This window comes from Aquarana catesbeiana, linkage group LG04 (genome assembly GCF_042186555.1).
Source record: "Aquarana catesbeiana isolate 2022-GZ linkage group LG04, ASM4218655v1, whole genome shotgun sequence".
In the NCBI taxonomy this organism is placed as follows: domain Eukaryota; kingdom Metazoa; phylum Chordata; class Amphibia; order Anura; family Ranidae; genus Aquarana; species Aquarana catesbeiana.
The window spans coordinates 177576737-177720915 of NC_133327.1; the positions used below are offsets into that span (position 1 = coordinate 177576737).

The 144179-nt window shown below is 40.3% G+C and overlaps 1 protein-coding gene across 2 annotated transcripts; it reads right to left on the reverse strand.

Moving 5' to 3' along the window:
* Positions 1 to 7632: 7632 nt before the first annotated feature.
* Positions 7633 to 104582, reverse strand: EPHA4 (EPH receptor A4). Of its 2 annotated transcripts, none has more exons than XM_073625944.1 (18): positions 104389 to 104582; positions 100304 to 100371; positions 96804 to 97467; positions 69904 to 70059; positions 56069 to 56404; positions 36247 to 36371; positions 35852 to 36011; positions 35598 to 35709; positions 27311 to 27369; positions 26592 to 26705; positions 26289 to 26474; positions 23412 to 23473; positions 20679 to 20885; positions 17007 to 17156; positions 15170 to 15363; positions 12753 to 12908; positions 11701 to 12354; positions 7633 to 10623 (listed from the first exon to the last, which is right to left on the reverse strand). In XM_073625944.1, the coding sequence occupies exons 1-17, from the start codon at positions 104480 to 104482 to the stop codon at positions 12240 to 12242; spliced, it is 2958 nt and encodes a 985-aa protein (XP_073482045.1). In that variant the 5' UTR covers positions 104483 to 104582; the 3' UTR covers positions 7633 to 10623; positions 11701 to 12239. The 2 variants fall into 2 exon arrangements, with proteins under 2 accessions (XP_073482045.1, XP_073482044.1); XM_073625943.1 differs by having other exon boundaries at positions 20679 to 20888.
* Positions 104583 to 144179: the final 39597 nt, after the last annotated feature.

A 144179-nucleotide genomic window follows, 5' to 3' on the forward strand; every position in this document is an offset into this window, starting at 1 on the left:
TTTTAATGCATTTTATTCCACATTTTTATTGTGTCATTCTATTAAATTTGGAGTTTTGCAGATCAAAGTTTAGCTCTGTATTTGAGTCAGCCTTATTCAGCCTCTATTCTTAAAGAGTTTTTCAAGTCTGCATAAATAAATTCCTGACCTGTCACAAATTCCAGTAAGAGTAACATTTTTCAAAAAGCTGTACTTCTTATCATTAAAAGGCAGTCCTTGAGTTCTAGGCAAGTGACTTTGCCTAGGCTGAGATAATGTCATCACACTTCTGCAAGCAAGAAGAAGCAATCCCCAAGTCCTTCCTTTAGTGATCATTCTTACTGACTGTAACCTTATACACACAGCCCTGCACATAAACACTGCCGTACAGGCACCAGAATAGAAATGGTGGTGTTATCAATGGGAAGGATTTTAGTCTGTTCAGCAGATTTTAATCATAGATGTTTCAACAAAGATGCTTGCCAGCCTGCTGCAGAGAAAGGTAGACGCAGCACAGTGGCTAAGTGGTTAGCTCCTCCGCCTAGCAGCACTAGTGTCGTTGTTTCAAATCCCATCCATGGTACTACCTGCATGGAGTTTGGGTGTGCACACGCGAGTTTCCTACCACACTCCAAAGACGTGCTGGTAGCTTAATTGGCTCCTTTCTAAACTTGCCCTAGTATGTTTATGTATGAATGTGAGCTTTCACCCCCTTCCTGGGCATTTTCACCCCCTTCCTGCCCAGGCCAGCTTTCAGCGCTGTCACATTTTGAATGACAATTGCGTGGTCATGCGACGTTGTACCCAAATTAAATTGTGATTGTTTTTTCTTTCCCACAAATAGAGGTTTCTTTTGGTGGTATTTGATCACCTCTGCGGTTTTTATTTATGAAAAAAAAAAGAGCGACAATTTTGAAAAAAACACTATGGGGGTTATTTACGAAAGGCAAATCCACTTTACACTACAAGTGCAAACTACAAGTGCAAAGTGCACTTGAAATTGTACTGAAAGTGCACTTGGAAGTGCAGTCTCTGTAGATCTGAGGGGAAGATCTGAAATGAGGGGAAGCTCTGCTTATTTTGTCATCCAATCATGTGCAAGCTAAAATGCTGTTTTTTATTTTCCTTGCATGTCCCCCTCAGATCTACAGCGACTGCACTTCCAAGTGCACTTTCAGTGCAATTTCAGTTTGCATTGCAGTGCAAAGTGGATTTGCCTTTAATAAATAACCCCCAATATATATTACTTTTTGCTATAATAAATATCCCATTTAAAAAAAAAAAATTTTTTCCTCAGTTTAGGCTGATATGTATTCTTCTACATATTTTTGGTAAATAAAAATGCCAATAAGCGAATATTGATTGGTTTGCGCAAAAGTTATAGCGTCTACAAAATAGGGGATAGATTTGTCATTTTTATTATTAATTTTTTTTTACTACTAATGGCGGCGATCTGTGATTTTTATCGTGACTGTGACATTGCGGCGGACAGATCGGACACCTTTGACACTATTTTGGGACCACTGACATTTATAAAGTGATCGGTGCTATAAAAAATGCACTGATTACTGTATAAATGTGACTGTCAGGGAAGGGGTTAACACTAGTGGGCGCTGCAGGGGTTAAATTTGTGTCCTAGGGAGTGATTCTAACTGTGGGGGGAGGGGACTAATGCAGGGAGGAGACTGATCGGTGTTCCTCTGTACAAGGAATATACGATCAGTTCTCCTCTCCCCTGACAGGACATGGATCTGTGTGTTTACATACACAGATCCATGTCCCTGCTCTGTGATGAGCAATCGCGGGGGGGCCCGGCGGACACTGCGGCCGTCGGGCACGTGCATCGGGTCCCCAGTGATGCGGCGAGCGTGCGCTCCCCCCAATGCCGGGAAGCCGAGGATGTCATATGATGCCCACCCGGAGGGAGGAAGGGTTCCTGCCGCTGTCATTTTACTATACGGCGGTAGGGAACTGGTTAAGGGCAGGGACTGATTTGAACGTACAATATATATGTAAAGCGTTGTGTAAACTGATGATATTATACAAGTACCTGTAATAAATAAAGGTATTGTCATTGAATTTACTAAGATTGAAGCAGCTGTGCGTAACAACCAATAGAATTATATGTTTTATTTACAAAGCCTTACTGAACAAGCTGAAGTTGGAAGCTTATTGGTTACTATGCACAGCAGCTTCACATTCTGTCCACTCACGTGTTAGTAAATTCCCCTATAGTCTTAGATTGTGAGAAGGAAAAGTTAAAGAGGTTGTAAACCTTCCTGTAACATTTGTACCTATAGTAAGCCTATAATAAGGCTTACCTATAGGTACTGTAAATTATCTCCTAAACATGCGCCATTTAGGTGACATTTACCGTATACTGCACGGATGATGACATTGGCGCATGCACTCTAAAGGAATGGCCGCTCGTGCCGTTTCCTCAGGAGCGTTTGCCGTGACCAACGGGAGTGACGCCACACGTCTCTGGCGAGTCTGCAGCCCCGGAAGGAAGACAGGCGAACATGAATGTGGCCTGCAGAGGGGACGGCGCGGGCTTCGTTTGCAGGCAGTGTTAATTTTAGTCTTAGGACTAAAATGGCATTTTAGTTTTAGTCCCATTTTAGTCTTCTGCAATTGTTTTAATTTTAGTTGTATTTAGTCAACTAAATCTCCAGTACATTTCAGTAATTGCAAGGTTTAGTCATAGTCTTTTGACTATTTTAGTTTTAGTCTCATTTTAGTCTTAGGACTAAAATGGCATTTTAGTTTTAGTCTCATTTTAGTTTTAGTCGTATTTTAGTCATCTCAATTGTTTTAGTTTTAGTTGTATCTTAGTCGACTAAAATAGTATTCATTTAGTCGACTAAAATGTTTTAGGCATTTTAGTTGACTAAAATGTTTTAGTCAACTAAATTAACACTGTTTGCAGGTTAGTGTCACATAATGTGCTAGTATGTGATGCATACTAGCACATTATGCCTTTACTTTGCAGAGAAGAAAGGAAGAAAAATCCATCAACTGATAGCAGGCTATTGCTATCACCACTCCAGGTTCTGGAAGGATCCTGACAATATTGTCAGGATCCACCTGACTGCCTGATTGACAGATGGCTCCGCCTCTCAGCACACTGAAAGCCAGAGCCAGATGGGTCCACCCCTCAGAGAGGAGAGTGGTGATTGATTTTTTTTTTTTTAATAACCCCATATGTTCTTGCAAAGCTTAAAGTGGAACTTTAGTCATAAAATGAAGTCCTGTTAGATCACTTTAGGCTGCCCCTTATGTAGGTATAGCTATATAAAACAAAAAAAATATGTGTCTATACTGTTTAAAATCCAGTATCACACTGTCTCACCCTGCTCTGCACATGCTCAGTTGCTGTCCATTTTAGGCACTGCAAAAAAGTTTGTAGAGGCCGATCTGCTGACAGCCTTAAAGTGGAATTAAACTCTCCTATCCTTTACAGCCAAGGAAGCAGCTTCTGTTTGATTTGCAACTGCTATGGTGCTGCACATGTGCTCAGTAAGACACCAGCCATTTGATGGTTTGACAGTTTGGTTGAGGATACAAGCAAATGTGACAGTTAGCAATCCCGACATTCCAGGACTGTAACTGTTTTTTAAACCGTTAACGCGGAACTAAACCCATCACTATATGATTTACTGCTGTTCAGTGGCTTTGGGCTTCAGCTAAATGGCAGCCTCTGGAAAGAAGGAACAGGAGCAATTTAACCAGTTGCGGACCGCCTAACGCAGATATACTGTGGCAGAATGGCACGGGCAGGCACGGTCTTTTTCGTTCCGCGCCGAGGAGAGAAGACATCTGAGTAAGTGCACCAAAAACCACACGTACAGTAGAACACTCTAGGCACACTTTTCACCCCCCCCCCCCATCACCCCCTGTACCCCCTGTCACAGTGACACCAATAGCAGTTTTTTTTTGCATTGGTGTCAGTTTTGTGACAGTTATAAGTGGTAGGGCAGTTAGTGGTAGCCCCCTTTAGGTCTAGGATACCCCCCTAATAAAGGTTTAACCCTGTGATCACCCCCCGTCGCCAGTGTCACTAAGCGATAGTTTTTCTGATCGCTGTATTAGTGTCACAGGTGATGCTAGTTAGGGAGGTAAGTATTTAGGTTCGCTGTCAGTGTTTTATAACGTCAGGGACCCCCATATACTACATAATAAAGGTTTTAACCCCATGATTGCCCCCTAGTTAAGCCTTTCACCAGCGATCACCGTATAACTTTTACGGGTGACGCTGGTTAGTTAGTTTTTTATAGTTTCAGGGCACCCGCCGTTTATTACCTAATAAAGGTTTAACACCCTGATCGCCCGGCGGTGATATAAGTTAGGTTTTAGGGTTAGATAGGGTCTGTGTCGCCCCAGGCAGCGTCAGGTTAGTGCCAGTACCGCTAACACCCACACACGCAGCATACACCTCCCTTAGTGGTATAGTATCTGAACGGATCAATATCTGATCCGATCAGATCTATACTAGCGTCCCCAGAAGTTTAGGGTTCCCAAAAACACAGTGTTAGCGGGATCAGCCCAGATACCTGCTAGCACCTGCGTTTTGCCCCTCCGCCCGGCCCAGCCCACCCAAGTGCAGTATCGATCGATCACTGACACTTACAAAACACTAAACACATAACTGCAGTGTTCGCAGAGTCAGGCCTGATCCCTGCGATCGCTAACAGTTTTTTTGGTAGCGTTTTGATACAGTCGCTGACAGTCAGGAGCTTTTTTACCTGTGAGTCTCACTAGTGTACCACTAAATGTAGAGCCCAAAATGGCAAATCGAAGGTACACTAGTGAAGAGGCCTACACGTTTCTGAGCATGACAGATAGTGAAGAGGAAGTCACTCATCTGTCAGATTCAGGCTCAGAATACGATCCTGTAGAGGACAGCGGCTCCATGACAGATAGCTCTGACGACGGAGTTGTGGTCCCTGCCAAGGTCAGGCGTACCAGACCCCGAACGTCTTCTTCTGTCCTTGAAGTGCAAGAACCGCAGGTCCCTCGTATGGAGCAGAGAAGTACTAGCGCCGCTACTCCTTCTGGTGAACTGGCAAGCACCAGCGGCCTAGTACACCCTGGTCGTACATCCAGCACTGCAGTAACACTTGGTGACGTGGCAAGTCCCATAAGTGCAGTTCAAGCTGGCGAGGTGGCAAGCACAAGTAGTGTCCCGCTGCCACCAAGAAGACGAACACAGGCCCGTCGTGCCCATAGTGCCCTTCCTGCTGCATTCGGCAATCCGCATTGGGAACCCACCACCCCAAGCTATTTGCTGAGAGGTATAGTGAGTATTTTGCAGACCTCACTTTTTGTCACAAAGTTTTGAAAATTGCAAAAAGAAAAAAAAATACGTTTTTCTTGTCTTTCTTCATTTTCAAAAACAAATGAGAGCTGCAAAATACTCACCATGCCTCTCAGCAAATAGCTTGGGGTGTCTACTTTCCAAAATGGGGTCATTTGGGGGGGGGGGGGGTTGTGCTATCTTGGCATTTTATGGCCTTCAAAACTGTGATAGGTAGTGAGGAGTGAAATCAAAAATGTACGCCCTTAGAAATCCTGAAGGCGGTGATTGGTTTTCGGGGCCCCGTACGCAGCTAGGCTCCCAAAAAGTCCCACACATGTGGTATCCCCGTATTCAGGAGAAACAGCAGAATGTATTTTGGGGTGTAATTCCACATATGCCCATGACATGTTTGAGCAATATATCATTTAGTGACAACTTTGTGCAAAAAAAAAAAAGTGTCACTTTCCCGCAACTTGTGTCAAAATATAAAATATTCCATGGACTCATCATGCCTCTCAGCAAATAGCTTGGGGTGTCTACTTTCCAAAATGGGGTCATTTGGGGGGGGGGGGGGTTGTGCCATCTGGGCATTTAATGGCCTTTAAAACTGTGATAGGTAGTGAGGAGTGAAATCAAAAATTTACGCCCTTAAAAATCCTGAAGGCGGTGCTAGGTTTCGGGGACCCGTAAGGCTAGGCTCCCAAAAAGTCCCACACATGTGGTCATTGAGGGGGTCATTTGGGGGGGGGGGGGTTGAACTGTCCTGGCCTTTTTTGGCCTTCAAAACTGTGATAGGTACATAGTGAGGAGTGAAATAAAAAATTTACGCCCTCATTATTCAATCACTTGGGACAAAAAATGTTTATATTTAATGGGCTCAACATGCCTCTCAGCAATTTCCTTGGGGTGTCTACTTTCCAAAATGGGGTCATTTTGGGAGGGAGGGGGGGGGAGTGCTGCCCTGCCATTTTAGCACCTCAAGAAATGACATAGGCAGTCATAAACTAAAAGTTGTGTAAATTCCAGAAAATGTACCCTAGTTGTAGACGCTATAACTTTTGCGCAAGCCAATAAATATATGCTTATTTACAATTTTTTTTACCAAAGACATGTGACCGAATACATTTTGGCCTAAATGTATGACTAAAATTGAGTTTATTGGATTTTTTTTATAACAAAAAGTAGAAAATATCATTTTTTTTCAAAATTTTCAGTCTTTTTCCATTTATAGCGAAAAAAATAAAAACCGCAGAGGTGATCAAATACCATCAAAAGAAAGCTCTATTTGTGGGAAAAAAAGGTGCAAATTTAATTTGGGCACAGCATTACATGAACACGCAATTAGCAGTTAAAGCGACGCAGTGCCAAATTGTAAAAAGTGCTCTGGTCAGGAAGGGGGTAAATCATTCCGGGGCTGAATTGGTTAAAGCACACACTAAATTTGGTAGCATAATTATTAATGTAGAATGTATGTTCTTTGCTAAAGAATATTATTATTTTTTTTATTTTATCAGGTTGTTATGGGTAAAGTGATTGTAAAGTCTCGTTTTCAAAAAAACAAACATGTTATACTTACCTGCTCTGTGTAGTGGTTTTGCACAGAGCAGCCCCCATCCTCCTCTTCTGGGGTCCCTCTTCGGTGCTCCTGGCCCCTCCCTCCTGTCGAGTGCCCCCACTGCAAGCAGCTTGCTATGGGGGTACCCAAGCTGTAGCTCAATGTGTCCATTCAGACACAGAGCTGCCATTCAGCTGTCCCCTCTCTCTCCTGATTGGCTAACTGACTTTGATTGACAGCCGTGGGAGCCAATGGCGCAGCTGCTGTGTCTCAGCCAATCAGGAGGAGAGTCCCAGATGGCCGTGGGACTCGTAGACATCACTGGAAAGAGATGGGGCTCAGGTAAGTATTAGGGGTCTGTTGCACACAGAAGGCTTTTTATCTAAATGCATATAATGCATAAAGATATAAAACCTTCTGCTTTTATATCTTTTAACAAATCAGTATGGCTGCCCCCATGTATTTTTTTCATTGAAAACATTTAAAAAACAAAATAAAACACATTGATTACAATATTTACACCAAGCTGACCTCTTTTACAGTGAATCTAGAAAAATGTATAAGACAGTAATATTCCCTTTCCCACATTTATAAAAGACCAAAACTGAAAATAAAACTGTCTTTGTTTTCCACAACAACCAAGGTAATTCCAGCTATAAATTTTCCAGCCCAGGTTAGAAGGTGAAAGAAAACACTTTTCATGTATGAGACCCTACATGAAGCTCAATATATAAATGTTTCATTAGTGTTAGGAAATAAGTATATTTTCTTATAATATAATCAAACAGCACAACTCATGTAAACTTTCATTAACTACTTTATTTTTTTTTTGTTTATTTTATTTTGTCCAGAATGCAAACTTTGCATTAACTTTGCTATTTTACAATTTTACAAACTAGGTATAAAAAGACCATAAATAAAGAAGATAAGTTATGTGTACCTAAGTTTTAGGGAAGAGGAACCAGTTACTCTTCCCTGCGCCCCAAAAAAATGCAAAAATTACAAATGAAACAAAAATAGAAAAACATAACTCTAAACAACATATGAACCAAGAAGAAAAAAAATGTTCTGTTAGAATGCTTTTTTTTTGTAGTTTTGTTTTTTTAGAACAAGCTAAATTAAAATTTCTCTTTTGCTGTGACACAAAAAATAGAACGTCCCTTTTCTTTCTCTGGTTAACATTTGGTGGGGTTAAGTTTGGGTTAGGAAGTGAAAAATACTGCTAATGATAAACTGGATCAATCTAGAAGTTTTCTGCATGGAACTGGACCTAAAACTCAGGCCCAGTTATAGGCATTTAGGTTAGCGGTTCTCATCCAAAGTCGGGTATTGCTAGGTATACAATTCTTGTAATATATAAAGAAATTAAAAAATAAATGTTTTGGCAGTAACACACAAATACTGATTAATGCATATCATCTCTCGCCTGCAGCGTACGTGCAAAGTCATGAAGTACAATAGAGTCTCTTGGGAGGTATGAGGGACGAAAGTGGAGGTCACAACATTGGTAAAACAGGGATAATCATTAAAAAAATTATTGCTGGTGCCTGATTTATGGCAGCATTTCCAATTAAGTCAATTGGTATTAACATTGTATGGCTTCTGAAGTGTAACTCTAGCCAAAACTTTTTTTCTTTTTTGGGTTGCGAAAGTTTAACTACTGTATCAGGTTTTTAATGCTATCTTGGTAAATTTCCCCATTGGGGATGCAAGGAGGGAAATCCTTTCCAACAGAACATAGATAGCAATAAACACTTGGTTCTGAGTTTTCTTACTCTTTCTAAAATGCCACTATAGCATTAAGATTGAAGTCAGTCATTTATTAACTTAATATTGTGCACAGCATTTCCTTGGCTCCAAAAACAGCCAGATACTCTTACTGACTAGTTACTGCTTACGTTACCCTGACACTACCTAATTACCAAGAGCGATACACAGGCATTTGGTAGTGTGGGGATTACCATGTCAGTAACAAGTGTTGGAAGCACTCATCATGTCTCAACGTGTTGTAAAGGCTCTGCCTTATAGAAAGATCCTTCTGGAAAAGGAGTAATCATCGAACTGCATGCCTAAATGTTGCTGAGTCTAGTGCAGCATGCAATCAAGACAGCAACAGACAGATATCAAATCTCAGGGTGATGCTGATCTGCTTTGGATGTTATAGCCTTTCCTACTGAGATGCACAGAGACACTGGGGTTGATTTACTAAAAGTGCAAAATCTGGTGCAGCTCTGCATACAAACAAATCAGCTTCTAACTTCAGCTTGTTTAATTAAGCTTTGTCCTGGAAGCAGATTGATTTCTATCCAGAGTTGCACCAGATTTTACACTCGCCAGTTTTAGTAAATCAACCCCATTGGTCTGTTCAAGCATGCATGTCTCTGTGCAACAGACACCTTCTAAGGCTATATGCTTCTTTTTATGAAGGATTGGTTTATAAGCTAAAAATATCCAATATGATAGGCATCCCTCATGGGACATCTGAGATGATTTACTAATGTCAGTTGGTGGCTATAGACATTCTAATCTTTACTCAATCTTCCCAAGATCAATGATGGCCAATAATGTCTTTGCTTACCTCTAAAACCCTACTGGATTCTAGATTTGATTGCTGGACCTGAATTCTGCAGTTTTTTCTTCCCTGTATTGAGATTTATTACTAACCATAAACCATGCCACAAGACATTCCACCATGATTTCAAATTATCTAACTGTTCTTTAGAAAACACCATGGCTTTGACATATGCTGTGATTCTTAGTTATATCTGTTATACGGAATGGAAGCCTAATGAGATTTCCTGATGTGTTCTCTATCTGTGTCCTGAATGCTATCAAAATCCCTAGTGGCTGAATGTAATTTTTTTTATTTCCACCTTTTTCGAAAATATTCTTAGGCTCATTGGTTTAAGAGTTTTAGCAAACACACTTGAAGGAACATAATCTCTGTAGGGAAGAAAGGTGAAAAAGCTTGCATTTCTGAGATTTAACATGATCTGCTAATCTTAAAAGCTCATAGTGGTCAAACTGAACAGCTTTGAGGTGAGGACAATTGAACAAATACAAAGGGTTAAGCACAAAAATGTAAGTTTATATATATATATATATATATATATATATATATATATATATAACTTAATTGGCAGCTCTACCTGGTTGTCACTGGTACCAGTAGATAGCAAAAAAATGGAAAAATTGCATAATTTTTTTTTTGTTGAATGGAAATTAATATTACAATACAGAGGCCTATACAGATGAAGAACAGGCCTTGATCGGAGTGCGTCAAGTCTTTGTTGTTTTTGGGAAAACCATAAAGCAAAACAGTTCCTTGGCCCATGGTAAGCTGGGTCCATGCTTAAGGTTAGTTTGGCATACAATTAACTCCTTTGTGACTGCAATGCTCTGCTCACACCTTGTCCTCTTAAATGTGCAGTGGAACAGAACAGAAACTGGTCTTGGGTGAAGTGCCTTTATTCCCTTTTAGAAGAACAAGCATTGAGATGGCCATGTGACCTCAGTGATCTGATTTACCGAAGGCAAATATATCCAGGCCTCGAAGACATGGCATTGTTAGTAAACATCAGCTAGCTTCCATTGTCATTATACACCAGGGCATGGAATACACAGGAAGACCTGTGGGACCTTGTGGAATTTTCTTGCTGGAGAAACAGCAGCTGTGTCCATGACATCCTCAGAACCCCCTCTGAAGTTTTAAGAGAATCTTTTTGGCTTCAGTTCAGTTGTGTCTGTGGATGATAGGCTTGCCATGGAGATTTGACAAGAGTGCAGTTCCCTGAAGAAAAAAAAAGACACATTTTTAGATTCAAGTAACACAAAGCAAGATATTAAATGGGCCAACATGGCAGGCTATACATTTTTTAACACCCCTCAATATTTTTGATTGCCCATTCTGATAAAATGAAAGTTATCCCCAAAGATTCAAATTTCACAATGAAGCCCTGAGCAACCAGTGCTGGCTATAAAAAGAGAGATGGTTTGACAATGACAAGCATCCAGCAACTGCTAACAAGCTTTGTTTTCTTTCCTCTTTCTTTACCTTTCCATTGACCATTTCCTTTTCTCAACTGAAAGCGTTTTTTAAAACAATTTTACATTTTTCCAACATACTGCATGCTTTTCTGCATGTTTGTGTTGAAGACCGTGCTGGACTGACTGGATCTGTCACTGGTCGCGGGTGGGCGATTGTGTGGGTGAGTAAGGAGATGTCCCTAAAGCAGGTTGTGCCCAATGGTGGATACTGGTGGTAAACCCTCTTGGGACTTGGGCTCCTGCCTTTCTGGTACAGCCTTAAAGTAATTTCCAAGTTTAGACTTGGAATAATAGAAAAGAAGGAGTGCCCATTGTCCAAAAGAATGTAAGTTTGATGGTCGATTAAGAGGGGTTTATTGAGAATAGCGCATTGGCTTGATGTACTTGTCACTATTCTCAATAAACGCCACTTTATCTACCATCAAACCTGCATTCTTTTAAACAGTAGTCTCCAAGTTGCAGCCCTTTTATTGCTTTTATTTGGCCCTTGGGGCATTATTCTCCTCACTGTCAGCAACCTGACACCGATCAATGGGCACTATTCCTCCCATTGACACCAATGACAGGGCACTATTCCACCCACTGACACCAACGATGGAGCACTTTTCTTCCAACTGACACCAATGATGGGGCACTATTCTTCCGACTGACACCAATGACGGGACACTATTCCTCCCACTGACGCCAATGATGGGACACTATTCCTTCCACTGGGATGCAGGGCCTCCTGCAGCAACAACCTTGTCACAGCATAAACCTCTGTTCTTCTAACACCAGTGGCAGATGACCCAATAATAATGTACCAATGGGGATAACTCACCTTTAAATTCCTTTCCAGACCATCGTCTTTAGGTAGTACAAACACATATCCCTTAGATCCTGATGTAATCTCTCACCCTAGCACATGTCCACAAGATCCTAAAATCCTCTGATGAACAGGAAGCAGCCTCCATTGGTCCCTTATTCTTCCCCTACAACGGTCTGCATCTCCAGCAATAGATCATGTGGTTATTCCATTTGCCTACACTGATGAAGTGATGTATCCATTCCATAATGATGTCCATGTTACACGCAAAATTAACCCTCGATGAGATGGCGGAAGGCCGGTAAATCATATGCATCTAGTGACATGAGAGCTCCCCCTTGGATATGACCATCTTCCCGATGTGAGTGTGGCACGAATGACTATTTCCATGTTGAATGGGTTTCTCCTCAGCCCCTGCGATAATTTAAGTCTCTGTCCGGCGGGGTGAGGGTAATGTAAAAAAAAGTGCAGTTCTTCAATTAAAGTGCATGGATGAGGTAAACTAATTTTTCAAGAGTTCTGAGTGTGTAGCTTTGTCCTGATGCACTAATAAATCAGACAGGAACCATCCTGCCTTGCATCTGTTGCATCTGGGTCCTCATTCCCTGGACACTGCTCAAAATCTTGTTCTGGTGTGCGGGGGAAGTGATACCAATCCGGGTTAGGTCACTGTACAGAGACGAGAGGAAAAGATGATTTAACATTGCAGGGATCAGTATATATACAGATATTTATGAGCTCCTTCATGCCCCCAAAAACAGAAAATCTAATGACAGGTTATATCTGTTAGGTTCAATTTGGCGCTAAGGTCCTACACTGATTATATGACAGGGATACTCACTAAGAGAAAATGGTCATGGTACAGAAAGGGGAAGCTAAAGGCAGGGTAGGAATCTTGTATCATGCCACCATGCAATGTGGGAATAGCATGAAATGTCAAGGAGCTATTGCTTGTGATGAGATTTCCACTTTGTTGTGTGGAATAAATGTTCCTACAGAAACCAATACAGTATTTTTCCTTCAACTACAGGACAAGAATGTAAAATCTTGATCAGGAATGAACTTACTCTTGGTTCACATGTACGACGGATTCCAGGTTGTTATACCCAGCCGCTGTGAAGTTATCTTTGTATCGCTCCATTTTAATGGCCTGCAGCCAGTCCAATACAGAAACCACCTGGGACCATTCAGGCGAGCCAGGGTCCAGCAGAGCAGTGTTTGTCCTAAAGGATAGAAAATCACTGGAATGTCAGCCTATTTCAGTAAAAATAGAGTCTAATGCAACTTTATGAATGGATGTTACAAATTGCTAGTGCACTTAGACAAGAAGCATCAGGCCTGATGTTCCATGAATGTATGCAAGTAAAATGTCAGTGTTGCCCATGGCAGCCAACCCAATTCCTGCTGTCATTTTTCTAATTAAGGTTAGTGAATTCTCTTAAGATTATAATGGGTTGCTATAAACAACAAGCACAAATTTCAGATAGTTCATTATATAAAATCCACTATTTCTATTAACAGACATTTTTTACGTTTCTGCATACATTATTATTATGTATACAGTGTTATGATGTTTAAAACAGGCCATACTGAATACTAATGTTTTTCTGCAGTCACAAACTCACTCTGAACTTCAGAAAATTGTCTATTGGTTTTTTGTTATCTAATAGCAGATATTATCTTTACATGAGTGTGTGGAGCCTTCTGCAGATTCCCTCTGTACTGTCTCTATCTCTAAGTTATGCCCTAATCAGTCTTGCTGTACTTATACTGTTTATGTTGAGCTCAATCGCAATGAAACAGCCCAATCAACGAGATACTGGCCAATTTCCCTGAGAGCAGACAAAGCCCAGCATGCAGGGGAGATAATCCGCTCTTTAATCAACATGTTCCTGAACAGTACATATGATGGAATTGGTGAGAATAAGGGGGTCTTTGAAGTAGGGTTCGGGGGAATGTAATTCTCCTCAATTCCCTCTGTGCTGGACCTTTGGGGTAATTGCTTTAGCAGATTCACTGCCATGATTAGTAACATATCCTGTAGCTGATGTGCAAAAAGGCCAGACAACTGCTGTGGCTTTCTCACTCATACTGAGAAAGAAATCAAGTCTGTTTTTGAGTGAGTAATACGAGTACAGAAAAAGGTGAATTCTTAGGATTCTAAAAAAAAAAAAAAAAAGTAGGAGTTGTACCTATAAGTTTCATCTTGTACCTGCTTTATGCAGAAATGCATTAACAGGAATCAAGCAAGGTTTTTTCTTGGTATTTTTTTAACATCCTTCACTGTAATTGGTGGATTGGATTTCACTTATAACTTTGGATTTAAAAGACTAATAAATCTACAGCCCAAGTTGGCCTATATAAAACATAACCCGGCAGGGTTTACATAAAACAATGGATTGGATTAATAGGGTGCATTTAATGGGGTGCTGGGCTAGAATAACGCAAGTCACATAAGGCAAGAGAGGAGGAGAAAGTCTGAACATATCTTTAAGTATGCACTAACATGAAAGTGACTTTGGTTGAAGTGATTAAGAAATGAGAAGACCGATATACACAGAAGTATTAAGGAAACCTATCCTAAAATTTCAAAGAAACATGTTTTAGGGCTGGTTCACACCTATGCCTTTTTTGGTGCTTTTTGCAGAAACGCACTACAGTCCAATTAACATGGTTTCCAATGGGACATGCTCACATCTATGATTTTTTTCAGCCGCTGCATTTTTGGAACGGATCAGAGACTTTTTTTAAACGTAAAATTGTGCTTTTTTGGATCAATAGACTTCAATGGAGAAGCTGCAGAAATTATGCGTTTTGCATTTTTCTTAATCAAACAACAAATTGGGCAAGAAAAAAACACATAAAAAACACGTGTGAAAAACACGTCAAAAACGTGTGAAAAAGGTAAAACGCACCACAAAAAGAACTGCAGAAATGGATCAAAAGCAAACTGCATAGGTGCGAACCAGGCCTTAAAAGCAAACTGGACTCTAATTAAGCAGACCTTCAATTCAGCTATTTATCTGTACAAACCTGCAGGTTGAAGTGTTAACAGCAGCATGGAGCTGTATCGTTATAGCAAATACATCTAACAATTTCTCAGTGTGAGCCTCCCTGTGAATACCCATGGGAATCCGCTAGCTTTCTAAAGTATCCAATCAATATCTATAAAGAGAGATACTTAAAAGTCTGTGCAGTGTGGTTACAAATGTAAACTGATCACAGACAGATTCTGGGTCAATAGAAGGAGGGGGAAATTAAACAGTTGCTGTTATAGTTCTTTCCTAGTTGAATAATTTAACATACTGATGCAGATATGACTGTGTGGTGGGACCTCACCGTTGGGACTTATAACCCATATATCTACAACAATGGAGCCATCGAAGGCCAGTACAATTTAATTAGCTGGCCCCATTGCTACTCTCAGCTCATCGTTTGCATGCTGTACGGAAAGATACAGTCTACAAACTCATGTATTTCTTACCTGGAGCCTTCCAATCCAGTCCTCTTTAGGCTGTTTGGGTTCCGGATAAGCTTATCTAACATACTAACGATCTGTCCAAACTTGGGCCGGTCACTGCGCTCCTTCTGCCAGCAGTCTAGCATAAGCTGATGTAGAGCGATGGGACAGTCCATGGGAGGGGGAAGACGATAGCCTTCTTCTATGGCTTTAATCACCTATAAAAGAAATGGAAGATTATAGTCGGATCATTAAACATCACAAAGGTGGAGACCTTTCATAATGTACCAATAAGTATAATTTGATCAGATGCATGTTAGTAGTAATAAGCTTGAAAGTGCAAAGAAATGTTGCAGATTATATGACACAGCTCATTATGATTAAAATTTTTGCTCATAGTTGAATATTGCTGTGTATTTATGTGTGTAGCAAGACTGTGTCCCATATCAAGAACATTTAAGCAATATATATGATTGGGGAATCTAGGCATATACAATAGCTAATTTTAGCCAATCAGAAGACAGCTTTCAATCATTTATACTTTGAGACAGGGTTTTCCAAACTTTTTAAAGCAAAGGGCCAGTTTACTGTCCTTCAGGATTCAGGGGGGCATCCCGGCATCAGTGCCCCATCATTGGTTTGAATGGGAGGAATAGTGCCCCATTGTTGATATCAGTAGGGGGAATGGTGCTCCACCATTGATGTCAGTTGGTGTAATAGCGTCCCAGGGGGCAGATAAAGGCCACCAAAGGGCCACATCCAACCCCCCAGGCTGCAGTTTGGAGACTACTGCTGTAAGATGATGAAATGTTACTTTTAATTGGATGCAGTGAGTATTTTATTTTCACGCTGGGTACAATTCAACTTGACAGCATTCAAAAAAAAGTCCTTTATTTGTGCTTCATCTGTCCATCTTGAGATATCCTTTAATAACTGAAGGATAGCACAGACAAATTAGGATCTTTTATCAATAGAAAACAGTGTACTTATTAGTATAAAAAGCTTAAACTGTATGAAATATCACTTTCTATATTATGTTTCAGGATCTGTGGGCCACATGACCCTTCTATTCTATATCCCTGGCCATCTCTCCTTGTAGCTGGCAAGAGAGCATCGGATTTCCAGCTGCACCTGGACAAGGTCTAACTTGTGTGATGACTTCCTTTCCGTATGAGAGAAAGAGGTATAAATATCTCTGGATGTGCCTGCAGAATAGAGGAAACCTTTGCACAATACACAATCCCCCTGCCTTAGTATGGGATTGCACTGTGGACGATATACTCAAGGAAACCGAGAAAGAAGGAATTCTGCATCTTCCTCTTGTCATTGTACGAATATACAATGTGGACTATTTCCCTGTTGCTATTCTTAGGTTTCACTGGGTCATCTATAGACAGCTGTCTGACTGTAATCCCATATGAGACTCTACAGATGGTATACTTAAAAAAAAAAAAAAAAGAAAAAAAGAAAACAGATATACATAATTTAAAGAAGGACATTTAGCAAATTATTTTTTTTAATGCCCCCCTAAGGACAGCCATTTAACTGGCTCAAGAGATAATTAAAGCAGCTCACTACGTGTTTTACAATGCAGGCTCTTCTCCCTGCGGTGAGTGTGTTAATGACGCATCGAGCAATATAGTTACACGACTGATAGCGCCAGTAGCTCAGGTTTTGTAAGAAATGATGTCATACTGTTAAATAATCAGAATCCCTGCTTTGGTATAACCTGCGGAATTCTAATTAACACAGGAAATTCCAATCAGTGCTGCCCATTTATAGAACAAGAACAAGTTTTATATAACTAATTGCTAATGAGTGAATGAGCAAACATTTTCTTTTTAAGTCAACTGATGCTTACATCTTGATTGGACATATCCCAATAAGGCCGTTCACCATACGACATGACTTCCCACATGACGATGCCATAACTCCAAACATCACTAGAAGATGTAAACTTCCTGTAAGCAATCGCTTCTGGTGCGGTCCATCGAATGGGGATCTTACCTCCCTGTACGATAAAACAAAATCTGCATTTAATACAGAGTTGAAGTGCCATACAAAATACAGACCCCCTTTCTATAACAACTTTATATATCAATAATAGCAAAACAAAAAATGCAACAAAATAATTTAATTCATGCCCTCTCGATTATATGCAGAGTACTATTTCAGCCATCAAAGAGTGCATCTGTTGTATAATAAAGCTCTCTTAATAGGAAAGTGCAGGAAGCAGCAAATTTACTATGGGGGGAATTTACTAAAACTGGAGCATGCAAACCTGGTGCAGCTCTGCAAAGAAACCAATCAGCTTCCAGGTTTTATTGTCAAAGCTTAACTGAACAAGCTGAAGATAGAAGCGGATTGGCTACCATGCAGATCTGCAGCAGATCCTGAGTGCTCCAGCTTTAGCAAATCTCCCCCTTTGTTTTATTGCATTCTATACATGACTCTGTATTAACTGAATAACTATTTGTACAGCGCCTGATTCTGTAAACATTTACAGAATAATGGTTTAAAGTAAAAAAACAAATTCTAAGCTGACGGTTGCAAACCTTATAAAAAAGCAGACATAATGTAAAGGATACACAGGTACCATATTTAATATTGTTTGTACATTGTCCTTAAAACAGAACTTCAACCAAAAGGGAAAATTCCACTTTTTTGCACCCCCCCCCTCCACTGCCACATTTGGCCTTTTTTGGGGGAGGGGTACTTGGTTTTGACAGGTACCCACTTCCGGTCAGATCGTTGCAGTGATCTGTGTGGAAGTTCGGCCCCCTCTTTCTTTCCTCCAGCAGCCTTCTGAGACACATCACAGGTCCAATAGACTGCGGGACCATTCACAAAGTGAAGCGTGGCTTGAGCATGTGCAGTAGGAAATGCTTCACCGTCGGTTTCCCCTATATAAGATGCTGGCATCTGGACCTGAAGCCCATTGAATGAGGGACGTCGCTGGATCCCTGGATAGGTGAGTGTCCTTATATTAAGTATTAGTATTTGTATCTGCTGACTTTTATTTTTTTGGGGGCAGACTGGAGCTTTACCTTAAAGTGAACATGTCAGGGTGTCTGTTACTGGTCACAGCTGGGAATCTCCTCCAAACATCATAGGCAGTGTTATTTACAGTTACAGCATCAAGCACAGTGAAGGTCCTGTCCTGGAACTAGCATTGCTTGAACACTCAGGCATTGGTAGCTCAAGAGCTGGACAGAGTTGTCTTGATAGGTCTTTGTTTTTTTTTTTAAACATCCATTTTTAGGATTTAAATGCATAAAATGCATGGGGAAGATATGTTCAATTGAGCTGTGGTACACAGTCACAATTGTATATTGTTCCAAGCTAAAAATGTACATTAACTACAAATCATAAAAGAGATAGGTAATGCCTCAACTACTGGTTTTTCCTGAGACATAGATTGCTTTAAAAAGTCTTCTCCTTTAAATGAGCTTAGTAATGAAGACAGAAATAGCTTACAGAGTTTCTATCACAGATTTGTGCTGTCAGCAGTGGCCTTAATCAATTGCTCATCTTGTCTATCTCAGGGAAAGGTGACTGCCAGTGACAGCTATGGCCTGCTGTCATCGGGCTGTCACTACACCATTTATGATCATAAAATATTGCATAATTTAAAGTGAGTGATGAGACTGGGTAACACACAGCTATGATTTATGTTAGGCTGCAGCAGTGAAGGTGTTACACATCATCTGCAACAAGATCCGTGCTGGTATGCCTTCAATTAATGGAAAAGCCAACAAGGGCTTGGCTTCCGCAGCAGGCCTCAGTGCTTGGTTAAGTTTGTAAAGCGACTCCTTGATTTTTATCTCTGCTCGATTCACTTGGCTGAGATCCTACAACTGATATACCTAATTGTTGTGGTAATGCACAAAGTGTGTTCCCTTTCCCGTACCCCCCTCTCCCTTAGAAAACTTTTTTTTTTGTTCGTCTCAGAGCTGTTTATGTAAACTCCAAATCATGGAATGCAGCTTGGGAACAAAGAAATGCACAGAGGAATATATGAGACCAGATGCCTTGCCTGTAATTTTATGGAGATCTGTTTGCACCTATTTTAGTGGCAGGGATAAGTAAGGCAGCTGTGAATTACACAATTAACCTTATTAAATAAACATTCCCAAAGTTTTTAAAGTGATCTTAACAGGCTGCTAACGCTTTGTAACAAGGCATACAGAAGCATTTTCTGGACTTTTGCAATTCTGGGTCTTGCGGTGCAATATCTCAAACCGCTAGTCATACGCCAGTGCTAAGCTGTCAGTTAGCACACCATCACACAAGAGGCATATCCCTCAAGAGAACTCAGAATTTAGTAATAGCTCACACTGGTTTGCGAGATATATTTAATTTATTTATTTGTTACAGGTACTTATATAGCGCAGTGCTTTACATATATATTAAACATTCACATCGGTCCCTGCCCTCCAATCTAAGGCCCCTAACTCGCATTCATACACATACTAGGGTCAATTTAGACAGGAGCCAATTAACCTTCCAGCATGTCTTTGGAGTGTGGGAGGAAACCGAAGTACCTGGAGGCACAGGGAGAACATGCAAACTCCAGGCAGCCATATAAATATATGCATGTATGTGTGCTAAGACATTACGTTTGAATCTTTAGTTTATGGAGCACTTTATCAGAAGCAGTATCAAATTGTTTAGGGGAAAACAGTAATGTCTATCCCATCCTAAATCTCTTAATGGCCCAGGATCTACTAAAGTAAAGTAGGGAGGGGTGGAATTACAAATTTTAAAAGCATTGAAAGGGAAATTGTGAAGACATCAGAGGCTCTGTTAAAGCTGAATTTTAATCTGCTTATAGTCTGCCTTCCCAGATCTGATTCCTCCTTTTACCCCCTGATCAACATGCTAATTGTCTTAAGAAATAAAATGTTTTCATTTCGTACTTTATTTTAGATCAAGTGATATCATCACCGGGTCTCTTTTCTTCTCTATGCTTAGCAGGCAGATTAGAACTGGTGAAAAGAGCCATTGGGGTGCTTCCTGATCACAAATAGCTGGAGTAATGCCCACATGTGATGCTGAGCCTTCAAAATTGAAGGAAGTGAAATCCAATAAACAAAATGGGCAGGCAAGGGACAGTAAGAATAGGGAGGAAGGGGCTAAATTGTGCTGTTCTTTCTCCAACCAGAAGAGAAGTGAGCTGCACTTGCTGCAGCTTCTAAAGCACACTGGGAGAAGCTCACAGCATGCAGTGAAATCAAAGTAAGCTATTTTATTACAGGAGAGGAGCCTGTACATCTGTGCAAGATGGAAGTCAAGGGCTAATGTTTCACTATAGTGGTCATGGGATTGCAATGGCTGACAAAGGGCCTGAAGTGATGTATCATAAATAAGTGGCAACAAATTACATAGATTAAGTCTGAAATTATCACCTGACCTTAGTATAGGGAAAAAAATACTTTTATCAGAGGCTGGCAATCTGTCCAGAGTAAACATAAGCTCCATAACAGTATGGAAGGTTTTACTCTATTCAGTGACACCAACAAGCCATACTTACCCTGGTGGTATAGGCCGCCTCAGGATCGTCCTCTAAGACACGGGACATGCCAAAGTCAGATACTTTGCAGACCAGGTTGCTGTTAACAAGAATGTTGCGGGCAGCCAGGTCTCGGTGTACATAACTCATATCAGACAAATACTTCATTCCAGATCCAATGCCTCGCAGCATCCCAACCAACTGGATGACAGTGAACCTTCCATCGTTCTTCTAAAACAAAAGACAGTAATTAGTTATGTCACACCATTGCTCCCAACTGTCCCTTTTGGAATCAATCCCTCTTTTTCCTCAACTGTTCCCCCCACTTGGTCTGATGAATATTCCACACTAAATTATTGGACTGTTTGTCATATTGCACTAAACCTCCCATTCAACCTTCAAATGGATGCATTTTTTTTTACTTAAATTTAACAAACATACTTTAAAAAAGTTTGTTGAAAGATGCCCCTCTTTCCCATCTCAAAAAGGCATATCATGTAGTATAACAACCAGGCAGAACCACCTACAGTTATGGCCATACATGGATCAATATTCAGCAGGTTCAGTAGGGACTGCCTGAATTTTTTTCCATAATTGGGCAGGCTAATCGTACCCAAGTCGATCGATCGATCAGCCCGTCATATTTTTTAACATGTGACTGCTGCCAGCAGCTATAGCTGCTAGTAGTAATCATTGTATTCTGTCATCAGGGAAAGCTACCCGCATAAACCCCCTAACCCCCCCAGCGGGCAGAATACAATAGCGCTGGAGGAGGCGTTCCCCCATCATTGACTATGTTGATGGGGAAATCTAGCGATTTTCTTTCCTTCCAGCCATGGTGGGAGGAAAAAAATTGATTCATCTATGGCTTGCCTTACAGTATTGGATTGAATGATACTTTTAGAATTACGGTCATTTGAGATAATGTCTACCATTTAAAAAAAATTATAGTGCTTTAATGTACCGTATATATTAGAACAATGACTTTTTAGCTCAATATGTTGTCTTTAAATTCAGTTTCTTTTACGTCATTTGTAACGTTAGACTGAAAGCAAGCGATTGTTTGGAAAATCCATGTTGGGAGGCAAAGTTTCGATGGGTGGCAAGCTGCCACATTATGAGAACACATTTGATTTCAATGTAAGCCTGCAAGCATGAATTATAATCATTGTTTCTTTTAGTGATATGTAATATTTACTTCATATGTTTTACACATGGTATTGGGAGCTGTCCAGTCAAAAAGATCTGAGGTCATTGGAAAGAAAAGTAGTAGGGGGATGCATAACTGAATGCCTAAACACCCTCTAAATCTATAGGAAACCTTTGAGCAGAGCAGCAGATTATTGAATCTTTACTCTCCAGAAAGCGGGGCAGTGCAATTGTTACATACAGTATATACTGTACATACATATATTTTTTATAAAATTATCCCCCCCCCCCCCCAAAAAAGTTGCTTTGCTGTTGTTAATTGTTCAATGACCTGAAATAAGAGGTTGGCTTCCAAAAGGTGATTTATGCAAGTTAGTTTAACCACCCAGGCGGTATTCCCGAGTCTGGCTCGGGGTGAAATTTCAGTACAAAAAGCAGTAACCCCGAGCCAGACTCGGGATCGCATCGCAGTATCCAAGCAAAGTAACTTACCTTGTCCCCAGGATCCTGCGATGTCTCCCCGCTGTGTCTGCGAGCTGTCATCTCGCTTGATTCACAGTGCCGAGTGCTGAGCTCCGTTCCCTGCGAGCGTTGCGACGCACGGGGACGGAGTTCGGCGCCAAATTCAAAAAACTAAAAACACACAATACAGTACACTGTAATCTTACAGATTACAGTACTGTATAAAATAATTACACATCCCCTTTGTCCCTAGTGGTTTCTCTAGTGTCCTGCATGCACTTTTATATTATAAATACTGTTCTTTCTGCCTGGAAACTAGAGATTGTCCATAGCAACCAAAAAGTGTCCCTTTACGTCAAAAGTGGTTTTAGACCAGCAAGAAAACAGCGATATTAAATTAGAATTACTTGCAGAATTGAGCGATAGTGATTTGTGGGGAAATTCGTCATCAAACACTGAAAAGTAATGACAGTGACAATTCTGCAACTGAGCAAATTTCAGTGTTTTTGATTTGATTAAATTATTGAATAATTTTTATTATTTTTATTTGTTATAATTATTTATAGTTATTTATTATATTATAATTTATGATTTTGTGTTTAAAACTTTATCATACCCGGGATGGCTACTAGACTCTTGTTTGGACAGATTTAAGTGAGTTATTCCAAAGAAAGGCCTACAATATAAAACGCCAAATTTCCATGCAAAATAATTGTACCACTTTTAGCACCTAAAATCTGAAATAATGATATCGCCAGGGAGGTTAAGGCAAGTTTAGAAAGGTTGTAGAATAGATACATGGCCAGAATTATAGTTGTGTTTTATTAGACAATGTCATACAAATTGTCTTTGGTTTTGTAACATTAAACCAGCCACAGATAGAAGCCTGGTGAAGCCACTACCTTTTATTCATGGGTCGGTATTGGGGGGAAAAACTCAGCTCTAGCAATTTAATAACGGCATCCCTTATTCAGTGTAGAGACCAAGTTGAGCACAGATATAATTTTTTTTTTTAGGGCATTGGGTCCCATCTTGTGTATTGGCATTTTTCAGGTACTAGAAAATAAAAAACTATACCCATTTCCATTAAACTGGAGTGTATATCAAATTAGCATAAAGGGGCTGGAAATCTCAATAACTCACCCTCAGAAAAGCATCCAAGGAGCCGTTCTCCATGTATTCAGTAATGATCATAACCGGTTTACCTATGAATAAAGAACAACACTATTAATGACATATAATGTATATCTTCAGACAACCAATGAATGCTCTACTTTCTCTAATATTTCCATGCGACTGAGCTCTGAAATGTTATCCCTAAGCTGGACTGTCCTCCATTTATATGGCAAGAATTACCCTTTCATTGTAATTCCAACCTGGCATGTGAAACATGAATCTCCCTACTAATTCATAGCGGGTGTCTGTTTCTTTGCATAATTACCATCTAAATGTATATGGAAATGTAAGCACTTTTCTGTCTCAAAGACCTATTTTTCATGCAACGCGCATTTTTTTTTTCTTTCTTCTCTCTTACCCGCTACTCAAGCGGCAGCATATTTTAATGTGGTGCATGCAAGGCTTTATTCAGATTTTATGGTTTCATAAGTCACAGAAATGATAATAAGACACTGCTGGAATCTAAATCAGGAGCTTGGAGTGTACTGTAGAGAATAGAGGGGAGCAGCCTTTTACTGCTGGCACTCTTTACACCTCACAATGGCACTAAACATGGCTAGCGCACCCGTTAAATGTGCCCCCACCTGCAATGTGTTGCCTTACTGCCACAGCCAAACAGCCTTCATAAGGTGTAAAGGAAAGCTGGAAATTTTCAAGCAGATGGGAGTTGTTAAAAAAAAAAAAAAAAAAAAAAAAGCCTGTCTTATAAGCTGCTAAAAGATCTGAAAAGCACACTCTTTTATAAAACTGCTATTTAGAAGAAAATGAACAAAAGATAAAAATAGCATATAATAAAAATATAACAAATGTGCCATTCTACAGGCTTCTGCCTCAACAGATGACTAACTATATAGGTTTTAATGAATGTCACTGCCACCAAGATTAGACATCCAATGCCCCTGGTAAATTCTGCATTAAAGCAACACGTGCCAGGGAAGTTCAATCTACCGGCAATGTTTTCCAACTTTTGTGCAAATTGAGGTGTGATGGCCATCTGCTTCATGCCTATAATTTAGCAATTAGCTCATTCTCACACTGTTTAGTAGTACATCCTACTGCATTCTGATCTCACAAAGTCCTGCAGTCCTTTTGCCTAGGGAAAGGATATCATTGAGAATCGGCAAAGCCATTTTTATCTGACATTAAGATGGATGGCTTGATCCACACCTCAAACCCTGTGCTTTAGGACATAATGTCGCTATTCCATCTGTCATTTCACATTGAGATTTTGTGCCTGTGACGGTGTGATCTACAGTACTGCTGAATATACGAGGAAATTGTAGGAGGCTCCACAGAACAGACGACTATTAATAATCTGGAAGATAACTGTACAAGGCAATTCTTATATGATAAATCTTTTTTTTTTCCTGCAATACTGAGAGAATCAAAATCAAAAAGTGAAGCAAGGCAATACGTTGAAACCAAATATTCCACCAACATTTCAAATATCAATATAATAATAGAAAAGGACCCCCACTGGACTTTTTAGTCAAAATTATAAGTACAAATGTATAAAAAAAATATCATATTTTTATTACAATTAAAATTAAAAAAAAAAATCGGTAAATACAATAATACCATACTTAGAACAGACATGACATAAAAATGCATTGTTGTAGGATATGAGAATACAGATACCCTGCTGAATCTGAGAAACACTGAAAGGAAACTGCCAGCGGGGATAAAGCTTGGTCAGTGTCGGTGAGCAAAGATAAATCCCAACATATTTTGGAAACAATATTTCCTTCTTCAGGGGAGGAGAAGGGTATTATAAATTTACAATATGATTATAACAGTCAATATGAAGATCTATGATACATAGTCATAACAATGGTACAATGGACTGATGCTAAAAAACACTTAGACCAGCCATATACAGTTCGAATCATGTCCAGTTCAGCAGGAACCGTCCGAGATTCGAACCGTTAATGGGCAGGCTGAATGTACAAAGTTGATCGATCACCTTGGGCACAACCAGCCTGCCAGATTCTCTTGAGATTATCCGCTACGATAATCACTGTTTTCGCCCGGCAGGGACTGCGCCCCCCCACCCACCCCTACCCTCCGCCGGGAGAAGAAAATGGCATGGCAGGAGGGATTCCCCTGTCAGAGCTGTCTGTGCTGATCGTGGAATCATGCAAATTTCTTTCCTGCAACCCGTGGTTGCAGGAAAGAAATTTGCTCCATGTATGGCTGGCCTTACATATAGTCATGAATGAGTTAAAACCCCTTTGTTTTGCATATATGACTCATGTTATTTCCTTTGTAAATCATTCTAAATTGTCCCTTTTTATTATCAGCATTATTCTATATATGACATTATTGTACTGTTTGCATATATTATGCAAATTTGTATGTGTATTACTATATCTTGTATTTATATCTCTTTATCTTTAGTGACTTTTTATATTTTTGTGATGAAGAAGGAAAAATTGTTTCTGAAATGCGTTGGGTTTCATCTTTGCTCACCGACACTGACCAAGTTTCCTCTCGGTGTTTCTCAGGTTCAGCAGGGTATCTGTATTCTCCTATTGTACAACAATGCATTTTTATGTCATATCTGCTCTAAGTATATTGTATTGATCTATTTGTCTTTTTTGTATAATTGTAATAAAGATAATGAATTCATTTTTTTTTTTTTATACAGTTGTACTTCTAATTTTGCCTGAAAAGTCCCATGGGGGGGGTCACACAAAAGAACAGCCATATGACCTGCCTATATTCTACAATATTTAGCAAAGAGTGTAGACGGTATATTTGATTGATGGCTTCTGCTGTGACAATGCAGAGCACCTGGATTTTTTATATTTATTTATTTATTATAGATGCATTTATTCAACTTACATTTAGTCACCACACCTTCAAGATGAATGATGTTGGGGTGATCAAACTGTCCCATGATGCTGGCCTCGCTGAGGAAGTCCCGTCTCTGTTTATCGGTGTAACCAGCTTTCAAGGTCTTGATAGCTACATAAATTTCTCTTTTACCAGGAACCTTCAGTCGCCCGCTGCAAACCTCTCCAAACTCTCCTGCAAACAGTGAAAATGGCTATTATTTATGATATCTGGACTAGACAGTTTTACTTATAATGCGTTGCGAGAAAGTGGAATAAACAGTGCTTACTGCCTTCAGGCTCTCTTACTTACCTACTCCAATGACTTTTTCAATCTTTATACAAGAAGCATCAATCTCCTTTGCAAATTCTCGTACTGCTTGGTTAGGGTCTTCGTATGTAAATGGATCAACATATGTCTTTACCCCTGTAATTAAAATAAATAATAATGTAATCTAAGCCAGAAAACACCAGTGTCAAACACAAAGGGAAACAATAAGGACAATAATGGTCTGAACAATGTGGTAGACACTGGACCCTATGATCCTAGCATGGGCTTGACCTTAAATATGTGCTTGTCACCATTATACAATGGAGACAGCCATATTGTAGGCTGGACCAATATTTCATCGGATGACTCAGAATCAAAGATATCCCTGTAGCAAAAGGCATCTTTTCATGCATGTCCAAGAAGGTCACTAGCTGCTAGAGAATGAACAGGATGAATAATTATTCATTGCTCAGAAAACTCTACATTCCCTGTGCATGGGTGATGAGCAGCATTGCATGAGGTACCTTCTCATGCATGTCCAGGGAGGTCACTAACTTCTTAGAGAATGGATGGGCTGAATATTAATTAATTACCCCAAAAATATAAATGAATAAAAAAAAAAAAAAAAAAATGACGCTAATTATGTTTGAGTGATGAGTACACTTGAAATGATTCACAGGTAAATACAAACACTATAACAATTTTTTACTAGCTGAATTGTTTACACACTAATCAGAGCTACTCATTACAAAAATCATTACCTTGGTTTAAATGCTTCTCCTCATCAGCTTCTTGTTTTGCTTTGCTGTACTTACTCCGCCTGTAGAGATAAAAAAAAGCAGTCCTTCAGGATACACGCAAACAACATCACAGAGACAAAATACCGCGCCACATTATGCAAATGTCAAGCCGGGATACAGAGGGGGAGCAGTCCTTCCAATACAACGGGAACTTATTGCTGGCAGCTGCCTTTCCAGCTTCATAAAGCACAACAAATTGTTTGATGGTACTTTTTTTTTTAAGTACAAGAATTGCCTTTAAAACATAGGTGCTAAAATAGGGAAACTTTCAACTGATTTTAGAAACTATAAGGGTTTCCATTTTTATACATTTGTATAGAAAAGTCTTTTGGTAGGTGACTGCTAATCTTTATAAAGCACCATCAAAGAAAGCCGGGAAGGGCGTAACGCGTTAGATGGTCGGTGTGGAGTGAGGTCAGCACGCTGGGCTCCATCTTGCTGATGTCTAATCTGCCATTGTGAAAGTATACTGTGCTTGTTACCACATATGTAATGTGTTTTTTTTTATCATGTGAGTTTTATTATAGCTTTTAACTTAAAAAAAAAAAAAAATCAAGCAGTTTACAGTTTGAAGCTCCCTTATTTATGATTTACATGTTCAGTTCATACTGAGGACTAGGGAGCTGGAAACCATATCTGCATGCTGATCAGCTGGCTGCACTAAAAAGCGCTTATAGACCTTCTTTTCATTAATGAGGTCTGTGTTATAAAGTGAGGAGACATCTTTACTATGAGCGTTGGTGTATCACTTTTGTCCAGGGTGTTTCTGCACACGTAGAATTTCTACACTAAAGAATTGCTGAAGTTCACAGGCTATTTGCCAGATCAAGATTGCTTAAAGTGGTTGTAAACCTCAGACATTAAATATGAACAAAGCAGATCCCTCTATAGTGTGTGCTTGTCTCAATTAAAAGAACTAAGTGTCATTTCTGTCTGCTGCTTCCTTCCTCTGCTATCAGCATGAACCACTTCTAACAAGCTTTCCTGACACCAAGAGACAAATGGTGACAGGGGAGGGATTTCTAGCTGATTGATAGCCTCAGCTCTGTTTCTGCGTGAAGGGGGTGTATCCCTTCCCTCCAATTAGCTCTCAGAGCTCTCCCCACTGAGCTCTGCAGAGTGTAACTTCAGCTCTCCACCCCCCTTTTTTATTATCTCTCAGACAAGCTTTAAAATTCCGCACTTTGGGCGGATGTATAAAAGATAAGGCTGCAGAAAGACAGATACAACTTATGTAAAAGAATTTGTTTAATCTCCTGAGGCCAGTCACTTCACTGTGTATATGGAAGCAACTTTAAAGATTTTAATTGGTCTGTATATTGGACTTTTACTTAGTCACTTCATACTTCATGTGTGTGGTTACTTTTGTTCAGGGTTTTTTTCACACGTTTGTATACACTAAAGAATTGCTGAAGTTCACAGGCTATTTCCCAGATCAAGATTGTTCAAAGATTTAAATTGGACTGTATATAGGACTTTTACTTAGTCACCTTATATTTCACATGTGTGGCATTGGGACTTTTAGGACTTTTATTTGCATTACGGTATTATTTTGCGTTCTCATATTTACTTTTTGGGTTGTAGCATGGAGGGCTTCACTTTTATCTGATTCATTATTACATAAATAAGGAGTCTCCGTGCTTGTGGAAAAATACAAACAACATTTTGTGAAATAACACAGCTGCTAGCATGCTATGAGATATCTATCACAGCCAAAAAAATCTATATATATCTAATTGACTTGCTAAGCGGTTACTGAAATATTTAGCTATGCACGATGCTGAAATTATAATATACTGCATTTGACAAAACTTTACAAATAAAAAAAAAATATTCATTAAAATATATTCATTATATAAATCACCACCCTTTCAAACAAAAAGTTTATTTTACAAAGCAAAGATTGTTGTAGAAAACTAGAAATAAAACAAAGGTACAATACACAATGAACAATATAAAATAATTCTATTCCATGTGGCTGTATGCCGTTTCCCACAGGGGAATGTCATCTGGTCACATGACCATCAGTTACCCCTAGTGAAATTGAAGAAAACCTTTAATGATCTATTCTAAGTCACATGAGTTCAGTGGGAAAGTGTTTTTTGTTTAAATCTGCCACTCAGGAATGTTTCAAACTCTTCTGACATCAAAATTTACATAATGCATTGAAATGGAATTAAGTGAATGGGGAAAAAACATTCAGAACAATGTGTAATTATATTGTATCAGTAAGGGCTTTGTCCAAATGTCACAAGATTCCTGATAAAGCACTAATTGCAGACCAGAACCTGTAATGGTCTGGCCATACAACCTCCTTTTGACCGTTTTTAACCTGCATGCAGCTTCAGACATTGCATACTGCCATTGTCCATTCTTGATAGCACCTGGACAAGCCATAGGGAAGGTGGTCACTTTGGGCATCCTTGTAATTAACAAGAGCAATTCAGGTAAGGGTTATCAGCTGAAAGATCAGGTGATAAACAATAACAAGTCAATGGGCATTTGAACAACTTTGAGTTCCCAAGGAACATTCAGATGGCAAGGCATGGTGGGATTTAAAGTTGTAGCTGTGACAAAGGTACTTTTTGGCAAACTATGACCATTGAGACATCTACACAACTTTGCCCTTTTTAACAGAGGCCTGTACAGGTAAGGTTATACAAGAGTTAATACTTCCCACAGGATTTTGCTGTATACAAAAGGATGGTATGTGCATGCATTGTACAATGGAAAAGGTGTTCCTTTCTGCCAGGTCTGCTTTGATCAGCCATTGTGTGACCTTAAATGATGGATCTGGCTAAGGGCACCATGAGAACCAAAACAAAGTCATACATTAGGGCCATAAAGCCTCAGGATAATGTCAAAAGCAACAAGGTTAGCACAGGCAGCAGCCGATAAAGAAGAATCAATGGACGCTTAAGGCGCAGCTCTGTCCTTAATATTAGGAAGATTGTCTCTTCTTCTCATTATGTCCCTGGAGGCATTATCATGGTGTGTTTATTAGCTGGAGAAGGTCACGTTGACAAGTTCATTGCATTATGTGAGGTATATGTTAAAAGTAAAATAAAAAATTAAAGGAGCATACAGTGAGTACAAAATGGCATAGTCACACAAACAAAATAATATATACACACACCAAAACTAGGTAAAAATATTCAACTGTATCAACCTACAAGGAATAAACAACAAGGAAACAGGAGTTTGGGATCCTCATTATCATGACAGTAATCATTTAGTGAAAGAATAAAACAGCACACTTACAGTTTAAAATCTTGAATATCAGCATAGGTGGTAGGAAATACCAAGGTGGAGACGAAGTAAGGCTATGTGCAGGAAATGGTAACTCCATATCCCCTGGCCGGCCTCATAGGGAGCTGCTCCAACAGCTGTCAAAAAGCTACATAGTTCGTCTCGTTTAAAAAAGACACAAGTCCCTCTAGTTCAACCACCCAGCCTTGCTTTATCTCCACCTTGGTATTTTCTACCACCTAAGCTGATATTCAAGAATTTTAACTGTAAGTGTGCTATTTTATTCTTTCAATAACTAATTACTGTCATGCTAATGCACATCCCATGTACCTGATTTCTTGTTGTTTGAGCTGCTTTGGATTATCCTGGATCTCCTGTGGAAGCTGCAGGATTCTCTTGTTATATGACCCCGAAAATCTTCTTACTTGGATTAGAATTTGGTTTGGATTGATCTTCATTGATACTACTGGCATTGGACACTGAAATTTGGGACTTGTAGTGCACTTTGCTGGTTTGTGGATTTACAAGGAATAAATAGGTCCCCACATTGTAACATAGCAAAAACAGCAGTATTCAGTATGCTGGAACTCCTAATATTGTTTATCCTTCTACTTTTATAATAGATGAATCCAGTATTCAAGGAGTTAAAACAAAAGCTATAAGGCAAGAGGCAGACTGACTCATTTCCACCCCTCAATGACAGTTTGCTTGGTGGAAACTGTTTCCAAAAAAACAGCTTTAAGAAATCAGCATTAGAATTAAAAGAGAATGAAGCCATGTACAGGGGCGCCAAGCTGCTATGAAACGAAAGAGACACCATCTGCCTTCCTCTCTGTCAGCCGATTACATAACCTCATTAAAGTGCTCAGGAATAAATGTTCGGAACTGTCCAGCTGGGCAATGACACGGTGCTAGCGACTGGAAACTTGTTCCTGGAGATGTCACAGTCCAGAAATGCTTCTAGAAGCTGCCAGGGCCAATAGATCAACCATTTTACACTAATGTCAGCCAGAAGAAAGCTGCAATACCCAGTATTAACAAAAGCGAAACAACAACAGCAAGTTGGGAAAGGAATAAAGCATTAAAGCTTAACCCATACATGGGTATCCTCACTGTGCACCAAATAGTAGCTCATACAAAGATGTGGGTCAAGGGGTAAGCTATACACAATTTTAATCTATTACTACTGAGTGATTTCATCTACATGACGGCAGACACCTCATTAGGCTTGAGCTAAACATGAGATTTGTTTGTAGCTTTGCTATTATTATTATTATATAAGGTACTTATATAGCGCCATCAATTTATGCAGCACTTTACCTATACATTGTACATTCACATCGGTCCCTACCCTCAAGGAGCTTACAATATAAGGTCCCTAACTCACATTCATGCACACTAGGGCCAATTTAGACAGAAGCCAACTAACCTACCAGCATGTCTTTGGAGAGTGGGAGGAAACCGGAGTACCTGGAGGAAACCCACGCAGGCACAGGGAGAACATGCAAACAGGTAGGTAGTGTCGTGGTTGGGATTCAAACCAGTGACCTTTTTTACTAGGCAAGAGTGCTACCCACTACACCACTGTGCGATTAAAAACGGCTAGTAAAAAATCACTAGCAGTAGCAACTGATCGCTAAATAGATGGCACATACAGCTAAATATTGAGTAAGATACAAAAAGAACATGTAGCAGTAATAACTCTTCAATGATCTTACAATGCTCCAATCAAACTACTACCACAATGCTTCTAGAACAGTTTCCTCCGTAAGTAGCCATTTGCTCCATCTGTGTAGTGATCATTTGCTACTCTCAACAAATTTAATAGCATGATTGAGCTACTCAAAATCTCCCAAATAAACCTGGACTAATAAGGTGACTTCCAGCAACTAATAAATCTCTCAGTAGCAAGAGATAAAAAATTGCCTGTGTAGCTTAGCTCTTAAGTTGACTAAGAAAAAAAGTAATTAACTATGGACTGGGATTATTTAGGCACCAAGAACACTGTATTTAAAACTTGTATAGATTTTATAACATGATTAAAATCTATTCAATAAAAAGTATCCACAGTATTCACTGTCATGTATAGACCACCCCACATATGTTAACAAATAACTGTATGGTAATCACAGTCATCCATATGAATACTGACGCGTTTCAATTAAAAAATTCTTCTTCGGGGAAGAGTTGGTTCATATACAATGCTAGAAAATCAGCATAATTTATCAGCCTGCCCCTTTAAAGTGTCCGTCAAGTGTCACTCATCCCATCAGGTAGAGAATTAGGGAGCACAAAGAAATCCCTCTGGAGTAATCGAAATAGGCCAACCTGGACCTCAAAACATGAAAAGTCTGCAGTACAAAAACCATGCAGCTTGCCATAAGCCTAGTACACACGATCAGAAAATTGGGAAAAAAATGCTGCTTTCGAAGCGATCGTATGATAATCTGATCATTAGTACCCAGCTTTCAGGAGCCAATCAGGATAGTTCATCTGAAATTATCCAAAGGGACAACAGGAAAATTTTTCTCATATGATACCAGATCGTACGATTTTGTTTAATCAGTACAGTTTTTGTCTTAAAGAAAATTAGAAGAGCAAGACTATGCATGCTCGGAAAGGGAAGAATACATTACACAACACATTATATCACTTCCGAAATTGTATTCTGTCGACGATCATTCGTCCAATATTCTCATTGTGTGTACAAGGCTTTAAACTGCAGGAAATATTTAGATCCCCCCAGATCTAAGCTAATCGGCCAGTACTATACAAAAGGGAACCCTGGAAATGAAGGATATCATGAGCAAGGCTCCAACAATTCACAAGCTGAACTATAAAATATGCCAATATTGATTCTAAAGATGGATTAAACTTCCATACAACTAAAATGGCATGACGTTCCCTGTGATGCAAAAGAAAAAAGTGTGATTTACACTGAGATCCCTACCTCACACTGACTGCTATGTAAAGTATATGAATAGCTTTACAGCAGACTGAATACACCAACACAAGAAGAATACTATTAATATCTCATTAACAACCCTCTCCCTTCCTCCTGTAAAGATTTTACCAAGGATTATTTTTCAAGCATACAAACATTCCTGTAACTCAAGATGTATTTTTATGGCAAGGAATAGCCTCTTATGTTCTTGCATTAAACAAAATGGATTCCACTTGTAGTAAGGCAGCATCGCCAAGCAGCTTAAATTTAGCCCAAAAAAAAAAAAAAGAACGCTCAAAGAATGTATAAATTTTCGAATTTCACCCTCATACAAGTTGCCACTTCTTCCTCGGCGTGTTAAACAGAAGAGGAAAAAACATTTGAATTCACATCAGAGGCTATGCGGCTGTCAACTCCCTGCTTTCTGGCTCTGTTCCCACACAAGACAGCTTTATGGTTGACACTAAAAAGGAATCAATGAAAGTCCAGGGGTCGACGTTTCATTTTTATCTAACGCGATCCACTGAGGACCAATCACGGCTGGCCTACTATCGACCAGAGCCCACCTTCTCCTTTGTCACCAACGAGGGATTGAAATGCGATGACAATCCCCTGATACAATGATAAACCTGGCAATGATCAGTCAAATTTCACTTTCATATTAAAAGTAGTCTAGGACATTGATATGCTCTTAATGTATTCTAACAGCTTTTACTGTAAGGTTGAATGGAGAGGTGTCTATCGTACAAAGCCAAAAAGTGTCTGAAAGTCTCAACCATGGCAACCAACCAGATTATTCTTTTCATTTTCCAACATAAAGGTAGCAATTCAGCAAAGGAAAATAACATGTGGAAATCGAAAGTGTTTTAAAAGAAGGTCTCACTGTAGCCCATTGTCAATCAAAAGCATACCAAGCTGTCATATATTCAGTTCAAATTGACTTAGACACCAAGACAAGTTTCACTGTGAAACACTTTTGACACGCGGTGCTTATTGTCGCCCAACTGTTTGAACAAAGACTTGAACAAACAGCATTGAAAAAAAAAAAAAGGTCCCAGGAATTAGTGGAATTCATTTTCAATTTAAAACGGGGCTCCCGCTGCAGAAATCATGTTTAAATAGCAGGCTGTTTCTGCTGCCTACATGCTGGGGACAATAAAAAAGCCGGCAGGGGTTTATACTGTGAATGCTATGTTTAGATGCTAATCAGAAAACAGGTCTTTGTTTTCAGGTCTCAACTCCTCCCATAGAGGAAGGTAAATGGCAAAAGGGGGGTTTTCAGACAAAAGATAAACCAGGCATAGTTAGAATCCTAAAAATACCTTGCATACTTTCTCAGATACTTTCGAAACAAAGAATAAAACAATATTTTTATCAAAGGTAAAAAAAGGATTCCAGTCCAACCTGCTTAGCTGGTACACTGTCTTATCACCATAATGGCACTTATTGCGGACAATATTCTATTTTCTTTGCCATATTTCATGGTCTTTGTTCATCAATTTTGCACAGTTCTTAAATGAAATGGAGTATACTGGCTTATGAAAAAGCCTTGTCCACCCCAAAATAATATCATGTTTTCTGGAAGGTGTGGGATAGTTAAACAACTCGACAGCCCGTGAAATCTCTGAACTTGTGTTCCTAGAACTGAACACCTGCTGTGGCCATTATGTACAATTAGTAACTTATAACAACCATTTACAATCCCCATTGAATGTTTTCACTCTAATGTAAGGAAAAGTGATATCTAATTGGCTGCTGTGGATTTCGTCAAAATAACTGCTACTTGCACTGTATTATTAAGGACTGCCTATTTTGTCATAGCGCTTATCTATATCACACAAAGAAGGTAGGCTAGCAAAAAAAAAAAAACTAAAACCCCAAAATGGTATTTTTGCTCAGTTAGAAAGCACAGTAAAAAATAAGAATATGACCACTGTGCTTTTGGCTTACAGTTTTCATCACAATCTCCAATCTACTTTTGAGTAACTGAAGAGTGGTTTAAATCTGCTTTAGTGTATCATTTAAAAGCTGGTATGAACAATGGAAGCCACATACCTTCTGCTGATGACAAAGGCAGCAATGAGAATGACCACCAAGACAATGCTTCCTGCCACGGACACCAACAGCACCGTAGGACTGGCTCCTTCACCGATCATGGGGGACGGAACTGAGGGAAAAAAAATATATTACTATGTATCAACCACACACTCCAAACATTAAATGTCTTAGAACTCAGATCCATTGTTTGATCTCACTTGTTGTTACTTTAAGAGCACACGTATACTTTTCGCAGGACCCATTAGACTCACCAGTATTGGTGGTGAACTCAAAAGGACCGCTAAAATCTCCGTATCCTGCTGCAGTTCGGGCACGGACATGGAAAACATAGGCAGTTAGCGGGTTAAGACCTTTGATTTCGGCGCTGCGAGTGCCAGTTTTTACAATTCGATAGCTGCGTTCATTTTGGTCCTATGGTTAGTGAAAAAAAAAGGAAAAAAGATGTCATCAGTACTCATCACAGCTATAAGCTAAATTAAGATTAGAAGACACAGCTGACATCATTTGCAACACGTTCAACAAAAATTGCTAACCAGCTAGACTGCCGCCAAGCGTTATTACCATACAGAAAAATAGCTTGAAAGAATGATAACCATCCATTTTTATGTCCCAAGCACTGGAAATAAAAGATTTGATTCTACATTACCTTTTCATAGTACTTGATTTCATACTCTAAGATGACGCCATTGGCACGGTCAGGTTCTGGCCAGGATAAGGACACACTGTGTCTGGTGATCTCCTTTGGCTGAATCTGGGTTACGGTTGATGGAGCTGCAGAAGAAACATCATGTACATGTAAAAATAAGTCTGCGTTACACAGTATTAGACATTCATTCTAAAAAGAAGTCAATCATTCAATAATTGTGCATGTTGAAAACACAATGTCTTGCAATGTAATAAATTACAGCATCCCATTTCATATAGAATGGCCAGTAGATCAATAAGTAGGTCAATAAAAATGGATCAACAGGCAAGAATTTTATTGCAGAAGAGACATGCTTTGTCTCTTGCAATAAAGCTACTTACCTGCCTGCCGAATCCACGTCATCCCTGCTTAGCCAATGAGAGTGGATGGCGATTGAGATCAGGTAGGCAGCCGACCAAAATCGTCATCAGCCAGGCATGAAGCTCCAGGCCTCATCACTGGAGCCTGAGGTGAGTATAGTTCTGCTTTAACTAAGAAAGTTCAACAAGGAAACCAAAATTTATGTATTTTTACCAATACAAACCTATAGCTCTGTATGTACTGATTATACCACCAGAGTCTAGATGAGCTATCAAACATCCATTGGAATACTAACCCTTCTGGCAAATACCATAACTTGCCAAATTACCAGTCTGGGCCTGCCCATATGGTAGCTCCTGCTCTAGCCACTGATGATCAGCTAACTGCAACTCTTTCCCATAGCCCGAAAATATTTAAAATTAACCCTTTTTTTTCATCCGCAAGCCTCTAAGGCCAATTACACAGAGCAAAGCTACTCTGTTATTCTGCTACTACAACTCCTGCTTTACTTGCTCATTGCTGAAAATAGCCCTGCTGATTTAATAGAGTAAGCTGGGAATTCAATTAATTAGGAAATATAGACCATTAACCGCCTACCTTTGCAGGGTTCCTCCCTGAGTTCTTATGAAACAAAGGATGTGGTCATCACCTATTTAATTTGAATCTATATAAAATGTCACTTTAGAATATGAGGATCGCCCACAATGTAAGATTTAGGTGACTAGTTTCTTGAAACTCTGCAAATACAAATAAGGGCTGAAGAACTAGTCCAGGGACATGACACCAACACTGAGTCATTGCTAACAAAGTCTCCTGATTCAGCAGCTAATCCTGACACCTAGGTGACTTCAGCACTAGAAGGGCTGTACAGTGCTCTTAAAGAGAAAAATATCCCTGGACTCACAAAATGTAATGACAGGCTGTTGTGATGGAGCATTTTATAGTAATACTCTTCTCACGCAGTAATGGATATACATACATTCAGTGCTACCCACAGTATCACAATAGGTCACTGCCCATGACCAATTAACCTATTATTTGTGATGAGCTGAAAGGAAGATAGTGACTTATTCAAGGACAGGCGGACTTTGAAATAACACCGGATTTAGCCAATTAATTCTTTATTGACTTTTATTAGAGACGATTAATATCTTGGATGACATACTGAATAGCACTTGTTTACTGGCCTTTGTTCTGATAACCTGCAATCATTATATTATATAAAATCAAGATTAACCTGTGCCATGCAGAGGTAAATCTGTGCTGATACAATAAAAGATAGAAGATTTCAGACATGTTGCAAAATAATTTTAGCCAAACTGATTATGGCTACCAACAATCAAAATTACTAGTGAAAATGGCTAGTGTATGGAAATATTTTAACACCGTACAGATGAAAAAAACAGGAGAATATGACTCAAAAGGTTTACTGTTATGGTTATGGCTTATTATTATATGCCTTTTTATTTCACAGCTTTTGGATTGTAGAAAGCCTGAAGAAGGGATCTATGTATCCAGAAAGCTTGATGTCTTTCCACTGAATATGCACATATCTCCTAGATTGTAAGCTCTAACGAGCAGGGCCCTCTGATTCCTCCTGTATTGAATTGTATTGTACTTGTACTGTCCTCCCTAATGTTGTAAAGCGCTGCGTAAACTGTTGGCGCTATATAAATCCTGTATAATAATAATAATATTGCGAGTACGGTTTTTGTATATAGCCCAAAAATTCATTCTGCAGAAATGGATATCACCTACTCCACCAACAAGTACTCAGTGGGCAGAAGTTATTAATTTTAGAATGCAGAGCGAGGAATTGACATATAAACACAAAAACTGCCCCAAAAAAGTTTTTAAAAAAAATGCTCCAGATGGCTAGGCTCTACCTTGTCTACACATTCTGCAATGTCACAAAGAGATGGCCTGGGAAGCTAAAGGTATTGACTGCCAATGGTTTGGGGTATCCGATTGTACTCTGTGCTCTGGTAGGATAGTATTTCTCTGTGTATCTCACTGTCTTGACTTATTATTGGTAAACACGGTGAAGCTATGTATAGAAAGTACTGGGGGGGGTCTCACACAAATGTTATGGCATCATCTGGAAGTTGCATGATGCAACTGTACTTTATATCTTTTTACACCTTGTATGTTTTTCTTTCGCTTCCGCCTGTTTTGTGGAAGTACCTTTTTTTGTCTTTTTGTAAATTGAAAAATTTGTTCAATAAAAATTACCTGATTCAAAAAATAAAAAAAATCTTGAAAGCTTGCATCTTTAACAAGTTAAATAATAATAAGTGGTAATACGTGAATGCCAAACTTTCTACACAGATTTTAGATGAAAAGAGAAAAGTTGGTTTTAGCTTTTTACTAGAAGCGTTTCCCTGGTCTTGGCTCTCAAATAGAATTTTGCAAGCATGATAAAGCCAGCCATACATGGATCGAAATTTGGTTGATCCAGCAGGGGCTGGGCAAATTTTGATCCATGTATGGGCAGGCTGGTTGTACACAAGTCAATCTACTGACCGACTAGTGTGCAACAAGCCTTTCGGGTTTTTGTCGAACATACAGAGTGTCAACGGCTAGAGCCGATAACACTGATCATTGTATTCTGATGGCCGGGATGTTTTCCTGTCGTCAAGATACAATAGCTCAGCGGGAAGGATTCCCCCATCCACATCAAATGTGGGGGAAAAAAAAATTAAAAAATCACCATGTATAGCAGATTTAAAAGACTTCTTATACCAATACTAAGCCAAGTAGGGTCTTGGTAATGCAGAAGACATCATACACATCTTAAAAATATCACAACCGCCACTTGCACATTGGATTTATAGGACTTACAATACATCTACACATTCACATACTGTTGAGTGCACTCCATTTTTAATTGTAAAGCAATATGTTGCCTGGCAATTCCCATTTCATCCAGTCTATAAAACTCTAATTTTAATGGCTGCTATGTGTTATCTGACACCTTGCAGAAAGGAGAATGGTAATGTCTGCTATCGAAACAGATTGTATCTCGTAAGTAATTTTTCAGATAAGACTTTTAAGGTGAGAACAGCCCAAACTGTTTGAAGAGTCAGCTACACAGACCTGCTTGTTGGTTTTATTGGAGCAATCTAGCAGGTATGCAGTCCGTCCAGCAGTAAAGACTCAGAAGTCACAGGTTTGATGTGTTCATCAAAGCCCAGGGGTGAGGTTTCTCAAAGTGAGTAGATCCAGATCTGATGCTCACTTCCGCAGATCGGCCATTAAACACCTAGCACTAGTTTTACTAGTACCATCAACTTGCTTGATGACATACCCAGTGGCAGTGCAGAGCAAGCTACAAAGCCTTTCCACCCTCCTCCCAGGTGTTATAAAATGTGTTTCCTGAGAATGGATTGCAGTTGAGCAGAACAGGCCTGGGCCCAGGCCTCAGAGTCTGAAATGAAGACAAGAGATGCTGAGGAGGAAGTAAACAGCTGCAATTAAAGTTCCTCAGGCTCCAGGCAATTACAAGAGAAGCAGGGCTTTGTGACGGGGCCTGTAACCTGACCTGGACCTGCAAAGTATACTGTGCCCAGCGAGCTCAGTCCAATAACCTTCCAAAGGCAATCCACAAAGCTGAAATTCCCTGCATTGCTCTGCTTGTAAACTCAGTGCTGCAAACTGCTTAAACCTGTTCTGTATGGCATTTATACAGCAGCCTTTACAGGAAAAGTATAACATATTTTTAATGCTGGCAAATTTTGAGTTATTATTCCACTATCAAAGTGGTTTTAAAGCCTTACGTTTTTGTTTTTTTTACCTTAATGCATTCTCTGCATTAAAGGTAAAAAACCTTCTACCCAGCCCCCCCTTATGTTCACCTGAGTCTGATCTTGATCCAGCGCTGTGCAAGAGAGCAGGGGCTCTCTCTGATCTCTCCCTACTCATTAGGCAGATTGATAGCAGCGGAAATCATTGGCTACCGCTGCTGTCAATCAACTTCTGTGATGAGAGAGCGTGGGACAGGGCCACGCCGCAGAGCTTGTGTCTATAGGCGCAGACAGGGCGGCTTGGGAGCAAGCCCACACAAGTGCCCCCATAGAAAGCGGCTCCCAAAAGAAGAGGAGCCAGGATTGCCTGGCGGGGGACCCCAGAAAAAGAGGATCAGGGCTTCTCTGTGCAAAACCATTGCACAAGAGCACGTGTGAGTGTAACATGTTTATTATTTTATTTAAAAAAAACTGAAGCTTTAATTATTAAGCTTTAACTTTTTACATTTGTACACCATGGATTTGCTATTGTATACAATACAGAGATTAGCCACAAGAGGGAATTCTCTGTGGCTCAGTGAAATCCTTTTGGCTCATTATTTACAGTCATATTTGAAATATCGAGATATATATTTTTTTTTGCTCCAGCCCACAGTTCAGCTTTAAACCAAATCATTGTACCCAACAGCTCTAAAGCAAACCCTTCACCTTCCTTTTCTACTCTCTATTATATTGCTCCTTGCAGATATTAGTATTATTTTTTGCAAACACCCCCAGCAGCCAACTGGGTTACTCCCACCCCGCACCCCAAAAGGCAATAAGGCAGTCTACAACATATGTGAATGACCTGCTTCATCAGGGAGCTGGCTGAAAGAACCCAGAAGAGACAACCAGCTCCTGGTGATGTCAGAGAGGAAGATGGCATTGTGGGACCAAGTATGCAGTATTGGAGTGATGGATCACAACAGAACACCACTGGGATTGCTTGGTGTTGGGGTATGCTTATTATGGATACCACAGCAAAAAAAGGAGATAATAATACAAAAAAATTACAGTGAAATTCCTTTTAATATCGTAAGACAAAACCCAATTTTCAAGCCCAGGGATTGCCTATAGGCCAGCTTATATTCAGCAAATAAAAGCACCAACTTCTCTAACCACTATGAAAAAAAAAAAAGCCAGGCTGTACTGTAAAAACATCGACTTTTCTTACAACCCCCCAACTGCCTTGGTGTACAATCCCAGCATATCACATTGCTTCTGATCCTTGTGGGACCAGTCACATAATATTCCTGGGGGTCACCTCTACTGCCCTCTAGTCCTGACTAAAAGAACACATACAGAGACCGGGGCCATCAAAAATGCAGCAAGCAGAAAAAAAAAGAAAAAAGGTTTTTACTTTAATAGTAACAAAAATGCAGATGCTGTGAAGGGAAGCAGAGTAATAAGAATGCAGTGTAGTGTAAAAAGCTGCCAATCTGCTATTATGGGGACTCCCGGTGTAAATGAAGCCTGACTATTTTTATCCATTCAGGTGAATCACAAATGTTCCAGACGCATTATGTTATAATAAAAGGATAAATCCATAACCAAACAAGCATCCCCAGATAGATGGAGACAAATAGGGCTAAAACGTTATACATATATACAGATACACGCACACATTTGTATTTACATATATACAATATATATTGCACATGCACACCTATATACACACATTTTTGTGTGTTATATAACACACTACTTCAGTAGCGTGTTATATAATCCTATCCTAAGTAATATCACTCTCCATTTCATCAAGAGCGATATCGTTTTTTTTTTAACCACATTCCACAGCGTTTGTTTGTATAGTCGCTCCTTGTCTTGCTTTATTTTTCTTGCAGCACTTCCACAAAATGGATTTCTTTTGCCATCTCCTAACACTTATAGACAAACAGATCATCTTTGTAAACCTTTTAGAAGATAAATGTGGCCGACGTAGTGTAAATAATCTTTTCAGCATGTGTTTATATGTGAAAAGCCTAGTATTTAATAATACCTATACACAGGGGCAGCCATATTTTCTCATGACCTATATAGTCCTATGTTCTCTTTTCTCTGCAGGAAAGGAAATATTCTTGTGTTGTATTGTAACAACTGCACTTGGTTCCAACTATAGACGAAAGCCGACCATAGATGGATCGAATCTCAGCTGGTAAAGCAGGGACTGGACAAAATTCGAAACATCTATGGGCAGGCTGGTTGTACCCAGGTTGAACCATTGATCGACTTGGGTACAATCAGTCTGTTGGATTTTTTTTACATGCGTTTACTGCCATCGGCTATCCGCTAGCAGTAATCATTGAGTTTTGCCAACCAAGAAGGCTTCCCCACCGGCAGAACACAATAACACAGCAGGAGGGATTCCCCCATCAACACTGAATGTGTTGATGCGGAAATCATGAGATTTTCTTTCCATCAACCCATGGTGGATAAGAAGAAAATCAAATCATCTATGACTTGCCTAACAAGCAGCTTGTCCTGATTTTACTGTAGCAGTCATTCAGTAAGGATGTTGACTGCATTGTCAACAATAAGAAATAGGATTAGTGAATATGACATAGTATGCAAGTATAAATATGGAAATTTTTTCAGTAATAACTGGGCTGGATCACACCCGCACTGTTGCCGGTGAGTTTGCCTTATTTTTTTTTTTTTTTTCAACTTTATTGAAATGTGAAAATTACATTTCATTCATTTTTATGCATTGCATGCTTTTTTGTTCGGTGCAATGTGGTGGTGTGAACTGACCTAGTGTCTTGTATTAGAACTGCTCTGGGCAAGGCTACCCAATACAGCCCTAGAACTAAAAGTAGTGGTGATGGCACCAAAACTAAGATAGCAAACTTGGGCCAAAAACCGTATCAAATTGTAAATCATGTATAACTAGAAAAGTTCCTGAAGGAAAGTACACATAATGAGCAAGACTTCCTTGTTTGCTTTTCAATGCAGTCCTAACATACCTGGTGTAAACAGGCCCTGAGGACTCAGGCTGGGTTCACACTAGTGCCAATGCGGGTTTCCCTGCATCCAATTTGCACAGCAGGAGATTGTGACCATCTCTCTATGGAGCCGGTTCATATATCTACGCAGCATCTCCGGTGCGATTTGCAGGAGCCCTGTGCGTCTTTTGGTCCGAACTCAGCCAAAAATTTGGGGCTGAAATCGGACCTGAAACGGTGAACGAGGATGCACCGGACTCCTGCTGTGAGCTGCTGCGTGCTCATATGTGAACCCAGCCTTAAGCATTCAGGTGTACAAAATACCCCTTTCAGGTTTGTACAGTTTTTTTTCTTTTTTAAATAGGTAATATATCCATGAACAAAGCAGCGTTTAGCTCCATGCAGTGGTAATTTTGACGTCAAATTTAAATTTAGCTTTAGTTTTAGTCGACGAAAATATTTTCGGCGGCAAAATTAACACTGGCTCCATATCATAGAGCAGAGTTCAGCAAAAAAAATAAAAATGTTTCAGGTGAGTATTGCATGTAAATGCATATAAAAACACACATAAATGTGTGCTGAAAAAAAGGAAGAGCATTCTTATGCTTCTAAACACAGTACACACATTTATACACACCATTACATGTGTTTTTAAGATTTTTTTTGCAAACTTCTGGCAGCAAGATCCAGCGTAAAGATAATTATATTCAAAGCGGCTGTGTGCGTGAGCCCTAAATCAGTATTCACCAAAAATACTGAGCTACCCTATAGCGTCCTGCAAATCCCAATCACCAACTGCATATTTCCATAATGCAAATGAAGAACGAAAACCCTCCAAATGCGTTGCTTTGTATTCTTCCAAGGTAAATGGGAGTTGCATGTTTTTAAGCTGCTCAGAAAGGAAGCAATTAATTAATGGCTAGGGAATGGCAACACATTGCAGAGCAGCCCTTGAGAAAAGTTACTAAAGTAAAGTAGATGTTGAGGAGCAAGACAGGAAAACACACAGAAGTGCAATCCATCATCTTGTTAAAACACAATTCCTGACTGTGTGTTTGATTAGGCTTGTGTCCTCCTGATTTCTTAACATTACTCAAACATCAGCTCTGTGCCCCCTCTGTTTCCCCAATCAATCATGCGGCATCACAACAACAGATCTGTCTCCTGGGGGGAAAGAAGAAAGTTTGTGGAGAGCCAGAAGAAGACGCCTGCACTGAGAAACATACTTAAAAGCGGTGTTAAGTACCACAACAGCGCCGGTTAAATAGGTCTAAGTGACAGCGATCCGCCGACAATCTGGCTGTTTTTGAAACATCAGAACAAATTACGCAACTACTTTATGGATTGGTTATTTCCAGTCTACCTAAGTGGACATTCTGCCAAGACACTGTTTTTTTAACTTAACAACTTAGCATTTATGTGTTCAACGTTTTCATCATTCTAGTGCACCCAGTGTATTATAAGACTGTAGACAACCCATTTCTTTTATTAAAGTTGTAATAAAGCCTCTATTTTTAAATATCAAAACACATCCGTATTGATTAGTTTTAAACAGATTCCTTTCTATATAGTTCTAAACACTAACTTTTTTTGACATTATACATCTCCACCCCTTGGCTTCTCAGAATATCCTGTCGGAGACAGGCAATCATAATGTCTCTAAAATGAATCAGATGGCATTCATTGTGACCGCACGTCCCATCATGTGTGCCCCATCATTCAGAAACGTATTCCCCATGTGAAGACGCTGGTGCTTCCTGCGCCCACATACCCTGAGTGCGCATAAAAAAGGGGGGCTATGGTGGGACTCCGTAGGATCCTGGCAAGGGAAAGGAGCCACTCTAAAACTGGGGAGGGGGACCAGCGCTCAAGGGACCAACTGAACCTGGAGGGAACATTGAGGCTACATTCACATCTAGAAGAAGTGAAAAAAGAAATGGTTCTTTGTTGGCATAATTACAAAAAATTCTAATATACAATCTTTACTAAAGCAAAAGTACATACAAATATAAATTCTAATAACCAAAACTGATCATTGTGTATATATATATTTTATATCTGTATGTACTTTTGCTTCAATAAAGATTGTATATTAGAAAAAATATTTAATTATGCCTACAAAGTCCATTCCCTTTTTTCACTTCTTCTATGAGACTTAATTAGGACGTGGCATAGTGTACCCTTGGTTGTCCACAGCATTACTCTGTGAGGACACCACTATTTCCTTCCACTATAGAACATTTACACCAAAGCGTCACATTTTTAAGCATTTGAGTGGGTTTTTTGGAGCAAAATTGCAACTTATGTCAGGTGTTTCTCAACTAAAAGGTGTGGAGTGCTACTGAAAAAGGAGCAGAGAGCTTCTGGTTGAGCAGAGAACGCGCAACAAAACACTTGAAAATACACTCAAAAAGAGCTCATCTTGCGCTTTTCAGGCATTTCCATTGAAGTCTATGGGGACAAAACTGCTTGATTCTGCCCGAAAAGTAGCTCATGTACAGGCATTTAGCTACTAGTGACAGGACGCTGAGATGTGAACAAGGGCTATTATAGGTTTTTGCTTGTTGAGCGCTTTTAAGCTTTGAGCTACAAGCTGCAAAATGCTCAAGAGTGAACGTACCTAAAACAAGAACAAGTGGCATACTTTGCTAAAGAGGACCATCACCTGAAAATCATTCTCTTCTCACACCCCAAGTCTCCAATGCAGTTTTTTTTTTTTTTGGGGGGGGGGGGTTTGTAGCCATTAGCTGCAAGCGTTGATCGAATGCTGGTTTTCCAGCATGACCATTAGACCAGCTTCTTTTGAACAGACAGTATTATGTATCAAGAGTTGCTATGTATGTACTGGGCTTAACACTCTATCCTTAGGATTCTGATACAACTACCTCATCCACAAATGTGCAGCTAAGGTAGGACAACCCGGTCTTCTGTGAAAGATCAAAGTACTCCTGTGATAGAACGTCATGTAGCACGTATTTAGACAAACTAAAGGAAATGATTGGCCCAATATGGCCGTGTAATATCAAATTTACCACCTATCAGAAAACTCCCTAACATCTGCCATCATAGTTGTCTATTTCAGAGGCCGATGATTTGCCTTTAAATAAAAAACACATGTACCTGACACTTTGTTTTTGTGATTTCCTTCCTCCTCCCCAAATCCACACCTTTCTTCCAACTCAAAGTTGCATCCTGTGACACCAAAGAAATAGACAGCTGCAGCTTGCCAAATCCATAGCCAAATACACTAGACTATTAACAGCAGAGAGTTCCTAACAGCAGGAGGTCAGGGCTGTGTGTTCAGGCTGCCCTACAATACGCCTTTCTTTCTGGATAAAGCAGGTGACAACATCCTGCTGGCAAGCAGCACGTCTGGCTAACAAACATCCATTTTGCTTTATGGCAGATGCAGATCTAACTACTACCTATATCTTCTCTCCATAAAGACAGGAGAAGTCTGCTCCTATTAGCTGCTACAAGTCTTCATTAGACCGGCTCCTTTCCACAAAGCAGAGACAAAACCAGACGTGAATAGTACCGAGCCCATTTAATTATGGCTTAGCGCTGGGAATGTCTGTTTAACCCTTATATAAACCAAACCACTGTAAATTCCACTAGAACAAAGCCTTTATTGCAAGCTTTGCACCCCATTATTAGGTTATATCCAGTAAAGGTAAATTGTGTTGCTCTAGATTTCATCACTGGTGCCCTAAAACTCTGGAGCTAGAATTTGGGACGTTCAAACGGAAATTGAGAAAAATCAGAGCATTCAAAAGTACCATTATGGACTTAACACATTTCAGATGAAAACCCTTAAAGATGTAGTTTCATTCCATTCCAATGTTTGGAATTCAACACTCGATTTTGGGATTCATGTGCACAAACGAGAGCCACATTCAAAGGTAGAATTTCATTACTTTCTCCTTTTGATTGCCCTCATCACTACAGTCGAAATTGATCATCAATTTGATCCCATTAACGATTGCAAAACAGAACAGATATTCTGAAAACAAAGGTTTTCAAACAAAAATTCTACTGGGAGTATGACCAGATTTAAGCCTAATTAAAATTTGGCTGGTTCTGCAGGGACCATCCGAGATTCGATCCATGTATGGGCAGACTGACTGTAGCCAAGTTGATCCATCAACAACCATCCTGTTGGATTTTTTTTTTTTTTTACATATGATTATTGCTGGTGGCTACAGCCAATAGCAGTAGTCATTGTGTTCTGCTGGCCAGGAAGGCTCCCTGCACCCCCTGCTGGCAGAATTGACGATACTAAGCAAGGCAGGGCAATAACTTCTCCGCAGGATGTGGAAACCTTGCAAAAAGACCTGAACAAATTAATGGGGTGGGCGACTACATGGCAAATGAGGTTCAATGTAGAAAAATGTAAAATAATGCATTTGGGTGGCAAAAATATGAATGCAATCTATACACTGGGGGGAGAACCTCTGGGGGAATCTAGGATGGAAAAGGACCTGGGGGTCCTAGTAGATGATAGGCTCAGCAATGGCATGCAATGCCAAGCTGCTGCTAATAAGGCAAACAGAATATTGGCATGTATTAAAAGGGGGATCAACTCCAGAGATAAAACGATAATTCTCCCACTCTACAAGACTCTGGTCCGGCCGCACCTGGAGTATGCTGTCCAGTTCTGGGCACCAGTCCTCAGGAAGGATGTACTGGAAATGGAGCGAGTACAAAGAAGGGCAACAAAGCTAATAAAGGGTCTGGAGGATCTTAGTTATGAGGAAAGGTTGCGAGCTTGAACTTATTCTCTCTGGAGAAGAGACGCTTGAGAGGGGATATGATTTCAATTTACAAATACTGTACTGGTGACCCCACAATAGGGATAAAACTTTTTCGCAGAAGAGAGTTTAATAAGACTCGGGGCCACTCATTACAATTAGAAGAAAAGAGATTTAACCTTAAACTACGTAGAGGGTTCTTTACTGTAAGAGCGGTAAGGATGTGGAATTCCCTTCCACAGGCGGTGGTCTCAGCGGGGAGCATTGATAGCTTCAAGAAACTATTAGATAAGCACCTGAACGACCGCAACATACAGGGATATGTAAGGTAATACTGACACATAATCACACACATAAGTTGGACTTGATGGACTTGTGTCTTTTTTCAACCTCACCTACTATGTAACTATGTAACTATGTAATACAATAGCACTGCTGGAGGCAATCACCACTCAACACTGACCTGTTTCATGGGTGAATCGATCGTTTTTTTTTTTTTCCTCCCATCAAAGAAAATCGAATCATCTATGGCTTGCCTAACACAAAGCTTGTCCTGATTTTATTGTAGCAGTCATTCAGCAAGGATATTGACTGAATTGTCAACAATAAGAAATATGATTAGGGAATATGATATTCTAGTAATCTATGGCTGCTCTAGGGACGATTTAGGATGCGTTTATATTATATCGTTAGAGAAGTACGTGGTCATGCTGCAACATGCCTATCATTTGCAGACATGAGTTTTGACATGTATTTTCAATTTGTTTTTTCAATTCAGAATTTGGAGTGGGGAGGGTTAACAGCCACTGACCTTGCAACGCATGTTACTAAATGTTGCCAATATGTATAAAAAAATATTTTGTAAAATACATTTAAAAAAAAAAAAAACCCAAAAACACATATTTTTAATACATTGACAACAGATGCTGCCAATTAGAGCTGCATGATTAATCGTTAAAAAAAAAAAAATCGCAATCTCGATTTACCCCCTCACGATCTTAATCCGTCATTTCCATAATTCTATGTAAACAGTGCAGAGCCGTTCTCTGCTCACTCACAGCTGTCAGAAAAAAAAAAAGAGCCTCAGACAAATGTTTATCAACATTTGGAGATAACAGACGACACTCCTGACAACGTTCCTATTAGACGAAACGCTGCGTAGGGTGGAGCTCTGACATCACGATGCTGTAACGTGCCGACCGCGGCCATCTTTGTGGTTGGAAGCAATTGATATCCATGGCAGATTGTAGCTTCTGACATGCCTGCTTTTATCTAACAAAATGTGAGTACCCTGGCTGTTTTTTATGAAATAAATTCACCCTGGTTTTAAATACTACACCATGAGGAGTTGCCTTTTTGTATTTCATACATGTACCTATGAATTTCCATTTGGTGAGACTACAAGATCCAACTGAAGTGGTTCTGTGGCTCTCTGTATATATCACGCTTGACCTGCAACTCAGTGGTCCATTTTCTTTGGTAATAGGCCCGGTGTGTTGATGTTCAGTGGAGGATAATTTCATACTCACCTTATTATGTCTCTGTCTACACCGTGGGTGGTTCCAGCTGTTTCCCCGAACAAGGACTTTGTTTTAACACTATGGACTTTTACTTTATAATTTTATGTTTTTTAGCGCTGCATACATTCATCCTTAATGCTTTTTATTGTTACCATACAATTTATGCCAGCTTCTTTATTAATGTTAGGGCAGTGATTAAGCTTGAATTTATTGCGAGATAACGATAAACAATGTATTATTTGGTTCTTTTAGATCAAAGGGATGAACTCTGGTCTGCAAATGAGGTCAGTTTAACTACTTAAAGACTAAGCATTTTTCTGACACTTGTTGCTTACAAGTTAAAAATCTGTATTTTTTGCTAGAAAATTACTTACCCCCAAACAATATATATATATTTTTTTTTAACAGAGACCCTAGAGTATAAAACGATGGTTGTTGCAATATTTTATGTCACACTGTATTTGCGCAGCTGTCTTTCAAATGCATTTTTTTGGGAAAAAAATACACTAAACAGTAAGGTTAGTCAAATTTTTTTGTATAATGTGAAAGATGATGTTACGCAGAGAATCGGGCTCTTTATTCTAAGCAAAAAAATTGTGATTTGCATTTTTTCCAGAATCGTGCAGCTTTACTGCCAATGTATAAAAATACCTAGATGTGCTGACTTCTGTATCCTCACAGTACACTAAAAATTCAGGAAAAAAAAATATCTTTAAAAGACAACAATATTTTTATTAAAGGGAAGTTGGACACATGCATTTTAGTGGGTTAAAACACAACAGTTTAAATGGGCCCTCAGTATACAGAATGTTCTCAGACTAAAGAGATGTAAAGAAAACAGTTACCTATAGCAACCAATCAGAAATCAGCTTTCATCTGTTTAGAGCTGTACCAAGTTCTGATTGGTTGCTATCAGCGCATGTTGCCTTTTGTTTTATTAAACACACTACATAATGCTGTAGAGATCAGTGCTGGTCTCCTACTGACATCTTCCTCCCTGAAGCCTTTATCAGTCATTAGAGGCACACACTGTTTATATCACCCGGAGCTGGGAACGCAGCAATCACAGCAGCCAATGATTCCATTTCCAGCACATAGCCCACAACACTGGGGTGTTGGTAAACAGCGAGCTGGCTGGATTGTCGGTTCAGCCTCCGGGGCAAACAACTCCACCCAGACTTAAGGATGCGGCTTTTTTTCATGCTGGCACGGCTCAGCCATCAACATTAGCTAGATAAAAGCTGCCTAACCAAGAAGTGAAATTGATATGGAAATGAAGAGACAGAAAAGAAGAGAAAAAAGCCACAGCACTTCATCTTGTGTACAGTATCAAGCAGTGACATTGTCACCCGTCCTATGGAAATCATCTCACCCCTACGGAAACTCCATAGCGTGGTGACACCAGCGGCACTATGGCACCAGGTACAATAAAACTCACACAGGGATATTTTCTACACACATGGAAAGGATATGAATACTGATTTTATAACCAGAGAGAACAGTTTTTTAAAATGTATCTTAGCAACAAAAATCCTTCGCACTAGCCAAAGGAACACTCAGGTTGCTGGAAAATTTCTACCATCCAAGAACCTGACATCATTGTATTTGTGTGTTTCAAGAGTTGCTAGGTGTGCCAAATTCTTAAAATGGTTATTAGAAACACACAGTATGAAATCCTGGTCAAGAAAATGTAAAAAAAAAACCTCCAAGCAAACAGCTAAATTTGCAGACCAAATTATATATATATATAAATATCTATTTATCTATATATATATATAGATAGCTCTATCTATCTATCTATCTATCTATCTATCTATCTATCTATCTATCTATCTATCTATATCTATCTATATCTATAGATAGATAGATAGATAGATCAATAGATAGATTGATCGATCTATATATATCTATAGATATTTATATATATATATCTATAGATCGATAGATAGAAAAGTAAGGCATGGTGCCAATTTCTTTCCTGCAACCCAAATGCGCACGATTCTCCCCATCAACACAGACAGTGTTGGCAGGGAAATAAGCAATTATCTTCTCCCAGCAAAGGGCAAGAAGACAGTAATTATCGATAGCGGATCCAGCAGGCTGGTTGTACCCAAGTTGATCGATAAACTTGGTACATTCAGCTTGCCCAATTATGGTTCGAATCTCGGCCGGTTCCTGCAGAACCGGCAGAGATTCGAACCGTGTATGGCTGGCCTAACAGACTGATGAGCTTATCTCTTTGCCACTCTGCTCTCTCCTCCTGTCAGCACACTCCTTGCACTGCAGCACAATTTGTTGACTCCCTGTGCTGCTTTACCTTCAGTTTTTCTGAGATCTGCTATACAGGGAGTGCAAAAGGCTGATTCCAAAGTCATTTCAGATACTTACACTGCCTGCATTTAAAGAGGACCTTTAAATTGTTTAAAAATAAAAATAAATAAATAAAAGTCACCAGCTACAAATACAGGGGAGGCGGGGTGAACTTACACATGGATTGCCTAAAGCGATCCCTTTTCAAATGAGGTGCTGCATTAGCAAATGCACTTTAAGTGATACTAAAGGTAGATTAAACAAACAAAAAAAAAATGTTATAAATGTTTTGCACAGAGCATCTCTGGTCCCCCCCGGCTCCTCCCTTCCGCCAAGTGCCCCCATAGCAGCCCACTTGCTGTTGGGGCACTCATGGATGCTCACTCCTGAGCCATTAAACTCACACAGTGCAGCTCAGCTCCGCCCCCTGCTCCCTCCTCACTGTCTGTGATTGACAGCAGCTGGCTTCTGCTGCTGCCTCTAAGCCAATGAGAAAGCAGAGGGTTGGAGAGAGCCACTGCTCTCATGCACATCACTGGATCGAGATCAGGCAAGTATTTGGGGAGGGGGGCAGCTGCACAAAGGTTTTTTACTTTCATGCATAGAAAGCATGAAGGTAAAAAAAAATATATAAAAACCTTCAGCTTTTAGAACCACTTTAATGATGTATTAATGAGGCATTAAAAATGCAGAGCTGCAATAATTTGTGTCTTCTACATCTGCCCGGAGTTCAGCTTTAAATTCAGAAGGAATAATTAAATGCCTACGAGGCATTTGGCAGGCATATAGAAAACAGCAGTCGGATTTCATCATAAAAAAAAAAATAAGTTTATATATCAGCATCAGAGAGTGCAATTAATTAGGGTAGTGATTGTTTATGTTATAGGGTTCTGTATTTTCACTGGGCATCAAACCGCACACTGCCAAAATCTGGGCTGACTTTGAACGGCCAACAGCTGTTTAAAACTATCTGTCGCCTCTCTTAGGGTAAAGCCTTGTTCAATTTATTTACACACTTTCTGTGCTAATTGGTGTATCCTGTGTCCAGCAAGCTGTGATGTGATGGAGAGAAGGAACAAGAGGTGACTCGTTTGGGTAACTGATCCCAAACGTGTTTTGTTTATGTCTGTTGGCACAGCCAGTACTGTTGAGTCCTTAAAAAAAAAAAAAACCGAAAAGCGTTCAGTAGAGCAGAGAGGCCTCCCCTACAGAAAGTGAAGGGAACAAGAGGACCAACAGAGAGCCTTTCTTCCTAGCTCTTATACAGTGTTCAGTCTTCCATCTCTGGTGATGAATTCTCAATACGATCCCAAACCAAACACGCCTCGACTTTTTGGGAAATAGATATTTTCACTTTGTATTTGTAATACTATTAAATTATATATTCTTGACTTGTGATAGAAGCCTCCTGTCAAATGCTTACAGGTTCTATAAACAGTCCTTACTATTCAGAAAAGGCATTGTAGACACTCAATAGATATCGGTCTCCCATCAGTGCCAAAAATGGCGCAACTTGCAACACATTTATGTAACCGTTGGTAAGCCGTATATCAGGGGTGTCCAACCTGCGGCCCAAGACATTCAAACACACGCAGCCGAAGAAAAAATTGACAGTGTCCCGTTACTGGACTTTTATATGTTTTATGTTCCCACTGAAAAATATCCTACTCTTCACAATCACGCCTTATTTATCAGTTTTCGGCAGCACCTATATTTGTTAGCAGCTATTTTCAAGAATGAAGCACACAAAGGTCAAAATTAGGACCAAAATATCCCATTAGCACCTTGAGAATTTATTAAATTGCTACTACGTCCATTAAACCAGATATTGATGGGTTAATTTATCAAAAAACAGTGTCAACTATCACACTAGTTTTATTCTGTCCTCTTTTACTTTTTACTTACTAAGTTTTATCACTCAGATACAGTAGGTACATTATCTATATCAGTGATCGTTGACTTGTGATCTGCCTGACTTTTTCTGCTCATCAGCTATCCTTATTGTTCCTGTATTTTATGTGTGGCCCAAGACAATTACTTTTCTTCTAATGTGGCCCAGGAAGGTCAATAAGGTTGGACACCCCTGCTGTATATATGAATCTGCAGAATTGCCTTAGACAGAATTTTATCTGCAACAGAATACTTACATGTATGACACAATTTACTCCAACATGAAAGAGGGTCTTAATGAATTTGTTACAGCCATAGTGCCACAATGTAAAAGTGTCCCACAGAAGAACAAACTGAAATTATCACTTGCATCCGAAATAGCAAAGAAACGCTTGCACAATTTTCATAAATTTTGCACTGGATTTTCTAATAAGGCCAAAAACACCAGAAAAGTGTCTCAAAGGCTTTATTGACTTGCCCCCCTCAATTTCCTAATCGTTCTTCAAGATTAAAGGAGCATTGCTAATAAGAAGGCACCAACTTTCATTTTCTAATCTGTTCTGGAACCCTACAAGCTGGAATATGATTGGTTTCAATGGGTAATAGGTTTCCCTTTTTTTAATAAAACCTAAATAGGTTTCAGCTAAATATTTGGGAAACAAAATACAGTAAAGCATCCTAACCAGCCTGTGTGTATTGTTCCCGCCAGTACACAGAGATCCCTTATATGGCTATGTTTCACTTTAACCTGTAGAACAGTGGTCTTCAAACTGTGCCCCAAGGGCTGGAAAAGACTAACAAAGGGCACCTTCCGGCCCTCGGGCCACAATTTGGAGACCACTGTGCGACACCAACAGTGGGGCATAATACCTGCCACTGACAAGAATGATGGGGCACTATTCCTCCCACTGACACAAATGATGGGGCACTATTCCTCATCCTACTGACCACCAACCCTGAGACCATATTTATTCTCACTAATGCTGGGCCCAGGACATTTTTATTCCACCACTGGACACAGTTCAGCGCCCCCCCCCCCAAAGTCTGAAGAACAGTAAACTGGCCCTTTGTTTGAAAAGTTTGGAGACCCCTGCTGCAGAGGATCAAGTCTCATGTCATTAAAGCATATCATTCTATTATTTCATAGGAATGGGGAAAGTTGTTGGTGAAGCTACCGAGTGATCATAGTTATCAAATGATTCCCTAAACTAAATATAATGTACATGTAAAGCATAACCCTGACCACTTCTTAGCTGTTTCAGCTTTAGGGGAAGTCCTGCTGCAAGTACAATTGGCTGACCAGGACTTCAGGCACAGAGGTTTCAAAATGCGCACAAAACCATTGTATGTTTTTGCAAATCGAAAAGCAACTGGATTTGCAATAGAAAGACAAAAATCTGCTTAATAACTACCCCCTCCTAAAGGAACTTTCCCTTCAGCTATTTTACGTCGGGAATAAATAAATATTTTGTGCTGTAAATTGGGGGTTTGCAAATTACGTTTTTTAGTAAGTAACTTTTACTTATCAAATGACAGGGAAAAAATATTATGATTCAAAGTCCACAGCCCCATTGCCATCCTTGGTTTCATACTGTCTAGCGATGAAGAGAGGTAAAAAGAACATGTCTCTAGCTTTTCAAATGTGTGTCATGGTTGTTTTATAGCAGACTTCTCATGCTGCTATGAATGTGTATCTGAGGCTGGGTTGAAGGATCTTCAGATTCTCCCTGTGCCAGCTCTTCCCCATGGAGTGCCTGTCAGAGTGTGGCACCATTCAGGCTTTGAGCGTCTGTCACATTCTGAACACTGCGAGTACGGACTGTCCTGGAGGGTGAAGACACTACCCGTGGATAATAAACAAAATGATGAGCAGCGACATTTGCATATTTAAATCAGGATTCTCTCCTTGCCTATTAAAATAATAAGCATCGGGAGATTTTCACACGGTCCAAGCAGTGGGCTGCTAGATATTTCGGCTTCTTCAGATGACACTTATTTGCGGGTACACCACTACCAGATATGTACCGCCTGTGTGATGAATACAACTGACTCATTAATGATGGAGTAAGGGCATGATTATTAACATGTACTAGTCAGACGATAGTGGGCTCTGAATTCTTAAGGCTTTCTATCAAGATAAAATCTCCAGTAACTTTGTAATATTCTAAAAAAGAATTATAATAATAGCTGCACATATCCATATCACTATATTCTGTGTGCATAACATAACATTTATGCTTAAATAAAGCAAGAAAAAAAACTCATACCAGCTTGGTTGGTTGTCACAGTCACTGACACAGACTGATCTTGACTAGGGTTCTGTTTGGACACTCCATTCACTGACCAGATTTCAAAGGTGTAGTTGGTATGAGCTTGCAGGTCAGTGATGGACACTTTGGTTGTCTTCAGAGTATTTTGCTGGGGTGTGAAATGAACTCCAGAGCCACATGGCCGGCAGCGAGTTAGATCAGCACCACATCTCTTACAGACCACATTGTAAGAAACATCTGTCCTTCCGCCATTGTTCTGAGGAGCAGTCCACTCCAAATTCACAGAGGTTTCATTGACATTGGAAATCAGGTTCTGAGGAGCTGATGGTGGACCTGTTAACAAAATGAATATGTAATGTAAAATAAACAACAAAAATAAAAAGATACTTATACTATATGTATTTTTTGTACAGAAGATAGTTATAGTTAACACAAAGAAGAAACAGTAAGCTCCACCTACAAAAAAAAATATGTTTAGAAACAACGCACATTTCTGTCACTGCCCTCATGGCTTCCAATGTATTGTCCTCATACTTCCCAAGCTAGATACAGATTATTCCATAGATTATGGGTAGACTTTGCAGTGATCCCCATGTCTGTAAAATACCAATAGATGGCACAGGAAATATTTTCAGCAGTGAAGATTGTATAATCGAGGCTCTCTGTTTTGTAAGTATGAACAGGCACACTTGGCAAGTCAAGCATGCATGTTTACACGGTTATCTGTATGTAATTAAAATCTGTATGCATGCCTCATGGTCTCTAAGATCTACAGCTATCCTAGGTCCACTGAACACGAATATTTCGGTTTATGCAGTCAGACTGAATCACCCATCTGACTATTTCTAGTGAGGACAATTGACAAGTAAGTCTAGCTACTTGATGCAAACGTCCTTAGGCGAAAAAAAAGATGCCAGTGAGTAATTCAACCCACCAGTGTCCACTAGAGCTGCACAATTAATCGTTAAAAAATCGTGATCTCGATTCACCTCCCCTGACGATCTCTCCTGCTGAGTTTGACGATTCTTTCATATAAACAAGTGGAGAGATTATCTGCTCACTCAGCTGTCAAAAGAAAACATCCAGGCATTCTGCCAAGTTTAGAACTTGAAACATTGTATCTAACTTCCTTCTTAGATCAAAGGGATAAACTTCTCTGTGTAAACAAATAACCTGGGCAATCTGCCAAGCTTTAAACAACGTGTAAATGCAGGAAGTTTAACCACTTAAAGTCTAAATCTTTTTCTGACACTTCTTTCTTAAGTTAAAATCAATATTTTTTGCTAAAAAAAATTACTTGGAACCCCCAAACATTAGAGATAAATAAATAATAAATATATATATATTCTAATATTTTATAATATGGAATAAAATGGCAATTGCTGCAATATTTTATGTCGCACTGTATTTGCCCAGCGGTCTTTCAAATGCAATTTTTTGGGGAAAAATACACTTCAATAAATAAAAAAAAAGAAACAGTAAAGTTAGCGCAATTTTTTTTTGTTTTAATGTGAAAGATGATGTTACGCCGCGAGAATCGTGAGAGAATCGTGATCTATCCTCTAAGCAAAAAAATCGTGATTCTCATTTTAGCCAGAATCGTGCAGCTCTAGTGTCCACCAATACTGAAATAACAGTATTGGGTGGACTTGGCCTTTAAATCTTTAAGAACGTGTGGCTTCTTTCACCACTGCACTTTCCATTCTCTGCAACACGTAGCCTGTGAGGGCACCTTTCCAAAAGGCTATGTCCACTTTCACGTGGGAAAATATGCCACATTGAATCAAGATCTTCAGAAAGCAAAAAGTCAGTAATTGGTATGTGGGACGAGGCCCAGGCAGCTTCTGAACACATGAGCAGCCAAGCGGAAAACTAGGCACGCAGATGCTGGCAGGTCTGAAGAGGGAGATGGGTCAGAGGAAGGCCCCCACCTTCTCCACCAACATGAATGGAGACGGTATTCGGAGAGTAGCGGGTGACAGTTGAACACAACATGAAGGAGGGGGGGCAGGCATACGCCGATAAAAATCTTGACGTTATCAGCAAGGATGATAGGAAATAAAGGTGCCAAGCTTGACAGGTTGGTTTAAGCCCAACTGTGCAGGGCAGATATCTGTTTCACATCTGAATGTTCTACAAGCAAAGTCAAACCCAAGCCTCACTAAATGGAAATCAGAGTACACCAGATTAAATTTCAACTGAGCACATTTACATCATTTATGAAATTAATAGTTATTTTATTAATATGGTGTTTGGAATTCACCCAAAGAACATTTTAAATAAAAGTATTCTCCCAGAATCCTCTTTATGTATTTTATTATTCTATATTCAGGTAAGTGGAACAGGCAATAATTTGCTATGAATACACTTTAGAGTGTTTTATCCAACAGTACCCATGGCTCTAGGTGAATTTGCTCCTCATAATAACCCTCATTTTTTTGTGCCTCAGTAATAAATTAATCTAAAGTCATCTATTTAATGGAAGAGACCATCCAAACCAATGCTTCTGGGTAATTAAAACTGATTTCAGGATCTCCGATTCTCAGCCTGCTCAGCTTCCTATTCACATACTAATCACACCAGGTCCTGGGCCGACCTTGCCATTTCTTACTGAGTGACCTTGAATGCTTAGCGTTCTTTCAATGAGAATAGAAGCATCTTTGGGGCTTTGCCTGCTCCAACCCCAGATCCATCCACAGGTCCCATTGTGCGTGCATCTTTGTTTTGTTTACCATCAATGCTAAGCTTACATTTTGTTTTCATTAAGCTGGGCAATTTTCTCAAGAAGACTCTGACGCAGCCCATTAAATTACAGTTTTCGGTTTTCCCGGCTGGGCGAGTTTAGACTGGAGAGGGTGTGTGTGTGTGTGTCGAAGGCTCAGATTAGCTGCAAGAGGAGACACAGACAAGGAATGGCTTAGCTAGTGGTTTTCCTATTATTATTTTCATGCACTTTTTTTTGATTGGAGAGGTGTTGAAAAGTGCTGGTTTGGTGACGAGGACACTCCCTGGGCAAAATTATTAATCTCCATTTCATAATGAGAAAAAAAAAATCAGACACAAGCATTTTATGATCTAAAGAGATTCATTAATTTGTTGTGGTTAGGGTGTAAAATAATGAAAGGCCAAGTTCTAAATCTCAACTTTTTTATAGCCAATCATTTTTTTTATTTGGAAACTGATAATTGTATGTTATTTGGGTAGAGCGCTTGCAATTTTGTATTTTATTTTTTGTAAGTTGTTTTATGTCATGGCATATATAAATGGTAGTAATATTTAGATTTACTGCCTCCTGTATTGTGTAATCAGCTTAAACCTCTGATGATAATCAATGAAATTGAAGACAAAACCTATACAAAATAAAAAGGATGCTTAAATTCCCTCCTAGATTGTAAGCTCTAACGAGCAGGGCCCTCTGATTCCTCCTGTGTTGAATTGTATTGTACTTGTACTGTCTGCCCTAATGTTGTTGTAAAGCGCTGCGTAAACTGTCGGCGCTATATAAATCCTGTATAATAATAATAATAATAATAATAAATCTGAACTCCATGGAAAAAAAATGTAAGCTTTCAGTGGGTTACCTTCCCCACTCCAAGGTGCAACTGCTCGTTTGCCTTGGGGATAATTAATAGGTTGATATACTTACTCTACTGATCTCTCCTTTTGGAACTGGTGTTGTCCTAACATGTCCAACATTCTGGAAACCCTTGGCATCCTCCTGTACAATATGGGACTGCTGGTCCTGCATTGTACAGAATGACTTCAGAAAACTGCCTGGAGGACCACAGTACCAGTCACATGTGGTGGAAGACTGTGGAAGTGAGGGATAAGGCAAGTACATCATCATATTCATTATCCTCTAGGCAAAAATGATGGTGTAAAGTGGTTGTAAACCCTTACAGATACCTAGTGAAGTGACTATCCTCAGGTTATACACAGGGGTGAAACAAATCTCCTACATAAGTTGTACCTGTCTATCTACAGTGTTCTCTTCTCTATAGCCAAAGTGCTGAATTTATAAAGCTTGTCTGAAAATTCAGGAAAAAGGGGGTGGAGAACTGAATTTGCACTCTGCAGAGCTCAGTGAGGAGAGCTCTGGGAACTGATTGGAGGGAAGGGACACACCCCCTTCATACAGTACACAGGAACAGAGCTGAGGCTGTCCCTAAGCTGGAGCTCCCTCCCCTTTCACCTTTTTATCTCTTGGTGTCAGGAAAACCTGTCAGAAGTGACTCATGCTGATAGTAGAGGAATGAAGCAGAACACAGAAATGACACCTAGTGCTCCTAATTGAGACATGTACACACTATAGAGGGATATGCTTTGTTCATATTTCATGTCTAAGGTTTACAACCACTTTAACCCTTGTAGTGGGGACCCATTGCGAAAGTGAATCTTTTTTTCCACCGGAGATCAGCTTTAACAAAAAACTAAAATAGCTAAACAGTTATTTAGAATATGGTTGTATAGACAGATAATGTACCTAAACATATCAGACTTATTTGATAAGGCAGTAGTCAAAGTAAAGGATGCAGTAACCCACAGCGACCAATCAGCAAACACCTTTATTGATCTGTCTGCTCTTTAAACTGATCTATCATCGGCTGATCAAAGTTGTGACAGTTTGCATAACATCACTGCTCGATGTCTTATTAAAAAAAGCTTGCGTGTCTTCCTTGCCTACATACGGTCAATAATAACGTGCTTTTGCGGAGGCTTGAGCAACCTGGGGTGTGGATAAAACACTTGAAATTATCCAGTAAGATTTACAAGCCGGCTAAATTAACATTTGGACATGGGTGACTGAGAAGGATTCATCACTCAGTGCAGCCAGCATTAAGCAGCGCCGAGACGGGTTTCTGTCTTCATATCCAAGTATGCCAAGAAAGGCAGGAAAGTAGCTGCCGATTGATAAATAAAGTAGCAGCGTGTGACAGTTGTAAAAACAAGATCCCCACTCTCCCTCTTCAGATAATAACTTCAGCTGGCGTGTCCCAAGTATAGGCAGGGAGGAATGACCCTAAATGGAAGACTATGGGGCCTGGCTGGCTCTTCTACACACATTAGACACCCACGTGCAACCTGCAGCTTGACTTGTCTAAAACAACTATGAGGTCAAGCTTCAGTGCCTTTCAAATCGTTGTTTTTATGCTCCTGTCTTAACTTTATTTACTACATTGAAGGACAAATCTGGAAGCTGGGTGGCCAAACCCTATAAAAGTTTAATGTTTGTGCCTTTTGGCAAGACTACTAAAAAGGTCAAGAATGTTAAAATGTATCCAATCAACTACTTATGATATTCAGCATGAATTTACAAGCAGACCTCTCTAGTACGGCATTATCAATTAATATAATTTACCATACCTTTATCTCATTAAAAAGAACACCTAAGGCCTCATGCACACGAGACGCTGTTAAACGTGCATTCAGAGGCAGTTGGACACTTTTTCAACTGCCCCTGAACTCATTCAATGTTATCCTATGTGTCCATTTACACAGTCTCGTTTTTTGGCATTTTTAGGCAGTTGCGTTTAACCTAGTTTTTCCAGAAGCAAAAAAATGGGTTCAGACGCAAAAGTTTTCCACGTTTCAGATGCCAAACGTGGCTAAACGCGGCTAAATGCGGTACCGCGTTTAGCCACGTTTATAAGTGTTTTTAAAGGAACCCTATTTTTTGGACCAGAAAACACACAAATATCATGGTAAACTGCAGCAGAGAATGACATTTTGCGACCCAACTTTGGGGCCCCCTATCTCGGGGTCACTTGGGGCTAGGAACCCCTCGGGCCACTTGGTGCTAGGAACCTAGGAATTTGGTCTGCAAACACAGCGGAACTAGCACTACAACATATCCAAAGTTGGGGTTCCTAGCACCAAGTGGCCCTGAGATGCAGGGCCCAAATTCGGGTCGGAAAATGTCAAGCACTTTTCTGCAGCAGAGAATGACATTTTGCGACCCGACTTTGGGGCCCCATATCTCGGGGTCACATGGTGCTAGGAACCCCAACTTTAGTGTGCACAACAGATCCAAAGTTGGGGTTTCTAGCACCAAGTGCCCCCAAGATATGGGGCACCAAAATCGGGTTGCAAAATGTAATTCTCTGCTGCAGAAAAGTGCTTGGGAAGGGTCTTTGTTATCTTAACTAAACGCTTCTAGATGCAAACGCGGTAAAACGCAGCTAAACGCAGCATGCAAACACGGCAAAACAGGCATTTCTAAATGCCGGATTCAGCTTTTAAAAACGTGTTCAGCAGAGTTTGCACTGGTGTCTCGTGTGCATGAAGCCTAACATAACAGCCAAGAAGGCAAAACTTGTAAAAACATTTGTGGACCAATACAAACGTTGCTACATATTAGCGTATATGGGATGTAGTTCTGCAACAGCTAGAGGGCCAAAGTTTGAATATCCCTGGCCTAGGCGAACGATGAGAACAGCACTCACTGGGCCTCCTGGGATATGCAAGATAGATATCCTGGGAAACCTTTAGACTTTCATTGAGTGAAGAGGAGGAAGGCGGGCTTAGCGGTGCATCATCGTGAAGCCCTGCCGGCTGAACCAGGAAGAGCTGGAGGACCTCTCGATCACATCATGAATAAGATGCAGCGTAGGATCAAGCAGTGTCTGTTGACGGAAGGCTGTCAAGAGGACAATGCTGGATCGGGGGGCTGGGTGAGTATCCAAGCTGTGCAGACATCGCTTGGAGGTAACCAGGCAAAGACACAACCTGCCTGGAATGTGTATGTCCTCCCTGTGCCTGCGTGGGATTCCTCCGGGTACTCCAGTTTCCTCCCACACTCCAAAGACATGCTGGTAGGTTAATTGGCCCTAGTATGTGTATGTATGAATGTGAGTTAGGGTCCTTGGATTGTAAGCTCTTTGAGGGCAGGGACTGATGTGAATGTGCAATATATATATATATATATATATATATATATATATATATGTGAAGCACTTTGTAAATTGATGTATATAATTACCTGTAATAAATAAATAAGTTAGAAGCTGATTGGCTACCATGCACAGGAGCTTGCACTCTCCAGTTTTAGTAAATCAACCCCTATGCCTTGCTATTTCCATTTCTTTGGCACCTTTTGGGGGGGGGGGGGAGCGGGTACCCATTTTTGACAGGTACCCATCCCCACTTCCAGGAGACCTCGCCACAGGAAGTTCGGCCCCCCTCTTCCTCCTTCCCTGCTGCCGGGCTATTCAGAAGGCACATGCGCAGTAGGGAACCGGCTGTGAAGCCAGTTTCCCTTAAAAGGAATGGCGGCGGCAGCACCCAAAAGCCAATTGAAAAATTGTCTGGGGTGCCGCCGACATCACAGGGCCCCTGGACAGGTAAGTGTCCTATTTTGTGGGGGCTGGAGCTCCACTTTAAGCAGAGTAAAGTACAATGATGACATTCAAAATAAAGAAACTTCATAGCAACCAGGTTTCAGTTTACGGGATTTTATCAAAAATATGTCTTCTCATTGGTTGCTGCACTCAAAGCACCATTCTTTGCCCTACTAAAAAAAAAAAAGTCCAAATATTTTCTCAAAGCTCACACCTAAGAAGCATAAATAATGAGAAGAGACCCCAATAGAGAGTTCATCATGAATAGAAGAGAAGTGAGTGTTTGTGAAGATTGCAGACATCCCATACAAAGAATTTATGGAGCACTGGTATGCAGTTCAAGGCATTACAACCTGCAATTAATCTACCATTCCCCACAGGCTCTCAGGGCCCTCTCCAATACTGAAGTGCAATTCCTAATACAATTGTGGAAGGTTAAACTTTTTACAAAGGGGATTCCTAATAAACCAATGACACCATAAACTCTCTGGGTCAGAATAGCTCACAAAGAAGCAGCTGGTTCTTTCGGCTTAATTTAAAGTGCTTCTTATGCCTTGAGAACTCTGGGAACCTCGGACAGATGTGCCAGCAGCCTACTGCCAAGCTAATTAATTGTGTCCACCCGCTCAAGTGCTGAAGAGATGTACGCAAGGTGATGACAGAAAGGCCCCTACTGTAGATGATCTGCAGTAATAACCGGACTGAGAAACACACAAATCCCTCTCAGTTTGGTCTTTTATTACATACTACCTGATCATATGTACACTGCCCAGCATAAGATGCACATTTTTTTTTCCAGTAAGGAATATTTTGGGGATGGTTGTTCCATGACTACGTACAATCATGGAGCTAGAAAGATTTACAGTGTAGTGCTTAAAGTAATGCTATTCTAAACTGTAAAGTGATTGTTACATCAAAAATGATTTTACTTATTTGGAAGAAATTAGTACCCGAAATTAAATATAATTAAATACTTAAAGTAATTGTAAAGTCTTGTTTTTTTTTTTTTTAAATATAATAATAAACATGTTATACTTACCTGATCTGTTGCAGTGGTTTTGCACACAGCAGCTCAGATCCTCTTCTCGGGTCCCTCTTTTCTGCTCCTGGTCCCTCCCTCCTGTCGAGTGCCCCCACAGCAAGCAGCTTGCTATGGGGGCACCGGAGCCAAGCTGAAGCTTTGTGTGTCCATTCAGCCCACCCCCTCTCACTCCTGATTGGCAAACAGACTTTGATTGACAGCTGCGGGAGCCAATGGCGCCACTGCTGTGTATCAGCCAATTGGGAGGGAGAGTCCCGGATGGCCGAAGGACTCGTAGACATCGCTGGACAGAGATGGGGTTCAGGTAAGCATTAGGGGTGCTGGGGAGGGCTGCTACACTCAGAAGGCTTTTTATCTAAATGCATAGAATGCCTTAAGATAAAAAAAAAAAAAAAAAACTTCTGCCTTTACAACTCCTTTAACACTGAATCTTATACCCCAAACCAAAAATGTAACATATTACAGCTCAGCAAACATTAGATGTGATGGCTGCATTACTTTTTTTTTTTTTTTTAGTCTTTTATTCTGTTTTCACCTGGTGATCTGGCCAGTAACACACCTTCTGTATCAGAGTGCCTACAATTGAGATGAAGGAGCAGCAACAACACCTTTGAACCGCAGCAATGTCAGTCTGAGGGAAGGGAATATTAGATACACTAACAAATTGAAGCCAAACTCCCTTTTTCGGCCGGTTCACACCACAATTTCTGCAGTCCGGATGCGCTTCGCAATGTATGTTTTTGATGGGTTTTTGATTACTTCCTGTACATCTTTACTTTTTTCCCCTCTATTTTTTTTTTTTATCTCAATTGAGGACAATTGAAAAAATGTGCCTTTTTGATGCGTTTTGCCGCATTTCATACGGAAAACAAAAGCAACATATTCTACTTTTATTGACTGTACTAGAACGCACTGCACTGGTGGGAACTTGGGACCATTGAAATCCATGTTAAACACTATCCACGCGTTGTTGAAGCGGAATAAAAAACGCATTGGACTGCATCTGGTGTGAACGAACCCTAACACTTTATAGGCAGTTAGACCCCTTTCACATTGAGGCAGTTTTCAGGCATTTTTGTGCTAGAAATAGCCTCTGAAAAGCACCTGAAAACTTCCTCCCATTCATTGCAATGTGTGCTTTCACACTGAGGCTGTGCACTTGCGGGACGCTAGAGAAAGTCCTGCAAGCAGCATCTTTGGGGTGGTTTGGGAGCGCTGTAAATTGTGCTCCCAAAACATTCTGCCCATTGAAATGAATAGGCAGAACTTCCAAAGTGCCTTAAAAGTGCTTTGAATGCACCGTAAAAAAGGTCTTTTTTTTTTTTAAGGTCCCGTTGTCATGGGACCTTAAAAAAAAAAAAAACAGCCTACTAGTGCCCGAAAAGCGCCGCTAAACTGACCAGCAATTTAGCACTGTTTTAGCAGAGCTTCAGTGTAAAAGGGGTTTTACAGCAATAGTTTTTTTTTCTGTTGGGATAAGTGTTTTACTTAAGTAAATAAAAGCTGATCATTGTAAGCACCACTGCCAGTAGTAAATGGTCTCAACAATATAACTGCTACATCTGCAGGACAGCTTGTTCTGTCGAAAAACAGCAGACTTACATGTGCAGGATGCACAGGTGGAAAGAAAAGAATAGAAATAGAAATAGAAATAAAATAGAAATAGAATAGAAATGAAAGAAAGAAAGAAAGAAAGAAAGAAAGAAAGAAAGAAAGAAAGAAAGAAAGAAAGAAAGAAAGAGATGAAAAAAGACACATCTAAGAATTGGTACGCTACAATATAATGTTTGCTTTTAGGTTTATTAACACTTTAAAATATATACATAATATATTACATATGGATTTGTCTGGCTTCCAATTTCTTTTCATTAAAATGTGAAAAACCTCCTTATTTGCAGTGTTTTTATATAATTTAGGTATTTGAGGCTTAGTGATGTTCAATAAATATATATATAAATATATAGATATACATATCTATATCTATATATATATATATATATATATATATATATATGTGTGTGTGTGTATATATGTGTATGCGTGAGTGTGTGTATGTATATGTATGTATATATGTGTATATGTGTGGGAGTGTGTGTATGTATATGTATGTGTCTGTATATATGTGTATGTATGTATGTGTGTGTAAATATGTGTATGTATGTATGTGTATATGTATATATATATATATATATATATATATATATATATATATATATATATATATATATATATATATTGAACATCACTATTCCTCAAATATCTAAATTATATCAAAACACTGCAAATAAGGAGGTTTTTCACATTTTAATGAAAAGAAATGGGAAGCCAGACAAATCCAATAGCTAATTTAAATGAGAAGGTGGTGCTACTGAGAACAACGTGAAGGAGAAATAAGAGCCAGCTGTTAATATTTAGGTGTATGAACTGCTCATGAGAAATGTGTTTTATGGTAAAACACATTAAATTTGTTGAATTTAGCTATTTTCATAAAACTATTTCCCTTTTTGAAAAAAGAAACCTTCTCTCTATTTGTAGAATGCGAGTTATTCCTCAGCTCTTTTAAAGGTTCCCCTTTGTGTCATAACGGCGCTACATAAAATACATCATCTTGCGCACACATAAAACTTCACGGCCAGTTACGCTCTCCTGCCCAATCCACACTACAAGCAGAAGCACTAAGCTTTGTTTCACCGCTAACCACCATCCTCGCCTAGGATTTTGCTGCAGCCCTCTCGGAATCAGCGATGCAGGCACCCCTGGAGAAAAGACCAGCCATTGCAGATTCCCTGATAATTGCTTTTGTGCTGTTCTGTACGTGCTTCTGAGACAGTGAAAAGAGAAATTCAGATGAAGGTTAAAAAGCGAAAGGAATGGCAAAAGATGCGAGTTTAGGGTAATGCCGCCTTAACTCTTCTCCTGCCAGAAGGCATGCGGATTCCTGCACTGCAGATACTTCCAGCAGGGAAGAAATATCGTCTGCACGAATGAATCCCGCTGAGAGACGCTCACCACACAGAAGCCAGCAAGACACGCTCGCTTTTCATTCTTGACCTTGGGATCGAGTGAAGGTTGCCCGGGTTTCTCAATCTGCCCTTACATTTCAACAAGCTGGCTCCCGGCGGCAGCAGCGGAATTCACAGGCAGGTTCCACCAGTCATTTCATTAGAGTTCATTACGTGGATAACTGTCAAGATGCATTAGAGGAAGCCACCGAGATTAATAGGGTGCAATGGCCATTTAAAAACAATATCGTTTCTTGAAGAAGCAACAGTCCAAACTTCAAATCTTATTATTCAAAAGAAAAAAAAAATTATATGACGGGAAAGACTCCATCAATGGCTGGAGCCTGAAGCTGATGGATTTACTGATCAAGTATACAATACAGAACAAAGAAACCATGGCAGACTGCTAGCACAACGCTTTCATAGTATTAACAGACACAATGTGCAACATTTCTGTATGCTAGGAAAATAATTATTATTTTTCTGATTCCTCTAATCCAGGTCTCCTCAGGTTCAATACAAACTCCTCAGTACTGTTCTGGTGCCCTGGTATGAACGAGGCTACTTATATTATGCAAATTACAACAATGCAATCAATTAAAAAAAAGTGATGTCAATAATATAAACAATGGCCATTTTAATGGCAGTCACACAGGGGTTAATTTACTAAAACTGGTAAGTGCAAAATCTCTGCATGGTAGCCAATCAGCTTCTTACTTCAACTTGTTCAGTTAAGCTTTGATATAAAACTTGGAAGCTGATTGGTTTCTGCACCAGATTCTGCACGCTCCAGTTTGAGTAAATCAACCTTATAGTGACCTATATTTTGGCCATTGATGAGCATTTCATGGCTGTGCTCTGTCGTCATTATATCTAAAGGTATTGAGTGATTAAGCATAAGCACTCCTGAGAAAATGAGTCTACAGCTTTGGCAGAAAGAATCTGTTCCACATCAGTAGTCACTGACTTTAATCAATACTTAAACGCCCCATTAGACACACAGGCTTCCTCAGTAATTCAGTGCAAAGTGCAATGTCAATGTGCAAAGTGAAAACTTAACAAGCAGATTTCATATTCTAAAGTAACCAATTAAAGTAACTGAGATCTGATTGGCTGCATAGAGTTCCTGCACTTAGCATATTGTCAATGAACTTTGCACCATTTATTCTGTTTGCACATTGTCAATGAACTTTGCACTGCTTAATTTCTCTTTGCACATCCTCAATGAACTCTGCGCTACTTTATTCTGTACAACCAATTCCATTTATCAGTTTCAGTCAGCTACTGGAGTGGTTCTCCACCCTGTCCTCAAGTACCCCCAACAGACCATGTTTGCAGGTCTTCCTTTATCTTGCACAGGTGCTTTAAGGGCTCATTTACACTTGCTTCGGCTTCAACACACATTAACGGCTAGTTTACACTTGCTTCAAAACACCTACTTTTGCTTTGCTTCAAAAATTATACCCCATGTAGCTTTAGTGGTGCTTCAAAGCGTCTTCAAAGCCTCCATAGAAGTCTATGGCAAAGCTCGCTTGAAGCCCCACTGAAGCCCCATCGAAGCCTCACAGAAGCCCCATCGAAGCTCCACCAAAGCCTCATCGAAGTGTCATGGAAGCTCCACCAAAACCTCATCGAAGTCTCATTGAAGCACCAAGCTAAAGCAAGGTGTAAATAGGACTGTAAGCTAACCATTTTATTTAGTAGCAGGGGCTTTGACTGGTGTTTAGTGAGCTTTAACAAAGCGTGTCCAAAGCCATGTTTTGATGCAAGTGTAAACTAGCCCTAAATCAGAGTCAATGGCTTGGTATTTTGGAAAGCTATTTTATCTAAGAGAAATTTCCAAAACATGGCCTGGGTTGAGAACCACTGAGCTACTGCACTGTAAAACCATAAAGGCATGTTATGGATGGAGAACATACACAACTGCACTCATGAAGAGTCGCCAACGTTTTCTTGTTATTATAACCCATAGCCAAGCATTCCCAGACAAAGTTTGAACTAGTAGGTATGACTTACAGTCATCAAGTGAATTCAGCTGCTGCAATCAAGCACCGATACTGCCGACCCAGCAAAATACCTTCATAGCAATAATTCTGCTAAAATTAATCTATACATGGCATTTGCTCCACAAGACTGTAAAACAGCTGATAGGACAAGGACCGACTTATAGTGAGCCCAAGTGAAGGGGTCAGCAGGGCTGTGGGAACCACGTAGCTGTGCTCAGATTAGTGCAACATAAACCCACGGAGCACAACGGGTGATACCTACAGCAATAGCCCTGTGCTTGTGACAGCTGCTGTCAAGTATCTGTTGTATTTTCATAGGGAGAGTATGAATTCTACTGTAGAAAGGAGACAAATACCAAAATAACAGAACAAACTGTGATACCACACAGGATGACTTCACTCTCACTTTTCCCTAAAAAAAAGATGAAACCAGCATGGGACTTACGAGTGCAAGGCATGGAGGCAGGGTCACTGTCAGCACGAAAATAGCCCCTATCACAGGTGCAGGAGGTGGAACCTTCACGAAGAGCAAAGCTGTGTGGAGGACACTTGGAACACGTTGCATCCGATGAGAGGGCCTTGTAATATCCAGCTTTGCAAGCTGTGGAAGAAATAATAAAAAGGATTAGTTTAAAGAAATATGTGTAAAAAAGGTAAAAACACAACATAAAAAGTCAAGTGATCAGAACACTTATTTTTATAAAGCAACACTGCAGGCTGAAAACACAAACTAACCTTGACATAGCCCCATCCTTCCTGCACTGCACGTTAAATCTGGAGGCCGGGGAATATGGAATAAACACTTTGTGGTTTATTTACTAAAACTAGAGAGTGCAAAATCTGGTGCAGCTGTGCACGTTAGCCAATAAGCTTCTAAATTCAGCTTTGACAATAAAAAACCTTGAAACTGATTGGTTTCTATGTGGAGCTGCACCAGATTTGCAGGTTTAGTAAATCAATCCCCTTATTTCTCACTCTAGCAGTCTTGCTTCACGCTGTAAAACTGGTCCCCTGAAGCGTCTTCTTTAAGGCGCTCCAACTGGTGGTTGCACGCTGACGTCATTAAGTACAATGTAGGACCAATAGTCCCCCCCCCTCCTCCGGTGGCACATTTATGAGGGGAGGAGCAGGTACATGGTTTTGACAGGTACCCTGCATGCGCAGTAGGAAACCGGCCGTGAAGCTGCAAGGCTTCACGGCCGGTTTCCCTTACCCAAGATGGTGGTGCCAGCACCTGAGAGCCAACGCAAGAATCTGCTTGGGTAAGGACACCGTGGGATCCCTGGACAGGTAAGTGCACTAATAGTAAAAGTTGGCAACTACAGTATTTGTAGCTGCTGACTTTTAATTTTTTGGTGGAGGGACTGGAGCTCTGCTTTAAGTACAATGCAGGACTAATAGTCCTGCATTGAACGTGTGGAGACAAGGACCTGCTCACATCCCAGAGTGCCAAAGAGATGAGGGTTGGAGCCTGACAGAGCAAGGAATAAGGTATGTATTGCACCTAATTTCACTACCCCTAGACCTAATAAGAATATAACCCTTGCAATGCAGAGGAAAGCCCACTGCATGGGTAGTTTTTTATTCTTTTTTCAGCTGTAAGTGGACGTGTGACCTTCCCCTACTTGTGCTCCCTTTTTAATTCAATGCACACTATCAAGCCAAAGCATTTTATGATACCCAAAGTACTTATCTTAAAAAAAAACAAAAAAACAAACAAAAAAAAAACTCAACACACTATCCTTTTCTATAACAGAAGTACATTTTGAACTGATCTTGGTAACAAGTAGTGAGCCAGTAAATAAAACCATCTAAAAAAGAGATGCGTTACTCCTAAGATGCAGATGCCAAAACAGAACCTGACTTGTGGGCAACATACCCATGCTCCTCTGCATAGAATATAGTAGCCCCAGTATCCCTTTGTACGAGTCTGCTGGAATTTTGAATTAACTCTCTCAGTACGCCTGGAGAGCACAGCAATGTCTGTTGTTTATCTGTGTTGCCCCCTGTAAAAGAGCAGGGTCCCTTCATCCAGAACATGCACGGTACATTGCTTAGTGCTTGATGACTTGCTAGGTGTTTGATTAGCCTCTCTTGAAAACTGACCCATGGGAGAAATTGATAAGAGTCGAAAACCACAGCTTGGCAGACAGATAGGCTTGGGTCAGGCCCCTATCCCCACATCAAACACAACCTCATCCCCCTGCACTCAGAATACCAACCCACTGGAAAGAGCCTGTCATTCAACCGTCACAGATAAACAAAGACAGCTTGTGTACAGCCAGCGACTGTATGCAAGAAGGCCTCACTTTTCTCCTTTGGACTTGACAACATTTTAAATACGGCTGAATGAACACAGTCAGGCTCTGTATTTACTGCTGCATTGCATGTTCAGGAGGAACAAAATGGCCCCCGTGAAATCTAGGCTTCATTTTAGAGCAAGGCAGTGCAACATCTCTGTCTGCAAAGCAGATAGGTAGACAAAACTTGGCCATAAATTATATAGAAATGAAATAAAAGTTTAGTCGACATAGTAACTGAATGCAGTTATAGAGGTGGATATAATGGTGGGATAGGCTACAGTAGATCTAAAGCTAAAACTTTTTTTTTTCCAGATAGAAAATTATTCAAATCACTGTTTTTTTTTTGTTTTGTTTTTTGCCACATATATCCCATGGGAAACAGGGACCAGTAATATGTGTACAATACTCATTGGGAAAATGTATGCTATATTCCTTTTTTTATGCCAGCCCAAAATGTAGGAATTCCCTGTAATTACTGGTGACAAATCGAGATAGTGAACCTCCCTAGAGGGACACAGACAGCAAAAAGAACCTCTTGGGAAACCTGTCAGAAGATGATTAACTTGGCTGTCGTTGCTGAACCCCTTCTGAAAATGTAGGTTGCCTGGCTGTCATGCTTTTGTTCTCAATAGTTTGTGAGTCATTAAACCTGAAGTATAGAAAATTCTGAGTATACTCCAGACTTTATACGCTGTGTTCTTGTCCTGAGAGATATTAAAGGCAGGGATAGCTAGGCAGCTAACAAAAAAGTCAATGATGGCAGCCTATATATTTCTGTATGACCTATACCTTAAAGTGGTTGTACACCCAGTACAATCACTTTCACCTACAGGTAAGCCTATATTAAGGCCTACCTGTAGGTGCTTGAAATAACTCCTAAACCTCCACGGTTTAGGAGATATTTACAATAAAGCCGTGCGCTGATGTCCACGGCACATGCACACTTTAGAAAGGGCAGATCGTGCTGTTTCTAAAGGGGGTCATGCCATGACTGGCGGCTCCCGCTCGCATGCGCGGGAGTGACGTCACGCAACTCTGGCCAGTCACAGAAGGAAGAGGGCTGAAGATGGATGCTCGCTGCTAGTGGGGACAGCGGTGACATTGCAGGCTTCGTTTTCAGGTAAGTGACACATAATGGGCTACTATGCAGTGCATAGTAGCCCATTATGCTTTACCTTTGCAGGGAAATAAAGAGGCAGTAAAACCCATCAGGGTTTACTTCCTCTTTAACAAATTTCTATTGCATGGGAACAGTCCGTAGGGTACAAATGACTGCAATGAATAATCTAGGGGTTTCATCCAATAACCTACTATCTTCAGCCTAAAGCCTAGTAAACACTATCAGAAAATCGGACGAAAAATACTGCTTTCTATGAGATCGTATGATAATCTGGTCATTAGTAGACAGCTATCGAGAGCCGATCACGGTCGTTCACCCAAAATTATCCAAGGGGACAAACATGAAAGGTTTTCTCATACAATTTTTGTTTAATTAGTACAGTTTTCGTCCAAAAAAACAAAATCGGTAGAGCAAGACCACGCATGCTCAGAAACAATATGATACAATATATTACATCACTTCCAAAGTTGTATTGTGTCGTATTTTCAAAAGTAACCTCTTCATTTTCGAAAGGAGTCTAGCAATGCAAAAAAAAAAAAAAAAAAAAAAGGAACGATCATTTGCACAATATTCTGACCATGTGTATGAGGCTTAAAACAGGGGTCTCCAAACTTTCCAAACAAAGGGTCAGTTTATTGTCCTTCAGACTTTAGAGGGGCTGGACTGTGGCCAGCGGGAGTGGACATTTTCCTGGCATCAGTGGGAGAGAACATCACCACATTTGGTATAAGGTAGAAAAATAGTACCCCATCGTTGGTATCATTAGGAGGAATAGTGCCCCATTGTTGATGTCAGTTGACAGAATAATGTTTTGTATCAGTGGGAGATTAGTGCCCCAAGGACCAGATAAAGTCAAGAAAAGGGCCACATGTGGCCCCCGGGTTACAGTTTGGAGACCACTGGGGTAAAGTGTAGCGAAAGCAGAGTGAGGTGGTCCACGATCTAAGGTGGTGATTCTATGGTATGAAGAGCATTAATGGAGGCACACCTCTTCAATTCCAATACCGTGTACCAGTAAAACTGGGTGACAGACATAACCACTTTTTAAGGATGCACTCGAAAATAAAATAACATTTATTTTTAAATAATTGAAAAACATTTAATATATTTGAAAACAATTTCAACAATAATATTAGTAATAAATTAGCTTTGAAAAAAAAACAAAATACCGCCAATCTTCCATTGCTATTGACACAAAATCTGCCATCAATAGGCTTTCGCTAATTACTTGGCCAGAATATATCTATGCTTTTGTGTTGTGAACTATGGAAACCCCGACAGACTGTTGTGCCTGTGGTCAGTGCTGAAAGTTATGTTACATTGAATATACCAAATAAAGGATGCTCTTTGCTTATGGAACTTGCTTGCCATGTGACAGGGACACTCATTAAGTGTGTATGATGCTATTGTGGCCTTCATTGTGTCCTGTTACATACATTCCCCCACCAAATCCCTATTCTCTATGTCACAAATTAAAGTCTTTGGTGCGTGCTTAATGCTGTCCTCTTTTTTTGTCCTTGGGCCTTTCTGCTGAGGATTTGCTGCGTAAGACTGTGGGGAATGAGGAGGAGGAAAGGGGTTATTGCCAGAGCTGTAGGTCCATCCTTCTTTGTCCCCAGCTTAGTTCACATGTTCTATACAAGCCCCAAATTCAATATCTCTGGCACAGCTTTGATGAGTGTTCTTCCCCTCTTTTTCATCACCAAACAAAAGCAGATCCACAACCTAGATGACAGAGCAGCACCACCGGGTTAAGGTTTAGGATCAAGCTTGGTGAGAAAAAAGGGATTCAAACACAACAGAAGGATTCTAGAACACACTGACCTGTCCCTACTGATCAGCCTAATCGGGATGCACACTCACATATCCAGCTATATAACGTGACCTTTCAATCCTTAGGCTAAAGTGTCTTATAACAAAATATATAAATGCATGACTAAAGACTAAGGCCAACATCTACATGGCATGGGGTTATCAGATATACTTAATAATGTAGTGCAAAGATATAGATGATGGGCAAATTAACTAGATTGTAAGCTAATAAAAGATGGGCCCTATCTCTTAACATTTCTTGTTATCTTGTTCTATGTATTACTAAACTACTGTAGGTACTGTGCTTTGGAAATTGTTATCTTTTCAGAGATTTAAAATGTTCGCTTCACAGAAACAATTGACTATTCTTATATAGCATCATTTATGTTTAGGTGGGATCTTCCCATAGCTTAAAGCGGAGGTCCGCCGAAATTTTTTTTTTTAAAAGTCTGCAGCTACAAATACTGCAGCTGCTGACGTTTGAAATATGGACACCTACCTGTCCAGGGCACCAGCGATGTCGGCACCCGAAGCCGTTCTGTCGGCATCTTCGGTAAGGGAATCAGGAAATTAAGCCTTGCAGCTTCACTTCCCGGTTCCCTACTGCGCATGAACGAGTCGCGCTGGGCAATCTGGATGGTCCCTGCTGTCTCTGGGAACTGTGTGTTTCCCAGCAGACAGCGGGGGGGGGGGGTGGGGGGGGGGATGGTAGAGGCGTAGACTCCTGCGGGAGTCTATGCCCAGAAGTGGGTGCAAATACCTGTATTATACAGATATCTGCACCCCCCCTCCCCCCTGAAAGGTGCCAAATGTGACACTGGAGAGGGGGAAGGTTCCGAAAAGCGGAGGTTCCATTTTTGTGTGAATCTCCGCTTTAAATAAAAAAGGAATCCAACAGCAAGACCTTTACTCTTGACTTCCAAGGTTCTACTTCTTGTGGGATCTCACTCTTTCTGCTGGACTTTTCACTTACAGATGACTCTAGCTGAAAGATTGACACTCCCAATATTCAGTAAGTTATTTAAAGTGGAACTTCACTCTCCCAATCAACTTTCATTATTTTTAATCCTAATGCTGCTAACATCAGTAAATAGATAGGGAAATATATCACAGTTTCTTGTTTTAAACTTTTTTTTTTTTTTTTTTACATTTCTTCAGTTACTTTCTGGTTTCTTGCCTAGCAAATGAGGTCATATATCCCATGAGTCTTCAGCTAAGGGCAGATGGATTTCAGGAAGTAAATGCTACATGAATCATTTGCCCTTACTCTAGATGTCCACGACCAGAAATGCTAGGGGGGTGGTTTTCAAAGTGATTTCTCAGCAACATAAAGCATGGACATATGGATTGATGAAATGGATGGAAATTAACGAAATAGTGTTTTTGGTTTGTGGTGCGCAGATGCAGTGTAGTTCCACTTTAAGCTAGTGTCATCCACTTATATCTACTAGACCGGAAATATTGGTAGAACAGAACTTTTTAACTCAGGGATGGACCATGAGCTTTCTCAACACAGTCAACTGAGGGTGTATCAACCCTCAGGTTGATTCATTCAGTGTTAAACATTTAACCGATACATTAAAAGACACATTTACGGTTTGAATATGAAGCATATATGTGAGACAGACTGGCAACTGAAGCACCAAATGGATGCCATGCAAATCATGCAGTGCAGACAAGGATAACGGCTCCATAATTTTAATCCAACAATTTATATATTCATGCTTTTATGGAATCGTTTGACTTATGCAGTACAGTATCCATGCATTATGCACGCTTTGATTTATACAAATGATATACATGTATTCAACAGTTGAAAAAAACACACATTTTAGCAAGCTAAAGAACAGTCAAGTCACTGGATTGTGACTATATTTTAACAAAATGACAGAAAGCTGAAATACTTCAGATGCTTGCAGGCTGTCACTGAGATCAAGAAAATGAAAATGCCAAACGGCATAACTCCTTTAAAAGCTGAACCCGACTTCTTTTTAGTAAGAGGCTTAGAAAGCTCAGTTTGATCGAAGGCATTTAAAAGTGCCCTGTATGCAGTGAAGGAAAAAATGACAGCACCGATTTCTTGGGTGCCCATGCATCCCGCTAATTAATTGGTGAACTGCTGAGTGACAACTGCTAATCCTGTTATCCGAAGCCCTTTCCTTTGTATCGTCACCCCTGGGGAGCGGAACAAGCGTTCTGCCCTGTGTCTTTGCTTTCATAATTTGTTATGTCTATACGACAAATCTACTCAGAGATTGTGCTACATGTTTTTTGTTTTTTTTTTTTATGCTGACTCCAGTTTTTTTTGAATGGTCATAAACTTCCTACATTCAAGTTGATAATCTGGCAAATCAGATCAAGCTTGTCTTGGCTTAATAATATCCACCTGGGTTTAGAAGGAGATACAATTAGATGGTGTCATCAGCATCTGTCAATGTATGTGCTCAACCATCTTCATCATTCCCGAGAGTGTCAGAACCAGTTTTTGAGTCTCCCAATTCAACTATGGGCCAAGTAAAAACATCTTTTTGCTGTGTATAGATTTAAAGCCAGATAGCAATGAGTAGTTCCCAACTCTACGAGACAAGGAAAGGGTTTGCATTTAGTATAAAGGAGTACCTAAACTTGGCCATACCCTAATAGATCTCTATCAGATTCCTCCATCCACATTAAACAGTGAATGGGCAAATCTCCCATTGCAGCTATTGTATTCTGACAGCTGGTGCCACCGGTGAATAAAGCCTGCATCTGACTGGATTCAGATGTTGTTTTTTGGCTGACAATTTTCTGCCTGGCTTCATTGATTTTTCAATTGAAGTATGTCGGGCATTATGGTGCCACTCACTAATCAAAATTCGGCCAGTTCCTTAAGAACCTGCTAAAATTTGCTCATTGTATAGATAGCCTAAAGTGGAAGTCCAGGCTAATACGATTTAAGCTTAAACCTGCTCCCACCCCTATTCTAAGCCCTATACTAACTATCCTCTAAAGCAGGGGTCTCCAAACTACAGCCCTCCAGCTGTTGCGGAACTAGAATTCCCATGAGGCATTGTAAAATTCTGACATTGACATTCACTGGCATGATGAGAATTGTAGTTCCTGAACAAGTAGTTTGGAGACCTCTGCTCTAAAGGAAAGAAGTTTATACTTACCTAATCTAAGGGGGCTCCAGTCAAGTGATCTCCCCAACAGCCGGCTTCAGAGGAGAGAACAGCGACAACGGCTGCACTGCCTGGGCGGTGACATCACCCACACGCATTTACTATAGGGGGTTCCATTGTCCGCTGTCCCTCCTCTCTTCTGAAGCCAGGGGTGTGAGCCGATCACATGACTGGCCTGGGACGCCCTTAGATTAGGTAGGTATACCCATCTTTCCTTTACAGGATAGTTAGTAGAGGGCTTAAGCCTGGTACAAACTATGAGATTATAGAATGAATGATCGTTCCTTTTTTTGCATGCTAGTTTCCATATCGAAAATGGAGGTACTGATTAAAATGAAAATTATATGACTTGGTATCATATGAGAAAAAATTTCGTGTTTGTCCCTTCGGATAATTTCGGATGAAAGCTGTGAACGAACGATCAGATTATCGTACGACCACTTCGAAAGCTTTTTTTTTCTTGGTACGATTTTCTGGTCGTGTGTACTAGGCTTTAGAATGGGGGTTGGAGGAGGGTTACCTTTTTACAGTATTAGCCAGAACTTCTACTTTAAGTCTTGAAGGGTCCTTGAGTAGCTGCACAGTCTGCACAAATGGTATGTCCTATCATGGTTGCTTATAGAATATGAAATTCAAATAAGATTTGCTAGCTGCATATTTATGTTAGGCACATTGACTATATGGTTTGGATTCTTAAAGTAGAAGTCCACCCTGACACTAAAATCTCTAAATCTACAGGCATCTACAATCTAAGACTAACCTATCTAGCCCTGTCCAGTCACCAACAGTGGAAGCTCTGCAGAGGAGACAGCTGACAACGGCTGGGAAATGAATGGGAAGTGGCGTCACTCAGAGTTACTATGGGGCTTCCGTTGCCGGCTGCCTCCTCTGCACCCGTCTCCACAGCGAAGCTGTCGCTGACAGCTCAGCGTGTGACCGGATCAGAGCGGCTTCAGATATGTTATGTATTGCAATTTCTTTTTTACAGGGCTAGATAGGTTAGTCTTAGATCGTGGATGCCTGTAGATTTAGAGATTATAGTGTTATTGTAAACTTCTACTTTAAATAACAGCTTCCTTTCAAACCCACATTATATAGCTATACAGTGATTTGTTTTATACCATCTAAAAAAGGTATGGTAACGGAAAGGCAAATCTGAGAGCAGAAACTGCATCCAGAATAATAAGAAGCTGCAAGCAGGGCTAGCGCTTTGTGTTAAGCAGTGGTCAAAGCAGACTCCTTGACACAGTTATGTGTGATAGCACTGAAATTGCCCCTGCAGAAAAGAGGTTACTGGAGATCAGCTAAACTCAGAACCCTTCCTAACAAACTGTACAGCCTTCACTAAGCAATCTGTTCAAAAGATGCAATCGTCAGAGCCGTAGGAATCAGCTGTTGTTAGCAAAGCGTTGGCAGAACAAAGTTTTCCAGCTCTACCGCCGGAAAAAAAAAATCCTCTCTCCAGGTTCGGCAACGCTGAATTTTCCATCAGTAAATAACACTTTGCTGAACTTAACCCGTTCTGTATCTGACTACGCCTGTGGTTATCTTAAACTGAGGGCTGACCGACATTACTGGAACCTATATGATACGGCTCAATGAACTTGGTATAACATAAGGATTACTGATAATTCCACCTATCATATTTTTAACTGGAGGACCAATCCTAAAGCTAATCCTATTGACAATATATACTGTAAGTGAAAGTGCCCGTATTTTTACAAACTGGTGGCACTACATCTGTGCTATACTCTTCTAGATCTTCAATCACTTTAAGCCAAATATGGCTTTTTCAGAAGTTTTCTATAATATGTGTATCCCAGATACATTAGATCATGCTTTTTTTTATGTTCTATATACTGTATATGTGCTATCAATGATTTTGTTTTGTTATATTCACCAAATAGAGCTAGTGTCAATTCAAGGATAATGGGATAAATGACTTGTTGTTTCCCATGCACAAGAGGTTCCAATAGGTTGTCACACTTTTTGTAATTAGCATTGTGCATTTTATTTAGGAGAAGCAGTTAAAACTCCCCCTGTGGTCCACCTTGAATTGTTGCATCCGCATTACTAGAATTGACCCCAGTACCCCTTTCCACCCATTGCTCCTATTTTTTTTCCCTGCGCACGACACTACCCATGGGAAGACATGGTAGCCATGATGGATTATAACATCTCCTGCCCACCCTTGGCCTGGATCGGCTCAAATGGGTGGTCTCCCATAATAAGAAAAGAAAAATCAGTCTAGGATATTTCAAAGGGTTGTGCGTCCTGCTGACATTTTTATGGGGACTGTGAAATGCCTCAACCATTTGTTCTAAAAGCCTATTTGTAACCGCCCTCTGTCCTCTTTGTGAGGGGAATGTAAAATGTGAATAAATGTCCTGTTTTTAAGATTTGTCATAGGTTTAGGTGAGGATTGGCTGATGACTTGGAAATATCATGTTTTTTTTAAAGACAACATTGTATTTCTTCTACCATACTCTCCATGGTTGCCCTTTTTACCTCTGCATTTGTCATGTAATGTGGTGTGCTTTACACTATATGCCATTAATTCCTATGGAAGATGCTTTTGCTGATGACAGCAAAAATGACGCAAATGTCAGATGAATTGTGCCTACATCTACAGCAGCTTTTACTAGTTCCTCTGCACCCAAATATCAGGTTGTCCTGATCGGGTTAAGCTACACCACTTCTAGGTAGTGTAGATGCCCGCACCCCTTACCTGCCAGTGGCTTTAAGACACTTTAAGGTGAAGCTAAAAAGCAGAAGAGCAGGTCACAACCTGTAGCTCAGCTTCTGAGCTGCAAAACCGAGAATATTCTAATATTCTATTCTAAAGTATGTAGACTAATATAAACTTCTGTATTTAGGAATGAGAACATAAAATCTGAAATGTATTCTCATAAATAGGCAACAATCCTGAAAAACAATGCTGACCTATCCCCCAAAGAATTCCATAGTTTATATAGAGAACATGGTAGGGAAAGGCCAGAACCTCTGTCAGGTTTTAACTGCAATGTGAACCGCTTAGGGAGATTTTTCTTCAATCGGTATTAAAAAAATATAATATACTGCAGCTTACCAATCATTAGATGTGGTGGCTGCTTTAGTTTTCTTTTCTTTGTCTTTTTCCCTCTGTTTTCACCTGGTGATCTGGACAGTAACACACCTCCTGTATTAGAGTAGAAATTCTGGATAGCCCTCTGCACACCGCTATATACCCTTTCTAGCAAACTTTGCAATGAAAAACTGGGATTTTTTTTGTTCACACATATTGCAATACTGGCCAATTGCATCAAAGTAATCCCTCTTATGTCCAGGTATATCTCGTTTTTGCTGCAATGCAGGTCAGTGACCAGACCTGAACCTAGTAGCTCTCCCCCATTTTGTGTCTGTTTGCCCCATGTTGGCATGGTTTCCTCCATTGGCAGAGCAGAGCAGGACTGGCCATAAGAGGGATTGTTTTGACGCAGTGGGCCAGCTTAAACATGTATTGCAATATATGTGAACTCAAAATCCCTGTGTTTCATTGCAAAGTTTGCTAGAAAGGATATACAGCGATGTGCAGAGGGTTATCCAGAATTTCTAGTGTTAACATATGGTCGCACCTGATAGATTATATGCATGTACAAGCTATTGGGATTGGAGTACAGGTATATTGTGTTCCTGTATTAGAGTGCCCCCACTCTGGAATACAGGGGGCATAGCAGACAGCAGCATAGTCACTCTGGGGAGAGTGTTAAATGTTTTACCAGATTTGAATACAATGACAAATTGAAGCCAAACTCCAGCTCACACTTTTTTGTGTTTTACATGAGTAATACAAAGTTGACCATTTTAAGCCATCCCTGCCAGTGTTGATTGGTCTCATCCATGTAAACTGATACACTCTGCTGGAGAGCTTGAGCTTCTGAAAAACAACAGACTTGCTGACTGAACCATCACCAGGTCAAAAGAAAGAAAAAAAAAAAGCCCCCAAAAAAAAGGAAATGCAGCCATAACATCCAAGAATTAGTAAGCTGCAATGTAATACAATACATGTATGCTTTTTGGTTTAATACCGCTTTCACTTCTTGCTCCGGTGACAGCACTGTAACTGGAACAGGAACTGAGAGGAAATTTACATTTGGGTCACAAGCAGCAAAAACTGGACAGAAATTGTAGCTTAACCCCACTAGCTGTTATTGCTGTTTTTCTCTATTACTTTCACTGAGACTGGAAGTTGCGAGGAAATCTCCAAAAAAGGGACATTGAAAGTGCAAAAAAATAAAGCAAAAACAAAAAAAAAATATATGTGTGTGTGTGTATATATATATAATTTTCTATCCAATCCAAAGCTAAAAAACAACCTACGGTTGTATAATGAGTTTATGCTTGTGTGTGTTTTCATGAAATGAATAAATGCTGACCCTTGACTGAGTAATTATATTTCCAATAAAATATCAGCCTTTAAGGCATATATTGTGCCCTTTGTAACCCCATTATCACACAATAGCTGCTAAGCATCCTAATAGGACCATTGACCTGTCATATGAAGCTTAATATGAGCCCTTCTGTGAACAAAGCTCCTATACAGATGCAATGCAAATATCCAGATAAATGCTGAATATTATTAAGGGCCTTCCTAAAAGAAACAAACATGACTTCCATTATTTCGTCGCACTTAACATAGAAACCACCAATCGATATCAGACATGCCAACACAACCTACTCCATTGTCCGGTTCAATATTCTCTCTTTCCTTTTCCGAGTAAACCAGGTTGCAGCTAATGAATTGATGTGAACTGACTGAAATAAATAATTCATTGAGAAATGTAAATCAGGTAAAGAGCAAGAGAACCAGTCAGAACAGTGGCTGCTATGAGGAAATGTCTCAGCTTGAAGTCTGTGCAGGTTTTCAGGTGACGCCAAAAATAGCTCTTAAATGACACAAAACGCAAAGCTTGAATAGCATGTTATAATAGTCAATCAATCTGAATAAAGATTGTATGAAATCCCAGAATTCTCAGTACGGCACAGCATTGTGCGCTGGAACAAGCTGTAATTTCAGTTAATGCGGCTTAGGTATTGATTATACATCTCACAGTACATTAAGATATGAGGGACTCTCGGCATCGGCGTGAATTTCCTCCTATCTCCGCACATTAATGATAAGCGATGGATAGAAATGTGCCTTGGTAGGGGAGTTCCTTGTCCTGGGACAGGGCAGAGTGCCAGTGATTTTCTGATCCCTCTACACTCTCATCTCCTGTCCACAGAGAAGACCTGGCTGGGGAGATGTGATCGTCTTCCTTCGCTGGGTTATTAACGAGCTTTGTGCGACCCTCAGTACGGGGCGCTGTGTAAATCAACCTCTTTACAACCAGGCAGATAATGAAGCAGCAGTTTCTCAGGCGTGAAACAAGGGGGCAGAGAACCCTGAGATTTAATGTCGCAGTCTCTCCAAGGACAGAAGTCGGGCAATACCAATCATAGGTGACGGATGCCATTTTCACACAATTGGGAGGTCTACCGGCCAAGTAGAAGGCTTCATACAACTCATGTGCTCTGTTGCGGCAAGACTGCCACCTACATGCATGACCATAGCAAGTTTTTATATTATGAAGCAAGTGCTTTTTTTTGTGGTACTCGCTCCCAAGTCCTCACTTAGGAAAGGATAACGTACCTTTGGGTGGCCTGCAGCCTCCTGGGATACACGTTACACATGCCAGGAGGCTATAGGGCCAGTCTACCTAAAGTCTGTGATCTCACATGTGCAGTAGAGAGGCAGCTGTGAGTTTTCGGAAACTAACAGTTGGCTCCCGAATGCAAGATGGAGGTTCAGAAGAAAAACAGAAGCCCTGCAAAGAATCAGGTGCATGGAGGACAGCGTTGGACATCATGGGCTGGTATGTGTTTAAAGCGGAACTAAACCCATTGATTCAACGGTTTCAAAAGACAGTTACATTTCTGGCATGCCAGGAATACTGTCACATTTACTTGTGCTCCCAACAAAACGGTCAAAACATCAAAAAGCTGCTGTCATACTTAATCACATGTGCAGCCTCCTGTAGGTTTGTAGATCAAACAGAAGCTAAGATAGCAGCTTCCATGGCTGAAAAGGATAGGAGTGTTTAGTTCCACTTTAGGGCCCCGTTCACATCTAGTGATTTGGGATTGTGGGCGGAATCACCGTGATTCTGTCCGTGATTCAAAATCACACTGCATATTCGGGTACCATTCATTTTCAATGGCACCTAAACGCGGTGCAGTTTTTACTGCGATTGTCATGGCAAACCACATCACACAAAGCTCCTGCTCCTTTTTTGGGCAATAAGCTTTACCCAATACAGTTTGCTGCAATTTATCACACAACAATCAAAGTAAAACCACACTGCAATTAGGTGCCATTGAAAATGAATGGCACCCGGATATGCATGCTGCATTTTGCAGTGCAATTTGGAAGCACAGTGACTCCGTCTGCAATCCCAAATCGATGTGAACAGGCTTTAAAGTCTAAAATGTTCTTACCTTAATGTATTTTGTGCATTAAGGTATAAAATTCTGCAATGCTTGTCCTTCCTACCTTCCCATCCCTAAACACTTACCTGACTCCTGTCATCACTCCAGTGCTGTCTCGGTTGCAGCACCTCTCTCTTCACTTCCTGCTTATACAGGAAAAAATGAGGGCAGTAGAGACATAGGCTCCTGCTGCTGTCAGTCAAACTTCTGTAAGGAGGGAGAAGGGAGCATGGCTAAACTGTGCTGTGCATGTCTATGGTCTCATACAGCCTGGCTCAGGAGCACATGTGCATGGGTGCTAAGGAGGCATCTGGAGGATGAAGCAGCGTGCAGTGCTGGTGGGGGACTTCCAGAAAAAGAGGCGAGGGACCACTCTGTGCAAGATCGTTACACAGAGCAGAAAAGTGTAACATATCTTTTCTAAAACATTTTCCCTTCTACTGAGTGTTGCATCTCTAATGAACTAAAGGTAAACATTACTAAAACATCAGGAAAAAAAACATATATAGTTATTATTATTAGATTGTGAGATTGTTGAGGGCAGAGTAAAAACAATGTTGCTTTAGGCATGTGCCTAAGTGTGCCCTTTTAATAACAATGGCTGTGAATAAGTATGGGAAGCTAGTACATACATGGGCTGCTATTGCTGGACCCTGCTATGTAAAGTTCTAGTTGCCTGGCTGTCAAAGGCTTCGATACTTTCTAAGGTTGCTGCCTGGATGTATTGAGATCAGCTGTCTTTATTTTACTGGCTACATGCTTGTTCTTGGTGAGTGACTCAAAGCATTGAGACCAGAAAACTAGCATTATCAGAAGGCGGTCAACAAAGCCGCTTGTCGCTCTCTCATGGGTTCTTCATATTCATTGTGGAAACTGCCATTTCTGAAGTGTTCACTTCTACACCAAGTCCTATATTACTTGGAGGCCTTTTTATAAATAGCACACAAGTTTTACATTTCCTGCTATACTACAACAGCAAGGAAGATGGCCCGTGCTCCCTATAAATAGATGTAACCTAAGCAGAGAAAACCACACGCTATGTATTATAAATGGGACAGACAGGGCCATTGAACGGAACATGCTTGAAAAACAAGAAGGAGATAATATTCCTATTATGACTGTGTGGCCTTCCGATGGGCTGACAAATAGTTCTTTCAGGACATTTTTCTTCTTGTCTTGATTTATGATTTTAGCTTAGCACCTGTTTGTCTATTTAACCTGATCTCTGCTGCCTACACGCCCATTACTATACAGCCGATCTCTGTGTCACAGCTTATTCAAACATCTTCTTTGGGGTAATCATGTTTGTCCATACGGAGCCTCCTCCAGTTTCATTCCTGAATAAAGAGGTTTTAAAGTGTACCTGTCCCATATATATATATATATACATATACAGGAAGTCATTCTTTAGACTCAAACTGAACAACTGATATCATGTTAAACGACCATCTAGTCAACCTACCTCAACCAGAGTTCCATGGTATCGTAGGGATCCTCCAAAGGCAGGTAGAGGTTCCTTGAACTATGAGTAATTTCTTCCTCCCACGTAAATAACCACTAACACCAATAATCATTGTTATCACACTAATGTAATGTGAGTTGCAGATATAGCCATTTTTGGGAAAGGTTCCTTGAGACCTGAAAGTTATTTCAAGGGTTTCTCCATGTTAAAAAGATCAGGAAAGGTTGGTTTAATCCTGTGGTCTCCAAATTGCAGCCCTTATCGAGCCCTTGGTGCGCCATTCCTCCTACTGATTCAAGGCCCTATTCTGCCAAGTGACATCCATTCCTCCCTCTACTGCTAAAATGTGGTGATGTTTATTCTAACTGAAACCAGCAAAATTTCCACTCTTGCTGCCCCCCCCCCCCCCCCTAAAGTCTAAAGGACAGTAAACTGGCTCTTTGTTTGGAAAGTTTGGACACCCCTGGTCTAATCTAATGCCTCAATTACATGCAAAGGAACAAATACAGAGAGAAATGTTACATCTGCTATGCCAACCTACGTCTGAAAATGCTAGTTTCTTGGCTTACCCTGGTACAGAGCCAGTAGGCAGCAAGCAAATTCAGTACACTTAATCCTCATACTTGTTTTGGGATTAGCCTGTCAGCCAGGAAACTAGTATTTTTCAAGAGAGGTCAGAAATGCCATTGAATGTATTTTTCTCAGTGCAGATTCCCATCAATGATTTTGGGCAACAGAATACAGGCAAACAATTCAAGCTCTATAGATTCTGGTTTGATCTGAGAAACATCTTTCATATAAAAAGGACCGATCCTCAAACTTTCTAAAAGCTGGCCACATGCGTTACAATCTCCTTTAGATTAACAACTACTGTATGCACTGCAAGGGTCTGCCCGATCATGTAAACAAAATGATTTATAGGTAGTAGACCCTTGCGCCACATACTTGTTCGAAAATCTAAATCTACTTGATTTAAACATGACTGATCTGGGTGTAACTTATACACACCACTGACGTGCTGGGAGCAATGACCAACAGCAACCAATCAGATGCCATCTTTCAAAAAATTAGACCATTAGACCAATAAATGATAGTTTCTGACTGGATGCTAGATCTAAATTCTTTTTTTCTTTTTATTGCCAAGGGTAAACAATCAATCAGTCCTTCAAGTACAAGATAAACCAGTTCATGGCATGATCTTGCCAAGACTAGATCATAAATTACATAATCTTTTATGTCAAGGTTTACGGAACGCAGTGTCAAAAAGTTTAGCATTCAGTGTATTGTGTCTTTTTGTGGCTTTCTTTTTTTTTTTTTTTTTTATTATGGTCAGCAATTGTAAGAATTCTGTTGTCGTTCCCATACTGCGTTTGGCCAAGAGACAAACATGTAACGGATTGTGAGCTCTCCCTGGAGGGGTTGAGAGGTGAAAAATAGCAAGGAATTCTTATCAGCAGCGAGCCAACTAGCAGTAATAGGAAGAGCAACACAAATACAGAGGAAGGAAGTAGTTTTCTATGTTTCTACAACACAAACTATGTACTTAACGTGCAGTACGAGAACAAGGCAAGGTTCTTCTACAAAACATAAAGAGCTCAGCCCAGCGTCAAAGGTGGTGCAGCATGGAGCCACCCTTCTCAGCCTGTTACACCCTCCACCCAGGATCCCAGGCTCTGAATCACCGGACACCTCACATGCTGTGCAAGGATAAACAAAATGCCTAATTTGTCTGGCCACAACCTGCTGATTGCCCAAGGAATAAAATCCCTAGGTCATGGACTGAATGTTGTTCTGACAAATTTGGGCTCAGTAAACTCCCAAACCACTGTGTTACTGAACAAGCCAGCATAAAAACAACATCTTTCTTTTAGAAATCTAGAATAAAGCATTGCAAGGCAATCATTATTAGATCTGATCATACAAAAAGTATCTCCAAATCTGTAAGGTGTACTGTATATGTCTGGCTTTAAAGAGCAATATTAGATTGTATGGTAAAAAAAATAATCAACAGATAGGAGGTGAGTATATGACAGGTGTTCATTCAGATTCAGATATTGATCGGATAGTGAAATGCAATTTTTGCTCCATATGATCATCTGAACATTAGATCCACAGGGAGGCATACACATGAAAGTTCAATTGAATGTCAATACAATTTACCCTTTTGTGCTTTGACAGATGTGTGTAGACATGCATGCCTGTATCTCAGGAGCATGTAAGTATGTGCCCTGAGTAGCGTCCCCTGGTCCCCTTAAAGCTAAATTCTAGGTAGATGCCCTAATACCAATCAATGGATTTATGTGTTCTTTGAAAAGAATATTTAAAGAGAACCTGTCACTCTGTCACTAGAGAAAATTGCCATGGCTGACCTCTCCTTCTGAAAATGCTACTTGTCAAGATGTCATGTTGACCCTCTAAACCTTGCAGATATTGACTTCAGATGTTCCAATTTGCAAGCATTGTTCTAGGTTATGGCATAGAGGCTATTGATTTAGAAGCAACATAACACCAAGAAAACTAGCATTTTCAGAGAGAAGTAATCAGTGGCATTCTGGGAAAAAGAGGGCCAGCGCTAGCTGCCGATCTAGTTCTGCTGCAGTGCGCATGTGCTGACAATGATCATACGGGGCAGTACACGGAGCAGAGTTAGCAGTAAGAAGTCTATCAATCTGCTGCAGTTCCTTCATATTCAATTCAGTAAAATGTGGGGGAAAATTCCTGACCAAGCTGTTCTGCTGAAGCAGTGCAGATGGAGAGCCTGGCAGTGCTGCATGACCAGCATGTCTGGATCATCAATCCATCAACTTGGATATGACCTCACAAACAAGTACCATCAAAATGCATGGGCATGAACAGGTTTGTTCATTATCAGCCAATATTCGCAAAAGAAAAAACCCAACTCGGTCATACGGCAATGGTCATCTTCACATATGAGCAGGCAGCGGCTCACAGCAGGAGTCCGATGCGTCCCTGTTCCAGATCCAATTTCAGCCCAAATTTTTGGCTGAATTCAGACCTGAAACGGACCAAAAGACGCAGAGGGCTCCTGTGCAAATCGCACCGGAGCCCCTGCAGATATGTGAACCAGCTCCATAGAGAGCCGGTCACAATCTCCTGCTGTCCGAATTGGATGCGGACAAATCCGCATTCAATTCGCACTAGTGTGAACCCAGCCTAACTCAGAGCTGGACAACTCTCAGGAGCAGAGTAGCCAACGCTCAGAAAAATTACAGCTGGTGCCTAATTTATAAGGTTCTCTAGTTGTCAATGGAGCTGGCTCTTTAAAAAAATATCCCACTGGGATTGGACAGACTGGCTCCTGAGTTCCATAATAAATTTGTCCACCCCTGCCTTAAGTGAAAAAAGTTTTTCCATCTAGAGAATGCCAAGCCTGGGGTATTTGCTATTTATGAAGTTATCTTTAGCGACTGTCACCTTAAAGTGGTTGTAAACCTCAGGCATGAAAAATGAACAAGGCATAACCCTCTATAGTGTGTACGTGTCTCATTAAGAACACTATGGGGGTTATTTACTAAAGGCAAATCCACTTTGCAGTGAAGTCGCTGTAGATCTGAGGGGGACATGCAAGGAAAATAAAAAACAGCATTTTAGCTTGCACATGATTGGATGATAAAATCATCAAAGCTTCCCATCATTTCAGAGCTTTCCCTCAGATCTACTATACTGTACTTGTAGTGCAGGTTGGATTTGCCTTTAGTACATCAACCTCTAAGTGTCATTTCTGTCTGCTGCTTCGTTCCTCTGCTATCGGCAACTAATCACTGTTGACAAGTTTTCCTGACACCAGGAGAAAAATGGTGACAGCCTCAGCTCTGTTCCTGTGTGCTGCGAGAAGGGGGGGGGGTGTCCCTTCCCTTCCCTCCCCTCCCTCAGCTTTCAGAGCTCTCCTCAATGAGCTCTGCAGAATGTAACTCCAGGTCTCTGTTCCTTTTTTTCTTTGGACAGCTGTAGAGAAGAGAAGACTGCAGATAAACAGGTGCAATTTATGTGGGAGGATTTGCCTGCTCAGCTGGGAAATCTGTCCACTGATCCCCACTGAGCAGGCGGATGACAGGTCCATGTCCACTCCGCTTATGCAGAGCGAACACAGACATAGCCCACTGTTCTTTATGGGGCGTTCGTGTCGTCGGATCCCATACCCCATCCGTCTGTTTTTAGCGGATAGGATCACATGTCGCTGGGTGTCAACGGACACGTCTGTTGACATCAGCCGCTCCATTGAGGGCAATGGAGGGTTCCGATCAGGTCCGCCTAAAAAAACTGACAGGTGGACCAAATCGGTCCGGCTGTGTGAAAGGGGCCTAAGGGTTTACAACCACTTTAACAGACCAAAATGGTTTGCAACTGGCAGTGATAATCTAACGTCTGTGGCTGTCTTGAAAAAAAATGGACCTAAGCCTTCCGAAAACTAGCCTTTGCTTTAGGCTGGAAATACAGAGGAGAAACTCTCATTGAGTATAATGGAACTAACAAATGACTATTCTTATTATATTCACTAGTTTTGAACACCAACTCAAATGCTGCCTACTTTTTCAAAGCCATCTATCCAAAGATTTTCAACCATGCATGTAAATCACTGCAACCAACAGCAAGGACTATGGTTGCTTTCGTTAACGCTAGTCTGTTAACCTCCACACTACCTAGATAGGCACATACGGCCAATTTAAACTTTTTTTTTTTGTCTAGAAATCATTACCTAAAATATCCAATCCCCAATACATAAATTATAAAGCAACCCTTTCCTTGCCAGGCAGGTCTCCCTTTTGATATCTGTACTGGAAGGAGAAACAATATTTATTCCACACGTTCTCATTTGATTGCTCTCTAGGTTTCTGGTTCTTAGGAAGCTTGTTGAATTAAAATAAAAATGACATCCTCTTTTCCAAGCACAGACAGATCATCTGGACACATTTCTTCCAGTATCCAGTGCCAGAAATCTGGGGCGAGGGTGAAGGTGGCACAGCAGAGAAAAGGGAACGCCAAAAAACAGAAAGCAGATGGGGGTGATTAAAAAAATAGGAGGCACAGGAAAAACAGAAAGAGTATTGATTCAAGGGAAGCATTGACATGCTAATTTATTTGCAGTGGCCCTGCTCGTTTTGGTCCATTGCTGGCACACTTCGAAAAGGAGACGAAGTTTCAATAGTTGATGAAGTCTGTTTTATTTTTTTCCCATTGCTGCTCAGACATAAACCTGGAAACAAATTGTATGGGGAGGGGTGGATTAGCCCGGAGGGTGCCTGTGGGACACTGGAAAATCCCTTCTAAAGCAGCCACAAAAGCAAAATTGCTGAAAGCTGGTAATATAATTCAGCCTTTACTGTCTCTAGAGAGCTAGACTTCTCTACATTTTTTACCTGGACTAATAATATGTTGGAAAATTCATTAAGCCAGCAGCACCACCCAGCCTTTAGCGCAATGCCCTGGCCGTGGGAGTAATCAGATCTTCTTAGCATGAAAATTTGGATATTTCCACAGATTTCAAAATGAGGGTCGCTAAAGGAACAAAATGGACTCAGATGCTTGCAAAAATCAGGATTATGTGCCTGCTCATTCAGACTTTGTGTGAAAGAATTAGATACCAAATCATACGTTTTCGATTTGGTTTAAAACTACAAATAACAAAAAACAAACAACAGTAGGATATTTTTCCTGCAAGCATCCAACCAAACACATCTTTATTGATAAAGGTGAGTCAACTGCAACCTTGCACCATTGGAGGTGTGCAGAAACTACGAGCCCAAGCAATATATGCCATCTTCTAGGGTTTGGTAGCCCCCAAACAGCTTGAGGGGCTCATTTGCACTTGCTTTGACTTTTTACACACATTAAAACGCCTACTGCTTCAATAAACTTTTTAATGTGTTTCATGCTTCTGTGATGCTTTTTTGAAGCTTGGAAAATGCCCTGTGTGTTGATCTTCTATTTGTTTTAAAGGAGACCCGTAGAACCCTCGTTCAGCAGATACCCTTCTCATTAGTACCCTCATTCAGCAGATCCCCTGCTCATTAGTATCCTCAGTCAGCAGATTCCCTGCTCATTACTACCCTCATTCAGCAGATCCCCTGCTCATTAGTACCCTCAGTCAGCAGATCCCCTGCTCATTGGTACCTCTTTCTGCAGATCCCCTGCTCATTAGTACCCCCAGTTTTGCAGATCCCTCGCCTCAGCTCTGCTAATCCCCCACTCACTCACACAGAGCTAGTAACACCCAGCTCTGCTGATCCCCTGTTTAGCTGATCCTCCTCTCTCTCTCCAGGCCCTGCTCACCTCCTGCTATCTTGCTCCCACCCTGCTCACCAAGTGTGACATCTGCTAGTTTCTCCTGTTCCGATCCCGCAGGTCTGCTGATCCTCTGCCACTGAGTCCTCTCTCTCCGATCCCTGCTCACCTTCTGCTATAGCGTTCCCATGTTGCACACCACGTGTGCTGTCTAATAGCTGCTTTCCTCCAGTTTGGACCTCTTTCTGTTGCTCCATGCTGCACACCAGATGTAACGTCTGCACCACACACTTGTAGAATATATATATATATATATATATATATATATATATATATATATATATATATAAAAACCAGAATTGACTGCTGATGACATCTTTCTGGTTCACTTGTTGGTTTCCCAGTGCATCATGGGATATCTTATACCTGCAATACCTTCAACACAAAGCGAAGCTAAAGCTGAATAAAAGCCCCTTAAATGCTTCAGGTGCTGTAGACGAGCTTTGTCATAGACATGGAGGCTTTGGTGACCCTTTGAAGCACCAAGAAAGTGACAAAGAGTATAATTTTTAAAGCAAAGGAAACACAACAGTGTGAACAGGGCTGTAAGGTAACCATTTTATTTAGTGACAGGTACTTTGATTGGCATTCAGAGTGCTTTAAAAAAGCATGTCCAATGCCATATGTTGAAGCAAGTGTAAATGAGCCCTAAGGCTATGATATTTGGGCATGCTAAACAGTTTCAAAAAGCATACATACTGCAGAAATGAAGCATGACGGGACATGCATTGAATAAACTCATCTTGAATGTACTTCTGTGGGAAGAAAGGGATCTTTACATAATAGGTCAGTCTTTCTGACATCATAAAATGTACATGCTGTATAGGGAAGGTAAACCAGGCAAATATATCACCATTAAAGCACATGAGAAATGATGTAAGCCGAGAGAGAGTGATCTCATCATCATGAAGATGTAGAATGTCATCCAAAGGTCTCACCTCAAAATGGGGCAACCAGTTGTGCCAAGACCATTATAAACATGCCTGTGCTGCCACCAATGAACTGTTCTGAAAACGTGAGCCAGGACTTCACGCTGATTGGAATAAAAAAGTTAGATCGCCTCAGCGAGTCTGTTTGGCGTCCTAATTACTGTTTATCCTGCGGATAGCCTCTTATTAAAAAGTGAATAAATGCAAACCCCCACAATCCTCCTTCCTTCCAGCAGAAAACCCCTTAACATAATCATGCAGATCTGTAAAACGAAATATAAAGCAAGCACACTCAGTACAGTCCAATGTAAGCCCCCCTCAACCCTTCTGAAAAAAAGAAAGTCACAGGAGGTGGGGGGGAGTGAGAAGCAAAACGCAGAGAGAGTTCCTCATTTTGAACTTAAGGCAGATAAGAAGGAAAGAATACATTTGCATAGATAGGCCTTCAGAAACTACAAAAAGAGGTCCTGCTCCTGAGTTATTCTCATCCGCTTTCAGAAAAGTAAACGTTCAGATGTGCAGAAGTGGGAGGGGGAAATCTGTATAATGTACAAGGAATCATATAGAAATATGTAAATAAGCAATGCAACAGAAGAATAGGAGATGCTCCAAAGACAGCTGACAATCTCCATTCATGAGAGAGAGTCAAAAACAGGAGGAGATACTTCCTAGCAAGCAAACATGGTTTCCAGGCAGCGTTGACAGTGGGGAGATAAGACTCTTGAATATTCATGAGGTGATCAAGTAGTTACATAAATAATTGTTTGCACATCTGAATATTATTCACCTGCTGCTCTTTTTACAAAAAACTGAGGGCAATACAACTCACAAACTGAGAAAGGCGCTAAGATTCCCTCGACCAGGCTTTCTCAATCTTTTTAATATGGAGGAACCCTTCAAATGACTTTTAGGTTCCAGGGAACTCCCGCTGATTATTATATCCACAAGGGACTTTAATGTAAGCTGCAAGTTGTGAATATAGGATTATATAAACTAATAAGGAATGTGGTGCACTTAAGAGTACAGAAATAAATGATACTGGCCAGAAAAGAGATGCAGACCATAAATATTGGACTGCTCCCTCGCATTGGTGGTCAATGGACAACCACAGTGTCCTCATACATTGGTGGTCAATGGTATGTTATCTGAGAGGCAGAAATTGCTCAAAGAACCTCTAGCAAGATCTTGAGGATCCCTATTGCACACATGTAGTATGTATCTTATAACATACATATTTTAATTTGAAACAAAATATGTCTGTGTAAGTTAGCAATTACCTTTACCATGACTAAAATATACATTTATACATTCTCACAACACTTTTAGTAACCTGAGTTGCAGATTGTATTACCAGCCTCCAAAAGTAATGCCAAGCCCAACTTCTAAATATAAGAATATATTTCACAGATGTTTCTCATTAACATAACTGCTTGTTGTGCATGTATTTTATGTAGGTGTGTGTAGGACATTTAAATGATTACTATTTATAAGGATAATTACATAAAACTTGATGATTATCTTTCCAATTATATAACCGTCACCTGGGAAAATGATGTGTGACCTGAAATCAATGTATTGCTGACTATCCTGTGCCAATGGAGTTAAAAGCCTTCAGGTTGGAGATTCCCTGCCCCTGACCCTCATCCACTGACACTCAGCAGGTCTTTGTCAAACTGAAGATCTTAATCAATCATGGCCTGTGACTGGGGAATGACAGAAAGAAGATAGATGAGGGATTGAGTGACCTCAGGACCTCCCTCTTGTCTTCAGTCTGCTAGGTTCCAACCTCCTAAGGACAATCAGGGAATAACCTGCTGGCAGGGGTCGCAACCTCCAGGCTGGTGTATCTTTCTTATCCTCTCAAAGGGGCAATTAATTTTCCTCAAATCCACGCCCAAAGCTCTTATCTATATAAGATCCGGGTCCAAAATGGCCACTGAAGAGGGTGATCCCAAAGGACTCCATGAATGAAGATAATTTAATAACCAGCATAGAAACCTGACATGAAGGAGCATATAAGCTAGGTCAGCAATAGTGTACAGGCGGCCAAATGGTGGTCAGTATGCCAGATGCTGAGCCCATAAGAGGATGCAACAAAGCATACAAAAAAAAAAAGTTGTGAAGTTGAAATGCGCAACATCAATGCCAGTCTATTCAATCAACATCAATGTCAGCCTACTTAATGTACAACACATGTATATAAACATATAAAGTGTCCATTTATACAAACACAATATATATATAGCCACCCTATCACAGTTAGATATGTTTAATTGGCCTTTTTCATAGGCACTTTTGTGTGACTACTAATTATCTCCTTCCACAGGACACCATCTGACAAAGGCTTTGCAGCCTGGATCAATTTAAGGCTGGTGCCATAAATTCTACACAGAAGAGGTGAACCCGAAGTAATGTGATGAAAGACCTGTGCTGGGATTATGGTCCTTTGGGCCATAAAGGAGTGCCAAAGCCTATAAGAGCCTGCACCGTCCTTTCAGTTAAACAGATCACAGACAACCTGTTGCTTCTTAGAAAGCTCCATTCTCCTTAACAGTCAGTAGCTTGGCCAAAAGAAGGATTTATTTTTTCCAGTGTCATTTTTATTTATTTTTTTCTCAACAAATATAGTTGGACCATCCTAACAACACATGCCAAGGTTAGGCCTCTCCAAGAACTGCAACCAGTAGAGCGAGCTGCCAGCCACTGTGCCAAAAACAATGCAACCTAATTCACTACAAAGAAAAGGGAATAGGAAATGGATTGCCCTGCTCTTAGGTCCAACGCTAGAAGCCATAAAACAAGGCCTTATGCAAGTGTCTAGACTCCAGTACAGACCTGCCCTGGAGCCAAGATACATATTGCTGTGAACTGAAGACAAGGGCCTTTTCAGGTGTATCACACACAGGCTGCTACTGTGCTCGGCACACACACACATATACACAATGACACATATGTGCACTTAAAGGCCAAACCATAGTCACTATGAATTACTCTTCTTCTTAGTATCTACCATTTCTCCGAAGACCACATCAGTATAGAAAGGAGTAAATCAATAACAGTTTTTTGGAGTTTTTTTACTCAAGATTTAAGTAAATATTTAACAATTTCAAGCTCATATATTTTTGAAGGTCAAATTTCTGTAATTCTAGAATGTTCAGACATTATCATTCCACCACCGTTAAGTTTAGCATAGTTCACGTAAAATAATATTTGGAATGTACTACTCTATTCAGCATTAAAAAATACATGTTTGATGCAGTAGGTTAGTAAGTAGGTGTTCTATGCAAAGGTTTCAGATCTCTGAGTTAATAAAAAAATCCCATAAACTTTTAACATTTCTACATTCTATGCAAATATTTCCTATTAAGGGTCAAGCAGACTACTAGAAACCATACTGCTTTTCAAAAGCACATAAAAGCAAGTAGACCAGCAAACAGCAAGAAATGCATGGGTCCTAGATCCTTCCATGGCAGGTTTCGTCCTTATCAGATGTGAGCATGGTGGATTCACCATCATCTGTGCAGAGCTAGTCTCTGAATATGTCTTCCCTGCCTTCTGCCATGCCATTTGTTCAAGTTATGTCTTGTGCCAGCCCTGCCACCTGGACCTTTTGGCCTTGTGTGTGCAACCCTTCTGTCAACAGCCCTCCCAAGAGATCTGCTAATTAATGGCTTGTTTCCATTAATCTTATGGCACTTTCAATTACACTATTATACACCAGATGGAAACATACAGTTTAGGCTCTTACCTTGACACCCCCCATTGCGCTCTTCATACCCGGCATTACACAGGCAGTTCCCAATAGGCACCAGCCACTCGCCATCGGCTCCACAGTACATTTTAGGCACATCTTTCTCCTCAGAGTTATTGACACAAGATCCTCTGACTTCTACCAGTGAGGAGGTGTCAGAACCTGTGATGGTGTCAGGAAACTGGGCCAGGTTCCGAACAGTTAATGGACACTTCTTGTAGAAAACACGGACAGACACAAGGGCGATACATGCTCCCACATCCTGAAAGGCCAAGTAGAAACCTTTCTTGCTGAGTGGACCTACATCCCTGACCTCCGTGTTGAGCTTCATTATCCGGTCTCCAATGTCCACCTGGGTGAAGCTTTCATCAGCAGCTATAGTGTCAATTTTGACAAATTGAGTTTCGCGGATAAATCGTTCCTTATCGCTGTTTGACTCATAATAGTAAAGATTAAATGTCTCCTTGCAAGTTCCCATCACACCAGGCAAGCTATTACAGTCCCTTAGGGTGAACTTGATTTCAACGTACACCCTCTGTGCCCCACTTCGGGGGATCCAGTCAGTCCGTAACCAGTTGTTCTGGCTTGACTCCATTACGTTACAGACCTGATAGGTTCGTATAGGAGTGTTTTTCTCATCCATGATGCTCACTTCTTCCCACTGTAATAAAAAAAAAAAATTACATTTAGTTTTCAAATTTTTATTGGCACAACTAAGCAATAAAAGCAATTAGCTTTTGTGACATATAGGCCACATAACACCTAGCACTGCAGAGATCAGTGTCGATGTGTAATGTCCGCTAACCTATAGAAGACAGGCTTTTGCTTAAACCAGATAATGTGAAATATTTTTTTCAGATTGCTTGCCATAGATTACAGCTGTCTGCAAAAGTGCATTGTCCTTTGTATATTAAATAAGTTAAAATATATGCTTTAGGAAAAGACTGTACTAGCAATTTTAAGCTTAGCTGCAGATGTAAATGAAGCACAAGAGAGCAACATCAGACAAGTGTCATCGCACAAAGTATTGCCACAGTATAAAAAATATATATATACAAAACTCAGCTACAATTTCCTAACATAATAGCAGACGCATAGGCAGATGCCAGTTTAGCTGGCAACTGAATCCTTTACTACTGCCCCCTGTTGGTCACAGAGGATATATGACATTTACCAGAGGCAGTCAACAAAGCCATAAGCACCTTAGCTGCTCATATCAACCAATCTGTGTGATCCTAATAAGGTCATATCCTAAAAAGCTTAAAGTATGCGAATGAACCCACTACCACCAAATCTAAGGGCCATCACAGCTGGATTTGCTCTGTGCTACAAATATGTAAACTGTGTACCTACTAAGAAAAATGTCCTTTATTTAGATCTACTAAAATACAATGCAGATCAAACAAGTAACTGTAAAAGGAAAATGCAATCTACCGAGGATCCCTGACTGTCCATGTACTATTAAATTTTTCACCAGCAGTATAAAAATAGCATGCATGCGTCTGCTGGGCTTGGAGAAAACTGTCACGTCCGTAGGGAGACAGGAAAGTGGCAACTGAAATCAGCGTCACTTAAACATTACTGCAGCCCTGACACTCTCAATATTACCAGTAATGCAAGAAATTCATATTATGTCAACCTATAAGTCAATGTCAAACTTATATGTCTCTATAGAAATAAACACAGCGGATTGAAAGAGCAATAAATTCTTATGCTGCAGGATGGTGGATATATAAACAGTATGTGTCACAAACAATGTTTAAAGGAAAATTCATAATAAATAGGTTTGCATAATGACTCGAATGAAGTAAACACAAATTTGAAATATAAATTGTCTGAACAAGAAAAAAAAAAGGCATATGCGTGTATACTATGATGCCCTATTCCCAAGACATATAAATCAGGTTTGATGCAAAAGTGCAGTCAAAGAACACGTGTCCATTAGGAAGAAACGTTTATGTCTCACTGGACACTATGAGGTAAAGCATTTTTATCCTTCGTGCTGCTATTATAAAAAAAAAAAAATGTAATTTATGTGGTCCAATTAAACCATTATACAGCTCACGCTGTCTGCGATGAGAAACATGTATTATGTTTCTCAAGGTCAACCCAAATTACATTGTTGTACGGTTTCCACTATACTTCTTGCCCTTGGCATACAGAATGAGCGATTGTCCCTTTGTATTGCACAGTGTGGGAATAGGACAGGCTGTTTCTGAATAAGTTCTACAGGCCGGAGAACAGCGATGCACACTGAAGAGTCTGAGGTAAATGTCAGCCATTTACGCCTCCAGGTGCCAGTCAGCCATCGTGAAATCATGAATCTTCTGTTAGAACATCTCAAGATGTACTGCTAAAACCACTAGAACATCTCAAGATGTACTTATACATAAAAACTCCACAAACTGGAGCTCACTGTATGTTTGTGGTCTTATTTTCAGGCCATTTATTCCTAGACCTGGAGTCACATGACTGAGCCTTACATGTATCCTTGCCTGCCTCAGGTAATGTATTCCTTACTGTGGAGGACAATGTAAGTCCTGAGTTGAAGGAACTTCTCTGTTAAGCAATTCATTCTTTGACAATTATTTGTTATAGATTAAACAAAAAGTAGCACTGCAATGCTATTCAGAGCTATAGGATCCCTGCTTGGCATCTTCTACCATAATCAGGCAAAAAAAGCAGGGAGGGCAGACGGTAAGTCTAACAATGATGCCATTGCTGCATGCGATGGCATCTTTCGGGCCTTGTGTAAAATATACGTGAGTGCCCTGAAATTACCATTGTTAGCAGGCTGTGCATTCTGCATGCTTTGCTTTAGAGAAGAGCGGGGATAAAAGCTCTTCAAATACCATGGCATTTCAGGAGTATACTTACCATTGTTAAACTTTGTTCTGCTCACCAATACATAGGTTAAATAGCTAACTTAGGTATTTTTAACAACAAACCACAGCGAAATGCTTGAGAAACAGAATAAAACCAACAAACACTGTAAGAAGCGTGCTGAGTAAATGTCAAATTTACAGCTACACAATATACATGTATTGTGTTTTAGTATTGGTATAATTCAAAAATCAGCAACGTGGAGCGAAGCAGGTAAGCCGCTTGGTTGCCACGGGTTGCAGCACATCACCCCTCCTTGCCTTGATGGCCCACAAGGAGTCTCATATTATAAAGGACAAATAGTAACAAATTCTCATAGGCTCACAATGGTATTCTATTACCTAGTTTAGGCAGCTATTCACTTTTATCTTATTTTTTTTACTAAAAAGAAAACAATTTACATTTTTGTTTCACTTTAGGTTGTCAGTCAATCCCGTAATGGTTATCCCCCTAAAATATTAGGTTTCAGGGCGCACAAAAGGTAATTGATATGGTGGGCCGCAGAAGTAATAAGCCTCTCTGCACAATCAACCAAAAATGAGCCTTTCTGAAATCGGTATAGAGAGCCAATCATCCCATTAGAGTCTCTTAATTGTACCAAATCAAGGACTTACCCCTCCTTCTACAGGACTGGCTATCCAGCCAAGCTCTCCTTGCACAGACCTGGAATCCAAGAGGGTAACTGAAAGAAAAGAGCAGGTATACCGTGAGTGACATGGACGGGAAATGGAGCACAATAGTCTATGATTGAGATCCATCTGGGAATGCTAGCTCAGATATTTTTTTTTTTACATATATATATATATATATATATATATATACACATATATATATATAAAATCATATTTATATATATGTTTTCCCTTCTTTTACATAATTGATGTGCTTTGTAGACAAAGGGTACTTGTCATTCTCTTCTGCTAATGTATTAAATAGTCCCAGATTTATTATTCATCATATTGATAATGGTACCAGTTATTCACCGTGTAGCATTGTGATAATGTGCCGACAGACGGGAGTCAGACTAGCCCCCATGTCAGGGGTTTTAACTAGTTCCTTAGCTTTAATCAATATGTTTAACACAGGAATGTTGCAGAAGAATTCAGTTACCGTAGACCATATGGCAAAATTCATAGAGGGTATCAACAATCCATCGATCATTTCTACAGTTGCAGCTCAATGCTGCTAAAAAACCTGTTAAAGCCCTGCACTATATATATATATATATATGGCCTGTATCCATTTTTTTTAGTTGTCCATGGAAAGCCTACCCAGAAAGTCATCACTTAGATCTGTAATTTTATGATGACACAATGGCTAGTTTGGATTTCGGCATTTCTCTGCATTCGATCGGTAATCTTTTTCCACTTGGTAATATTTTTTTTTCAACCATTTGTACAAAACTGTACCCATCTTATATTTCTCTTCATTTCCCCTCCTCCATTCTGGTGTGCCGCAATCTACGTCCATCTAGATTATTATAAGGTAGATTGGAGCTACAAAGAGAACAATGGGGCTCAATTTATACAAAAAGAGGGGAATAAGGGGAGAGGGGAACGCAGACGTGATCAGCATTCAAAGGCACAGAACCCCTTGTGTGCGAGAGAAGGCAGACATTCTACTGCAACTTTATGGCAGGCAAGTTTAGCAGGCAGATGTGAAGAACACGTATGAAACCAATGATGTCCGGGGACGAAGATGCTACACTGATTGTATCCGTTACACACACTGGCATGTAGAGAGAGATCCAGGGCAATGCAGCCATATGTATAATACATGAAATGTAAGTGGATGGAGTGATAAAAGGGGGGCCAAATAACAGACATGGTGACACAGTGATGGATGGATGGATAGATAGACAAATAGTAGATAGATAGATAGATAGATAGATAGATAGATAGATAGATAGATAGATAGATAGATAGATAGATACCTTGATATGTACTTCTTACAAGAGTATCCACCATTTAAAGCTCAACAGTCCCAATTTTGGGCTTCAAGCAGACCCTGGACATGCAGCTATGGAGACACACAGGACCAGAGACATGGTAGGGGACAATATTAGCACTCATTGAACCCGTCATAGGCACCCATGGTGGAAATGACAGAATGTCTCCTCAGACCAGAAACTATTAAGCAAGAAGAAACATCCTCTCTAGCCTCAGTTACCAGACCTTCAAAGGTCTGAATTCTTTCAGATCTGCAGGATGTCTACATAGGGGCAGATAATCTGAAGGCGGCTCTGGTCACCTCTGCTTCAGTAACATTTTTATATAAAAGGGATTTTTCTGAGTCTTGATTGGGGATTGAGCACAAACTCTGAGGAGGGGGGGATCTATGGAGAACTGAACACACAATATATATGAAAAGTATTAATGTGTTAGGTTACCCTGCATTGACATCTGCACTGGAATGTATAAGAGTGTACAAGGGGCACCAGTCACATCTGTATAGGAGTATTATGGAATAAAGAGGACTATACAGGGGGAATCAGTCACATCTGTATAGAAATACATTGGAATAAATAGGAAAATTCAGGGGAAATCAGTCACATCTGTATAGGAGTACATTAGAATAAATAGGAATATACAGGGGGATCAGTCACATATGTATATAGGGGGTACCAGTCTCATCGGCGTAGGAATATACAGGAGGAATCAGTCACATCTGTATTGGAATATACCAGGGGCAGAAGTCTCATCTGTACAAGAATATATAGGAATTTACATGAGGCACCAGTCATATCTTTATGGGATTATACAAGGGAGATCAGTAACATCTTTATGGGAGTATACAAGGGGCATCAGTCACATATTTATGGGAATATACAAGGGGCATCAGTCACATATTTATGGGAATATACAAGGGGCATCAGTCACATATTTATGGGAATATACAAGGGGCATCAGTCACATATTTATGGGAATATACAAGGGGCATCAGTAACATCTTTATGGGACTATACAAGGGGCATCAGTCACATCTTTATGGGACTATACAAGGGGCATCAGTCACATCATTCTAATGTATATAATTATAGAGGCAGCACCAGTTAGATCTGTATAGGAATATACCAGGGGCAGGAGTCTCTTCTGTATCGGAGTATATTGGAATAAATAGGAATCAGTCATACATATATAGGAATGAATGAATATGATTACAGAGGGAACACAAGTTACATCTGTCTAGGAATATGTAAGGAGCACAAGACCTATCTGTATAGTAGTATATAACAGTCAGTGGAGTATATAGGAATATACAATGCCATCTGTATAGGAGTATAATAAAAGTATAAAGGGATATTTAGGAATATACAGGGGGCACCAGTCTTATTTCAATAGGAATATATGAAAGGGGGCAGTCCCAACTATATTGGAGATCTATACATCTGTCTTGGAGTACATAGGAATATACACATCTGTCTGTATAGGAATATCTAGAGATATACGGAGCCGTCCCATCCTGTGTATCGGAGTACATAGGAGCAGTATACAGACAATGTGCCTGGAGGAGTATATAGGACTAGTATACAGACGATGTGCCTGGTGGAGTATATAGGAGCAGTATACAGACGATGTGCCTGGAGGAGTATATAGGGAGTAGTATATAGATGATGTGCCTGGAGGAGTATATAGTAGTATATAGGAGCAGTATACAGACGATGTGCCTGGAGGAGTATATAGGAGCATTATACAGATGATGTGCCTGGAGGAGTATATAGGGAGTAGTATATAGATGATGTGCCTGGAGGAGTATATAGTAGTATATAGGAGCAGTATACAGACGATGTGCCTGGAGGAGTATATAGGAGCATTATACAGATGATGTGCCTGGAGGAGTATATAGGGAGTAGTATATAGATGATGTGCCTGGAGGAGTATATAGTAGTATATAGGAGCAGTATACAGACGATGTGCCTGGAGGAGTATATAGGAGCATTATACAGACGATGTGCCTGGAGGAGTATATAGGAGCATTATACAGATGATGTGCCTGGAGGAGTATAAAGGAGTAGTATACAGACGATGTGCCTGGAGGAGTATATAGGAGTAGTATACAGACGATGTGCCTGGAGGAGTATAAAGGAGTAGTATACAGACGATGTGCCTGGAGGAGTATATAGGAGTAGTATACAGACGATGTGCCTGGAGGAGTATATAGGAGTAGTATACAGACGATGTGCCTGGAGGAGTATAAAGGAGTAGTATACAGACGATGTGCCTGGAGGAGTATATAGGAGTAGTATACAGACGATGTGCCTGGAGGAGTATATAGGAGCAGTATACAGACGATGTGCCTGGAGGAGTATATAGGAGCAGTATACAGACGATGTGCCTGGAGGAGTATATAGTAGTATATAGGAGCAGTATACAGACGATGTGTATAGACATCTGGCAGTGATCATTGTGTGGCGGGGTGGTGGGATGGAGTCTCCCGATAATAATGAGCACCGATGTGAAGAAGTTGTCCGGACATTTATCTCCTCTCCGTACGATGGGATCACACACACACAGATCCATCGTCCAGCGATCCCGATCAGCCCCCATGGGACTCCCATCCAGCTCGGGTCGGTCCACATCCAGTGCATTCCTCCGGTGTCCCCTCCATGGAGGATCTCCCAAATCCATCCAGATCGGTCCATATCACATAGCGGGCAGACCCCCCCGCCGGTCCGATCCAATGATAATCCCAGGCTTACCTTCACTGGCCGGATAGATCCTAGATCCTGTGACTGCCGAACAGATCCCAAAGATCAGAGAGTAGAGGAGGCAATGTAGAGTAATCCCGGCCATGGCGGAGGTGGAGGTCTGTGTATGTGTACGGTGCTTGTCTCCTCTCCTTCTCTATATCCCAGCGGAATCAATGCTTCAAGTTTTAGTGCGGCTGCAAGACATTGCCAAGGGGGCGGGGCTCCCAGGCTCCTTCATGCCCCCGTCCTGCTCCCCTCTGTCACTCAACCCATCGCGGGCCAATCATAGGCAGGAATGGGCGGGGGGTGAGGCGGGGTTAGGTAGGCACGCCCCGTTTACCTGGCTTGGCCCGTCATTGTCAGACAGGCTGGGAGAGCGAGGGATGTGAGTTATAGAGCGGAGGAAGTGGAGGGGACACATCGGGGGATGTGATCGCTGGCCGATCCGACACATCTGTAGGATGGACGTGTCCCCCATCCTCCTCTTCTCACTGTCACCATGTCACAGCACCTAGGATGACCCCCCGGGGACTATGCAGGGGTCGGTGCTGGAATCAATCATCGCCTGTGATCTGATCTCCTGAGGTGTCCCATAGGAGATAAAAGTGCACAGTCCTAGAATGGGGTCCCCCTATTAGTGTTCCTTCATTGTCCCCATACAGAGGATCCAGATGACATCCTAGGCTGGTGACACCCAGGCCATTTCCTCATCACCCTTTCCACCAGCCAGCACCATATTTTACAGACAAATCCACAACGATTTTCTATGGGATCGCAGACACTTCCATTGTACAGTATTTTGTCACTCAGCGATTAAGGTTCAGCAGCGTCTTGTGTCGCTAGCAACATTTTCTGTCGATTGTCGCTGAAATCGCTGAGGGCCGATTCACATCACAATTGCTGTGCCCCATGCGTTTCGGTGTATTTTCCCCCTCTTTTTCTATTTTTTTCTTCCTCTCAATTGAGGACATATTCATTGCAGTGTTTTTTTGATGCGATTTTCTGCGTTTCAGATGCGTTGCATGCAGAATAAAATGCAGAATGTTTGACTTTTGTTGATTGCATTGAAACGTACTGCTGTGGTGTGAACTAGGGCCATTGGAATCCATGTTAAACATTGTTCATGCATTTTTTGATGCAGAATAAAGACATACTGGACTGCATCTGGTGTGAATCGGCCCAGAAAGGGAGCGATTTGTTGTAGAATATATCCCCTACAGCACCATTACCCGGGACTCTCACAGCCTAGGTTCACATTGCTGCGGGTTAGAAATCGTGCCAGTTCAGCGCAACTCGCATGATTTCAACCCGGCAATGCAGTCCGACTTTGAGGGCGCTTTGACAGACATCTGTGCGGGTTTCTGCACAGATGTCTGTACAAATCGTCCCCCAAAGTCGCCAAAAGTAGTACAGGAACCAACTCCGTACTGATTTTGGCGGTGCCATTGCTGGCAATAGCCGCCTATTTGGCATGCGATTTGCCAGATCGATCCAATGTGGGCACAATGAAAGGCTGATTCACACTACAAAAACGGAATGTGGTGTTTTCTGGATGTGTTTTTTGCTTATAGTTTGCGCCACAAAAACTCACTCTGAATTCTGTATACACATTTTTAATGCGTTTTTAATGTGTTCCAGTGCGTTTTTTTTTTTTCCACTCTTGTTTTTTCTTTTTTTCCAAGGTTTCTCTGTTTTTTTTTTTTGTTTTTGTTGTAATGCATTCTGATGCCAGGTTCCGTTACAATTCAGTGCAGAAAAATGCAGCATGTGCTAGTTTTTTTTTTGACTGCCTTGATGTGAACTCTACCTTTGGAACCCAGATAACCTACTACTGTGTTTTTGATGCAGAGACGAAAACGCACTGGACTGCATCTGGTGAGAACAGCCCCCTAAATCATTAGCTGCAAATCACTGTAAGGGCTCATACATGCTGCAGCTCAAAAACGCCTGCTTTACAGGGCTTTGAGCTTTTTGTTTTTCTTCTGTCTCTAAACACCCCTCCTTTTTTTTTTTTTTTCGTATAAAAAAGTTATAATAAAGAATGAACTGATTAAAAAAAAAAAAACACACACCCCTCTATGTTAGATTATGGGGTTGATTTACTAAAGGCAAAAAGATTGTGCACTTTGCAAAGGGCAGTTGCTTCACAGCTTAGTAAATGAGCAGAATCTCTGCTGACTTCCATCATCCAATCATGTGCAAGCATAAATGCAGTTTTTCTGCCACGTGATTGGATATTCTTTGCAAAGTGAAGCTTTACCTCATTTACTAAGCTCTGGAGCAACTTCAAAGTGCACAATCTATTTGCCTTTCGTAAATCTGCCCCTATGTTTCCATGCACATGGGAGTTTAGAAGCAGAAAAAAAACCCACCAAAGTCACCTTCAGGAGAGGAGATTTTGAGCATTAAAAAAAACATTTAAATGTGCCTAAACACCCTTGGCGTGTTTAGCGCTTGACCATTCATTCATTTCAATGGGCAGAATAAATTATATATTCTGGCTGAAGAAATGAATGAATGACCAAGCGCTTGCTGCGCCAAAACGCAAAGATGTGGCTTTAGGCTCATTTTTATGCTGATTTTCTCCTGCCAGGACAAGAAGAGCCCAGTGTGCTGGGATTAGCAAACTAAAGCAGTGACTAAAGTCAGCCTTGGAAGGAAGTTAATGTAGCAACATTTTACTAAAGTATCCCAGGTCATAAACAATTGTTATTTATTGATTGAATACATTTCTTGTTTTCACCTCATTTGTATCCTTATTGTATGTCTGCAGCACTGTCCGTCTACATCAGCCTTGCTCTACCTTTTGACCCCAGGTTTACACCAATATATACAGAATCAATCCAATAGTCACAGATTTACCCAAATAACCTTCGCTTTCTCGTGAATCAGTAGGAAAAATCCCTCTTCCTTAACCACTTCAATACTGGGCACTTTCACTCCCTTCCTGCCCAGGTCAATTTTCAATTTTCAGCGCTGTCGCATTTTGAATGACAATTGTGCGGTCATGCAACACTGTACCCGTGTGAAACTTTTATCATTTTTTTCCCCACAAATAGAGCTTTCTTTCGATGGTATTTAATCATCGCTGGATTTTTTATTTTTTGCTAAACAAATAAAAAAAAGACTGAAAAAATGAGGTGGCACTGATGGGCACTGATGATGAGGTACTCATATGCGCCACTGATATGCAGCACTGATGGGCGCTGATATGAAACACTGATGGGCACTGATAGGCGGCGCTGATGGGTGGCACTCATTGGCAATGATGGGCACTAATAGACGGCACTGATAGGCAGCACTGATCAGGAGGCACTGACATGAATTACTGATGGGCACTGATTGGCATCCCCAATGGGCACTGACTGGCATCCCTGGTGGGCACGGGTTATCATCCCTGGTGGGCACGGGTTATCATCCCTGGTGGGCACTTGTGGGCATCCTTGATGGGTCTTCACTGATAATCGTTGCGCTGATTATCAGTGTAGACCCTCCCCCGTCAGGACAGCCATTGATTGACCGTCCTCTACCCGTGCCTTGTCAGCGCGAATAGAAGAAAAGCTGATAAATGGCACTTCCTGGTTACGATGTGACCAGCTGTGATTGGACACAGCTCATCACATGGTAAAGAGCCTATGTTATAGGCTCTTTACCAAGATCGGAGATGTGGTGTGTCAGAGCGACACACCACACTACCGATCACTGAGCCCTCGGGGATGCGCGTGAGCAGCTTATGCTGCGGGACGTCATATGACGTCCAGTCAGGATAGCTGATCCCCCAACCCGGCTGTCATTCTTCTATAGGGCGGGCAGGATGTGGTTAAGCTGGCCATACATGGATCAAAATTCAGCCGGCTCAGAAGGGGTGCATGGGCAGGCTGGTTGTACAGAAGTCGATCTGCCGATTAACTTCTGTACAATCACCCTGTTGGATTTTTGCAGCTTGCTCAGAAAAGCCAGTTATAACCAGTGGCAGTGATCAGTCAACCACGACACTACCTGCCTGGAGTTTGCATGTTCTCCCTGTGCCTGCGTGGGTTTCCTCCGGGTACTCCGGTTTTCTTCCACACTCCAAAGACATGTTGGAAGATTAACTGGATCCTGTCTAAATTAGCTCTAGTATGTGTATGTATGAATGTGAGTTAGGGACTTTAGATTGTAAGCTCCTTGGGGGCAGAAACTGATGTGAATGTATAATAAATATGTAAATGCTGCATACATTGGCAATGTTACATAAAAATAAATCAGTGTATTCTGACAGTGGGGAAGTCTCCCCTCAGACAGAATACCAAGGCACAGCTGGAAGATTCCCCCATCCGCCTCAAATCTGTAGATGAGGGAATAGGTTTATATTTTTTTTCTTTCAGCTCTCTGTTTGAATGCTGTGCTGCAAAGTGGTGTTGGCCCCAGAACTATGCAAACACTATCAGATAAAAGGTCAATCAGCCACAGCTCATGGAACCCCAGTAACCTCTGTTGGAACCCCAGACTCCATTGAACCATGGTTGGGAATAGCTGGTTGGTTTATAAGCAAATCATTGTTAGCTTCATGGCATTTCTCAGGAAGGGTTTCCTGATGGTGACAACATTGGTCCATGCTTGTGTACTGAGGGATGAAACAGCCATGTGTTGTCTCCATCATAAGGAAGGGAGTTGGGGTGACTGTATAAGAGGGCACCTGGAAGATGGGGCACAGCACTGATAAGAACAGATGACTCCAGCACAGGATCCATAATCAATAGCCTTCATGTTTAAATAAAGTGAACAGAGTAAGTGCAGGTGCAAGGCCACACTCTTCCTCAGGCATTAATTATTGATCCATGGTATGCTGGGGACATCTGATCTCATCTACGCTGATACCAGCCAACCTGCTGGCAGGGGCAGCACCCCCTTATTCAGGGCGAGTCCAGGAACATGTGTGATGGGAATATATTATTGTGAGGGACACACCAATGATTTTCATTATTTAATTTTTGCACAATTAAAGTTTTTCTGGCATATGAATACCATGGTTGGTCCTCCTTTCAACTACTTTCCCATCGCCCGCCTGGTTTCCCATTATTATAGATAATTATCAGCCAAGTTGTGGAGATACCCCATCCATATAAGACGAATTGGTCATTATTGACCTAAAATAACAGTAGTTTGAGACCCATCTTTTATATATATTTCTGACACACCAATGTCACCCTAATACAGGGGGTGCCTGAACAAGGACCTTCACCACAGGATCACCAGTAATTATTTTCATAAAAGTTGCCATTTTAAAAGTATTAAAAATGACTTTTAAAATTACAGTAATATATTACTGGTTATACAGTATTTTAATAATTGGGTTTACATATACTTTAAAGAGGACCTGTGAGTATAGAAATATTGGAACTGCCATTGCTGACTTGTTACTTGGCACTAGGTTTGGGGCAACAATCCAGATTACCAAGTAAAAAACTGACATAAAGCAAGCATGCAGCCAGTGAAATCTGAAAACATCTCCATCTTGCATTCTTGTTCCAAGTAAGTGACTTATTGGATAGAGGAGCCAAGATCCGTATGACAGCACAACTGTACCTTGAGAAATAAATACAGAATACTTTATTAATCCCAAAGGAAAATTGGGAAAATGTTACGACAGAGACACACTTAAAAAGATTGTAAACCCTTGTGTTCTTTCACCTCAATGCATTCTATGCATTAAGGTGAAAAACCTTTTGTAGTACAGCTGCCCCCCCCCCCCCCCCCCGAGCCCCTCTTTTACTCACTTGAGCTCAGTCTTTCCAGCGATGGGGACAAGCACTCCAGCTCCAGCCAGTGTCTCAGGTCCTAATAGGATAGATTAATAGCAGCTCAGCCATTGGCTCCCACTGCTGTCAGTCACATCCAATGATGCGGGAGCCGTGGGCAGGGCCAAGTTCTGCTGTCTGTGTTAATAGGACATGGGAGCGTGCCCGCACGAGTGCCCTGAGGGAGAGTGGCTCTCCGACGGGGCACTTGAGAAGAAGAGAAGCTTTGGATCGCCGCTGAGGGACCCCAGAAGAGGAGGATCGGGGGCCACTCTGTGCAAAACCAACTGCACAGAGGAGGTAAGTATGACATGTTTGTTTTAAAAAAAAAAAAAACCTTTAGTTACCCTTTAACAGGAGAAAACACAAGATCACAACAATAAACTGAACAAGATGCAAAAACACAACAAAATTACCAATAACAGCCATTAATATCAAATAACAAAATTAAAGCTACACTACAAATAAAACATCCATACAATTAAAATACAACATAGATAAATAACACAATATAAAATAACAGGCAAACTACCAAATACAAATAATACACCACTTTCTCTAACACCACCCCAGATATTAACCAACACAATACCAACATACTATAAAAAAAAACACATAAAATCCTTATCATAAACAACCAGAATTAAATCTTCACCCGTGAAATGACATCTCCCATATTTATGCTTTACCTACAAGGGAAATCTGAAAATCTCATTATCAGAGATCTGTCAGCAAAACCAAATTCATCCTCAGTAACCAGAAGGAGATTTTCAGATAAGACAGCAGTCAGGAAAAGTGAATGGCCAGTCTGGCTTCCAGCATTCATTCACAGAAAGAGATCCATTTACAGCCAGCTATAGTGATCTGTGTTAACTCTCCCACCGCTAGAAGGGTGGTCACCTACTAATATACATCCCAGGGCAGTCTATGCATTGGAAGCATGCTATGGGACCTATGTCATGTATATTACTGTGACTGATCAGTGAAGAATAGCTCCTTATAAGTCATTTCCAGCACAAGGCTTTAAAAAAAAAAAAAAGGGAGCCAGATATATGACATAAAAGACATTCAAATGATTACATGACACTAGTTACTATAGAGGTTGGCATGTGCAGTCACCTTGTATTAGATATGGTCATTTGTTAATCTAAAGCTTTTTATGTTATGACATTCATTTTAAAGAATTTGTAGAATATCAAATATACTTTTCCCATCAGAGTAGGCTGATGGCCTGGCAAATGAGTTTACACCATTACAATGGCCATGCCGTGATAGGCGTTGCCGATAAGACTCCTCAAACTTTTCAAATATGCAATTCAAGTGATTAAAATGCAATATATATTTTTTTTTTTGTAGATTGATACTACTGAGATGTATAATTCTGAAACTGCTAGTCCAAATAATCTAACACTGAAATTCTACATATAACAGAAGATTTAATAAGCCAACAGACATTGCAATGGGATACAGAAACGAATAATAATAACTATTTAGGAATCAGCTTATATTGGCTTACAAACTTCAAGCTGCTGAATGCTAATTTCTTGCTATGAGCTACCTGAATTTGATTTAAAAAAAAAAACATACACACCACACTTACAGGCAAGTTCATTTAATTACAAGGTATCTAAAATAAAAACAGTAGGAATTATTAAAATCCATGGTTTTATGGTCTGGTTTAAATCCCTATGTTTATTTTATTTACTTTTTGGCTATGTTCCAATGAAGAGATTCTTTTCTATGATTTCCTGCCCAGGAAACACATCAGGAAGTGAGTACAAAATTTCCTCCTAGATAATCAATTGTCTCTCCTTTTTTGGTGAAAACTGCAAAGGTTTGGATTTTCTATTATACCTGTATGTCCCAGTGACAACCATCATCAAGGCCTATAGATAGGGTGAATGTCCTCCTAGTGGACACAGACACCAATAAAAACCTAACATTTTCCTACTCTATCCAGAAATAATAATACAGGCATACCCCACTTTTAAGTACACAATGGGGTGTACTGGAGTTGATTTACTAAAAGTAGAGAGTGCAAAATCTGGTGCAGATGTGCATGGTAGCCAATCAGCTTCTAACTTCAGCTTGTTCAATTCAACTTGAACTAAAACAAAAACCTGGAAGCTGATTGGTTTCTATGCAGAGCTGCACTAATATTTTGCACTCTCCACTTTTAATAAATCAACCCCACAATTCTGGAAAGAGATAAAATATCAAAAAGGGCAGTGCTACTAATATTGTCCACAATGCATACCTCCCAAATTTCTGAGATGGGAATGAGGGACACCTATTAGTAAAAGTATGTAGGCATAGGACACACCCCCTGCCACGCCCCCTTAAAGGAGAATTGTACATAAAAAATATTGGTTAAACACACTAAGTGTTTTTTTCTACTATTCCTTTAGATTGGCTTTTGGAAATTACAAATGCAGCAATTCAGACATTGGAAGAAAGGTTTAGCGCTGGGAAGCACTTTTTTGATAGATAAAAAGTGCATTTCATATAACTTTATAGATCAGACCAAAACGAGGTACAAATGAGGAGGAAAGAGGGACAGAGGGATTTTTTTTCAAATCAGGGACAGTCCCTCGAAATCACGGACAGTTGGGAGGTATGCACAATGCGAACTTCTATGAAATGCCATTACTCAAAGCAACCAATCAGACTGCAACTCAAAGCAACCAATCAGACTGCAGCTCTCAGCAGGCTTAGCTTCAAGCAAACATTAGATGTATATGGATTGTATTCTTTCCACAAAGTCTTTGGAATCCGAAAAATAAACTTTTTCTGAAAATGATGGGTTTTTTTTGTTTTTTTTTTACCGATTTTTACATCTGCAGGCTTTTATGTGCCATTTCTGTAAAGTGAGGCTCAGCAGTGTAAATTTTGGAGGCTCATAAAATAAATGGGGAAATGGCCTATATAACTTGTTGGACATCATTTTCGAAGGGTGTTAAAATGTGACAGATTTACATTTAATGTAGTGAGTGCTTTTAAATTTCCAATCATTTCCAGTAGGTCATTAAGAAGTCTTAGTATTTTAAATTCACACTAGATTGGCCGGTGAATTATTAACTCTTTAACTCTTTTTATGCAGAGTTGAGACTGAAAAAAAAAACAGAAAAAAAAAATTAGATTATCATTCAATTAATACAAACATTTATGTCGTAAAGTTTTAGAGAAGAGGGTTTGTTATAAATTAGGAGAAAGCTAAAATATCTGTGCTGCTCATAGCATGCAGTCATGGGTGGGATGGATCTGATTGGATGTGATTGGATCCTGCGGTACACAGACACTTTTGTTTTGGATCATGATGTCTTGAGCAGGGCATAAATCTGCGGTAATATCCAGAGATGTGACACCAGAGATGTGACAGTGTCATAGAGATTGACTTTTATTTTTCTAACATCCTATGCTATGCAGGCAATAATCTCCATAAACACCAGTGTGCATTACTCCAGGCAGCACTGCAAGCACAGTGCAATTGTCAGTGAAAAATGGATGGCTCTGTTAATGAATTTAGATGTTAACAGTGTTTGCGGTGCAGAAAGTGGCAATTTAAAGCCCTTTCTACTTTCATGTGGCGAGCTGCAAACTGAACAATGATTTAAGCAGTGTCATGGGACTGTCTATAAATGCTTGGACTGCTCAGGATGAGGCAACAGCGCCACCTAGTGAGCAATGACCAAGCTCTGCTGGGATGGACAGGGATATCAGGATGGAGGTCAGGAAAAAAATGCTGTGCTCAGCCCTAAGGTGGTCATGCAGGTAGCGATTTGCAACTGATCTAAGTGTGAGTGTTCGCACACAAGCTATTTGCCATATGTTAAAATAGCAAACAATTTATTATACCAGATATTGTTCTGTTCTTGCGAATGATTTAAAAATATAGATACAAATATAATTGATCAGTGATAATTGTGGTCAATTATAATAAAATGGTAGAATTGATCTGTATTACGATTGTGTGTCAGTTCTCAGGCACACACAATTAAATGCAACCAACAACAGTCTGTTCATATGGCAGTGAGTCGATATTGATCAAGAGCTCTCTAAAAATGGTTGAAAGGAGGTTCTCTAGTTTGTGATTTGTATTCGATTTGATTTGTTTATTCACATCGAATAATCAATTAATTGATCACAGCCTTAAAGTATATGGGAACCCTTGTAAATTAACTTGTATATACACTGTATATACGAGGGGTCCTCAAAACGTTTCCACACTTTTTTATATTTAATAGAGTTCAAAAAAAGTGCGGAAACTTTTTGAAGAGCCCTCATATATATGAAAAAATTCCAAATACCTTTTTTTCTTTTTCTATGATCACATGACCTCTATTTCTCGGTTGCATTAGGGGCTTAGAGAGCTTGAGGTTGAGACTTCAGGGGGCTTGTCAGCAAGAGGCAGAGAAACAGCAGTGCACTGATCTTCCCAAAAATTCTTAGAACAAGAAATTCGTCTGAAAATTCTCAGAACATTCGGCATTCGAAAGATTTTGTTTGCTTTTAACATTTGATTTTGGAATGAATGGACTTTACCGAACGAAAACCGTATTCGCTGTTATAAATTTGTTCGTTACAGAAAATGTTTCCATCCTGCTGCTTTTGAATTTATTTATCACTGTGATAGAAAACAAACGCTGATTTAACCTTCATTAAAAATGAGAAGAACTAACAAACTTTGCGGGGGGGGGGGGCAGCACAAGTCTGACCACTGGATTACAGGCAGGCAGTTCTTCTATGCAAAATGCAAAGATGAAAACTGACCACACTGGGATGTATTTGAGGAAAAAACACAAATATGGTCTAACACATACAGTACACTATAATCTGTAAGATTACATTACTGTATCAAATCATTTCACATCCCTTTTGTCCCTAGTGCTTTGTCCAGTTCCCTACATGCAGTTTTATATTATATATACTGTTCTTTCTGCCTGGAAACTGGAGATTGTCCATGGCAACCAAAAAGTGTCCCTTTACGTCAAAAGTGGCTTTAAACCAGCTAGAAACCAGCGATAGTAAATTAGAACACTTGCAGAATTGAGAAATAGTGATTTGTGGGGAATTTTTCATCAGACACTGAAAGTGACGACAGCGACAATTCTGCGACTAAGCAAATTTCACTGTTTTTGATTTGATTACATTATTGAATAAAATTATTATTATATTATTATTTTTGATAATTATTTATAGTTATTTATTATATTATAATTTATATTTCATGCTTCAAACTTTATTATGCCCGTTCGGACAGATTTAAGTGACTTATTCCTAAGAATTACAGGCCAAAAATTTAAACCGCCAAATTTCTATGCAAAACAATGTACCACTTTGAGATGCAAAAATCTGACATAATCATATCTCCAGGGAGGTTAAGGCTAGATTTAGACATGCATCTAAACCCGCCACTTCTCTGAAGAGTGATCTGGGTTCAGATATATTTTTTAAAGCAATTGTGAGGATTCAATGTGCAGTCTCCTCACCAACGGTTTTAACACCATTTTTGCTGAACAAATGCATCACAACCACGTGCAATAGGCATTTGAGGCGCTTTCCTATTTGCTTGAATGGGTCACGTTCTGCAGGCTTTCCATACACCAATCACAACATGTTGAATAATTTTTGCCACGGATGTGAAACAACCTATTGCAACCACAGTACAAAGGTACCTTCGTCCGTTGCTATTGCAGTTTAAGAGGGGGAGGTGGTTGTTTACTTACTAAAACTGGAGGGTACAAAATCTAGTGCAGTTCTGCATAGAAACCAATCGGCTTCCAGGTTTTACTGCCAAAGCTTAATTCAGCAAGCTGAAGTTAGGCTGATTGGTTACTATGCAGAACTGTGCCAGATTTTGCACCCTCCAGGTTTAGTAAATCTCCCCCCAGTGTGACAGGTGGTAATGGGTTTTGGTAAGTATTTTGGACATTGGAAATCTGGGCAGACAGCCACAACTAAAGGATAGTGCAATGTTCATTTAGTAAATTGTAGATTTACCACTCCTTTAGTAAATGAACCCTACAGTCTTCATAGGCTTGATCTCTTTAGTCAGTTGTTGTGAAGGAAAGAAATAAATTGCTTTATTTGCAGAATGTTCACATAATGTAGAGATACAATTGCATGGTCTTTTGTAAATTCAATGCAAATTGCTTTGGAATTCCTTGCACAAAGCCTCTCAGAGTTGTGTCCACACTATAATGAATTATCACTGAAAAAATGTACAATACCAAAGCCATTACGTTTTTAACAATGCGAGCAAGTGTGGTAACTGTGCCACAAAATCACACGAATTCCAAGAGAAAAAAATTCTGTGATTTGTGTAAATGCCCACATTATCTTTTGTTTGTTAGCACCTGCCCTATTCAATTATCACTATTAGTAGTTAGTCTTAATTCATTAAGCTATAATGTATGTGCTACATGCCGTAATGATCGTTATTTTCAGCACTGAAAGACAAAGAGAGTTACCGAAAATCACAAGGTTTAAAATAACCATAATTATGGCAATAACACAATTATCATATCTTAGAAATTGAGCCAGTTACTCGTTTTTTTTTTTTTTTTTGTTCTAGCTAAAACTAGATCTTGTATGGTTGGCTTTGCTGGGCAAATCAAGTCAATGGTATTAAACTTCGACAAAATGGTGGCTGTCTTCACGCAGACACCGACTTCTTGTTTTATGAATGTAATGAGATGGGTAAAAGATGGCTTCAGCTCCTGTCCTCCACCTGTAGAGATCTCCTTTGAGTCAGTGTCTGTGTGCAGATGGCCACCATTGTTTGATGCCTACTGGAGCCTGACAAGCTGATTCTGTCTTGCACCAGTCTTTTCACATACTGATCCGACTGACACAGATTTGGAGGGGCATTTGAGCAGTACTCTTTTCATTGTTTTGGGCTACAATGGTATTGACCTGTCACAATGGTGAAACATCCATGTGGTACCAGTTGTTTAGAAAGAATATTTCTTGAGTAATAATTCAAAAAACCTTGTGATGACGTTGAGGCTCAAACTTGAGCAGAGGCTTCTGAGTTCAATTTCAGTACTTTTTTAGGCGCACTTGTACCAACATTTTTGTTACGACAATTAAAATAAAAAGAAGGTTACTAAAAGGAGGAGACGGTTATTAGCACCCATTCACACCTGAATGATTTGGGGCGCATTTTTTGAAACACTTCAACACTTGACACTCAGATTTCCATGTTATGCTATCATGTCTGCTTACATCTGAGCAGGGTGCTGTCACTTACAGTGGTTCTAAAGCCTTGTTGTTTCTTTAACCGCTTCAGCACTGGAAGATTTTACCTCCTTCCTGACCAGAGCACTTTTTGAGATTCGGCGCTCCGCCACTTTAACTGACAATTGCGCGGTCATGCGACGTTGCACCCAAACAAAATTGACGTCCTTTTTTTCCCCACAAATAGAGCTTTCTTTTGATGGTATTTTATCACCTCTGCGGTTTTTATCTTTTGCGCTATAAACAAAAAAAGAGCGGCAATTTTGAAAAAAAACGCAATATTTTTTACTTTTTGCTATAATAAATATCCCCCAAAAATATATAAAAAAATTTTTTTCTTCAGTTTAGGCCGATATGTATTCTTCTACATATTTTTGGTAAAAAAATCACAGTAAGCGTATATTGATTGGTTTGTGCAAAAGTTATAGCATCTACAAAATAGGAGATAGATTTATGGCATTTTAATTTTTTTTCATTTTTACTAGTAATGGCGGTGATCTGCAATTTTTATCAGGACTGCGACATTATGGCGGACACATCGAACACTTTTGACACATTTTTGGGACCATTGGCATTTATACAGCGATCAGTGCTATAGCAATGCACTGATTACTGTAAAAATGTCACTGGCAGTGAAGGGATTAACACTAGGGGGCGATCAAGGGGTTAAATGTGTTCCCTAGTGTGTGTTCTAACTGAAGGGGGAGGGGACTAGGGGGTGTAGGGGAGATGACAGATCGCTGTTCATACTCTGTGCAATGCTTTTGCACCAAGCAGCCTCAATCCTGCTCTTCTCGGGTTCCCCACTGGCGCTTCTGTCCCATTCCCGAGTGCCCCCATAGCAAAGAGCAAGCTGCTTTCTTTGGACGACACTCCCGAGCCACCCCTTTGTGTCTTTGGCTCAATCTCACACACTCCCCCCCCCCCCTGTTCCCACCTCACTGGCTGTGATTGACAGGAGAGAGAGTCCTGGGATAGCCTTGGCTCTTGTGCACATCGCTGGATCGGGATTGGATTCAAGTAAGTATTGGGGGGGGGGACTTCGGGGTGAACTACATATTGAAGGTTTTTTTTTTTTTACCTTCACGCATAGAATGCATGAAGGTAAAAACCTTCAGCCTTTAGAACCACTTTAAAACAAACATGATGGCTCAATTTATGTCCCAATACCCCTCATTGGGAGAATTTGAAAAGCATATGTAGTTAATGTTTATTACTGTTTATTAATGTTTTTTACATGATTTTTCACCTAAGAACCATCTCCTTCTAACTAGCTTGGCATTGGCTAAAACAAAAATGCTCATAACTAAAAACATGTGAAAAATGTATGTATAAATGCATGAAAAACGACCGAAGCTACCAATGCTCAAGTGTAACTGTAGCTTTAGGCAGGAAAACGTAAAAAAAAAAGCAGCTTCCATCAAAGTTTATGGAGCCAAAAATGTGCTTTCCTACCTCAAAGAAGCTCCTAAACTTCTTTGACACAACAAGTAACAGCGCATTACTCAGATATGAATGGGCCTCATTGAATACATGCAAATCTGGTGTTGAGTGTTGAAGTGCTTCTGGAAATGTGCTTCAGCTCCCTCAATTGTAAATTGGGCCAAAGAGTTGTATGAGCTGACAAGAATAAATTGGCAGGTATATATTGTTGCAGTAATTGATGAACAGTCAAATATTGGTTTACTTGATGTGTTGAAGTCTATAGTTAGATGCAATGCAGGAAAGTTAATATTCACATGGCATGCTGGGGAATTAAAAAATAATAAAAAAAAAAAATTTTGTCATTATGGGATATTAAATGGAAAATGGGATATTTTAAGTAAACATAGGCTCTCTTTCCTGTTCTTCACCTCACCTAAAGCTTTAGACCTTATTAAGACATACACATTTTTGTTTATAAGCCGCTGCCGTAATGCTTCACTTGATGGCTGTGGCAGACTTAACCTGACATGTAGCATTCGGCAGGTGGCAAGCCTGTCAAATGCTACACATTCAAGTCGATGGGGAAGCACTGTAACCGTATGCAACGCATGCAGTTGCGGCATGTTTGTTGGTAAAATGGGGTTAAAATAGGTGATGAGGAGGCCTTGCATCGCTTCCTCACCACCTGTCAGTAGCCTCTAGAGCGCGATCTGGACATGGATCACGCTTCAGAGGCAAGAAAGATTGAAATTTAAGTGAGCTAGGCCCACCCACAAACTGAACAAGGTCCCTTTCACACTGATCCGACGTGCTTCTCCTGCACCGCGGGCGCAGCGCAGTGTTCGTGTGAGTTATGCCGCGTACACACGAGTGGACTTTCCGGCAGACTTGGTCCAGCGGACTAGACTCCGTTGGACAATTCGATCGTGTGTGGGCTCCAGCGGACTTTTTTTCCCCAAAAGTCAGACGAACCTAGAAATAAAACATGTTTCAAATCTTTCCAACGGACTTGAGTCCGGTCGAAAAATCTGCTCGTCTGTATGCTAGTCTGACGGACTAAAACCGACGCTTATTTTAGTCTGGTCGTACGTCATCACGTACGAATCCGTCGGACTTTGGTTGATCGTGTGTAGGCAAGTCCGTTTGTTCGAAAGTCCGTCAGAAAGTCCGTCGGAAAGTCCGTCGGAGCAGTCCGGTCGAAAAGTCTGCCCGTGTGTATGCGGCATAAGCTGCACTTTGCCATAGACTTTTATTACCCAGTTATGTGCAGAAAAAATGTGTGGAATTCTTGCTGCACGTAACTGGATGATTGAATAGACACAGCCTCATTGGGCTACATAAACATTCTACCCCTTTAGTATGACATCTCTAGTGCATGTAATAAGTGCCTACTATAGGTTCTTCTCTTCCCCATCCTCTATAGGTTTAATAGTTTTTTCCTTAATCTACTTGCCAGATTCTATAAAGGTGGTTAGGGAGACAGAAATGTAATGACAGTTTACAATCCTGAGTATTACACTTTATACCATCTGATTGCTGGATTTTGTTATTGCTCCCTAATACATTATTAAAAGACATTAGTATCACTGATAGCATATTGATTTACTTTATTGCAAACGCTGTGCCAGTTGCTGAACGTAACAGCTGGCAAATTTGGCTTGCACGTACATTTCGCTTCCTTTTCAATCATCTACGGAAATTAGAAGTGAAATGAGACATAGGTAAGGGGAATGCTAGATCTGTTTTATCTATTATATCAGTTTCTGCTCATATTCCACGCCTCCGGTCTTCTCCTGTGCCCATTTGATCCGCAATTGCTAGGTCAGTATTCGTAGATTGGGGAAATACAGCTAACCAGTTATAAAATATGAATAAGGCTGTGTATTTAAGATACATCATCTGGGTCTACTATGCATATTTGATTTAAATAAAATATTAACACTGCTTAGAAGCAGTTCATCGCATCCTCTCCATGTAAAGCCCTAGCTATTTTTGGTGGTGCTTGTTGCTGATCATCGGGTGACTTGTTGGCCTTACTCACACTGTGCTGTTAAACATAATTTGGGTTGTAAAACATTAAAGGGGGTACAGAAAGCAGGTGTTCTGGGTGAGTGCTTTCTCATTAAAGAGTGAATCTGAGATTCAAATTAAGTTGTTAAAAATTAATTGCTTGCCTTACCTATTAAAAAAAAAAAGTTACATATGTGCTTGGTATAGTCATCAAAGTTAGAAGCAGGAAAAACACATGGTCATTTTTTACACAGAATGTATATTATTTTTTATATATAACTCTGTTCTCAAGATATCTGTTCTTGATTTCTTGGATCTGCTTTGACCATTGTGAGGGATTCCCACTCTCCCTGCTGGAGTTTGATTGTATTTTATATCATGCAGAATTCAGAAGACGTTTCTGGCACATGCCTCAGTGGGAAGGACCACCAAACACTCTCTGGTGTACAGGAATAACGTCAGAAATTATGGAAGGTAGATCTTTATATTGGGGCACCCAAGATGTGTGAGGAGCTGGGGGCTGGATCAGATCACCAAGCCCCCCCCCCCCCCCATAATTAAAACATCACCTTTGGGCTGACTGGCCCTTTTATAGTACTTCTTTTGTTTTTTGTTTTTTGTGCCAGCATGCTCTCTGCCTTGCTGAGCATACACAAATGGCCATGCCACATCCCTGATGTGACCAGCAGTAGTGCCAGCCTGATATTTTTTCTCACATTTCCTTTATGTTCTAGAAATCTTCTTCTGAATATTTTGCTCTGACTCAATTTAGCTGCCCTCCTAGATGCCAGATTATCGGATCTGCAGTTGGACCCAACCGGCCCAACCAAGTTGTGATGAGATTTGACAAAACAGCAGGCAATTGTGCAACCAATGATCACACTGTAGTCTAGATATTCAAGTAGTATGTCATTTATGCATTGTTAATACATGATTTTATACTGAATGTATCTTTCAGTATGGTATGAATGGTATCCCAAAGCGGATGTAACTAACTCTCTGGGCAACTAGGCAAAACTTGTTTTTTCATTTTGGATATAGTAAAGGAGGGCTATAACCCCTGTAAGGTTTATTTTTGCCATCTTTGTCCCATTTCAGAGATTTCCCTTCACTTCCTGTCCCATAGCCAAACGGGAAGTCAGAGGAAATCTCTTGCAATTAAAGTGGAACTTTAGTCATTTTTTTCAACTTTCCATCTATTAAATCTTCTGCCCTTGTTGTTTTAAGTTTGGATAGTAAAACATTTTTTTTTCTGCCAGACTTCCTGTTTCTTGTCTGGTAAAAAGGCTAGGCTTATGACATCATGCACAGTTCTCTCTCTCACTCTCGTGAGATTTTGCCAGGAAGGAAGGGGGATGAATCATAAGAGGGCCAATGAGAGCTGCAGAGCTGGAGGTGTGCCTCTGTGTGTCTGTGTAAATCCAGGAAGTGAACAGGCAGCTGCCCACAGTTAAAATGGATGCGTCCAGACTTAGTGGAGGGAGATTTCTGCAGCATATTTGGCAAGTACAGAATCACAGTATACATAAAATAATATGCAAAGTGGCTGTAGGGAAGCTTCAGAATGGCAAAGATGTTTTTATTACAAATGTTGTGACCAGATTGCAGTTCCTCTTTAAGGGAATTCCTTGGGTACTCTTAGGTCACCAGAATTAGTGTACCCTTTATTACTTTTCTGGGGACAGCCCAAAATGTGGGATTTTCTTTACTTTCACTTTTGATTATAACGGTAAACAGGACAACTAGAGAGGGTGAATCTCCTTAACAGGAGCACAGACAACAATAAAAACCTGACAGGGGTTCTAATCCCTCTCCACTCCATCCAAAAGTAAAAACGTTTTGCCTTTAGATATACTTTGAGAATCTAGGGGTTGATTTACTAAAGCTGAAGAGTAAAAAATCTGTTACAGCTCTGCTTAGAAACTAATTATCTTCCAGTTTTTTTGGGGTTTTTTTGGCAACGCTTAATTGAACAAGTTGAACTTAGAAGCTGATTGGCTACCATGCACTGCTGCACTAGATTTTGCACTCTCCAGTTTTAGTAAATCAACCCCCAGTTTCAATATGCACAAAAAACTAATGCCTACATACTGTAGGTATACTATGTTCGAGAACTTATCCTTAGAATTAGGTGCCATACTCAATGATCTTTTGTTACTCTGTTCCTTTTTCCCTTTTCCTTTTCCCCTGTTGGAAATTCTTTGCCAGCTTTTTTGAGACACCTGCCATCAGAAAGGTGACTGGTGCTGTCATTATCAGGTCTACAAGTTTTGATTGAGCTTTTTGCACCTGGATGAGATATTGTTGGCTAGGGTGGACACTTCCACATCCATGCCTCCAGATGATCTATAACCTCCTCTACTGAAGTTGTTTTATTGTAGGCCCATCATCCTGTTATCTTTCAGTCTACAGATGCCTCTCTAGATGTAGCCCTTTACCACAACCTTGTATATGTTGCTAGCTATCTATGTTTTGTAATAGCAACTTTGCACCCCTTTGAGATATGTGGAATATTCTGGCGATTTTGGACTTTTATAATATTATGAAACTTAAAGTTTGTTTAAAAAAAATATTTTACTATTGGTAGTCATTCTACATTTTTTCTACATGCTTCTATTATCCAATAACTAAAGAGGCTACAAAAAGCTGTTAGTGAACTGCATTTGCCCTGTTTACTGCTTCCAGATTTTGACCTCTCTATAAACATGAAGAACTGCCCCTGAGTCATTTATCAGAAGTAATATTTCATTTCGAAGGTCATTTGTAACAATTAGTCTTGAATCCTTTTGTACTTTAACTACCTGCAATCTTTCATGTCTGTAATGCAGCTGTTATGGGTGCTGTAAAACAGAAGAATCGAATAATAATTGTTTGCCAAAGTTGCTTAATCAGTAGATATGTGTGTGAGACCAGAATGTGCATTGGTGGCAATATCACATAGTACTTATGCTTTATCTATGCAATGCATTGTTGTATATGTGCTTCCTGCTCTAAGTACTATTATTGACCTGTAAGACCCCCTCCCACACTTTCAGCTGGGACACAAGCCTTCAGCGGGGGAAACCAGGGGCCTGTGTTCATTCTGTCTTCCGTCTTTGTCATGCCCACCTACTCATGTCCATCCATCTCCCTGCAAGATCATTGCTGTCATTCAGACCCAGTGGGACATCTTAGAAATGCATATGGTGCTGCAGAGCCATAGCACACATTGTGATGATGGAAGAAGAGACAAGGTGGTGAATTATATCCCTTTACTGTGTGAGTCTGCAGACTTAGGGAGTTTGGGGCACAATGAGAAGCAGCCGATCTATTGCACAGGAGGAAGGCTGTCTGCCCACACATGACTCCCATACCTCCAATTCTACATCTGGACAATGTGTGCCAGAGCTACCCACATCTCTTACTAATGAAGAAACATGAATACACAAAAACAATTCCTATCACAGCTCAACAACTCAGCGTCTGTGCTATAAGACTTTAGGGTAGATTAGATTAAAATTATATACATTTTTATATATTTTTTTAATCGGAATTTTACATGTTGGTAGTTTTATCAGTCCGTCTGAGGAATAGATGCATACAGTTTTAGGCATATCTCTCTTTGCAGACAAAAAAAAAATTGCCTATCTCTAAAGATTTTCCTGTCCTATTTTGCCAAGCAATAAATTATACCAACATAAGCCTGATGAACACCATTATTTTTAATAGAGGAAGCATAAGACTATGGTTTCACCTATCTGTCTACATCTTGCTATTTTCACATGCACTGTTGACATGTCATGTCAAAAGTTCATGAATTGAAAAATATAGTAATATTTAGAAATAAGAAGAGATGGCCCAGCCACCGCACACCTCACCCAGCAGGGTTAGCAGGCCACACCCCCAATATGTGTCGCCCACCGCCACCCCCCCCCCCCCCCGGGTTATAGTAATATTTAGTTGTGAAAAGCAATAATTTTGCTGATATGTATAGGCCTTTTATAGCACTCATACATGCACAGTGGAAAGGACCTTGGCATAGTTGTTCAGCACTATGCTCCAGAACATTATAGGAGATGCTAAGACAGAAAGGGAGGAAGGATTAGAGCTGGCCATAGATGGATCACTTTTTTTGTTCAGCTAACGGGCTGAACGAAAAAATGAATTTGATTTCCCTATCCACACAGTCAAGGTGGATAGAAAAATCCTCCCTGAGGCTCGATTCACACTAATGCGTTTTTTGATGCATTTTGCATTTTGAAGAAATGCAGGGAAATTTTTTAACATGGGTTCCTATGGAACATGTTCACATCAATGCATTTTTGTGCCTCTGCGTTTTTGGAAAGGGTCGGGGACTTTTTTTCATGCAAAATGCAGCGTTTTGCATGTAATAGAATTCAATGGACCCGCATCCAAAACGCAAGTACTACATTTTCACCGCGTTTTTTCCACGATTTGTGTTTTGCGGGTTTTTATATTTCTTTTTTTACACTGTATATAGCTGGTTGCTAAGTAACCACAGTGTAAAAAAAAAAAAAAGCAGTGTAAAAAAAACGCAAAACGCAAATCGCGGCATGTTCAAAAATGCGGCAAGCACCACAAAAAGCACTGCAGAAACGCTCAAAAGCAACATGCATAGATGTGAATCAAGCCTGATGAGACATTGTATTCTAACCGATGATCAAGAAAAAATTCAAAGTTGATAGTTTGAGTGGGAGTAACCACACTTGGATTGAAATTTGACTGATCCCTGCTGAAGCGGACAAATTTCGATCCATCTATTGCCACCTTAAGACTCAAATGTTAATTTTCTTACCTTACCTCTGCATCATTCATTAAAGTGTAGCAAGGTATCCAGCCTTGTCCAGTCTAATAAGGACCTCCAAAGCCAAAGATAGCTGACATTCTTCAATATTTAGTGAGTTGTGAGGCATAGTGGGTGCAAAGATGGTGAAAGTTATTGGGCGCCAGATACTTCTTGGATGTAAAAAAGGTTTTATTTCTTTTGACAGTCCTTTTTGTATTTTTGGGGGAAAGAGGGTTAGGGCCAGGACACCCACAAGTAGTTATAGATTCAATTGGCAGACTCCGAGACTTCAATAGGAGGACAACCGTGCAGGGAAAGGCCCCAGCAAGGTGCCACTTCTGCACATGCAGGAATGCTGTCTCATCCTATGGTAACAGTCTTTAACAGTTCCTGACTCAAACCTAACAGTCCTTTCAGCTTCACTACAACTGCCTCTTGTAGTTCTTCAACACTGAGCTCCCGGTCTCTCACTAGACCCTCTGATTCACTGACTCTGAATCCCTTGAGCTCCTCCAAGGTTTGCGGTGGTATCCCTTTCCTTTCCTTCAAGCTTCACCCACGCTTCCCTGCTGGGTCCCTAGCTTGGCACTCCAGATACTTGTCGAGCTTCACCCCTGCTAACCGGTGAGGTCCCTGGCTTGACTCACAAGGCTGCTCTGCAAGCATCTCCTCCACGGGTTGGTTTCCTGACTTGATCACTGCCTGAAGTTTCCAGATTCTTCACCGTGCCCATACAGTAAGAATATGGTTCCGGTACTTTCTTCAGTTACTCACTGTGGTCCCTGGTAAAGGTGGTTGGTCCCTTTGTGGCGACAGCTTCCCTTCTACCTCCAACCACTGACAGGTTCTCTGGCCGACAGAACCGTCACTTCTGGTTGGACTGCAAGCCGCAGTCCCAACCCTGCGCTACCCTCTTACTTCTGGATAGGCCCTTACACAGGCCGGCAGCCAGATGTCCCTGGGATAGGCCCAATCTCCGGCCTAGCAGCCCGGGGAATACAACACACACGTCCACCCAGACAGCTGTCCAGGTGGCACAGAACATAGATCACCTGATCTCACCCGTGTATATAGGTTCTTCCAGCAGGCCAAGGGATTAAAAAAAACCCCCACCCATTGGCTGAGATAACCATATACCCATAACCTGATCTTGGGTTTCCGTTCTCATATCCAGTACCACCAAGCACCAAGCAACAAGGCCAAACTTAGGGAGAAATCAATAGATCTCTATCAATCGACCAAGATAACTACTCTTGGCAAGTACATTTGCGAGGAGCTCCCTGACTAAACCCTAGGGTGCTACAAAAATATATTTAAAATGTCCCTAAACAGAGAAAGTATATATTTCAGATTACAAGCCCTTAGATGGGACGAGTGCATTTGTTTTCTTTTTCAGGCTTTTTAACTTTACTTTTCACCTAGAAATCCTGTCCTATGATGGATACACTAATGCATCCACTAAATTTATGGAGGGAGCCATGGTTGTCACCCAGGTTGGACGAATGCACGCCACCATATCTAAGGAGTGGTAAGCAACAGAACAATACATATTCGTTCTTAGATTTAGATATTGTTATAAAGCAAAAACACTTTTTTTTCTTTGTTTTGAATGGAGTATGGAATGGATAAATGTTTGGTCATACGTGTCTTATGGTAAAGTAGGTTAAAGGAAATCTCTCTAAAGTTAAGGTAAATGGTCTGTGGGACAGTGGTCCCCAGGACAAACAGGGAGAGTGAGTCTCCCTTAGGGAGAAAAAACTAAAAACCTAACAGGGATCTAATTCATCGCACTATCCAAACTAAAAAAAAAAAGCATTTGTAAAAGCTACTTTTTTTTTTTTTATATATAATTATATTCTGCTCACCTACTCTGTGCAATAGTATTGCACAAAACAGCCCGAAACCTCTTTTTCTGGGGTTTCCCCACTGGCACTCTAGGCTCCTCCTCTTCTCCATGTGTCACCATAGTAATCTGCATGCTATGGGGATGCACGTGCAGGCTCGCTCCTAAGCCGGGTTGTGTGTGTCCGTAGACACACATGGCATGGCCCTGCCCCCTGCTCTCTCCTCATTAGATTGACAGCAGCAAGAGCCAATGGCTCCCGCTGCTGCCTCTGTGTCCTGTGAGGAGGGAGAAAGAAGCAATGCTGCTCTTGGGCGCAAAGCTGGATCGAAAGAGGATTGGATGGTGGGGCGGGGGCGCTGATCAAGGAAGGTTTTTTACCCTAATGCAGAGAATGCATTAAGGTAAAAAAAACTTTTGCCTTTACATTTACATTTAGGCACTATAGGCTTTCTTATTATCACATGTGACTATCTTATCTTAGAAGTGGTACTGGATGTATGGAATAAAAATTGATCTTTATACATTTACAAACAAATATGTTTTCTAGAGCTTACAGGTTCACTGCATGTAGGCAAGCATGAAAATGACACTAAACAATATCCTTATGCTCAAAAAATAATCTATACATGTCCACTACTTAATGGCCATGTAATCTATTTGTCATGAAATTGTTTCTTACTGTGTTTTTTGCATTATTGTAATATGCTATGTGAGCTCCCAAATCCTCCATTCCCTCCTCACTTAATAATAGTTGGGGTCATATCTCATAGTTCATAGTTCTTAGTCGGTTCTTAGTCGGTCTCAGGAGCAAGCAAGAGAGGGTGGCCAAGCTCAGACATACAAAGGGACCATAGGGATTGAAAGTAGACACCCTCTAATAAAAGACTAGATCACAGCAGCAGCAAAATAAAAGGTTTTGGCAGGAGTACCACAACATCTTTATTTGTGCATGCTGGAAATTTTCTGTAACTGAGACAGTTCTACCACTAGAAATGATGGTGAGGGGAGATGTTCATGGAAGGTTTTTTATCCTAATGGAGAGAATGTATTAAGGTAAAAAAACCTTATGCTTTTGCAATCATTTTAAAGTGGGCTGTAAATGCCTTTGTATGATTTTTACCTATAGGTAAGCCTATAATAAAGCTTACCTATAGGTACAGCAAATATCTCCTAAACATGCACCGTTTAGGAGATAATGACTTTAGATGCAGTAGGTAACGTCACCAGTGTATGTGCTCTGCAGAAACGGCATACACGTGCTGTTCCTTCAGAGCCGTGCTGTAAACAGTGACTCCCGCAAGCACGTGCGAGAGTGACGTCATCCCCGGATCGGACATTGATATCGCCCAAGCCCATGAACCCGGAAGGAAGACCAGGTGAAGATAGAAGCACCTTCAGCGGTGGCAGCATACCGCTGGAGGGCTTCGTTCCCAGGTAAGTTTGTCATAATGTGCTAATATACGATTCTTTTTTTTTTTTTTTTTTTTTGATCTGGTTTACTACTGTTTTAGGATATGCTTTAAGGCTAATATCATTAGGTAAAGTCATGCAGAAAAGTAAAGCATAATATATGTGACACATAATGATATATCTCTGCGTTTGTCCTGGATCAGCTTCAGTACAGAGCAGACACACCGAGAAGCTGTGGACTGACACAGCAATTACTGCATTATAAAGAAAGAATATCGGAGAAAAACGTGAAATGATTGATCTGATGTTCCAATGTAGGAAAAGTGTCCTTACATGACTCAACTCATCTTTGAAAGTTATATCTGACAAACATTTCTATCTGTACTTAGAGTCATCCTAGACGGTGACCTTTTTTGTTGAAAAAAGAAGTCATCCATTATCACAGAATGTTGGGTTATGTGATAATGAGAAGGTTATGCCTGTTCCCTGTAAATACCTTTCCACAATAAAAGTAACTAATAGTTTGGGCAAAGAAACATACTGCTGTATCGCTAAGGTAGTTTGCCTGGCAATTAGAAATCACTATCTGACACCTACCACTGTGCAACAGCACTGCAATGGCACTGCTAACAAATATCTTAAAGTGGACTTTCAGTCATTTTTTCAACTTTCAGTCTATTAAATCTTCTGCCCTTGTTGTTTTAACTTGGGATAGTAAAACATTTTTTTTCTGCAAGTAATTACCTTATACAGCCCATTTCCTGTTTCTTGTCTGGTTATTAGCCTAGGCTTATGATACCATGCATAGCTCTCTCTCACACTCTCGTGAGAGTTTGCCAGGAGTGGAGGGGGGATGAGTCATAAGAGGGTCAATGAGAGACGCAGAGCTGGAGGTGTGCCTCTGTGTGTTTGTGTAAATCCAGGAAGTGAACAGGTAGCAGCTTCAGCTGCCCACAGTTAAAGTGGTTGCAGCCAGACTCAGTGGAGGGAGATTTCTGCAGCATATTTGGCAAATACAGTATCACAGTATATAACATAATATGCAAAGTGGTTGGAGGGAAGCTCCAGAATGGCAAAGATGTTTTTATTACAAATTATGTGAGCAGTTCCTCTTTAAGGTTAAACTAAACTCATATTTTTTCTTAATAAAATAAATGCAGAATGTTTAAATATAAGTACCTTCTATATCTACAGTGGGGATGGAAAGTATTCAGACCCCCTTAAATTTTTCAGTCTTTGTTTATATTGCAGCCATTTGCTAAAATCATTTAAGTTCATTTTTTTCCTCATTAATGTACACACAGCACCCCATATTGACAGAAAAACACAGAATCTATTAAAAAAGAAAAACTGAAATATCACATGGTCCTAAGTATTCAGGCCCTTTGCTGTGACACTCATATATTTAACTCAGGTGCTGTCCATTTCTTCTGATCATCCTTGAGATGGTTCTACACCTTCATTTGAGTCCAGCTGTGTTTAATTATACTGATTGGACTTGATTAGGAAAGCCACACACCTTTCTATATAAGACCTTACAGCTCACAGTGCATGTCAGAGCAAATGAGAATCATGAGGTCAAAGGAACTGCCTGAAGAGCTCAGAGACAGAATTGTGGCAAGGCACAGATCTGGCCAAGGTTACAAAAAAATTTCTGCTGCACTTAAGGTTCCTAAGAGCACAGTGGCCTCCATAATCCTTAAATGGAAGACGTTTGGGACGACCAGAACCCTTCCTAGAGCTGGCCACCTGGCCAAACTGAGCTATCAGGGAGAAGAGCCTTGGTGAGAGAGGTAAAGAAGAACCCAAAGATCACTGTGGCTGAGCTCCAGAGATGCAGTCGGGAGATGGGAGAAAGTTGTAGAAAGTCAACCATCACTGCAGCCCTCCACCAGTCGGGGCTTTATGGCAGAGTGGCCCAACGGAAGCCTCTCCTCAGTGCAAGACACATGAAAGCCCGCATGGAGTTTGCTAAAAAACACCTGAAGGACTCCAAGATGGTGAAAAATAAGATTCTCTGGTCTGATGAGGCCAAGAAAGCACTTTTTGGCCTTAATTCTAAGCGGTATGTGTGGAGAAAACCAGGCACTGCTCATCACCTGTCCAATACAGTCCCAACAGTGAAGCATGGTGGTGGCAGCATCATGCTGTGGGGGTGTTTTTCAGCTGCAGGGACAGGACGACTGGTTGCAATCGAGGGAAAGATGAATGCGGCCAAGTACAGGGATATTCTAGACAAAAACCTTCTCCAGAGTGCTCAGGACCTCAGACTGGGCCGAAGGTTTACCTTCCAACAAGACAATGACCCTAAGCACACAGCTAAAATAACGAAGGAGTGGCTTCACAACAACTCAGTGACTGTTCTTGAATGGCCCAGCCAGAGCCCTGACTTAAACCCAATTGAGCATCTCTGGAGAGACCTAAAAATGGCTGTCCACCAACGTTTATCATCCAACCTGACAGAACTGGATAGAATCTGCAAGGAGGAATGGCAGAGGATCCCCAAATCCAGGTGCAAAAAACTTGTTGCATCTTTCCCAAAAAGATTCATGGCTGAAAAGGGTGCTTCGACTAAATACTGAGCAAAGGGTCTGAATACTTAGGACCATGTGATATTTCAGTTTTTCTTTTTTAATAAATCTGTAAAAATGTCAACAATTCTGTGTTTTTCTGTTAATATGGGGTGCTGTGTGTACATTAATGAGGAAGTAAAATTAATTTAAATGATTTTAGCAAATGGCTGCAATATAACAAAGAGTGAAAAATTTAAGGGGGTCTGAATACTTTCCGTCCCCACTGTATCTTCCTTCTTTTCATAAATTGGGGAAACTGGGAGATCGGTCCCCAACCGGTCGCCCAAAACAGAAAAAACCTTCTTTTCATCTCTAAATGCAAGCTTTATTCTGGTATTCTCAGACTTCCTTTTCTAAGGTGGCTACATTCATTCTCCATGTCCTCCTTGTGTATATGTGAACATAGCCACCCTCTACTGATCGCCACCAAGATGGACTACAAATCTACATGCAGACACATTCAGCACCGGCACGTAAAATCCAAAAGGTCCCTCCCTTTTTTTATCACCGCTCCCATGTCTCTGCCCCAGATTGATTGTCATATTTATTTAAGTGCATGCACAATGGCTTGATAAAACCAGTAGAACCATAGGAATTGTAGAGCGCATAGAGAGTACCATGTGCTTGGAAATAATGAGCACTGCTTGGTCTACACTAGTAGCAGTGAAGCACATCAGCGGAGGATCAGGAGCGCGCACAAGACAAAACTGAATCCTGAAACAGTAAGAGACTTTATAAAAAAATGCCACCAGTTTCTGGTAGATGGGCACTATAGCAGCCTGTGACACGTCACTGTCGGCCCCCATACATGCCCATCATCCTTTGTTTTTATAATGGAATGAGCCGGACCAAAAATATTCAACCAAACATTGGCTGCATCCAATCAGATGCAGCCACTGTACAAATATCCTGACAGCTACCGCAGGCACAGCAAGGAGATTCATCCACCTGTGTTGTATATCCTTGGATGGAGGAACCAGCTTGATTTTTTTGTTTGGCCCTCAGGCTGGACAAAAAAAAATAACAGTGTATGGCCAGCTTTAGGCATAACAGCTGAACAATCTGTGTCTGTAAAGCAGGACTATATTTTCATAAAGGTAGTCATGGGCCAGTGCTTTGGGCAGGGGGTAAGAGAAGTAACACAAGCCCAAAATGTGCATACTGTAATCACTGTTATCTTATTTTGTTTCCCTTTTCTGCCCACCTCTGAACATTTGTGGCTTAATTCAGCAAACAAAGCCGAACCCTGGGCTTTGCTCCTCTCTCTCCCTGCACTTGTACTTTCCCTCTTCCTTTTGGGGCAAACTCACGCCCATGAAAAAAAGACCCCTATACTTCCATTTTTCCAGGTGTCTTTGGTTGTTCCATTGATGTCCTAGGTCTTTTTTTTTTTTTAGCTGGTCCCCAGGTGATTTATGCCATAATGTGCTACGCATATTAGCACATTATGAAAGACTTACCAGCGCTGAGCTGTCAGAGCTCACACTGGTCTTGGGCGCTTCCATCTTCGCCCAGTCTTTATTCCGGATTGAATGTCCAGACCACCATGACGTTACTCCTGCATACGGGCACAGGGCAGTTGTCGTAAATGTACACTAAGCTAAGAATGCACAGCTCAATATACATAACAGCTGACAAGTAGAGGAAAACATATGTGACATATAGGGTCCTTCCTCCCGCTCCAACACACCCCCCCATGATAGGGTCTCTTTTGTCATAAAAACCCTGCCTATCAACAATTTTTAGAAAATGGAGTTTAATATAATTTTAAATCCTGATTGGCTTTTCATACTTTCTTCCAAGTTTTAGGCCCTATTCACTCCTCAGTGTTTGTGGCTTGAAGTTCAAAGCTCCAAAGCTCTCAACATCTTAAATATATTTCAATTGTGGATGTTCGGATATGAGTGCTCTGGTGCCTGCAGCTCAATGCCCTACAATCAAAAGCTACATGAGCTACTTTCGAGGTAGATTTGGACATTTTTGACCATATAAACTTCAATGGAAAGCCTATAGATGCCTGAATCTAGCATTTTTTAGCATTTTTTCAGCTATATTTCATGCATTTTTTTAGCCTGGAAGAACTGGTCTGCTCTTCCTAATGCTTTCCTTTTGCTAATACAAAAACGTCTAAAGCTTGAATACACATGATGTAAAAGGCTTGTAATATGCTCTAAAATGCTTGTATAGGTTTACAAAAACACTCAAATAAAAATGCCTGAAAATCGCTTTGCTTAGGTGTGAATTCAGCCTGTTGCTGGGAGGGTGGTTAAAGGAGGTTGGTACAAAGATAAAATAAAAAAAACTGAATAAATACATACCTGGACTGTGTTTTTTTTGTTTTTTTTCTTCTTTTTAATATATGTCTGCCTAAATGCTACAAAACATCTGTAAATGTTAGATTGGAAGTACAATGGATAAATAACCTCTGATTTTAGCCTTGACCAGCAATAAATACATTTGTTTTGGAAGGTATACAGTATGTAAACTGACATTTCTGATGGTCAAAACTCTAAATAGTTGTATTTTTTGTTGTGGTTTTATGCCTTTGCACATTGGTTATTTGGTATGCACATCTGTATACTTACAGTTTATATTAATAGATCCAAGACATACACAACAGAAAGTTTATGAAACAAAGTGGACAGCCAGATAACACAAGCAATGTGGGCATACGATTTATCTGCTGAGCACGGCATTATCATACTGAAAGAAACATTTGTCTATAGCAATGTAGAATCTTTCAGTGTATCAAGCAACAAGACATGTTGATGTCGATTTTATTTTATTTATTGGAGTAACTAGAATACTGTTAACGAGAATGACAGCTTGTAGATGGCAAACATGAGCATTGCTGTCACTTACAATTTCTTTGATCCCATCTTTATATGCAGCAGGTTGGGCATATTTTACAATTGTTAATGATACTGTTTCTCATTTAGGCACTATAGGCTTTCTTATTATCACATGTGACTAACAGAAGTGGTACAGGATTTATGGACTAAAGGCTAATCTTTATACGTTCTCTAACAATTTGTTTTCTAGAGCTTATAGGTTTACTGCATATGGGCAAACATTAAATTTAAAGTGTTTGTAACCCTGAAAAAAAAAAAATATCCCTTTAGAGCATGTTATACAGCACAATGCTTGTGCTGTGTCATTTACCCCTCTCTATGTTTTAAAAAAACCTGTCTGATCCTGCCAGTTCCTGTGTCCCACTCTCTGTATTGACCACAGTAATCATGGCTGCTGAGCCCTGACCACCGTGGTCAGTTTACGTGCCTCTGTCAGCCACTGGTCTCCTCTATCCCCCCTCTCCCTCTCTCTCTCCCTCCCTGCCTGTCAGCTCAAGAGTGTATAATATTACTATTGAGAAATCATGTAATCCGCTGTGTTACATAATTCAACGTCCAGTGTCTCGGCCTCTCTCTCGGCTGACATCAGTGGGGAATCTCGGCCCCTCCCTCTGCAGTGCTCGGAGCGAGGACAGAGAGCTCTGGTAGATCACGTGCGCGCCCAGCGGTGCTGTAAATAAGGTATTTACCGCAATCATTTTGTACAAAAACACACACTGGACTTTATATTATCATGTAACACAACTGATTAGACGATTTCACAAAATGACTTTACAACCACTTTAAAGTATAACTAAACAATATCCTCATCCTCCAAAAATAATCTATACATGTCCACTACTACTTAATGGCCCTGTAATCTATTTGTCATGAAATTGTTTCTTACTGTGTTTTTCTGCATTCTTGTATTGTTCTCTGTGAGCTCCCGAACTCTCCTCTCCCCTATCACTTCTGTTTCTTTATAAAGAGCGGTTCATTATAGTTGTGGTCATTTGTACTGCTCTGTGCACACTACACATCTCATAAGGGGGATTTACTAAAACGAGTGTGCAAAATCTGGAGCAACTCTGCATAGAAATCAATCAGCTTTCAGGTTTTATTGTCAAAGCTTAATTGAACAAGCTCAAGTTAGAAGCTAGCTACCATGCACAGCTGCACCAGATTTTGTGTTCACTAGTTTTAGTAAATCCCCCCCTTTGTCCATAGTTCCTAAACCATCTCGGAAGCAAGCAAGAGAGGGTGCCTACATTCCGACATACAAAGGGAACATAGAAAATATAGAGTCCCCATGTCAGAACACAATAGCTCAGTGGGGTGATCGCTGTACTAACATTGCATAGTTAGTACAGTGGTTCCTCCCGAGCTCTTCAGTTTCTTTTCATTCAGCCCGCTGCGTTAAACACAAAAAATGAATAGTGTGTACCAAGGCCTAAAGGTACCAGAAAGCTTTCCTGTAAAATACTGTAACTTACAGGATTGTCTTCTACATATACTTCTGCATGTCATCAATTTGTAATCATTTAAAACACACACCAAGAAAAAAAAATTTACCTGATTTAAAGATAGTAGTAGGTAGTGACATACAAACTTTCCTATATGCCCCTGTCGCCAACAATGGTCCCAAAGGTGCTACGTTATAGCTATTAATGTTCTAATCATATTATTACTGCTTGTTACCCATACGTATCCATGTTTCTGGATACAGTATAATACATGCTTACATTTTTAAGATTGTTTTAAGATTTATCATCATTGCATCAGATTCATACAGATCAGATACACAAGCCAGCCCTTCACTGAGAACTGCATGTGCTGAGAGAATGGTTTATGCTTGTGAAGATTTCCACACTGCCAGACCTGCACTGCATTAATGCTCAATTTGGGTAATATTCAAGCGCAGTGTATAGTGAAGTAAGGCTAGCCATACATTATACAATTTTCTTGTACAATTTGCCTTTAGATTTACCAAAACCATATAATATGTGGTCAAATCTAAACACTTTTAATTTGTTTGTAATCAGACAGGCCTTTGTACTACATAGCTGATGGTAAATCTACAGGAAGTTGAATAAGAAAACTGTATAATGTATGGCCAGCTTTACTCTCCTTTTTTATGGAGAAAAGGACATTCCAGAAGAATAATCCCACTGGTTTTCCTATATGTTCGAAGGTGCTTATTATATCTTTGGAGTTAGACCTTGCATTTATTAGTAAATACTGGGCTATGCTCAACCACCTTTAATTTGCACATACGTCTTGGTGAGAGTTTTGTTTAGGTATTGTGTTGTTGCATACTACTGTTACTTATCCTGTTACTGCAGATCAAACATTGATCGATGAGGACAGGATAGAGGTGGGGAATACATTATTAGGTGTTCTTTCTTTAGTACAGGTCCTAAGGGCAGCTCATTAATCTCCAATGAAAGTTATTACAGCTCTCTAGGGACACTTTCCCAACCCCAACATAATTATCAGGTACTACAGGATAACTGCCTTGGATAAAAAATTTTACATTGTGGTATCACCGCAGTAGGCTGATCACTGGAGACCCCTCTCGGTGTACCCCCTACCTGCAGGATGACTAGTGTTGACTTTTTTCTGTGATGAAGGGCATTGTACATATTTGCTCAGCCCTGTAGCAACAAAAGGATTTAAGTTTTCCCAAAGAGATTAAAAGGTAGGAGAGGCCTTCACAAAATAGATGCAACACGTGGGGTCCTTGAAGGGTTTTAGTCATCCCTTGAGAAATACTTGAACATTCCATAAAGCACTGCAGTCCTCAGTTCGTCTTTGGTATAAAGTTCTTAATCATTTTTTGTAACGTTATAATTAACCCAGTTGGCAACATTTAATAAGTAGTTTTCTAAATTCAACCAAAAGCGACCAAACAATGAACACACACCTATCTGACTGGTGAGTTTATACCTGGAGCTGTGCATGTTTACAACAGGAACACAAAAGGCATGAAGGTAATTTCACAGCTCACAACACTCAGCGGGTGGTAATAGGAACACTTTGTCACTGTAGTGTTACCTTGCTGTGATGGGAAGGATGTTTCTTTTGTTTATTAATTATGCTGAATGCCTCACAAAGATGGCTGCCTAGGGGAAGTTTTTATTTCCATTTAAATGTCCTTGTTTGTTCCTTCAAAGCCGTATTATTTAAACACACTGATAATCTTTTTTTAAGAGTTCATTTATTTTAGTAATCTACTTGTGTTAAGATGACATATCTGACCACCAAAATGTTTTCCTGTTGCCCCTTCTAACATATACTTATATAACACAAGTGTACCTGTGTGCAGTAATTAATAAAAAAAATGTAACTGCTTCATTTTTTTTTTTTTTTTTTATGCAGCAACAGCTTTATCAATAAAAGGGGCTCAGTGGCAGGTTCCTTTGCTGTTACTCCACTAGGACAGTGGTTCTCAACCTCAGTCCTCAAGTACCCCCAACAGGCCATGGTTTGGGAATTTCTCTTAGATAAAATAACTGTTCAAAATACCAAGCAATAATATGCACCCTTGGCAGCCAAAAAAGCTATATGTGACACATCGGTACAGCATTGTTCTACTGTCACAGCTGAGTGAGGGTCCCAGTTTTGCATTTGAATGGTAGGTGCTTTCCCAGCCATTGTTCTCATGTAGATACCTGGCCATCACTGGGCATCTGTGTATGACATTTTTCATTTTTTTGCAAACCAGACTTTTTTTTTTTTACTTATTTTGCATGTCCAGTGTTCAGAAAATGTGAGCTGCAGCGCCAGCAAATTTCTGCACATACAGCAGTAAACAATGCAATCCTTTAGATTTTTGTAGTCTGCTACTTTTCTTTTTTTTCAGTTGGTTGCATCATAAAACTGTGAGACTGACATGCGAACGTGCATAACTTTTTGTCATAGTTTTAGGTGCCTATAGACCCTGGATTCAGTCTTAAAATACAGCTTTTTTTTTTTTTTTAAAGAATTGGGCAATGATTTCATGTCTGTTTAAGTATCCACAAATGTTGCCAGCTGGGATCCTTTACTGAAAGATTGATGGATAGGTTGGACAACTTTGCTGGTTCCTTTTGTTTTTTCCTGATAAACCCATGGTAGAGGTGTCTACAGGACCCCACCCTTCCTATACTCCTCAGAGCTCTGAGCCATTTGATTATACTTCCATGTCCAATAATGTAATTTGTGTCCAGCAATAAAAATAAAAACCAGGGGAAAATGATGTACAGTTAGGTCAATAAATATTAGGAAATCAACACAATTCTAATATTTTTGGCTCTAAACACCACCACAATGGATTTGAAATGAAACAAACAAGATGTGCTTTAACAGCAGACTTTCAGCTTTAATTTGAGGGTATTTACATCCAAATCAGGTGAACGGTGTAGGAATTACAACAGTTTGTATATGTGCCTCCCACTTTTCAAGAGACCAAAAGTAATGGGACACTTGGCTGCTCAGCTGTTCCATGGCCAGGTGTGTGTTATTCCCTCATTATTCCATTTACAAGGAGCAGATAAAAGGTCCAGAGTTCATTTCAAATGTGCTATTTGCATTTGGAATCTGTTGCTGTCAACTCTCAATATGAGATCCAAAGAGCTGTCACTATCAGTGAAGCAAGCCATCATTAGGCTGAAAAAACAAAACAAATCCATCAGAGAAATAGCAAAAACATTAGGTGTGGCCAAATCAACTGTTTGGAACATCCTTAAAAAGAAAGCACACACCGGTGAGCTCAGAAACACCAAAAGACCCGGAAGACCACGGAAAACAACTGTGCTGGATGACCGAAGAATTCTTTCCCTGGTGAAGAAAACACCCTTCACAACAGTTGGCCAGATCAAGAACACTCTCCAGGAGGTATGTGTATGTGTTTCAAAGTCAACAATCAAGAGAAGACTTCACCAGAGTGAATACAGGGGGTTCCCCACAAGATGTAAACCATTGGCGAGCCTCAAAAACAGGAAGGTCAGATTAGAGTTTGTCAAACAACATCTAAAAAAGCCTTCACAGTTCTGGAACAACATCCTATGGACAGATGAGACCAAGATCAACTTGTACCAGAGTGATGGGAAGAGAAGAGTATGGAGAAGGAAAGGAACTCATGATCCAAAGCATACTACCTCATCAGTGAAGCAAGGTGGTGGTAGTGTCATGGCGTGGGAATGTATGGCTGCCAATGGAACTGGTTCTCTTGTATTTATTGATGATGTGACTGCTGACAAAAGCAGCAGGATGAATTCTGAAGTGTTTTGGGCAATATTATCTGCTTATATTCAGCAAAATGCTTCAGAACTCATTGGACGGTGCTTCACAGTGCAGATGAACAATGACCCAAAGCATACTGCGAAAGCAACCAAAGAGTTTTTTAAGGGAAAGAAGTGGAATGTTATGCAATGGCCAAGTCAATCACCTGACCTGAATCCGATTGAGCATGCATTTCACTTGCTGAAGACAAAACTGAAGGGCAAATGCCCCAAGAACAAGCAGGAACTGAAGACAGTTGCAGTAGAGACCTGGCAGAACATCACCAGGGATGAAACCCAGCATCTGGTGATGTCTATGCGTTCCAGACTTCAGGCTGTAATTGACTGCAAAGGATTTGCAACCAAGTATTCAAAAGTGAAAGTTTGATGGATGATTGTTAATCTGTCCCATTACTTTTGGTCCCTTAAAAAGTGGGAGGCACATATACAAACTGTTGTAATTCCTACACCATTCACCTGATTTGGATGTAAATACCCTCAAATTAAAGCTGAATGTCTGCAGTTAAAACACATCTTCTTTGTTTCATTTCAAATCCATTGTGGTGGTGTATAGAGTCAAAAAGATTAGAATTGTGTGCGATGTCCCAATATTTATGGACCTGACTGTATTGATACAAAGACAAGAATACTTTCAAATAGATAAGTAGGCTGTATGGTCATTGAACTATTAATCTTAAAATGTTATGGGGGGGGTGTCTATATTTCAATGCTTACACCCAAAATTCATAAACGTTTTACTCTAGATTTGCATATTTTTGCAAAGGGTTAGTATGAAAATGTGTGATTTTTGGATGAAAATGTTATGCATTTTGGGTAAAAACATTAATTAATAGACCCCTATATCTTCATATCTGTGAATATGATGATTCATTTACATACAGCAACCATGGCAATTCAGCATTGGATATGTAATACAATGCAAATGGAACACAAACTCAAACTAAAAGCAGTTTTTTTTTTACCTTAATGCATTCTCTACATTAAGGTAAAACATCTGCGATCAGCTCCCCACCAGCCCCCCTAAATACTTACCTGAGTCCAATCCTGAGAGTAGCAGCACTGCCCACTCTCCTCATTGGACATGGAAACAGCAGCCGGAGTCATTGGCGGCTGCTGCTGTCAATCAAATCCAGTGAGGAGGAGCAGGGCTAAGCTGAGCTGTGTGTGTCAACAGATGCACACTGTCTGGGTCGGATTCAAACCCACAAGAGTGCCCTTATAGCAAGTGGCTTGCTATGGGGGCATTCAGAAGGGGGAGTGGGGATGCTCTTTGCAAAACCATTGCACAGAGTAGGTAAGTATAACATGTTTATTTTTATTTATTTAAATTTGTGTCTTTATAATCACTTTAAATCTGAAATCCTGTATGTGTATTATGATATATTTTTCTTTATCTCACAAATTATTGCATTCATATTTTTTAAGCTTCTCAAATTTATTATTTTCCCAGAGGTGAGCTACACTAAAAAATATATTACAGAGGATTTCACAGGATGTTGGAAGTATAAACCAGGCTTCAAAGGAACCATAAACCGTTCTGGTGAAAAAAGCTGCTTGTTGCACTTTACAGATGACAAACTGCTTCAAAGATTCACAGACAGCCTTCTTCCTTTCACAGTTCTGTTCGAAATGAGAGAAAAAAAGAGAGAAAAAAGGTTGGTAAATTTTAAATCCCTAGGGTGACTGGCTCTCTGCAGTTTTTTTGGCAACTGTGCAACGATAAGAAGCTACTATGGTACACACACTGCAGTAACTTCAACTGACACGTATATCACTCAACAACAGAAGCACATATTCTTACAACAGTTTCTATAGGGGTTGTGTTACTAAAGACAAATAGATTCTTTACGCTGCAAGATAATTTTCCCAGTTTAATGGATGTGGTAAAAATACATTTTGCAAAGATTACCCAATGGCATGCAACGGAAATAAAAAAACTGTATTTTTGCTTGCAAATAACAGGATAATGGAAGTCAACACAGCTTCACCATATTTAGTAAGCTAAAGGAAAGTCCTCTTGCAAAGTGAACAGCCTACTTATCTTTAGTAAATTAATCCCTATATGAAGATTCCTTTTTGACTATGCATGCTTAATCAAAGCATTATTGGGCATGTATTTGTAGAAATCAAAATAGGTGTTACTTTTGGGTTATTGGTCTATTGCAGGGTTTCTCAACCAGAGTTCTATGGAACCCTGGGGTTCCTCCAGAGGTTGCTAGGGATTGCTTGAGCAATGAGCAATTTCTCCCTCTTAGATAAGTTTTCATTAACACCATTGACCTTTTTAACTATCTGAAAGGGGGTAATTCTTTCCAATGACCACAAGTGTAAGGAGCATTCCTCCCACTGACCATCACACTAGTGTATAATGAATTGCAGATATAGACATTTTTAGCAGGGGACTGGAGACCAGTAAGTTATTTCAATGGTTCCTTTGTGTTGAAAAGGTTGAGAAAGGCTGGTCTCGAGTTTTTAGTATGTTTTAACAAGTAAAGATATTTTTTTTTCTAGAAAACCTGGTTGGTAATGATAAAATAATACATATTTTTGTTTAAAGAGGAACTTCACTTCCCCCCACCCTTTTTGCCACCAATCCTCTTTTGGTGGGTTTGATTCAAAATACATACTCGCATGCTCAGAGGATTCGGTGTTGCGCTGCTGCAATCCACTGTTCAGGTGTAACAGGCAAATATCAGGGATCAATCTAGACTCATAACTAGGATTATTGAACAATGAACAGGATTAACAGGGCAGGGTTCATAGAGCAGAAAATCACACTCAATTAAAATGTACAGGAACCTTCACTTAAGTATTGGCCATGTGCACTAGGTGGACCTGCAACTAGCCATTTGGTGACATCTTGGCCAATGGCCACAAACCAATGAAATACTAAAGTGGGTATCTTGGTGGATTTTGTTTTGCAGCTAGGTCTGATGTTCTCAATGGGACAACTGTTCATCTATGGTCTTCCTGGTTCATAATGAAATGAAAAGCAAAAGGTGGCCAAACACATTTTGATTTGTTCTTGTTCCCTGACTACCCTGACATGCACACCAACTAGTCAATGCATGTCTTTTCATTAGTGTCTATGAGGCAGTACCACATAACTCAGTATTGTCAGCATGTCTTCAACCTACCAGATATCTCGTGACAAAAACACCAATTTTTACAAGGTCGTTTTACACAGTGCAGCTGTGGCCAGCCATTGGTTTTTGTGCCAATCTTTCCATGTATGTCATTTCTAGAGCGGCTTTTATGGTGTGTCAACCGGATGAGGTGTAACTGAAAATTTTACTCAAATGTTTATTACTATATTACTGGATTGATTTATTGATTTTTATTTAAACTGCCTTTCAGCTCATCTTGCACAGATGGTGAACTGTCATTATACAGATGATTTATGATTTCCTTGAAAATACTTGGGGACAGAAGAGAAACCCAAATACACTGGAAAGTAAAAGAAAGGAAGTATTACTCATTGGAAAATAAAAATATCAATACTTCAAAATACCCCACCGGTGTAATTTATCATCCTCACTTCTTCTTCAATGTCATCCACTGTGCTCATCTTTCCAAGATGTTGAAAAATGACTGTGATAAATCAACATATTAGCGACACTTCAGAATTCTCATTAACTGTTCTTCAGAAAATTGCCTCATGGCATTTACTTCTCCACCCAGAAGTGATATTTCAGTTATAGGTGAGGGCTGAGACACTTGTTGGTTTCTTATGTTTTGTTTGGATCACAGGGACATGTTATGGCCAGCTTTAGTGAATGCCAGTGATGAGTATTTATGGCTGGCTAATATTGTTTCCCCTTAAATTAGGCTCATGCCACAAGTGTCAAGGCCCTTTCTCCCATAAACATGGATATTCAGGCAACCTCAGCTACCTACTAATTTTTTTTCCAACAGTTATATGGTATTCACACATCTGACCACTATCCAATTAGCTTTAGATGCCTTTAAGTGTAAGCTCTTGGGTAGGCCACAAACAACCAGTTATCTACCAAAGAATAAAACAGACCTGCCCATCCTTTAAAAAATTATTCTTGTGTTGAGACCTGTCATGATATTGGACCCTTGTCATGACATTGGAGAAATTGGACAAACAAAGTGGTAAAGTTCCCTGTGCTAAAACAAGTGCCTCCAACTGCCTGAAATTCAGAAAATGACTCTTAAGCTGAACAGACATGGATCCATTTTTTTCAATCAGCCAGTGAGCTGATCAAAAAAACTGAATGGCTATCCCCATCCAGACAAGAGAGGTGGATTGATGAATCCTACCCAATGTGCTATGTATTTTGACAGCGGGGACTTCTCCGCTGTCAGAATACACTGATCACCGCTGCAGCCAATTGGCTGCAACACTGATCTAACAAAAAGCTTCCAACAAGTCTGTTCATGAGAAATTGATCATTAGATCGACTTCTCTCAAATAGGAATGCCCATAGATGGATCACAATTCGTCCAGTCCCTGTTGAACCAGCCAGATTTTGATCCATCTATGGCCAGCTTTAAGCAGGGGAGAAATTGCCTTATTATTAGAGACAATGCTTGAAAGCTGTACTGTATCTATTGCTAGCCTTAGGTATACATTTATTATAAAAAAACACTC

What these genes read in the sequence shown, in the direction of transcription:
- EPHA4 (XM_073625943.1), bottom strand. Translation starts at nt 104,482, where the DNA reads ATGGCCGGGATTACTCTACATTGCCTCCTCTACTCTCTGATCTTTGGG. An exon ending in TGTGACAACCAACCAAGCTG is followed by an intron (nt 36,372 to 56,068) that starts GTATGAGTTTTT and finishes TTTCTTCTGCAG; the next exon opens with CTCCATCAACCGTAACCCAG. An exon ending in AAATCAAGTACTATGAAAAG is followed by an intron (nt 36,012 to 36,246) that starts GTAATGTAGAAT and finishes CACTAACCATAG; the next exon opens with GACCAAAATGAACGCAGCTA.